The sequence below is a fragment of the Sceloporus occidentalis genome, unplaced genomic scaffold, assembly GCF_023333645.1.
Source record: "Sceloporus occidentalis isolate IW3139 unplaced genomic scaffold, rSceOcc1.0.p SCAF_284, whole genome shotgun sequence".
Taxonomy (NCBI): domain Eukaryota; kingdom Metazoa; phylum Chordata; class Lepidosauria; order Squamata; family Phrynosomatidae; genus Sceloporus; species Sceloporus occidentalis.
This window is the reverse complement of record NW_028317264.1, coordinates 555,807-675,778: the sequence shown is the minus strand read 5'-3', so window position 1 is coordinate 675,778 and position 119,972 is coordinate 555,807. Positions and strand designations below refer to the sequence as shown.

Sequence of the window (119,972 nt, the reverse complement as noted above, 5' to 3'; positions counted from 1 at the left end):
ATAGAACCAGGGAGCGTTTCAGGGAAATTTTTCTGTCTTGCCTTAAAAAGCGAAATAAATAAGGCTGCAAATTAAATAAGGTGTGGCTAGGTAAGGGTTAAATGTTTAGCCCTCCAAAGGTCATCTCATCGGGTAGCAGGTAACGCTAATTAAGCCGCAGTTGCTGCAGAACCTCACCGGGTAAATAACTATTCTTCTTGTTGGCTGCTCTGTAATGTTGAGTCGAGCAGTTATTGACGGCTCAGCTGTCCAAGAGGTTCTGCAGCAGCCACTTTTTCAATTATGGTACTTTTCACACCTGGGTTTCCCCAGAGTGTTAGGGTTTCTACACCAATCCCCATGTGAATGGGCAGATTCTGGGGGTGTCTGTGCTGTATCACAGCTGTAATCCCTGCTTGAATACAGGTGACCTCATTCGGAATATATGTAATAGTTTTCATAAGGACCCTTACCAAGTATGTGGCTAATATGTATGAACATATGCACGAAGACTATAAACGTGTTTGATTTGGTGCTTTGGCCAATGGTAAATGTCTTTTTTTTCCCCTAAGAAAAGCATATTTTATTAAAACAACAATAAGATTTATTGATGATGTTTCAGTCCCGTAATCCTGGACTGTTACGGAGATCGGTTTAAATGCTGACCAGCTGCACTCTTGAAAACCCAATACGGCGATGCATCCCTTCCCTCCAATAGAGAAAATATTAACCCATTGTACAGCGCTGTGTAATACGATGGCGCTGTGTTTGTGTGTGAATTATGACTTCGGAAATGAAGGGTTAATGCAGTGGTGACATATAGTCCATATACACAAGTGAGAGATTGTGCATCCAAAAGGGGTCAGAGGAGACTGGTGTAGGCCAAGCAATGGTGAGCATGGGGTACTGCAAAGTAGATTCCTATTGCCCACTGACATGAGTGGGGCAAACATTATATCAGAGGGTAAAACTAAGGCATAATTGCCTCTTTATTATTCCTCCAAGGGACCTGTGTGACCTGGTTACAAAACTATCATCATGAGATAACGTGCTTTATTCATGAGAATTCAGCTTTGTGTCTTCCAACATTCTGAACACGGGTTCCGTAAGGAGAAGACTTCTTAAAACCCCCGGGGTCCAGAAGTTGATACCCCCTGGTCTAGAACCCAGGATGAACCTCATGATTCACATAAAAAAAGGAAAAATGATTCAATATTCTATTTGTAAGACATAATAGTTTAATTCTCTATGAATTAGATCTTTTTTCTTGATGAAATGCTCTAGAATCCACAGTTCCGCTCATGTGTACTTAACCAAACCCGACAGTAGCAGGTTATGTAACCAGGAGCTGTCCAAATGCTTTCCTCAAGGGCCGTATATAGTTCGCTGCTATGGGATACATGAAGAAATCAAACATTAAGAGGGTAGCTACTGTGTTAAAGCTCATTCCGTACCCACGTTATTATGATGTATTTGATATAGCACCATCGTATTGCGGGGCAGTGTACAATGAGCCAACTACTACCTTGGGCAATTGCAGATCTCATACATCCAGATCAGCCCATCAGGCCGGTGGTAGTCAGCGTGGAACCTTCTGTTCTCTTCTGTCCGCGACAAGCCACTGTACATTTTGCGGGGATTTTATTTGTATTAATACAAAATGTATTTAAAAAAATATAAATTATAAAAAAATATATATATAGTGTGTGTGTGTGTGTGTATATATATATATATATATATATATATATATATATATTAGTATTTGTAGATTTTAGTTACAGGGCGCTGTAGGGACCATAATTACACAGCAGTACAAAATGCCTGTAAACCAATATTCAGCGCCCCGGACCTTAAAGGCGTTCGTAGCCAGAGGTGATCGGAAATACTTTGCCGAAGGCTTAAAACTTCCGGCGGCTTTTCCTTAGGTAGACTTTCAAAGGACTCGCTCACAGAGACTCAATTCATACCCGGGCTTCGGGGACAAGCGATTAGACTGCTAGGAATCTGCAATGCTGCATTACATAATAGTAACGGGTAGTTACATTGATGACGTCTATGGGCCTGAGACCCTTATAATTATTAACCCATTCATAATTTTTTTTACATTTCTAAATTTTATTCTTAAAACAGGGCCTTTAGTAGCCATCGCAAAGGTTTTGGGTTCACGCAGTGGTGTGTTTTCCAGGGCCACGCCACCTTGCTCACTGCTGTGCTGGGGTATGATGTCATACACTGGCGATCTGTAATTTAAAGGCCTCGGCAATTGGGCAATTGGGGAGATCAGAGATCCCATTGTAACCGAATGAGTGAGACATTCATTCACATTCTTGTGAGATTTAGGGCTGCAGAAACCTGTGATACCCTCATACCCAACAAACATTCTGAGCGTCTAGAAAACAGGGGTATCAAAGGAGGAAAAATGGATATAGGGATTTGGAGCACGAAGATGGACACCTGGTTAGTATTAGTGGTCTGACCATTCAAGGTGTGATCAGTCAGTAAAAAAAAAGGTCTCATATCTCATATCAGCCTACCCCACGTGAACATTTTTATCCTAGAGGCAAGATTTTAATATTAAGTCAATAAAATAAATTAAATATTTTATTTCAGGGAACAAGTCTCCTTTAAATCCGATTGGACTGGAGAATAGTCCTATCTTGTATTGCTTTAGAATGGTGAGAATAACAAAGGGTTAACACGGTATTAAAAAGCACATGGGGAGGGAGTAAAAAGGATGATTGGGGGCGAACCTTAATACTTAAGATGCCTTTTATTCATTACGTCCATTGAGTTAATTGCTGGCGCTGTCCTTCAAGGAGATGCAGAACTCGCGGGTTTTTTTTGCTTGTGCCACGGCTTAGAGACTGAGAGCAAGTCCCTCGAGAAAGGCTCGGTTACTAAGAGACAGCACGGTCTGAATAGTATTAGTGGTCTGACCATTCAAGGTGTGATCAGTCAGAAAAAAAAAAGGTCATCAAACTGCGTAACATTGTTCTTTATAATGTGTTAATGGTGATTTTTATGGTTCGTCAATATGTATATGTTAAGATATTTTCAGTTTCAATGTTGTACTTTATTCAGTGCTCTTTAATGACATTTTCCCAGCATGCACCTTATCTCTACACATCTTTAATCCCTAATTTCTTACGTATTTTTAACGCCTTCTTTATGAACAGTTACTTCAAAGGCGATGGATCTGCATTAAATATTGTGATCGTTCTCGTCCCCAAAAAAAAGCAGCTTTTAGAATCTAAATATTACAGTTCGTCGACACATTCCTGTGTATCAATGAAGAAATCCAGGTGGTGTTTTTTTGGGTGGGACCCATATATTTGGCAGTAGAGCCCGTTGTATGTTCTTTATGTAAGAATGCAAACGGAAAATTGCCGGTGAATGAAGGGATTGAGTGAAACCTTGGACCTCTCTACACGCCTGACCGGTGCGTGGGGGGAAAAAGATGAAAAAGCTCTGCGGGCAGACACTTGTGAGTGGAATTACAAATCCCGTCTCCCTTCCTCCTCTTCCATCCCCTGGATCATCTGTATCCTCCTTGAGTATCAACCCTTTGGGAGCCAAAGCTGGTTTCCTTAGGTTATAAGCACTTTGCTGAATCCCTAACATTCCATACTCTCTCCCGATTGTTTAATAATTAAAGATTTAAGTATTTTTTGTTTTAGAGACGAAAATATCACATTTTCTATTTTTTTTTACCCATTTTACTGGTTCTCATACATACGGTTGTCAGGTGGCTTCTCAGTTGACTTGGATCTACTGGCTTTACTTTTTTCCTTATTTTTTTTAATGCCAGAAATGGGGGTAAGTGTTGTACTGCTCCCCATTGGGTTAATTTATGGAGATTCACTATGATATGCACTTTCAGCCCCAAAAGAGTTAACCATGTCCATGTCTCCGGGCCAGGAGTCCATTCTCTGCGTAGACCTTTCTTCTTGGCAGTAACGCTCTCCGGACAGAGAGACGCAAAGAGGATTTAATTATTAAATCCTCTCTCACCTGCCACCTGTCGCCCCTTTCTGGTTTCTTGCTTGGCTTCAATGAATAATTTGTAACGTAAAAAAAAAGGTAGGTGGAAATCATTGGGTTTATGAAGGTCTGATCAACACATTATTATTATTATTATTATTATTATTAGCCCAGTTTTAGGCTGGATATAAAAAAATATACTTTATAAGTTTCTGATTCTAGTTACATCTATATGGTATATATGGTAACATAATGTCAGGTTAAATGTATCCCACTATAACAATTTGACATGGTTGACAATATATTAAATATAATTTCATATTACTTTTCTTATATTCGAATGATATAGCGCCATCATATTCTGTAGCGCTGTACAGGATATAACAAGTAGAGCATCACATAACTACATAAAACTCGGACACACACATATACACACTAACACAAATACACAAAAATGTTAAAAGTTAACAAAATTATTTTAGTATAAAAACGTTGGGTCCTCATAGAAAAATTGAATTTGCCGGCAGATCGGCCCCTGTGGCCCACATCGGTCTCATCTTAGATCTCATATCAGCCTACCCCACATGAACATTTTTATCCTAGGGGCAAGATTTTAATACTAAATCAATAAAATAGATGAAATATTTTATTTCAGGGAACAAGCCTCCTGTGAATTCGATTGGACTGGAAAATAGTCCTATCTTGTATTGTTTTAGAATGGTGAGAATAACAAAGGGTTAACGGTATTAAACAGCACATGGAGAGGGGGTAAAAAGGATGATTGGGGGCGAACCTTAATACTTAAGATGCCTTTTATTCATTACGTCCATTGAGTTAATTGCTGGCGCTGTCCTTCAAGGAGATGCAGAACTCGCGGTTTTTTTTTTGCTTGTGCCGCGGCTTAGAGACTGAGAGCAAGTCCCTTGAGAAAGGCTTGGTTACTAAGAGACAGCACGGTCTGAATTTTAATGAGGCTGTCCCTTTATACTCCGCTATCGGGAACTCATCAGTCAAACCTACTCGTTTTGTAACAATGTCTCCATGCTTGCTCTGTACCTTCTTCATCTATAATGTGTAGCACGCACGGAAATGTAACAGTGAATCCTGAATGGGTGACGTATGTTATAGGAACTTTGACCCATCAGATTTATCTAAAGTTGGTCTATCTCTCGATTTACGTAGCCTTTTGGCATATAGATGCCATGTTTGTACCCTACGTTTACCATTTCATAATTTCAAATAATTGTTCCTTTAAGGCAGGAGCCTACAGGCTATGGGTTGATAGTGGCTGCCATAATTCCCCATGGAAAGTGATTAGATGCATGCCTAATTGGTCCAGTGATGGCAAACCGTTTTGACCCAAGTGCCAACACTGTGTATAACGCACACAAGCCTGTCCTCACACCTACTGCATGTTAATGCACATCTCAGATGGCCAAATACTCCAAATGTATTTTTCATTTCATTTTTTTAAGCAAAAATAGAAGATTATGATCCCGTTTTTCCTTGAGTAAACAGTTCATGTGCTTATATTAGTACTAAACCCAACTATGTTGATAAATGTAATCAAATTCATGGGTCATTTTACATTGACTATCTTGTCTTTTTGAACAAGTAACCATATCAATGTTTTTGTGTCTCATTCTGAAGTTTGAAACTGATCAACATGTTCTTTTTTTCCCTTTAGTCATTGCATCCTTTGGTCCATTCTCTCTGCGAGCTAATGGAAACTTAACATTAACCAACACCACCTCAGACCTAGAAGAAAGTCTTTCTGTGTCTCCGTTATCACCAGACCCCTCTGGTACAATCACCGTCCTTCCTCTTAATTCTGTAGAAGCTGAAGACCCACATTTATCTGAAGAACCAGCATCTCTTTCCTCTGAAGTTCCATATCCTTTAGGTACAGTTACTGCACATCAGACTACTATACAAGGTGCGGAAGCCACAGCCACAGCTGAGACAGTAGAACTTGCTACTACGTTTACGGTGTCCTATCCTCCAGACCCTTCAGAATCATTGTCTACTCATTTTCTGAGCTCAGCTCAAGCTGTAGAACCCACGCTTGCAACCAGGCCAGAAGAGCCTTGTACAGTGACTCTAGAATCGCATGTTTCAGAGGTTCTAACTTCTTCTGGAATCACCACTGATCCTCTAAATTCATTGCTTGCCGTGGAGCCCACAGTCATGACTGGGAACGATAAGGCTACCACATCTTCAGTGTCAATTATTCCAGAGGTTCCAAACCTCTCAGAAACAATTTCTGCCCCTCTTTCAAGTACTATTCCAGCTGTAGAACCCACCATATGGCTACTGTCCAGCGAAGCTGCCCCGATGAATGAAGAATCAACAGTCTCTTCACTTGTAGCACAGCCATCTACGTCCTTGGCAGTCTCTCCTGTTTTATATGACTCAGTCATGACTCACGAACCATTGGACACAAGCATTCTAAGCGTCTGGTACCCGGGAACCTCCACTGCAAGTCAAGCGGAACCTTTTACCATTTCGCAAGAAATAAAACCTAGTATCTTAACACCTACATCTTCAGCAATTGTAGAAGTTTCATATCTCAATGACTCTGACATATATTTCAGTACAGAAGCTTTACCAATGTCAACGACGTATTGTACAACTGAGAGTTCTTCGATGGACACATCTTTGCTGAGCCCGCAGCTGTCAACACCTTCTCAGTTTCATTCCACAGATGAAGGGGCCATTACGTTTTTTTGCCCAAGCTTCGAATCTTCACTGGTTTCACCTGTTACTCTGAACGTTATCACAGATTCTGTTGGTGCAACCAACACAGCGGATATCACCAGCATTTTAACCAAAAATGAATTGCATAGTATTTTTCCAAGCATGGGGCTCTCTGTGGAGCTAGGATCAACCACCAGCCTTAATCTGTCTCTCGACATAGCTCCATTTCCATCCAGCTCTACGGGATACGAAGTACCCACCTCCGTTGTGCCAGGCGTGTCAGGAACTCCACTGATTACTAGTAAGGAAGCTATCTTCACGCTGTATTCTAGCCCATGGATTACTCATACACCTCTCAATGATGAGATGATTGGACTGTCCAATATTGTTACTTCTGAATTAAAACACACAGAGTGGACATCAAGAGGTTACTTGGAAACGATATCCACCACTTCCTCAGGGCAAATAGGACCGAGTATCCAAAGTACTGTAGTCTCAGACACAACGTTTCTTGAGGAGTCAACCACTCAAGTCTTGGACACTGTCTTCTCTTGGAGTTCAATGGTTCCATCATCTACTTGGAATTTAGACAATTTCGTTTCGTCTGCATATTTTACAAGCCTTGTGGACTCCACTCTTATTGAGGGCTCGTCTATGGACACTTTCTTTCAGTCCCAAAGTGTAGAACTGGAGACATCAATGTTTTCTGTGGTAGACGCTACCATTTTTATGCCTTCACTTTCTGAGCATTTCTTTTCTGCCACAGCCTCTGTCATCGTAGAACCATTCCTTGACACAACGGTTATGTCGGTGTCAACCCCTGCTCTCGATAGTTTTCTTTTTGAACCCTCAAACACAAAGGAGGCTCCAGCTTTTGTGCCCACAGAATCTGTTGTATATTTTAGTCAAACGTGGCTTCCGTCGGAAAAGACTGTGAATATTTCCGACTTTGCAACTTTATCAGTGGATTTAACTGTAGAGCCAAGCAGCCTGTGGCCTTCATTATCTGAAGAAGCTCTCACACCTTTGACTTCTTTAGGGTACAGTGAACTATCCAAAAATATTCCTCAGGGCTTATCTACTGTGCTTGCAATTTCAGATTTTATTTTAAGTAGCTCTGTGTTGGAGCCTGATTTTATACCCACCACTGAAACTATTAATTTTGAGGGCTCGGGAGACATGCCTTGGCAGACCTCCATCACCAACTCATTTTCCTCTCTGACTCCATTTCTCAGCACTGAGTGGACAGGTGACAGTTCAAGTGTCTTCTCTGAATCCTCTGAACTTTTGGAGGCTACGTCTGTCTTGCAATTGGATCCTGGTGTTCTTTATACCTCAAATGTTACAGGTTCTACCTCTCCACTTCTGCCTTTACTCTCTTCTTCTGCCATACCGGAGACACTCACCTCCTCTATTGGTTCTGATCATACCAGCAGTGCTTTGATCGAGGAGACACTTCAAACATCCCTGGTTGTGTCTAACACTCCCGTAACAGGGGTTTCCGTTATCATGACTCCGTTAGGGGCTTCGAGTACATTTTTTCCTCCAGTGAATCATTTTGATACATCTACAGCAGAATTGCCATCCACCCCGAGTGAGCCACTCACACTAAGTTTGACTCCCACTTTGAGTCCATCTTTCAGTTTAACCATGAAACCCACCACAAGCTTGCAACCCATTCCAAGCTCCAACATAAACTCATCCCCTACGGAGTCTGGCTTAGTTGTAGCTACATCTTTTGTTCCGACTCTTCCTCCCAAGTCAACGACCAGGGCAGAGAACACACCATCAACAATGAGTACCACAACATCCAAAGCCACCAGCACCACTTATAGCACGACCACGGCATCTCCCACACCCCACGTGCCCATCACACCTCCTTCTGCCATCACAGCTTTGACTTCTCCAACCACCACCAGACCGCCTCTCCTGTGTGATATCACCAACCCCGAGCCCTATCTGGTCACTGCGGGTAAAGTATTCTACTTTTTTTTTTTTTTTTGCTGTTTTCGTTTATCTCATTTACGGTCAAGAATCAGTGAGGGAGGATTAAAAATGCCTACTCAGTTCACTACAGCCATCAACTAAAGCATAAAGTAGTAACTGCAAGACCTCAGCCTGTGCCTTATTAGTGGTAGACAACAAATTAAACATACTGTGTTTTTCTATAGTCATGTACTAAGCTCAGCCTGAATTGCCTTCAAATGGGTTTTATTTTATTTTTATTTATTTTATATTTTATCTTATATTTATTTATTTTATAACAGCAGACCTGGGGGACATCATTGTAGGGGACACCAGCTGGAGACTCCATTGTAATATTTGGGTGAAATTCTATACAGAACTGACAGTTTATGGCAGTACTAAGTACTGTTTAACGACTGAAATCCTTTCTTCCGTAGGCTTAATCAGAGACTCCCTCTTTGTGATTAAGACTGAGTCATTCTTTTGTTTACCCACTCAGAAGTGGCCCTGTTGCTTAAAAGTAGATATTAATCAGTAGAACATTTAAAAAAATGCCTATACTTGTCTATAAAAGATTTAGTTACCGGTTATTTTATTATTTCAGTTGTCTTACGGGGGACAGATATTGTGAATCTCACAGAATCCATCAAGAATCTGCTAACGATTCAGTTTAACCGATCCGTAGAGCTTGAGGTGAGTAAGCACCGAACAGACGGGGACATTTCATGGTGAGCTTGACCTAAAACATGGCCGATCTAGTATTCCACTAAATTTTATATTTTTTTTAACAAAAGGTTGACTTTTGGAGACCATGTTAGGTGACAAACACTCGACAATGACAACCGAGAACACATTCTCACAGCTTATATTGAACTTGTTCCGTAATCTTCAAATTTTTGAGCCTGTTGATAATATTCACAAAGCATCAGAATATCAGGGCCTTGCGTCTAAAGTCTGATCCTAGTGCAAAGTAGTGCAAAAAGTAAATTGTCTACATGGAAACCAATGGAATTTCCCAAAGGGATTGTACTGTTACATTGGTTGCCATGGTGACAAAACCGCTTTTCCATTGCTGCCCAAAAATCATCACCCATTTTCCGTAACCAGGACGCATTTTTTTGAGGTTAGAAATGTCCCACTCCTCTCGTCATTTTCATGCTCTTAATTACTTCCCCCATTTCAGAAGAGAAGTAAAATCCATAGGGGTTTGGGATGATCCTGTCGGCAGCAACGTTCCGTCGGTTGCTAGGGTGATAACACTGATTTGGAAACTTTGCACGAGAATCACTTTTTATACGTAAACCCAACTGTTTTATGTAAAGAGGTGAAAACCTCAGATTATGAGAATTCCCATTAAATGACGCAGGTTATTACATTAACCCTTCAAGGGCCGTACTTTTTTCATGGAACGTTCAAGGCTTGGTTGTCCCTTCAAGGGTTTCTATATTTATAGAATGATTGGTTAGGGGAGGTAAATTAAATCTCTAGTGGGTAATACAGAATTTGTTGTGTTGTCATGGAGTGTAATACACAAGCAAGGATAGCCTTGTGCAACAATGTATCACTGGTAGGAACAGTAGGTATGATCATAAATATCGGTTAATGGGATTTTTTGGTTGTTTGTTGCAATATTTGTGCTACGGTGATGTCATTTTGAAAGCAGGCACCGATAGGCAGTTGCCATAGACAGTGAAAAGGGTCCTTAAAAGTTTCTATATTGTTTTTATACTATAAACCTTAAGAAAAAAGAATAAACTGACAGATCTCCTAAGGTTTATTTGCTCAGAGGGTTAATTATTTTGATGATTCGCAGAGATTTCTCATTTCTCACACTCACAGTTGCAATAAATGTGTTGCTATTATTAAAACTGTGAGCTTTTCCTGTAAAAACATTCACCTTGTGATGTCTTCTTTTTTTTTTTTTTATACAGAGCCATCTGATTTGACATTTTTTATCTTACTAACTACTAGTTTTATGTATTTTCATTTTTTTATTTAAAAATGGTGCAATGTCAAATATTTCCCCTTCTATGCCCTGCTGCGATGTATAATTTATTTTTTTTTAATATTTCCCATAAAACAATAAAAATATTATTTATTAATGGGATTTTATATATTTTAGATTGTAAATAGTACAATGTCCATTTTTTTCCCCTGTTCTGTGATATTAATTTATTTTTAAGATTTTTATTAAAAAAAAAAAATTTTTTTGAGCATTTTTTTTTAAATGGATGCCTTATAAATAAAATTTTAAAAAAAATTCTATGAAAAATGTGATTTAAGAATTAAAGTTTATATAGTCATTCTGCACTATTTAACCCATTTTGGAGAAAATAAATTGTTGCTTTTTTATATGATTTTTGCTCAAAATCTAATGCTGCAACTCATTTATTTTATAGATTTTTGTACGTACTTTCAAATACCTTAGAGTATGCTGGGGATACACCCGTTGCCCTTCAGAATCCCACATGTGTGGGGTGGTGGAGAAAACAGAAATAATGGGTTAATAAGGTTGTTAATTGGCACCCTGTGCCCGATGGACTGCAGGGGTCACACACCCAACACCCTTTCCCAGTCATTGTTAAAGTGCATGTGTTTTTTTTTTTTTATTTCATCGGCAGGTGTATGCGCCATACCCAAGGCTGTCGTTTATGGTTACCTCCGGGCCCTTTGTCTTCACTTCATTTGCTGTTGAAAACGCCTTGAGCCTCAGCAGCCTCCTCCAGGGCCGATATCCACCCATCCTTTCCCTGCAGACAACTGGCACGGCGCTGGACCAAAGATACCACATCCAGACCGGTGAGAAAAGCTCCCGATAAAGTTTGTGATTCAAAGTCCTAAATGTGGAGCAGTCCCCATAGCAACCAATGGAATGTCGCTGGCGGTTTGTTTATTTTAACAATTTTGCTCCATTACCCAAAAAATTGAGGTGTCGCGTTCTGCTAGTGGGCTCTTAAAATGGCACCTAGAAATTAAATTCTCATTTATACCCGTCTGTGTACTTTTGTCGATGTAGAAACTGCATTCCCTCATCCCTCCAGGAGATCCCGGCATGTATCCCGCATGAGCATTTTGCATTTTTCCCCCCCAGTTCTCCAGTTTGTCCCGCAGTCCGTCGACATCAGGCTGTGTACGTTCAGCGAGCAGATACAGAGGGGGCTGAGTCTTGCTCTGTACGAAGTGCGAAGATGGCGTCAGGAGGACAATAACTTTACCCTGCAGGTGAATAGCCGCCATCTTTATTTTCCAGAGAGAGACATCACTCGAAAAAAAGGAAAACTTTAGGACCAGGAGTAATATTTTTAGGAACTGTGGTTACATGGCCTCTGAGATTTATGCAACCCTGTTAAATAAAGAACTTGGGGAGAAGCTGCAGCCCAAAAGCTACAGAAGAACCACCGCTGTGGTCTGAGATTTTGCTTCATTGATTGGCTTCTTGAAATGTGTTTTCATGTATTTTATCTTTTTAAACATGGCAGATCCCAGGGTATTGTCAGTAAAATCCTTTTTATAACAATTTTTCATGGGAATCCAAGCTAAAACCAAAAATATTGTGGATATATAGAATAAACTCCTATTGATGGCCAATCTCACCACCCTTTACAATGAATGGAGACAATATAATCAGGTCATCTCTCTCCCCAGATAGTGAATATTACAAGCGGTGCGTCCTGGAAGGTGTTTCGGAGATCTCCGGTCACCATCTCCTACACCGTTAAGGAACGTGGCGGTTATTTGAACGGATCTGATGTTAGTGACCAACTGAGGAACCTGAGCCTCGTGGAGTTCAGCTTTTTCCTGGGGTTTCCCGTAAAGCAGATCGCTGAACGTGAGTCTGGCATGACCTGGGAAATCGGGGGATGGAGACAGGTTATTGAAACCTGCCTACAGTTTTCACAGGCTAGAGGGTGGAGAGGAGAATATAGTAAAGTGCTTTCAAACCTGGCCAATAAATGTATATTGGGGTCTATTTTGTGTGGATTTTGCTGCAAACGAATCGGTGCAGGTGTTCTTAAGTTAATGGAGTTCTGTCTTATTTAACTCCTCCCACAGCTCCCCCTACTGAAAGCAGGAAGCATTCCTCAGTACACTTCCTGCACATGCTCAGTAGAACTCCTAGAATTCTAGCCACTGTAACATACGGTAATAGCTTTAGAGGACCTGTGCGGCTTTGAACATTCTCTAGCATTAGACATTCATGCAGTCTACTTACGCAGTTCACAGTTACAATTTTACCCTTTTCTGCCTTTTTTCAGCGTCTCGTTACCCGCAGCTCAATGTGTCTCCTTCGCTGAAGGACTCGTGGCTCAAGACAGGTTAGCGAGACGTCATCGTATTTGGTTTTGTTCTCTTTTTATTGGTTGTGGATAAGAAAACCAGAAAGCCGAAGTCTACAACGCATTTGTTTCCATTCACGGACATCTGGTTGCGTTGCCCTTTGTTGTTACGTTGGTAACTTGTGTTTCTTTTTCTTCTGACTGTAGTCCTGCTTGGAGTGATGGAGCCGCATCTCCAGGATGAAGCATTTCAGGCAGAGATGGAGAGAAAATTGGCTCAACTGATCGGCGAAGCCACCATGCAGAAACGCAGGTGGAAAAGGGCAAGTTTTGCCGGCGGCAATACAGTCCAGGTGAGCGGAAGACCATCTCCCACCTTCTCGGAGAATAACCGCCTTTTAACTTTAAGCGGAAAACTATTTGGGTGTTTGATGTCTTAGGTGGTGAACGTATCGCGCCTGGAAGGCTCCGATGACCCCGTGCAGCTGATCTATTTTATAGAGGATCAGTACGGAGGACGGCTTTCTGCGGCTAAGGCTTCAGATCTGATCAACGAGGTCAACATCCAGCGGGCAGCCATCATCATGGGCTACCGCCTGCAGGGTGTCGTCGCGCAGCGTGAGTATCCTCTGCATACAGAACTGACTTGGAATTCTGTATACATCTACGATAAAGAGTGTTTTTTAACATAGGATGACCATACTTTGACCCAGACGCTCGGGGTGAATTATTTCTTCTCCTGGACACCGGGTCAGGTCACACGTCCCCGCCTAGATCCCGCCCCCTCCCCGCCCACTCCCTACCCACTTGTCACCGACTGACATCTATGTCATGTTATCACCACCCATAAGTGCAGCCAGTCTTGCCCTCTAAATGAAGAGGAGGAGCTTACCCTGAGAAATTCCCATCACAACATTTTGCCTTCAGCTTCTTTTATTCCCGATATTGGGAAAAAAAAATTTGTAAGGATGTAGATTTCAGGTTAATTCAATCCCCCCCTTTTTACAGCCTTAAACCAGGTGCCAGAACCCGACCGTCAGATGCAGAACTTGTGGATCATTGTCGGTGTGGTGGTCCCAGTACTGGTGGTCACCGTGATCATTGTCATTCTTTACTGGAAGCTGTGCAGGACGGACAAGCTGGACTTCCAGCCGGACACAATGAGCAATCTACAGCAGAGGCAGAAGGTTAGAAATCTCACTCTACACATTAATGCTCAGTTTAACCATTAACCAGCTTTTTATACCCAACCTGGCAATTTGTAGATTCTAATCAATGTAGAATGAAAGGAATGAAGTGGCCAAGGTTGATTGGGTACTGATCAACGCCAAGTACATTTTCCTGCAAGCTATCTGTATTAATATTTTTAAGGCGATTCGCGTTGTTTGTAATGAAAATGCTCCGCCATGCAGTCCAGGGGATGGCATTATTTGGAGGCTGCGGTAGATAAGTGGAACAGGCTCCCAGCAGAAGCGGTAGAGGCTAACACAGTGAGGGTATATAAACATGCATTGGATAGGCATACGGCTCCTGAATCGAAGACGAGACCAACGACTGATTAAGGTTTCAGTATGGCGGAGTAGATGGGGCCGATCTGTTGGCAATTTCTTCTTGGGTCCCGCTTTGTCCTCCTGCGCTCTATTGTGTAGCTCTGATTTCAGCCTTTGAAATGTTTCATGTTCTCAGCTCGCCGGCAGCAGCTCTCTCAATGGCTTCGCTTCTCATAGATTATCTGACAGAGCTGATGTACGGCAGCCGACTTGCCTCCCAGGCCTCTCCTGCTCTGGCGGTAATTTGCTCTGGCAGCTCGTATTCAGGGTTTGCTGGCTGCGTCTTAAAGTGCTTTCCTTCGTCGTTGAACGATTTAACTCTTTTTGAAATGGTCTCCGCAAAACCCGAGGAACCCCTGTTGGTCCAGCTGTGGTAGACCACAATTCCCATCATGTTAGTCTCCTAAAGACCTAAATTTACTTTTAATTTTCTTATACATTTTTCTTCTAAAAGGTCAACTTTATCATAAAAAAAAAAAAAAAAAATAAAAAATAATAAACATTAAAAAAAATATATATATATATATTTGATTCCGTCGTTTTTGGATATATAATCTTACATCTTCGTAGCTTATCATCATCGTAGATCATAGTATTTTTTTATTTTTATTTGGTAATAAGACAGGAAGAAGAATAAATCTGGGAGTGGCGAGCGGGGGATTTCTCTAAAAATATTATGTGCTTTTGATTGAACCATTTTTTATAAATATTATTATTACGATTATTTAGCAGATTTTATGCTTGGTTAGTTCACGTGCAGTCGGGTTTAAAGTAGCCATTTTTATTTTTGAAAGAGACTGCAAAATCTGCTCCCATCCAGCTTCCGCGGTGACTGTTGGTGCGTTTCTGACAGTGATGGTTGCTTACATGACTCAACGTCTAGAGCGCTCGGAAACAAATGTTTTTATCATTAGTGTACGCGATATAACGCACGGACGCTTAAATACGCCACGCAATACTGCCCAGCGGGCATAGTCTGCCACCCGGTGGCTGAAATGTGCATTACACCCAGGGATAAATTCCAGCAGTTTAAATCTGTACAGGTGTGACCACGTCAGCCATTTTTCCCTGACACATATACATTTCATATATTGCTGACAAAAGCAGGTTGTCGCCATTAAAACTGAAATAGAAAACTTTTTCTGTATTGTTTTTTATGTGATTAAACCGTTTACAGGTAATTAATTTAACATGCCCATATGTTGTCTAAGTGGAACAGCACCTTTTAAAGCAATAAGGAATACCATGGACCGACTTATTGTCCGATCGGCACCAAAAGCGGCCAATTTCATCCCTAAAGACCAAACTCATGGCCAGTCGTTTGAGCTAATGCTTAATAATTAACGTTGACCCAGACGAGCGCCTGCTTTGTTAAATATTAAGCCGCCTCTTAAGTAGGGTTACCGTTTCATTGGTCCTCGTCTTTCTACAGCTGCAGGCCCCGTGCGTCAAAGGCTTCGACTTCGCTAAGCAACACCTTGGCCAACACAATAAAGATGAAATTTTGGTCGTCCACGAGCCACCCCCAGCGGTCCTTCACGGACCCCTCAAGGACTCCACTCCGTCTGAGAATGGAGAGGTTCCGACTCCAAAGTCCAAAGGCTCGTCCAAACCCCTAAAAGTCGCTAGGCATCGCGGGAGGTGAGCTCTGTATTTGCTTGTGTATTTTTATTAGTTTGAGAGGTACTTGAACTGTAGCCTGGTCGGTTATTATGACCTCGTTTCTGGCTGAGGATGATGTGACTTGTTTGTTTTTTTAACAGCAGAATTACCCCCTCTGATGCTGGATCAACCGCCAGTGAACCGTCCAGCGGGAAGGAATCTGCAGAGGAGGGATCGCCCAGACCTTCTGCACCCCCTCGCGAAATCAAATCACGCCCGGTAACCAAAGGAGGTAAGTTGGAGGTGGCCATTAAGTCGGAGGCAGCATTAGGAGGAGAAGAGAGGCTTTGTTTGCCCCGTGCTCCTCCAGGGATACCCCTAAGTCTTGGGGCAATGGCGCTTCCATTAAAGAATTAATAGATCCCAATGTACAACGCCATGGAACATGATGGCACTATGTAAACCAATAACTAACGTCACTTAGCGATTGATGGTTTGTGGAATGTTGGTTTCCACAAATACAGCGGCACCTTACAGCATATCGTAACGTCCCAATAGATGACGCCGGTCTGGAACGGACAGAATCCAGTTGTAACAATGTTGCGACTGGCTGTATTTCCGCAGAGATGCCGGTGTTGAGCAGCGGCACCGAACAGCACTCCTCCGCCTCCATATTTGAACACGTGGACCGGATGTCTCGTTCCTCCGAGGCCAGCAGGCGATTCCCCAGCAAGATCCAGCTCATCGCTATGCAGCCCATCGCGGCTCCTCCGATGCACGGACTCTCCATGTCTGAACGAGAAGTCGAGGCCAACAAGATCAACAGGGAGGTAGGGACCGTGTCTCTTCTGTGAGGCTTGGGGGGTAGACTCTCGGTGATGGTGGCGTACAGGGGGTCCGGTGGGTAATATCTCCTCAGAATTACGTTTTCAACTCTTGTTTAGATTCAGACGACTCTGCGCCACAAGTCAGAAATCGAGCATCATCGTAACAAGATCCGGCTGAGGGCCAAACGCAAAGGTCACTACGAGTTTCCACTGGTGGACGTGGTGGGAATGACGGACACCAAGGAGAGGCAGCGCATGTACCGCAAGGCTCAGATGCAGTTTGATAAGATCCTAGATCCCATCTCGGGGGTTCCTACAGTCTTCATCGAACCAAGGAGGAGGTAAAGAGGTCCCACGGGGAATCTAACTCGCTTGGCCATTGTTGGTTTCTGGCTTCAAGAATGGCTTTGGCTCAATGTATGAAATTTTTTCCTTCTTTATACCAGTGGGTTGGTTTCGATATTAACTTTAAATTATCGAGTCGAATGGTGAATATTTTACGCCTGTTTTTTGGCAGCTCCAGAGCAAGGCGTTCTCCGAAGCAGCGCCGCAGACAGCCGGGGTCTGGAAGCCCGCCGGACGCTGACAGAGATCGTCTCATCGCTACTGATAGTGACGGGACTTACAAGAGACAGCCGGGGGTCAGTAACTCGGCCTATGTGGTGAGTACACACCTTGTCCGGGCCAAACACTTTTGGTGGTGGATTTGCTAAGGATTATTTGCTTAACATACTAAAGAATGCAGTTGTATTAGTGGAACAGGAGCTTTAAATATGTTGTGACCAGCCGTACATAGAGATAACATGATGGTGGCCCTTAACTATGTCATGGAAGTCAGGTTGGTCACCACCAATGCGTTGATTCCTGTGTTTTTGTCAGTCGGACCCAGATCTCCCCTCTGACAACCCGACGCCGGTTTCCGACCTGGGGAAATTCCCCGGCTCTCCGCATCGGCCCCCGGCTCCTGCGCAGTATGTGGCCCCTCAACCTTCCATTGAAGAAGTTCGGCAAACTATGCAGTCTCTGCTTGACGATGCCTTTGCCCTGGTGGCTCCGGGCAGCCAGACCTCTGGTGTTCCAGGGGTCACACAGACCAGTGGCCCTTCAGGGCCCCAGCCTGTAAGCAGCACCCCAGCTCGCACCGGACGGACTCCTGCACCGTGGGGGAGTCCTTATGCCCCTCATCAAGCATCGCACTTCAATGTAAGTGACGGCAACCAACAAATGGCAAAACTGAAAAGATATACAGACGGACCCCGACCTACAAAGCTCCTACATATGTTTACTATCTCTCACACTCTCTCATACATTCTGACACTCTCACACTCTCTTATTCATTCTGACGCTCTCTATCACACTTTCTCATAGATTCTGACACTCTCACACTCTCTCATACATTCTGACGCGCTCTCTAACACTCTCTTACATTCGGACGCTCCATCATATTCTCTCATACATTCTTACGCTCTCTATCACACTCTCTCATACATTCTGACACTCTCTATCACGCTTTCTTGTACATTCTGATGCTCTCTATCACACTCTTACACATTCTGACGCTCTCACTCACACTCTCTCATGCATTCTGATGCTCTCTATCTTCTTCGCTGACGGTTTCCGTCTCCGTTTCCACTTCTCCTTTTTCTCCATCCGCTTCTGTCCGCTCCCCAGAGCCCTTCCGCAAAAGGGCGGAGCCTCCACACACACACACACACACACACCCTCTCCCCCAATTGGAGGAACAGGCCAATTTGGAGGGGGCTGTCCCTGTGGATGTGTGTGCCGTGGCTCCGCCCTTTCGCTGAAGTACTCCAGGAGCCCTTAACATGTTAGACGGGTTGGCGGATGATGAGTGGTGAAGAAACGCATAGAGCTGCGGAACGATTCGCTTACGTAAGTCGGGGACTTTCTGTATTCACAGCAATGAATTATTTTGTTTAATTTCAGAGGTACGTGGATTATAACATGGCCCAGCCTCCTGCTCCGAATCACCTAACAAGGTAACATGACCAACATAAAGAGAATAGGAAGCATTAGGGGCTACAAGGAATAAACCCCATAACTTGCTATATCTCTGCCCTTGGCTGAGATTTTTACTTTACTGAGAGGGTGGTAGATACGTGGAACAGTCTCCCAGCAGAAGTGGCAAAAAGATAATACAGCGAGGGGATTTAAACATGCATGGGGTATGCTTATGGCTCCTGAATTTAAGACGAGATCAACACAGCCATTTCTGGACGCCTCCTTTGGCCAATCAGACCCAGAGAATCTCTAAAGACTTCATTGGGCAACAAGGACCTAGTTATAGCATGGCGGTCATGGCTCATTGAGTTCGGAGCTGTGCTTGGATCACCGATTGTAAAAACAGATTGTTCTGTGGTTTGTAACACGTCCGTCGCACGCCGTTGCACTATTGCATTATTTTTTTTGATCCATGCCCTGGCTGGAAGGCGTACTTTAAAAACTGAACTGAATGTTATAGTTTCTGCGTAACATCCCAAAGGGGTTAACGTGCGTAAGTGTTACTAGTCATTTTTATGAAGAGATAGATTTATTATGTATTTATCATTATTATTATTATTATTATTATTATTATGTTAGGGTTTTCACCTCCAATAATAACATTATAACATAACAGACCAGCCATAGCTGAAACACAATTAACAGAACTTGTCTGGTATGTATTTTTGGCTTTCTAGGGCATTATAGGCAACTTATAAATTTTATTACTTTTAGAATTAAATAAAAAATGAAAATTGTTACGTTTCATAAAGAAACCTTCATTCTCAGTCTACCTGAGGATAATGGGAATTGTAGTCAAGGTTAGCCCTTGTCCTTTAAGCACCATGTAAAAACAAAAACTGTATACCTTGTTCTCGTCCTTGATGGAAGAGCAGTGCCGATGCTTTGGGGGTCAATAATGGATTCTGTGGGGTCCCCAGTATTTCTGACCCCATGTCCTACTTAATTGCAGGGAATATGTCCCTCCCTATATAAATATACAGATATATTTCTGCCCACCAGTATATTTTCACCATTATCAGCACCTCGGTGATGCTTATGAGGTTTGGGGTGGTAGACCATTGCTGTGGTTGGAAGTTTCACCCTTTTTATCCTTTCAGAAATCCTGGTTTTGGGTCGGGCTTCCTGCACTCAGCAGAGGTGGGACAGACAGACCCCCAGCAGGCTGATACCCAGTACCCTGCCAGGGGTATTTACTCAGAGGAGATACCACCGGTAGCAAGACCGCGGCCCCTTGGGAGCACTGCAGGTAAGAGGCGTAAATGGGGGTAAATGGCTTCCACCCTTCCAATATGGTAGGATGATGGAAATGATAGTTCAACAAAGATTAACCTCATGTTGACTGCCCCCTACCTTACCCAAATTAAATTCTGGTTTCTAAAGCCTCCTTAACATGGTTTTATGGAGATCTACCTTTCATGGTTGCTGGATATGAAACCTTGTGTTCAGTTCTTCATTAGTAGAGTAGTAGATAAATGGAATAGCATTTCAGTAGATCTGTGTTTTACTTGACACCTTGTACGTTGACACTTTTGTAGGCTAAATAATGGTCATTCTCTATTTCTTGGCCTGTCCTTGAAGGTTCTGCCCAGATCCACCAACTGACACAGGTGGGAATAGCCAGCAGAATCGGGGCTCAGACCTCAGAACTGCAATCCAACAAGGTGGGACAACCTCCGGCAGCAGCTCCTGGCTGGTCCTCATATTACCACCCCGATGAGGAGTCCACACGGAACATCACCCACAGAGAACCCGTAAGATTCCTACAGCAAATCGGGACTAACTGATGGTTTAATGTTTTGGCTGGCGCCATGGCATAAAGAATTTACCAGTATTTATTTTTTGTTTTCTTTCCAGAGTCACCCGCATGGACCCCAGGATTATGGGGCATCTCAGATGTTCTCAGGGAACAGGGTTCCAGGTCGCCAGCCTTTGCCGACCAATCATCTCACACCCTCCATCTGTTACCCCTCGGGCTCAGCTGAGGACCTCCACCCTGGTCATTCTTCCGCGTCCCTCATTAAGGCCATCCGGGAGGAACTTCTGCGCCTCTCTCAAAAGCAAGCAGTCGTGACCACCTACCATAGCTGATTGGGGCAGTCGCTGGTGTCTTCACATCTGCTTCCCGTGGAAGCTGGAAGAGATGTCGGGCAAATCAGAGGACGAGATGTAACAGAGAAGTTGGAGAAGACCTTTTGAGACTTCCTTGGAACCGGATTGGCTGACCAACACGTTGTCCAGCAGAGCATCCATGGAAAGGCTGGACGCGGCCAAGAGGAGATGCTCGTCCATGGGCTGTACGTACAAAACCTTACATACAGGTTACACAAAAATACTTGGGAACAGGGTGAATTTTATACATTTTGGGACTCCGTATAGTAAGATTAGACTGAAGCAGGGTGGATGTTGATAAACGACTCGATCAAAACTGAAACGTTGTTTAGCTTAGAATGGGTCCCGCAGTTCTCCAACATTACTGGGGGCTCTTCTATCATGGGACCACTCCAAAAACACAAGTAGTTTGATAAAACAAAACTGCAATTGTACAGGAAAAGGCAAATTCCGGCACGTCTACTGTTACCAACGAACATTCTTCCCTAAAAAAACGGAATTCATCTAAAAAAAAACAACTTTGCCTGTGCTAGTCTTAGACACGATCGACTGAAGAAGGGGTTGAAATGCAGAACGCCAGTCCGACTTGAGGCAAATCTGTACCCAAGAGCTTGCAATCACAAAGTGCCATGAACAACACTCTACAAGCAATAACAATCCTACACGTGGCGTGGTGCATTTGCCTGGAGGACTGACTCGTTGGTGACATCTGGGTAAACCTTTTTCGAGTTTTCGGTATATCACGTAGGCAAAAGATTTACCGATCCGTGTCAGATCTAAAAATCGGTCTAAAAATCTTTTTTTTTTTTTTCTTTTTTTTTAATAGTGGGGTGAAATATTTTTTTAAAGGGAAGAAATTTTAAATAAATATATTTGCTAGGTAGGGTTGGTCCAGGTGGAGCAACCCAGCATTATCTACCAAGAAAGGACAGAAGAACGGCTTGATAGTTACCGACCATGTTCGAAGAGGCCCTCAAGGACTTGTAGAGGGTTATAAGAAAGACATGGGGGGCATCTTGCCTTCTCCATCCCTTACAAATGAGACTTGGCTCAGTTAAGTCCCTACATTCCTTCTAGTTCCATGTTCTAGAGCTTGTGCTGTCCAGAATGAGAAGTCTATGGATCTGGGGACTTGGTTACCACCTAACCAGAAGGTCTGGGCCATACCAAAAAGTGAAGGGGTATATGTATCTGTTCTAATAAAACTAATTCCTGGAAAGAAATGTAATTGGATTAAATCCATCCTAAAAATGATATTTTTTAAAACAGCTTTCATCAATTTTAAATATATTTCATCAAGGCAATCAGCTTAATCTGTATTACTAAGTTTCCGCGAGACGCTTAGAATACCCAAAGTTAAATACATTTTGGATAAAGCCGAAAAATATTTTAAATGTATTTTTGCAGATTTGCGTTTAAGAATCTGGGGGAATTGTTATTAACTTGGGACATTTTGCTGGTTACTGAGTATGTTCTTCGGGATGTTAGTTTTTTGAATGCCCCCCCCCCAGGATAAAAACAAGGGCAGTTAGCTAAAGGCTGGTAAACAGGTAAGAGGTACTGGAACGGGGTGTTTGTTGTCATATCAGAGGGTTTGTATGGTTTACACCCTGGGGTCAGAGACAATATGCTCAATATAAATCATTTGCTAGGCGTTGAGGCTTCGCTTTGTGTTTGGGGGGGTAAATATCTTCCCAAAACAAGGTCAGACCCTGCCACCCATCCAAATAAAATGCATGCTTGCCCACAGGTGTGTATTTCTGATTGTTTAAAGGGTCTGCATAGATGTGGGTGCATCGACTGAGCATTGCCCCTTAGGCAGGGGCTTTGCCACAAGGAGGTATGTAGTAGAGGCATTTGCCCCTCTATAGGGTTAGGAGCGGGTGGTCTTTTCGGCTGGGATTTGACCTGATTTGGTGCTGGTCGGGTTGGAGCCCCCCGGACAGTCCTGGACTCCAACTCCCATCTTTCTCTGCCAGCTTCTGGATTCCAAATAGTAATTAAATGACCGTGTGGGAGAGGAGGCTGGGTTGTTGGTGGACGCTTGTTCATGTAGTGAAGGTGGGGGACGGTTCTTCAGCAGGTAAGTGTTGATTTAGTATGTAGGGGGGTCCGGACATTTTGGACGTGGCTCGTTGGTACAGAAGAGACAGTTTTTAGACTCCCCTGGCGGTGAATGTTAATGGAGTGGTTTACACGGACCACCATGGCCAGGGGAGAGGGGTGGTAGTGGGGCAGTTTTGATCACCATACGGTGTATTTCGCAATCAGTGTACCCCTCTAACCAGCTCTGCGCTAAAACTATTAAGAGAGCAATTGCTGCAGCTCACCGCATAGGAATGAATAGAAATGTCATAGAGAGAGCATAGAATAGATTCAGTAGGGGTGGAATGATAAGTATACAAGGACAGATATTTAAAGGGACAGCATGAATATGGATCTATGAGCACCTGCACAGAAAATAGCTGGGGGGAGGGGGCAGGAAACAGGCAAATGCATATGGGGGAATTATGCAGAATGCCCCCCCCCCGTGCATTTCCTAGAGGAAAATAAATAAATAAAAATCTAAAGGGGCCATGCAGCTATTGTATGCATTAAAGTGGCCATAATATCCTTCTAAAGCTCTAAAGTCCCCAGTGGGAAGTGTCAGCCAGTGCATTAATAGTGATTTTAAACCACACCTGTTTTTAAAGCCTCTTTGAATACCTCTGTCTTAGTAACCGGCTAAAGTCCTAAATCTAAATATTTAGCTTTCTAAAATATTAGGTACTTTGGGGAAACCTCTTCATTCACGATATAGAATGAATACGTATTTACCCCCATGTCATCAGGGAAAGGGCATATGGGGCATGCTTTTTAACCCTTTCCCATCCATTTGACTTTAATAAAAAAAAAAAAAAGTGGGTCAAGCCGAGGGCCGGATTTCGTGTCGAAGACCCCTATAAATGACACCCTACCTATTCGCCGATAACTGTTCCCACCCGTGTACTTTCGCTGTACAAGAAGCGGGTCTGTCTTGCGGTGAAAGGACCGGTCAGCGGGCAGAGACGGGCGATGGAGTCGCGCAGAGTCAGAACAACGCAAACACAAAACATTTGTATATAAACAGCTTTGTACATTTTCCGGGAAGGGGACTGACTGGCAGGACCAGTTTATGGGGAGGGAGGGTGTGTTAGCGGGTTTGCCGTGATCTCAGTTTTCATTAATGTTTTTTTGTGTTTTTTTTACATTTATTTTTTTTTTATTATTTGCACGCTGCGGTAGTGGAAGGGACACGGTCTCGCCGGTTGTGTCACATGGTGGCTCGATGCATGTCATGTATAAATAAAGTCTTTAAAACAAATTCAACGATTCTGTTTATTCTTCATTTTATGTTTATTTCTTATTTTATAAAAATATATATATATTTTTTTAAATTAAACCCCTTTTGGTTTAATTTAAAAAAATATATATTTTTTTTTTATCTGAATAAAAAGCCTCATAACCAATAAAACTTATATTAAAACATAGGAATCACATTAATTAAACTTTAACTTTAAGGTTCTAGATATAATCTGAGTTTGAACTCTGTGGTTTATTTCTAACAATTTAGGGTCATTAAAAGAATAAAAAGTAAAAGTCTCTCCAAACATGGTAGAATTTTTTTTTTATTTCACATAGGTTTTTATGTATATTATATATATATATATATATATATATATATATATATATATATTTATATACACAAACAATGATGTCTCCTTATGACGCTGTACACTTGAAATACCAACAGGCTGCCTGTCTTCTTATAATATATTAAAAAACAGTTTAAAAGTTACATTTATTAGAATTAAATAAGCGATTAATGGTCGGACTCTTCTGGTCTTTGCTATCCCTTTAAACTCTTCAACCTTCTAACCAGATGCAGACGTTCCTTCTCTTGATGTCCTGGGGCGCGATCGATGATATCGCCCGTTATTAAGTCCCGTGGCCGGCGGTTCCATATCTCTCACGCCTGAAGGTATTTGGGTTCGTCTGGGCGCAGGTCCATGATTTTGCCAACGCAGAACAGGATGAGGGTGAGGAACCAGAGGCTCCAACCCACGGCAGCTGCTATCCACCCGTAGCTGTCGACGCCGGTCACGCAGCATTTGCTGGCCACGCTGCAGATGTCCTCCTCTATAAGGCCAGTAAAGGGACATTAGGGTTTTAGGATTTGGCATATGGGCTTTCTACACCATCTTGGGAAACACAAGGGACGTTTACGGCTTAACCTAAAGTGACCCCAAGGGGCTACTGGCACCATCGACCCAAAAACACCTCCTGACCCAGGAGGACACGTAGTGATGGGTCCCACCAGCTCAGCCCCATAGGCAGTAACGAGGGTCCTGGTAACAGATAAAAGGACCCCGATAGAAATAGACACGATTTACTCACCAGGACACTGCAATAAACTATTAACGTGTAATTCTTCTGGCGCTGAAGGAGAAACAGAAAACAGATATCACCAATACACATAAAAACAGTATAAAAAAAAGCAGATCTAATAAATAAACCAAACAAGAGCAGGGCTAAAAAAAATATCTATTAGTTCACAAAAAGTAGTGGATACGCGGATGGTTCTCAGCAAATGTGGTATATAGTAATTCTGTATGGTAGTGTCTTTTTTTTTTTTTTTTAAGTGCTGGACTTCAATGTGAGACATAAATGTGGTTGAGATGGTGAAGCCATACAGCGTGGACATCCCTAGGCAGGGAGAGAAGACTCGCAGTGGGGACTAGATGGTTCTAATAAGGATCCTTATGGAAAATAAGGAGGTACAGCTGTGATATAGCAGCGAGGAAAAACAACTATTGTGATATTTTATTGTACAGCGCTGCGAAATATGATGGTGCTATATAAAACAATACATAATAACAATAATAATAAATAATAATAATAAAATAATATTTGGATATAATCAGAATAGAATATGAAAAAGTCAACTATTATTAGTTACTGATTTATATAGCGCCATCATATTCTGTAGAGCTGTACAATGAGTAAAGAGCGCATAACATTAAATCACAAAACAAGAATAAAAGAAAGGAGGGCTCTGCGTAAACAAGTTTACTGCCCATTCTACCTTTGAGTGGGTAAAACCCCTGAGGCTTGGGGGGCAAGGAACTCTTGCTTTACTGAGAGGGTGGTAAATAAGTGGAACATCCTCCCAGCAGATGTGGTAGAGGCTAGTATAGTTTAGGTCTTTACATCAGGATAGATAGGCCGATGGGGTCTGATCTGCCTATTTCTAATGTCTCTGATAAAGTGACTAACCAAGTGATCTGACGGGGTCCTAATATCCTTAGACTTTTGATTTAGACGGACTTGGGGGGGTTATTATAACCATGTATTTCTCCTTACCTGACGCAGCCCCGCAGACAGCGAAGAGACAGAACAGACACAGCAAGTACAGAAAGGTCTTCATTCTGTTCGTCATCAGGCTGTGAATATTTCCGTTCAGCTTCTCCTTGGGAGTACAACCTGTCCCAAGCTGGTGGGAGGAGTCACCTGTGTGATTGACACGCAGCCACGCCCAGCATCACCTACCTTCACCAGGACAGAGAAAAAGGAATATGCATATTCACAGTCAGGCGAGAGTTAATCTATACAAATGTTTATGTAAATACATACTATCATTCCGTGACATTGTAACCGAGTGGGGATGACCTATGAACAGCTGAACTAATGTATCAGGTTCTATCATATTAACTATTTAGTATATTAACTATTTCTTCTACAGGCTTCAAATTCCTCTGCCAAACCCTTGTGCCTCGCTTTTAGTTATTATATTATTATTATTGTTTATTATTATTATCCATGTGATATAAAGCATCTATGTCAAAAAAAACTATAGGAAAAAAAGTAAAAAGTAAAAAAATATTTAAGGAAATATTTGCCCACATTGATGGTGGCCAGTGATTTTTTTTTTCTTTTGTTTGGAGCTAATAATATTTTTTGTACGATACCCCTTTTTCTATTGATATAGGAAAATAGAACCGGGTTGTACTGAATGCGGGGAAAAAAAAAAAAAAGGTAAAATAAGAATAAATAATTTCATTTTAATTTAATTTTTTTAAATTATTTCTTTTTATACTCGCAGATTAACAGATTAATGAATCTTGGTACGTTCACATTGTATATTTCTTTGATCGTTGTGGAATTATACTGCACTAACGAGGACTGAATTACCTGCAGTCTTTTTGGAAGTGATTAGCGCTCCTCCCCCACCTCGGGTCACCTTCATGGAACAGCGCATACACAATTTGTTTATAGCAAACATTAAACGGGTTTGTGCCAATCAACAGTGAGAAGACTCTCCCCACAACCAGTCCGGAACGGTCTGATTCATCACAACAGAATAATAGTCCCTAGTTTTTTAAAAACTTTACTGAGAGGGTGGTAGATAAGTAGAACAGCCTCCCAGCAGAAGTGGTAGAGGGTAAAACTGATTTAAATGTCAAAGCAGCGTTCAGATTTTGCTATAAAAAAATGCTATTCATTTATTTTTTAATTATATAAATTATTTTAATAATTTATCACTATTTTGGTGCAATCCTGACTTGGCCTATTCATGTAGCCCTAACAGTAAATGTGCAAATGCCAAAGTGGGACGTTGCCCAATGACGCTAAGGGTGTAGCCTGCGCCCGCGTATCGTATGTCATTCACTCCCAGTCCGTTCCTGAATACCGAGAGCCCTGGCCTGCGGAGCTTACAATTCAAAAGAGGAATCAAGATCTTACAGATACAATCAATACAAATTCATTTGCGGTTCTTATTATGGCATAGAATTTCTTATTTGTATTTTTGTTACATTTAAGACTTTTAAAAATGGAAAGTCAAAAGTTTGACTCCTAAAAATCCTGTTACCGCTAATTACTTTTTTTCAGGTTTTTTTCTAAAATTCAAAGAAATAATTGCCAAGTGCTGTAAAATAATAATAAAAAAAAAATGAATGGTGGAAAAATGACTAAACATATTTTAATTAATATTTTATAATATTTTCCTGCTTCATTTTAATTGAAGTTCTTATTATTCTTAAAATGACATTTTTGTGACGCTCGCTATGGTTAAGCGGCCCCTTCTGCCTCATCCCTCCTTATGCCCTAATAGATTGTAAGCTCACAAGAGCAGGACCCTCTTCTCCTTCTGTACCCGTAGGTCTTAACGTGTGGCTGAAGGTAATGAGAGTTTTTACTGAAACCCGAAGGCTGGGTCCTGGGTTTAACCCCTGCAGTTGGGTTATCTGATTGAGTATAATAGCGTACATGCCTGGCTGGGCTGTTATTACCTAAAACACCAGCTCTGCTGACACAACACAGGGGAGTGTGCGGGGCACGGAGAGGCAATAAACACCCCAGGGAGGGGGAACCAGTCCCATTCTGCTCCTCTCTGCCCCATTCTGCCCTCACCGTTGGACGTTCCTATGGTTGGGGTTGCTGTTCCTAAAACAGTAGCCCCCTCCCTCCCCATCGCAGACCGCCTCTCGTCAGCTCCAAACGTCAACCTCCAACCTTCTAAATAGTCCTTTCATGGGGAGAACGGTTTAGTTTTTATTAAAGCGTATGAATGAACCGGAGGAGGCCGTCCAGCCGGAGAGCCAAGAACTGAGAAGAGACAACAGGTAAGTCACCGGATAATAATATTTGTTTTATTAATTTAAAATTTACGGTACCGGGTTGTATGCTGAGTTGTAGCTTAAAAACATAAAAGTTCATGGGGAAAAAAAATGTAATTTTCATTTAATTCTTTAAAAAAAAAATTTATACTGGCAGATTAGCAGATTAACATGTACATTATAAGTATACGCAGTTGGGAAAAAAAAACTGCAATTAAATAATGATTTAAATGTTAATATATATTTTAATATTTCTTTGGTCGTTGTGGAATTATACTCCTGTCTATAAACCATACAATGTTTCTTATTTACTTTAATTTTCTGCAGGAAAAAACATTAAAAGATAATCTGCGTTGATAAACGTAACGTTCTAACATAGTTTCGTTGTTACCGCTTACAATAATTAACTGGTTTATTGCTTGTAACAGGCAGCAAAGGATAACCAGCACCGTGACTTTGTAACAATATATCACATATACATGTATAAGGGAAATAATAAAAAAAAACATATACAGTATTGTTATTATTTATTGAGCTGTATAGCACCAACATATTCTGCAGTGTAGTACAATGGGTGAAGAGGACATAACTAGCCATGCGCCACATAACGATTTGAGAGCCCCTCTTTAATTAAGTCACATGCTAAGATATATACTGTATATGTATGGATATATTAGTAAATATATAGCTGTATGTACCGGGGGCTGTATATATATATATATATATATATATATATATATATATATACATATATATATTTCTAGATTTACTCTTAGCGCTCATAGTCTTGTCCTCATAAGGGTCCCACTGACCTCTCTAAAATGGTGGTAGAAGGAGTTGATGTTGGGAGTCTCAGGGAATATTTAGGATATGAGATAAATACAGGGGGTTTTTTTTACGAGGCTCATGGCCGGTTGGCAACCTGGTCGCGTTTAGGGATAGCCTGGATGTTCCTGAGGTTAAAGGACATCGGAGTATCTCAGCTGGAGATTGCTCCTCAGACCTTAGTGTTCTTGGGACATCGGTGACACATGGGGTACAGATCTATACCATAGGGCCAGCACTGCAGACCGCAGACCAAGATCAGGGGTAGATAGATGGGTACTTTTTGGGGGTATTACGTCCGTCCTTACTATTCCCCGGAATCCATGCTCTTTATTTTTCTAGTGCGGTGTTTGGAAGCTCCTGGCTCATCTTCTCCCGCTGAGTCCCCGATCAGGAAAGTCCCGGCCAAGATGGCGTCGTTGTTTCGGAGCGAGGAGATGTGTCTGAACCAGCTGTTCCTGCAGGTGGAGGCTGGGTACTGCTGCATCGCCGAACTGGGAGAACTGGGACTGGTTCAGTTCCGGGATGTGAGTATCAAGAAGAATCTATTATTTATTTTCATTGACTTTTTAAATATAAGATAAGGGGATCCTAAATAGCTTCCCGTACTTAATTTTTTTCTTCCAGTTGAATGCCAACATCAACAGCTTCCAGCGAAGATACGTGAATGAGGTCCGTCGATGTGAGGGAATGGAGAGGATTCTTCGTGAGTATGCTTATTTATAAAGCTCCAACATATTCCGCGGAGCAGTACAAATGGCCAAGATAATGTTCACAGGTTTATGGCGCCCAAGTGGTGCGTCCTCTCTTAGACAACCCAAGTGCTCAGAGTCAGACCAGGGTTTTTGCGGATGGTTTTGCTACCCCCATTGTCTAAGATCAGCTTTGTTTTACCTTCTGGTTCTTAGGATTCTTGCAAAGTGAAATGGAAACTGACAAGATTGAGATCCGCACCCCTGAGAAGCCCCCGAAGACCCCGCTGCCCCGGGAAATGATTGACTTGGAGGTAATAAAGATAATACTGCGAGATCGGCTAAGTGAATAAATCAAGGCACAGTACCTATAGGTTTTAAATAAATTTAATGTCACTCCTGTTTTGTAGGGACAGTCCCACTGTGGGACCCAAATCCCCGTGTCCGTTTTTTCCTCCCCTGATGTCCCTCTTTTCTAGGAGCTCTGAATGCTTGCTAGATAGGAGGGTATCGCAGGGTTCTACAGCTTTTTAAATGCCTTACTTAGTTACATTAACAGTTCTTCATTGGTCCCAAAGGCACATAAAATGAATTTCGGGAGGTATATCGATGACATTACCATCCAAGAAGTTTCTTTGTTAAGAAGGTAGAGCCCCTTGGTAGAATAGGGTCAACGTGGCAAGAATTCACGAGTCACTAAACTCACTCTTCTGGGTTCCCCGTGACAGACGGTTCTGGAGAAGCTGGAGGGAGAGCTTCAGGAGGTAAACCGAAACCAGCAAACGCTCAAACAGAACTTCCTGGAGCTGACGGAACTCAAGCATCTCCTGAAGAAGACTCAGGATTTCTTTGAGGTAAATCCATTATGGGGCCAAAAGTCCTTTAACTTTTACATTTTTTTAGGCAATTCTGTTCCTTCAGCAAAAACTCGCCGCATAAAATCTTCACCCTTCTAAGTTTGTAGTGAAATGAAGTATTTTTAGACGCCTATTAAGGAAAATTATACTTGTTGTAACCCATCATATTAAATCATCGTCTATAAAATGGGTCAACCAAATGGTTTTCTTGTCGCTTGGGTCTTCATAGTTTACAGACCTATAATATGGGTTAAAGGACTATAGACAAAGGGGTGTTCGTAACATTGGTGGGTTTATAGGGCTTGGACCCCTAGGACATGGATGTGTTGGGACTAATTTTGACTTCTTAACGTCTTTGGTCCTCCGTGTCACCGGTGGCGGTATTGCCTCTGATCCATGACATAAGACAAGCTCAAGGTGCTAATAGCCTTTAAGATTTGAGGTAAAAGCAGCCTAAATCGCCGTTCACTGTAAAAAAAAATGTACTTTTTTTTTACAGGCAGAAGCCAACCTTCCAGACGATTTCTTTAATGAGGACACCAGTAGCCTCCTGGAGCTGAGAACTGTCCCCTCCGCTGCTGCCGCGGGCAAACTGGGGTAGGTGCCACCAAGAACAAGGACCAAAAAAGAGTTTATCACAGCCGGCGTGTGAATGAAATGTTCGAAAACGCTAGAATTTGGGGACAATTGGTGGGAGATTTGATACATAAACTAAGAAATGAAGAAGGCTCAGGACCTCAAAAATAAATAAATTATTTAGGGTCTACAGAACAATATTACGCACCTCAAGGTGACCCTTCAGACCTAATGCACTGCAGCTTCTAGTATAAATACGATAGATCGGTGTCCGACGAGTTCCAGCCGGATATGAATGACTTGGCTCGGTGGGTTCCATCTTCTCGACGTTTCTTGCAGGTTCACCGCCGGGGTGATCGGAAGGGAGAGAATGGCAACGTTTGAGAGGCTGTTATGGAGAGTTTGCAGGGGTAATATATACATGAAATACAGCGAACTGGACACGAGCCTGGAGGATCCCATCACAGTAAGTGCCTTTAGTGAAGATGATTGGTAATGACACGCGTCTTATTTACCAAAGAATGACGTCAGTGGTTTGCAGAAAAAAAACAGAAAAAAAAACTTTTTCAAAAAGTTTTCAAGATTTATCATTTTTGTTATTTTTCAATGAGACACTTGCAAATATTAAAAGTAAAAAATAATAATTAAAAAAAAAAAATTGTTTATTTTGTGAATCCATTTGTATAAACATATATATTTTTTTTTTTTTCATGCTCACAAGTAGAAAATTGTATTTATTTGTAGCTGAAAATTCTTATGGGATTGGTGTTTCATTATGCCAGTAAATGAAGTTTTATCTTTTTATATACATTTTTTTTATATTAATTTTATAGTAAAAAAAAAAATTCTAACTTTATTAATAAAATAATAAATAATTTTGAAAAATGTTCTTGTTCATTTATGAAAACTCAATTTCTGTGTCTAGAAAGAAGAAGTAAAGAAGAATGTTTTCATCATATTCTATCAGGGAGACCAACTGAAACAGAAAATTAAGAAAATTTGTGATGGGTAAGTGATTTATAGCTCAGGATTGAGAGGATATTTTTTGGCAGTGATACAGCGCCACCTCCTGGTAGCATGAAGAGATACAGCTGCTGGGGGTAAAATCTTTATATAAATTTGCTAGAATTTGGAACTTTCTATAATACTATTACTCAGTGTTACAGTATTTATCTTGCAGATTTAAAGCCACAGTTTATCCGTGCCCCGAGTCACAGAGTGAACGGAGGGACATGGCATCCGATGTGAACACAAGGATAGAAGATTTAAACACGGTGAGTTTGAAATACTTTATTTATTAATCGCTAACATATTCTGCAGTGCTGTACAATTTCAATATGGGGTGGGTAACAAATACAAAACAAATATACATTTACACATACAGATACAACAGGAGTGATGGGAGTGATAAAGGAGTGATGGGAGTGATAAAGGGCCATGGGAACACAGGAGTGATGGGAGTGATAAAGGGCCATTGGAAAACAGGAGTGATGGGAGTGATAAAGGGCCATTGGAACACAGGAGTGATGGGAGTGATAAAGGGCCTCTATACATGAAGAGATTCCATTAAAAATCAGCCGTTTCCAGCTACAATAGTCATTTACAACATTAACCCCGTCTGTGCTGTTACCTGTATTAATAATCTCCTCATTATCACTTTGTATTCATTTTTGTCTTTTAGGTTATCACCCAGACGGAATCGCACCGGCAGCGGGTGCTGTTGGAGGCAGCTCAGAATCTGTACAGTTGGGGCATAAAAGTGAAAAAAATGAAGGCCGTATATCATGTGATGAATTTGTGCAACATCGATGTCACCCAGCAGTGTGTCATCGCAGAGATCTGGTACCCAGTCGCTGACAAAGAACGAATCAAACAGGCTCTTCAGCTGGGCATGGTGTGTAGAACATGACACGAGTGACCACTATCTCCTTTAGTATGAATGCTGCCTGATATGATCCCATACAGAATATACATACAAATATATAAACGGAACATGCAGGGCTTTCAAAATATAAATTATTTGTTTTTGAAGAGCAAAAAGTGTATTATTAAAGAAAATGTGTTGTATCTCTGTTATTGCAGGAACGCAGCGGTTCCACCATTGCCCCCATTCTGACCAACATATCCACCAAGCTGGAGCCGCCAACCTTTAATCGCACCAACAAGTTCACAGCGGGTTTCCAAAATATTGTGGATGCTTACGGCATCGCGAATTACAGGGAAATGAACCCAAGTAAGGCCATTCTTCATTCTACAACACTTGTGTCGTGCCCCATAGCATGACATTTTGTACTCAAGAAACAATTGTGCTCCTATTTTAACCCCTTAATGACAAAGCCCGTACATGTACTGGCTCAAAATGCATTGTTTTCAAAGGGTTTAGGGACCGCCCATTGTCCTTAAGGGGTTAATCATTCAACTGAGAACCTTAACACATTTGCTAAACACAACTATTCTAAGTCTGTTTCCTCCTCCAGCTCCGTACACCATCATCACGTTCCCCTTCCTCTTCGCGGTGATGTTTGGAGACTGCGGTCACGGCGCCGTCATGCTGGGATTTGGTCTCTGGATGGTGCTAAATGAACGCAACTTACTAGCATCAAAAAGCAATAACGAGGTAAGGAATATATCCTGGAATCTGTCCAAATGCCACCCTGAAGATCCAAGGCAGACCTGTCACCGGAGAACAACTCAACATTCACTAATGAAGCATAAACACAAAGTCTCCTCTTTATATGCGTTAATGGTTTCGGGAATTTGAAGATACATTTAATGATATGACTACGTATAAAGTCCACCAATGGAAACATTTTGCAACTTTAGAAGTTCCTGTCTCCACTTCCAGATCTGGAACACGTTTTTTGGAGGACGCTACTTGATACTTCTAATGGGCGTCTTCTCCATCTATACTGGATTCATCTACAACGACTGCTTCTCCAAATCCTTTGACATATTCGGTTCGTCTTGGCGAGTGCGGCCAATGTTTACCAACGGCACTTGGAAGTAAGTGTCCCAAAGGGCTGGCTCTCAGTACTCTCGGTAGTCGAGCGTTTTCTAGATATAGTTGGTACGAGCTGCAAGACTAGTCGAACCCTCTCAGTAAAGTAATAAGATGACTGGAACTGTTTACACTTATTTGCCGTTGGATGCTATTATTTATTAGCTTTGTCATCAGAGACGGTGTGCCTGTTTGTCATTCTAAAAGAAGAACATCACCTTTTCTCATCCTTAGCACTAAGTTGCTGCACGAGGGAATTCAGCTGCAGCTTGATCCTGCGGTGCCTGGAGTCTACTCCGGAAACCCTTATCCTTTCGGGATTGACCCGGTACATCATTTCTTTTTAAAAGTCATTTTAATGATTACTGATCAATTATATATTTTTTTAATTAGAAACCATGTTTTATGCTTTTAACTATTCTCAATTAAGATAAATTCTAAATGATTTGAATGCTCCAATCAGAAGGATGAGAAAGAGACCCTAGATCTTGCCCTATGTTTTATTATTAGGTTTTCCTATGTCTCTATACGTCCCCCCCCCCCCCCATATAGCCTCCTACATTTTATGACCAAGTCTCCTCTCCTTAGATCTGGAATATCGCTAAGAATAAGCTGACCTTCCTGAACTCATACAAGATGAAGATGTCTGTGGTCATGGGGATCACTCAGATGGTCTTTGGGGTGATTATCAGCCTTTTAAATCACATGTAAGTATTTTTATATTCCTCTTCAATCTAGAAAGGGTAATGCACACAAAAAACGCCTAAAATTTTATTTTAAAAAAATAATTCTTTCCTGAAATTATCCCCAAAAGTGTATGTTGTTACTGGAACTTGCCTTTCTTTAGAAACATTCTTTTTTTCCCAGTTCTATTCACCCAGGTTGGCCCCTTCTAACATGGGTTGGACCACTTGTAGGCACTTATATCGTACCACTTAAGATACACTATGTGGACAAAAGTATTGGGACACCTGACCATTACACCAACAGGGACATTGATGACATCACATTTTAAATATATAGACAATATGTAGTTGCAGGTATAACAGCTTCCACTCTTCTGGGAAGGCTTTCCATAAGATTTTGGGGAGCTTCTGTAGGAATTTATGCCTGTTCATCCAGTAAAGCATTTGTGAGGTCAGGCACTGATGTTGGATGAGAAGGTCCGGCTGGCAATCTCCATTCAAGTTCATCCCAAAGGTGTTGGATGCGGTTAAAGTCCGGGCTCTGTGCGGCCGGCCAAGTTCTTCCACACCAAACTCATCCAACCATGTCTTTATGGAGCTTGCTTTGTGTGCTGGGGCAATCATGCTGGAATAGAAAAGAATCTTCCCCAAAGCTATTCCCACAAAGCCGAAGCATCACATTGTCCTCAGTGTCTCGGTATACTGAAGGCGAAGAAATATAGCTATTTTGTAGGCCTTATCAAAAACACACTGACAACTGACCAGATGGGAGATGTATTGGCAGAGCTTGACTTCAGAAGCTTCTACAAAAGCTGGTTCCATGGTGGAATGTTGTTGTTGAAAGATCTGGTTTGAGTTCATGTCTCTACGGCCATATTTGTTATTTTCTGTTTAATTTCTCTCCCCCAGACACTTCAAGAGACACATCAACATTATCCTGCAGTTCGTTCCGGAGATCATCTTTATTCTGTGTCTCTTTGGGTACTTGGTCTTCATGGTTATCTTCAAATGGTGCGTGTATAATGTGTACAACTCGCAGAAAGCACCGAGCATTCTCATTCACTTCATCAACATGTTCCTCTTCAATTACAATGACCCGACCAACGCTCCGCTCTACGGGCATCAGGTAAAAGCAATGCCTACGGGGAACCGCTTCGATGTCTTCAGCGCCAGCTGGGGAATAAGCAGCTAACACCGGGAGATGGTTGCATGGTACACACACTGACACTGAGAGGGTTAAAATAATCTCTCCTAGTTTTATAATTTTTTATTAACTGATCCTTTTCAGCAAGAAGTGCAAACTTTCCTGGTGATTTTCGCCCTTATCGCGGTACCCTGGATGCTGCTGATAAAACCCTTCATCCTTCGAGCCAACCACCTGAAATCTCAGCGCATGGTAGGTAGGAATACTCCCCCCACACGGGGGGTAGGATTATTAGGGCTAATCCTGGAACACATGCCACTTGGTGAAGACTTCTGTATAAAGAGGAAACGAGAGAACGCCTGGAATGGGCAAGACAAGAGTTCTTATGTTATGATGTTAGATTCTGCCCCATATACAGAATGCTTCCTGAACCAAAACAGACTAAACTATGATCAGTTATTGTGGGAACTTTTAACCGACTATTAATGGTGACTTCTTAAGGTCTACCTTCCTAATGAACTATGTGATCCTCTTGGAGGTAGCAAAACCTCACTTGTCGAAGCCTTCAGTCATCACGCCACCCACTGACCCATGTTGTGCCTACTACCTTTTGCCGAGCATTGGGTCGCCATATTCCCCTTCTTGATATAAAACAAAGAATATTTTGGTTAGGGAGAAGAGAATCTTCCAATGGTTAATAGGTTCCAAGCAGTCAACTTACAGTCTGGTGGTCTTTGGTGTTAGGTCAGTTAGGTGAGATCTTGATGGGGGGTTTTTCTTCTCTCTTGAAGTTACAGTCATCTCCGCTACATGAAGACCAGACTGAGATGATAGATGTGGAAAATGCCCAGGGCAATCACACAAAAGGTGCTGCTCATGAAGAACATGGCGGACACGATCATGGTGGAGGACATGGAGAACATGGCGAGGGGGTAGGTGGCCCTACGAATGTAGCTGGAGCAAATAAAAAATCTTCTGTCACAAACTTTGTGAATTCACAAAAGATGCAGTATTTAGGGAAACTGGTGGATGGAAAGTAGCTCTTTCTGTCTTATGGCTCTTTCGCCAATTTTATATCTAAAAAATATCTTTTATAGTCAAACAAACTCCTCACAAGTTTGATTCATAGCTGATAAAATTCTGCTAAATATAAGCAAAAAAAAAATAAAAAATAAAAAAATATATATATATATATATAAGTGCCCAAAAGGAAGACTCTCTATGCTGACGAATGTTTATTTTTTCTTACAGTTTGATTTTGGGGACGTGTTTGTTCATCAAGCCATTCACACCATAGAGTACTGTCTGGGATGCATTTCCAATACGGCCTCCTACCTCCGGCTCTGGGCCTTGAGTCTGGCCCATGCACGTAAGTCTCTTCTTCTTCGTGAAATGCGTTGTCTGGGTTTCTTATCGTCTTTGTTTCAACTCTTCTTCCTTTTGCAAAGTATGGTGAGAAACCTCCATCTTTCTTTCATCTGGATTGTGTTGCTCGACCTCTCTATCTCCAACTTTTCAGACAATTAGTGCAAAACTGTAGATATGTAAATAAAAACAAATGTTTGCTGTTGTTCTTGAGACCGTGTTGTCCATGACCTTCTTCCCTGTGGTGGAATAAAAGACAACCCAATAAACGGCAACGTATTATGGTCTACACTGACTAGGCCTGGGGACAATGGTAGCAGGTCCAGGGAGGGGGCAATTCACTTCTGCAAAACCAAGGCACAGAAGACCCTCCTAGAAGTTTCTGTCAATAAACATTAGTGTTCCTGTGTTTCTTTTTTTGCAGAGCTCTCCGAGGTGCTGTGGAGCATGGTGATGCATTTTGGACTCTCCAGTGCAGGATGGGGAGGACTTATTGGTGTCTTCATTATATTCGCCGCTTTTGCTGTCCTCACGGTGGCCATCCTGCTGGTCATGGAAGGTCTGTCTGCCTTCCTTCATGCGCTCAGGCTCCACTGGTACGTACTTTTCTGAATGTACTTGGGAGCAAAAGGTGTGCGGGCCACACATGGAAAACTCACCAGATGGAAAATCCATACCCATACTCATTGTCAGAGTCCTGATGAAGCACACTATTGAAGTATTATAATATATTTCCACTCCTCCAGTGCTTCATTTGGTTAATATCTTCGTCACTCCATTAGCGGGCGGACCTCTGACATCACAGGGTGTCATGCTTACATAGAAACTTATTTCCATCTTGTACCGATGCTCATCTGAAGCTGCCCTATAGCTGTGGTGCTGGCCTAGACAGTTGGCAGCTAGGTCATAAGCACACCTGGCAACTATCCGGGGTTGGCCCGCAGAACTCCGGAAGAAGCACCCTGACACCTCCCCCTCCCCACCCATTTCCCCTTTAAGTGGGAGTGTTTCCCTCGATGTCAGCGAGACCGCCATATTCCCCTTCTTGATAAAATACAAAGAATATTTTGGTTAGGGACCAGGGAATCTTTCACTGGTCAGTGGGCAGTCCTGGCCGGGTATGGTCATAAGCGCCAATGTCGGGACTCTCACATCAACCATAGGACTGTTGCCAGCTTGATCATATTGTGTGTGCATATTCTCAATTATATAATGACATCTAATTGTAGACACAAAGGCTTCTTGTGACATAACGTGTCATAATAATGTAATAATAACACATTTTGTTGCTTATTTTCAGGGTGGAGTTCCAGAACAAGTTTTACTCAGGAACGGGCCAGATGTTCAGCCCGTTCTCCTTCCAGCGTATCTTAGATGGAACTGATGTTGATTAAAGGAGATGCCCACCCGTCGGCTCTGCCAGACCTCCAGACACAAATATCTCCTAATAAAAATGACAAAATAAAACTGAATTATGCGGGTTCCTTCGTGACTCCATCTGGGCTGGCCATGTAGAATAACTCTTGGGTTAGACAACTTTGCGCAATATTTTGTGTGCTTTAATAAAAGGAAGAAGCTGAATAAAAACTAATTTATATGAAAGTTTTCTACAATTTTGTTAAATGATCACAAAAGTTTTCTTTAGATGTTGTAATCATTATCGTAGACATGTATATGTGTGTGTATGTCCCTTACGAAAAAATTACTGCAGTTTTTCTGAAGTAATACTGCAGTCTTTTGGACATGAAAAAACTGCAATACTGCACTTTTACTGCAGTATTATTGCACATTTACTGCAGTTTTACTGCATTTGTACTTCACTGTACTGCAGTTTTACTGCAGTTATTTTTGTACGGAAGTACAAATGCAATAAAGCTGCAGTACATTGAATTACAACTGCAGGTTTGCAATATAAAAAAAAAAGTGCGGTAAATGTGCAGTAATACTGCAGTACAGTGAAGTACAAATGCAGTAAACCTGCAGTAAATGTGCAGTAATACTGCAGTAAAAGTGCAGTATTGCAGTTTTTTCATGTCAAAAAAACTGCAGTATTACTTCAGAAAAACTGCAGTAATTTTTCGTAAGTGTGTGTATGTGTGTGGGTTTTCTTGTAAACGTTGTGAACTGGTGCACATGCACTGGGAGTCAATGCTGGGGTTTATAGACAGGAATATAAAAACAAAGCCTATATATTAAAGTGTGATCGGGGTATTTTGATCAGTACACAGAGGCTGCTGTGATCAGTACAAGGCAGCGACCATGCTGGTTCTGATACAAAACCACTCAGTATAATGAAGAAATTAATGGGGACTCTCTGGATTTCACCCAAGGCGTTGGATATTAGGGCTAATCATCAGTATGGTACTCTCCTACAGTACAGAATTAGAGACTCTGTTACTCTCCTTCAGTACAGAATAAAAGAATGCGGTACTCTTCTACAGTACAGAATAAAAGAATGCGGTACTCTCCTACAGTACACAATAAAAGAATGCGGTACTCTCCTACAATACAGAACAAAATAATGCGGTACTCTCCTACAGTACAGAAGAAAATAATGCAGTACTCTCCTACAGTACAGAATAAAATAATGCGGTACTCTCCTACAGTACAGAATAAAATAATGCAGTACTCTCCTACAGTACAGAAAAAAATAATGCAGTACTCTCCTACAGTAAAGAATAAAAGAATATGGTACTCTCCTACAGAACAGAATAAAAGAATGCGGTACTCTCCTACAGTACAGAATAAAATAATGCAGTACTCTCCTGCAGTACAGAATAAAAGAATGTGGTACTCTCCTATAGTACAGAATAAAAGAATGTGGTACTCTCCTACAGTACAGAATAAAAGAATGTGGTACTCTCCTACAGTACAGCATAAAATAATGCAGTACACTCCTACAGTACAGAATACAAGATTTTGTACTTTCCTACAATACAGAAGAAAATAATGCAGTACTCTCCTACAGTACAGAAGAAAATAATGCAGTACTCTCCTACAGTACAGAATAAAATAATGCGGTACTCTCCTACAGAAAAGAATAAAAGAATGCGGTACCCTCCTACAGTACAGAATAAAAGAATGCGTTACTCTCCTACAGTACAGAATAAAATAATGCTGTACTCTCCTACAGTAAAGAATAAAATAATGCGGTACTCTCCTACAATACAGAATAAAAGAATGCGGTACTCTCCTACAGTACAGAATAAAATAATGCGGTACTCTCCTGCAGTACAGAATAAAATAATGCTGTACTCTCCTACAGTACAGAATAAAAGAATGTGTAACTCTCCTACAGTAAAGAATAAAAGAATGCGGTACTCTCCTACAGTACAGAATAAAATAATGCGGTACTCTCCTACAGTACAGAATAAAATAATGCAGTACTCTCCTACAGTACAGAAGAAAATAATGCGGTACTCTCCTACAGTACAGAATAAAAGAATGCGGTACTCTCCTACAGTAAAGAATAAAATAATGCGGTACTCTCCTACAGTACAGAAGAAAATAATGCGGTACTCTCCTACAGTACAGAATAAAATAATGCAGTACTCTCCTACAGTAAAGAATAAAAGAATGTGGTACTCTCCTACAGAACAGAAAAAAAGAATGCGGTGCTCTCCTACAGTACAGAATAAAACAATGCTGTACTCTGCTACAGTAAAGAATAAAATAATGCAGTACTCTCCTAAAGTACAGAATAAAATAATGCGGTACTCTCCTACAGAACAGAATAAAAGAATGCGGTGCTCTCCTACAGTACATAATAAAACAAAGCTGTACTCTCCTACAGTAAAGAATGAAATAATGCAGTACTCTACTACAGTACAGAATAAAAGAATGCGGTACTCTCCTACAGTACAGAATAAAATAATGCAGTACTCTCCTGCAGTACAGAATAAAAGAATGTGGTACTCTCCTATAGTACAGAATAAAAGAATGTGGTACTCTCCTACAGTACAGAATAAAAGAATGTGGTACTCTCCTACAGTACAGCATAAAATAATGCAGTACACTCCTACAGTACAGAATACAAGATTTTGTACTTTCCTACAATACAGAAGAAAATAATGCAGTACTCTCCTACAGTACAGAAGAAAATAATGCAGTACTCTCCTACAGTACAGAATAAAATAATGCGGTACTCTCCTACAGAAAAGAATAAAAGAATGCGGTACCCTCCTACAGTACAGAATAAAAGAATGCGTTACTCTCCTACAGTACAGAATAAAATAATGCTGTACTCTCCTACAGTAAAGAATAAAATAATGCGGTACTCTCCTACAATACAGAATAAAAGAATGCGGTACTCTCCTACAGTACAGAATAAAATAATGCGGTACTCTCCTGCAGTACAGAATAAAATAATGCTGTACTCTCCTACAGTACAGAATAAAAGAATGTGTAACTCTCCTACAGTAAAGAATAAAAGAATGCGGTACTCTCCTACAGTACAGAATAAAATAATGCGGTACTCTCCTACAGTACAGAATAAAATAATGCAGTACTCTCCTACAGTACAGAAGAAAATAATGCGGTACTCTCCTACAGTACAGAATAAAAGAATGCGGTACTCTCCTACAGTAAAGAATAAAATAATGCGGTACTCTCCTACAGTACAGAAGAAAATAATGCGGTACTCTCCTACAGTACAGAATAAAATAATGCAGTACTCTCCTACAGTAAAGAATAAAAGAATGTGGTACTCTCCTACAGAACAGAAAAAAAGAATGCGGTGCTCTCCTACAGTACAGAATAAAACAATGCTGTACTCTGCTACAGTAAAGAATAAAATAATGCAGTACTCTCCTAAAGTACAGAATAAAATAATGCGGTACTCTCCTACAGAACAGAATAAAAGAATGCGGTGCTCTCCTACAGTACATAATAAAACAAAGCTGTACTCTCCTACAGTAAAGAATGAAATAATGCAGTACTCTACTACAGTACAGAATAAAATAATGCGGTACTCTCCTACAGTACAGAATAAAATAATGCAGTACTCTCCTACAGTACAGAATAAAATAATGCGGTACTCTCCTACAGTACAGAAGAAAATAATGCGGTACTCTCCTACAGTACAGAATAAAATAATGCAGTACACTCCTACAGTAGAGAATAAAAAGTTGGATACTCTCCTACAGTACAGAATAAAATATTTTTGTACTCTCCTACAGTGCAGATTAAAATAATGCGGTACTCTCCTACAGTACAGAATAAAAGAATGTGGTACTCTCCTACAGTACAGAATAAAAGAATGTGGTACTCTCCTACAGTACAGAATAAAACAATGCTGTACTCTCCTACAGTAAAGAATAAAATAATGCAGTACTCTCCTACAGTAAAGAATAAAAGAATGTGGTACTCTCCTACAGAACAGAATAAAAGAATGCGGTACTCTCCTACAGTACAGAATAAAACAATGCTGTACTCTCCTACAGTAAAGAATAAAATAATGCAGTACTCTCCTACAGTACAGAATAAAATAATGCGGTACTCTCCTACAGTACAGAATAAAATAATGCAATTCTCTCCTACAGTACAGAATAAAATAATGTGTTACTCTCCTACAATAAAGAACAAAAGAATGCAGTACTCTCCTACAGTACAGAATAAAATAATGCAGTACACTCCTACAGTAGAGAATAAAATGTTGGTTACTCTCCTACAGTACAGAATAAAAGATTTTTGTACTCTCCTACAGTACAGATTAAAATAATGCGGTACTCTCCTACAGAACAGTATAAAATAATGTAGTACTCTCCTACAGTACAGAATAAAATAATGCAGTACTCTCCTACAGTACAGAATAAAATAATGCGGTACTCTCCTACAGTACAGAATAAAAGAATGTGTTACTTTCCTAGATTAAAGAATAAAAGAATGTGGTACTCTCCTGCAGTACAGCATAAAATAATGCAGTACACTCCTACAGAACAGAATAAAAATGTTGTTACTCTCCTACAGTACAGAATAAAAGAATGCGGTACTCTCCTACAGTACAGAATAAAATAATGCAGTACTCTCCTACAGTACAGAATAAAATAATGTGTTATTCTCCTACAGTAAAGAATAAAAGAATGTGTTACTCTCCGACAGGACAGAAGAAAATAATGCGGTACTCTCCTATAGTACAGAATAAAATTATGCAGTACTCTCCTACAGTACAGAATAAAATAATGCAGTACTCGCCTACCGTAAAGAATAAAATAATGCGGTACTCTCCTATAGTATAGAAGAAAAGAAAGCAGTACTCTCCTACAGTACAGAATAAAATAATGCAGTACTCTCCTACAGTACAGAATAAAATAATGCGGTACTCTCCTACAGTAAAGAATAAAATAATGCGGTACTCTCCTACAGTAAAGAATAAAATAATGCGGTACTCTCCTACAGTACAGAATAAAAGAATGTGGTACTCCCCTATTGTACAGCATAAAATAATGCAGTACACTCCTACAGTACAGAATAAAAATTTTGTTACTCTCCTACAGTACAGAATAAAAGAATGTGGTACTCTCCTACAGTACAGAATAAAAGAATGTGGTACTCTCCTACAGTACAGAATAAAATAATGCAATCTAGAAACATTGTTGCAGTACTCTCCTTCCCAATACTACGGTGGAAGGGAATGGTAGCCTCCTTCTCTACAATGAGATGTGTCCAGTGCCCTTCTATAGAAGGAGGCAAAACTTCCAAAAACGAAGCAGATCCCAAACCCGGACCAAGAGACAATTAAACAAGCGTTTTATAACCCGAAACACTTTGCTTCCACCAACACACGACTCCAGCAGCAAATATTTTCACATAAACACTTAGCGGTTATAACTATAATATCTTTATTGGTGTTTTAGGTAACAGGTGACGGGCTTTTAACTTCTTTTATTGTATGTTTACTGTAAACAAATTTGTCCTTCTTGCCATACTCCTAATATAAAAATATATTAATCAGTTCTTTGTCCCGTCTTAGATTCAGGAGCCGTATATGTCTATCCCATGCATGTTTAAATTCCCTTACTGTATTAGCCTCTACCACTTCTGCTGAGAGGCTGCTCCACTTGTCTACCACTGTGAACTTAGTTTACATTACTCCGAGTGGGTACCACCAGCAGAAGTTGCGGAAAGGTGAGATAGGAAATGAGTCAAATGACAAATAAAGCTGAGGTTCCCTTTCGCCCTGATCCTCGTAACATTTTTAACACATTCACTATTTGATTTGGCCAACACATGCCCCGGATCCAGCCTGATCTATATTGAGCCGGTTGATATTGAGTTGATAAAACACCTTCTTATCACATATTACATACTGCTTGAAACAACACACCGATGACACAAAACACGGTTCAAGGGTGCGCTGTCCATAAAGGTTTTGGTATCAACTCATGGTCACTCTAGATGAATCTTCTCTGATCCGGAGGGCCGAGCCAAAAGACAGAGAGAGTCTTGGCCAAGACTGATAACCCCTCCTCGAGACCTCCTCTCCGTCCGAACTATCAACAGAAAGCTCAAGTCATCATCCTGCTTGGAGAACCACATGAAGTAGTTGGAGTGATGACACTCAACGCATCCAGAAGACCCGGTCCAGACAGAGAATAAGGAGCTGCGAGGTCAGGTAAGTGACCTCATAGAATAACCACCACAGTCCTTTCTTCTTTATTTCACCAAAGCTGGTCCTTGTTTTTCTCCCCATTCTCTGATCCGTTACTTTGTCCAGGTTCTAGACACGTAGATATATAATGAAATGAGCTTTATCTGTCACGGACCTCTTGGTCCAGTTCTCCCCTCTGTAACCGATTGCTACAAATAATGGACGGAACCCGTTTTCCTTATGAATAAAGATCTGGATTCATAAATATGACCCGGTAGAGGAAATATTCCAACTTTCTTTCAGGTTGAAATCTTGATTTTTCCAAAACTGATTATTTTTTTATCATAACCCTTCAAAGTCCTCATTAAAAAAGTACATCAGGATCGGAACTGCACTCATTTTATGCAATCTTTTCGGCGGCAGTAAAGCGATAGTGTACTGCTGTAAACTCACCCGAAACGTCCTATGAAGTCTTGGCACATTTGGTGATGTCCGCCTGCGTATTTAGGACAACAAATACAAAATTTACCTTAAATTATAAATCTCATTTCAGTAGTAATACTGAAATAATATTATGGCCTTCCAAATTCACACATTTATTGTCTGTAATGAAAATTACAGTAATTGCGCTATGGCTATTTTTGGTTGAATTATTAGTAAAATAACCTGGAATTAATGAATTATAATATTGTAAAGACCCATTTATGACATATTTCTGAAATACCACAAGTTGTGTTTATTTTTCCGTTGCAGGGTTGGAGGCTTAGCTGGGTCTTGTTGTACTAAACATGGCGTCGTTGTTTCGGAGCGAGGAGATGTGTCTGACCCAGCTGTTCCTCCAGGTGGAGGCTGGGTACTGCTGCATCGCCGAACTGGGAGAACTGGGACTGGCCCAGTTCAGGGACGTGAGTATGAGGCGGGCGCGGGTTACAAGAGCGGGTAACGTGCTTAATAACCTTACGTATTAGCGTCTACCACCCCTACAGAAAGGCTATTCCACTTATCCACTACAGTCTCAGCAAAAGGTGTTTCCTCCACTGCAGCTAAGCTCCTGACCCCTTCATCTTGTCCCCTCATCTCTTCTTTTTTGAGACAATATTCCCTTTTTTTTAAGAAAGTTCTGACTAGTAATTTTTTACTAATTAATTTAACCAAAAACTGAGAACCAATAACTGTGTACTAAATATTAGTATTTTAGGATTAAAGCTTTGGTTGAGTTATCTAGATTAATAGAATACGGTAGGATAATATGGGATAGACGTGGAATATTCACGTGACGTGTCTACCTTTCTTTTAGCTCAATGTTGGTGTTACCAACTTCCAGAGAAGGTTTGTGAGCGAAGTGCGTCGGTGCGATGGAATGGAGAGAATCCTTCGTGAGTGATTCCACGGCGTCTATTTACTTTTTATATAGGTTTATCGGGGCTGAATTTCCTAGAGATGATAAACGGAGATGTTGAAGAGTCTATCGGCCCCTTAAGGTCCACCAAGGGCTCCCGTTGACTCAATGACTGCCATAGCTGGGTAGAGAAGGGAGGAAGATGAGGAACAGAAGCGGAGGTCACATAAAGCCCTCTTCCCTAGGTCAAATATGAAAAAAGTACAGTAGATTTCTACGTTAGAAACCTCATTCTAGAGACCTAGTAGGTAGGGATTGTTGAAAAACATTGAAACATGGCGGAAGCAGAATGGGGTAAGGAAGGAAGGGTCTCATGGAGAGCGACTTATGAATCCATGGTTATTTCATGGGTTTAATGATTTTAAACAGCTGAAAAAAATATTCCCATATATATATATATAAATACAACTTTAGCCTTATTTTGTATTTATCAGCGTTACTTTGGTACTTTATAAAAAAAAAAGCTTCTGTATCTTAGGATTTCTGCAAAGTGAGATGGAAAATTACCACATCGCAATCGAGACTCCGGAGAAGCTGCCCCGGACCCCGCTGCCACGAGAACTGATCGAATTAGAGGTGAATGAAACTTAAAATTACTGAGTTATCAAAAAAAAAAACGTATTCTATTAAAAAGCCTCAAAAAAGTCTAAACAGATCGGTAACCATTGATAGGAATTTAACCTTAGGGAAAAGTTCCGGGCTAGATTATCTATTTAGGCGATGGAACGTTCTTTATGTGAAACCAAGGGTGTATCTGGAGGCACATGGAATGATGACCTTACTCTGGGCATCCCTGACAAAGTGCGGTGGCTCCTCTTACTGTCGGTATGATGACGAGGCTTGTGGGATATTGTATTCCCTATCCACAGATAATTCTGGAGAAGCTGGAAGGGGAATTACAGGAGGCAAACAAAAGCCACCAGACTCTCAAACAGAACCTCCTGGAACTCACAGAATTCAAACAAGTTCTGAAGAAGATTCAGGAATTCTTCGAGGTATTGGATCAATTAATTGATTTAATCTGATGAGAATTAGGATTCGGTGGCTTTTTTTTTACTCCTGGCCAAAGCGTGAGAGGTTCTTGGCGTGATAATGTCGTACGGGTCTCTTGTTTGCAGACAGAAGCCTACTTGCAAGGGGATTTCTTTACTGAAGATACCAGTAGCCTCCTGGAGCTCAGGACCATTCCCTCTCCCATTGTCTCTGGGAAGCTGGGGTAGGTGCTACAATGATTTCATAATTAATAATGCTAATGATGTCACACTACTATTTTAAGAAGAATCGGTTCTTCGAGGAATATGATAACTAATTATAAAAACTAAAAGAGTATGATGAATCATAAATGGACAAATCAAGGTTTTTAGGCAAAAAAGGGATCATCTCTAACGTGAGCAAAAGAGTAAACTATGTGTGAACCAATGTAACATATACATACATTGTTAACATTATGACAACGTTGTTTATCACTCACATAGCTTTACTATCCAATCAAGGCCATCCCTATAGGTGAACAAGGCAGCTGTGAAAGGGGGCCCTACTTTGATTTTATTCCACAAATGTAATCCAGATTTTGCGTTTTTAGGGTTACAACAGGGGTGATTGACATGGAGCGATTAGCAGCGTTTGAGAGGGTTCTGTGGAGGGTTTGCATGGGGAATATTTACATGAAATCCTGTGAAATGGACTCACTTCTGGAAGACCCAGTTACAGTAAGTGCAGAAATCAAAAAAAAATAATGGGTTACATTGCAAAATATGCTGGATAAGTGGAATCTACCTAAAAAATGTGTATGTGTGTGCAGGGGGGTCAATAAAATTGGAAAAAACAACCATTTGTTACTAAGGATATTTGGGTTGGTTGATGATCATTTCAGATGACTTCATCCCGTCTGTTAAAGCTTGGTTAACATCTACATTTTCAGAAACAAGAAATTAAGAAGAATGTTTTCATCGTGTTCTATCAGGGGGAGCAGCTGAAACAAAAAGTTCTGAAAATATGTGATGGGTAAGAGCGTGAATCATACAAACCATAGAATACATCAGATGTGGCTAGATATCACCGTATCCAGCTAGCCGATGGAAGCTCTAAACAGCGCCATCTGCTGGCAGCTCCTAAGAACTGCACAAAAAGGCAGACGAGGAGGCAAAGCCAAGATATCATTATAAATCAGCCAGCTGACCACTGACAAAGCATCAATTCTGATGTATTCCATACAGAAGTCCAACTCCAGTCTTCACGGGTTGCAAAAAGGTGTCCAACTCCAGTCAACGGTTACTGTGAATATATACCAATCGGGGAAACCATGCACTCACCCCTTTCAGATAACTGGTTCCACTCCCCAGGCTTCCAAAACTTGGTAAATCTAATCCCTAAATTCGGCAGTTTTGTTTTCTCAGCTTTAAGGCCACTGTGTACACGTACCCGGAGTCACCGAGCGAACGCAGTGCTCTGACCGATGAGATTACCACCAGGATCGTAGACCTGAACTCGGTGAGTAAGACGTTACTCCAGCATGGCAATAGTCAGACGATGAAAAATGCATTGTTAAGGGTTCCGGAAATTATGGGGTGTTCTAGTGATAAAATCATAGTTTCTGCCAGTGAAGTACATGTGCACTTCATTGGCTGATGGCAGAGGAGGCTCTTGCCGGTGACCAATAGAGTTGCTCGTACGGACATTTAAAACCCTGGCGCCAAAGCTGCCGTGTAGTGCGTACCGTGTTAACCCCATATTAACCCCTTCTACAAAAAAACACAGGAACATGCGAATATTTGTGGAATAGGAAGATTTTTTTCCCCCCACGAAGACGAACACGAAGAGTTGGCCGGCGACCAAGTCTAATTAATAAACTGCTTACTTAATAAAACTGAGTTTATGCTAACACTGAATTCATGCAAAATGGCCGAGAATAATCCACTGATTATAAAGCAAATCCTTTTTTTTTAAATATTTAATCAGATTATATAATCTTGTTTGCAATAAACTGTTCCAAGTAACCATAGCCTTTTAGACAAACAATTTAATGCAAAACGATCCAATATAAATATTATAATAAAAAAAGAGAACAGGAGAAGGTTACTTAATTTCCTGTTAACTGCAAAATATCCGTAAAGGGTTTTTTTTCCTTTTAAAGAGGAATTTTCTCATACGACATCAAAAATGTTCTCACCTGACATAAAATCATAAACTGTGTTATTTTTTTATCCTTATTAATTTTTTTATATATTTATATTTTTATTTTCTCTCTTTGGCATCGGCCAATGGAAAAAGCAGGTATTTGATGCTAAGTGTTTTCTGTTTTCCAGGATCCCTCAGTAAAATTATTTCGGAATTATACCGTCGGCACAAACAGGAAGATGTAATCTTTTTTTTTCTTGGATTAGCCCAGCATTGGCTTATGATAGGGATGTATTTATCATCCCTGACCCAGGGCAGTGCCCCCAGCCTCCCCTTCTGCGTCCAACATCTTTACTGCTTTAAAAGGCGGTGCTCGCCTTTAAGACATAGAGTGATGAAATATGATCTCATATCCTGGCGCTCCGTGTCTTAAAGGTGTACAGACCCTTTTTTTAATGCCGTCTATGGAGGCTGTGAGGAGCCGGCAACCAACCCATTGAGCATCAGCATACTAGGGGCATGATCTCCCAACTGTAAATGGGCCGACAACTGGCCCATTACACGGCAGCACACGAGGGGCATGATCACGACACAAGAATTGTTTTCCAAGACTCTTAAGCCCAACTCATTTTGCTAGTTTTCACTATAGAAGTAGCTGGTATATAAAGCCAATGGTCCTACGCATTTTATGCTTTGTAGGTGATCACCCAGACAGAGTCTCATCATGGAGGCAGCCGAGAACCTGGGCATTTGGGACGTTAAGGTGAAGAAGATGAAAGGCGTTTATCATGCGCTGAATTTGTGCAACATCGACGTCACCCAGCAGTGCATCATCTCTGAAATCTGGTTCCCGGTGGCGGACAAAGAACGCATCGTACGGGCTCTTCACATGGGCATGGTGGGTGCAACTCAGCCAACGTTGGGTCTTGAAAGCATTCAACACAAAGTGTCTTGGGAAATAAGTAATGCACCTGCCTTTGTGCTCGGTTTCCAATTACAATTCTGATCTTTCAGGAACGCAGCGGTTCCACCATCGCTCCCATTCTGACCAACGTACCCACCAAGCTGGAGCCGCCAACCTTTAATCGCACCAACAAGTTCACTGCGGGCTTCCAAAATATTGTGGATGCTTACGGCGTCGGGAATTACAGGGAAATGAACCCAAGTAAGACATTGTGAGGACGACTACCTTATTGAGCATTATCCAGTCTTCTCCAAATCATATTTACAGACACACAATACTTAAAAGAGAAGAAAGAATCTCCTAGATGGATAATGATGCCTAACGATGCCTAGTGGTCAAAAATCTTCAAATTAGTGCAGCCCAATGGGAAATTATCCCCCTGCTCCCATTGCCAGACCTTCCTTGTTTCCAGTAGATGGGGCTTATTAGTCGACTTGGTCTTTGAATCATTTGTCTGCCTCTTTCTTCCAGCTCCTTTCACCATCATCACCTTCCCTTTCCTTTTCGCGGTGATGTTCGGTGACTGCGGTCATGGTGCTGTCATGTTGGCTTTATCACTGTGGATGGTTATTAACGAGAAGAAATTGCAAGCTGGGACCAAGAACAACGAGGTGAGATTGTCCCTTTCCCAAAGTTGGAGACCAGTTGGAGACATGTACATCTCCGATGTATCCAATGTGTTATTTAGTAAGAGAAGACAATAGGTTTTTTTTAGTTTTCTATTAATACTAAATCTCTGCCACCCCCTCATGGTACATGGCATGCCTCCCTGTTAAAGATGGGAAGTCCCACTTTAGACGCACGCAATAAGGAGAAAATGTAACTGCCAACTGGGCTTGGATCACCATGGATATTGCCCATTTTTGTCTCCAGATTTGGAAAACGTGTTTTGGCGGACGGTATCTAATCCTTCTTATGGGGATCTTCTCCATCTATACCGGTTTTATCTACAATGACTGCTTCTCGAAATCCTTCAACATATTTGGCTCCTCCTGGAACGTTCGCTTTATGTTTAATGACACTTGGGAGTAAGTGCTTCTAGTGATTGAACGAAATATATTTCTACCCTTTCCTAGTAAAGAAAAAATATATAAATACAATAAAAAAAATGTAGATTTGGAGTCAATTCTGGTAATTCCACGGCTCTTGATCATTTTCCGAAATATTGGCTACCACTTATTATTAAAAAAATCACACAATTAAACTTTTCTAAGTAAAAAAAAAAGAATAGTTTACAAACTTTACAGTTATTTAACACAGTCAACATTAATACATTTGGGGAAATGGTGAGGGATGTGATGAGACCCATATGGTATCAGAACCGATGTAATGATGCCCCAATCCCGAGAGGTTTCTATGCTGTCGCCTGCTGAGACCCTTAGACTTTCGGAGGCAAAGCAGGGGGGCTCCTAGGTGTACATATTATTTGGTTACAGAACTTGATGTTTTATCACCCAGTTCAGCCTGTCTCAATGGAACCATTGGCTTCCTGCAACTGAATCCTGCACAATCCGGAGTGTTCCCAGGAAACCCTTATCCTTTTGGGATCGATCCAGTAAGTGACCCTAGGATAGGTTTACTTTACATTCGGCCCCCGTCTAGTCTGCCCGTTTCACCTGCTGTAAAAACTCAAACCTTAATCAGTCGTTGGTCTCGTCTTAGATTCAGGAGCCGTATGTCTATCCCATGCATGTTTGATACCCTCACTATATTACCCTCTACCACTTCTGCTGGGGGGCCGTACAATCACAGTAAAGTAAAACTTTGTTACATTGTGTTCTGTAGATTAAAACTCTATTCCTTCATTCAATAGAATCATATATTTAAGCAACTTGAACCCTTGACTCATCAAAGTCTACTTTCTGTTCCACCAGATTTGGAATATCGCTAAAAACAAGCTGACCTTCCTCAACTCCTACAAGATGAAGATGTCCATGATCCTGGGTATCATTCAGATGGTTTTTGGGGTGGTCCTCGGTCTCTGTAATCACATGTAGGTTCTATTTTGTTTTAATAAATATTTTTTTTTACATCTTCTTAATGTTTCCAATGAAAAATATCTGACCTCCAAATATCCCCAGATACTTCAAGAGACACATCAACATCATCCTGCAGTTCGTTCCGGAGATCATCTTTATTCTGTGTCTCTTTGGGTACTTGGTCTTCATGATTGTCTTCAAATGGTGCGTGTATGACGCCGGCCGATCGCAGTCTGCTCCAAGCATCCTCATTCACTTCATCAACATGTTCCTCTTCAGCTACGGCGACCAAAGCAACGCTCCACTCTACGGACACCAGGTGACATTTTATTGCAAAAGCTATCCCCAGAATGATAGATATTGTCAAACCCCAAGAACGTTCTCAAGTATCATAATGTATTAACTTTATTGTAATATTTTAGGTCATAAATTCAAATAGAAATTATGGACAAAGTAGGGGAAAAAAGGAGAAATCTGCAAAATTCATTTGGTTTCCATGGTGACAGACCCACATTTAGAATTCCACAGCATATGACCTTATATTTCATAATTCTCCTTTTCCACAAAATTCTAATTAATCCTGTGTTTAATTAACTCTGGAATAAGGCTCTTTGGTGACGAGAGATGGCGTGACGCAGGCTCTGCTTATCAAATGCGTGATTTTCTTCACATATATTTGGACATACAAGCCGTACCCGGTTACCGGTCTCACCAAACGTTTGAAAGTTGCATTTCTTTTCAGCAAGAAGTGCAAACTTTCCTGGTGATTTTCGCCATTATCGCCGTGCCTTGGATGCTGCTGATAAAACCCTTTATCCTGCGAGCAAATCACATGAAATCTCAGCGCATAGTAAGTTTTATTTTATGGGGGGGGCCAGGAATAAATGTACATCACACACATACACAATACAATTGGCTCGTCCTATGCTCTAAGTGCTCTATGACGTTGGCACAGGCCAGCTGTTTGGGGGCAATGATGGCACACACCAGCTGTTTGGGGGCAATGATGGCACATACAAGCTATTTGGGGGCAATGATGGCACATACAAGCTATTTGGGGGCAATGATGGCACAGACGCTGAGTGTTTGGGGGTTAGGATGGCACTGATAAGTTGCTTGGGCAAAGGTGGCACTCAAAAGCTGTTTGGGGGCAAATGCGGCACTAAGGGACAATGTGGTTTCTAGTTCTTTTTATAATGGCAAGAATTATGGGTAAAGAATTTTTATTTTAGGTATATGATATGTAATGTTTTTTGTGTCTTGAGTAAAAAAACCCTTTCACATTTTGTGTTTCATCATTGCGGCCCTTATAAATGCAACCTCCACCGACATTGTAATATTCTTTTTCAGCTCCCCGTTGCTCCTCCTTACTGGGAGACCCTCAGAGTACAGAATGCTGCCTACGACTTGACACGCTTTTAACTTCTGCTTTTTTTTTTGCCCCCAAAAGCTACCTTCATCTTCACCACCTGAAGATCACCCTGAGATTACAGACATGGAAAAATCCCAAATCCCATTTTCCAGTGAAAAGGCTGTAGAAGAGGCGACCAGGGAAGTACCCGAAGAACATGGAGAAGAGGTGAGGGCCACAGGCCATGGTGGGCTGAACAAATGTGCCAAAAGTAACACCTTTGTGTTTTTTTATATTTTATTTGGATTTTATTGAATAATAACACCCCAATGTTTAATATCGTAACCCTCTCTCCCCTGCAGTTTAATTTTGGAGATGTGTTTGTTCATCAAGCCATTCACACCATAGAGTACTGTCTGGGATGTATTTCCAATACGGCCTCCTATCTGCGCCTATGGGCCCTGAGCCTCGCTCATGCGCGTAAATTAATTTTTTTGCTTTAGAGTGGATGCTTGTAGTGCTGCTTACAGATGTTTCAATAAATTCACCAAATCGGCATTCCCTGAGCACCTCTACTTCTCTAGAGTCAACTCCAGATCATCTCAATGTCCTAGACTAGGCTGTCCGGCCAGAAGATCTTAAGGTGGCCACAGCTGTCTATCACATTGGTGTGGCCTCTGCCTGCCATGGAAAACCCTAAATTGTCCTAAATGGCCTCACTTTTAGACGCAATTCTACATGCGTAGGGGGGGCCGTAATACTAACGACCCATTCTATTGACTGGTCAGAGCTGTCCGACCAGCTATGGATCATGGTGATGAGGGCTGGTCTTCAAAATGGAAGCTGGGTAGGTGTCATCGCCGTCCTCGTTATATTTGTGATCTTTGCTGCTCTCACGGTGGCCATACTGCTGATCATGGAAGGGCTGTCCGCCTTCCTACACGCTCTCCGGCTCCACTGGTAAGTTTCCCATTATATTTATTCTAAACCAAATATTCGATTAAGTCCAAGGTTTCTATTGGTTTAAAAATGGAAAAAAAAATATTTTTAATTTCAAAATTCCTACTTTTAGCCTGAATTTGAATTTAAACAAGATAATAAAATTTAAAAAAACTTTGTATAGAAAATCTCTGACTTGTATCGCGTCTTGTTTGCCAGGGTGGAGTTCCAGAACAAGTTTTACTCCGGAACGGGACAGATATTCAGACCTTTCTCCTTCCAGTATATCCTGGATGGAACAGACGACGATTAAGTGGTCAACTTTCCTTCATCAAGGCTTTTTATGTGGCTATAGACAGCGACAAATGTAACTAAGCGAGACAAGAATAATATAGTTAATTTACACAGTTTATTTTAGAAAGCCGTTTCCTGCTGTTTCTATACACATTATCGGGGCTTTTAGGGCTGTAGAACCCTGCGATACCCTCATACCCAGCAAACATTCCAAGCTTCTAGACGAGGGAACACAAAGAAGAGGTTTGAGTCCCCAAGAGGGACTGTGTCTTCTTGATAGAGACACTTAGAAGGTATGGTAGAGTCCTTTATGCCTTGTAACGCCTATGAATTCTATGTTGCGTCTGCCTCGTTAATTTTATTCTAAACAGTTGAATTGTTAAGAAACTTTAATACTTAATTGTGCAGCGACCCACGGCTAAACGTATCAATATCCAGAACATCTGATAATTATACAGATCGGATTTTATGTTTCTGTAGACTCAATTGGCGGGTCTTGCTGAACAAAAGTAATCCAACATTGCAGATTGTCTTGTACCTGCCAGAAATCAGGTCTCGATAAACAAGGTGGAGCGATCCAGCAGAGGTGGGACGCCTAATCTTCTACACCCAGTTGTGTAAAAACCTAAAAGATGAAGTCACAGATCAGCGGTCCCCATCCCTTTGTCTAAAACACTTCTTTCGACCTACAAGGTGTCAGCAAGTGGTATGTGTGGTGGCTTCCATCGGTACAAACGAATGATGTCCAACCTCTGCCAGTCGTTGCACGTGGACACTCAGAAAGACTTTTTATGATGTAGACATTGATATATAATAATAAATAAATTGATTTATTCTCACGCAAAAAAAAAAGGTCTCTAACTTAAGGGAGGTCTCTTTCTCTCTGTTGAAAGGGTTCTCACGTTCAGCCAAACGTAGCTTTGGTCTTCTCCTAACTCGTCTCTCCGCTACTTGCCCTCTAGCGTCATATCACTGACATTCTATAAGTAGGATCAGAGACAGCTGCCTTCAACTCAAAACCATGGCTGGCTGCCTACTTTACTTGAATGATTTATGATGGAATGATAGGGAGCCATAGGCAGTGGGAACTACATCCATGTCCCATGCTCCAAAGGTCTCAGCTGGTCCTAGCTGGAGATGGTAGGTCTTCCTCTTCTCGCTTGACTTTCCCATCATATCCACGTTTTCCCAGCTACTGTCAAAGGTAAAATAAGATCTGGGCTACGTGACATGGCCCCCCCCAAGGGTTTTACATCCTACACAAACACTTTGGACTAAAATAACATGAGATACGCTTGATGGAAGCCTTAGTTCACCTGCTGGTAAAGGAGGGAAATGTTGGTAAAGGAAGGAACGGCTTTTGCCCAGTGTTTAAGCATCTGGAAAATTAAAGTTAATATAAAAGGAGTGGCCAAAGAACACACTTCTGAGTAGACAACCCCTGCACGGCCAGTTTGGAGGAGAAAAGGGTACGAGATACCTCTCACAGGCTGCGCTAAGACCCGGCGATGTACTTTTGTTGGATAAACTCTAATCTCTGAATACACTGGCAACGAAAGAAAGCAAGCTTAATCCGAAGGGTATCCAAGGTAAGGCAGACAATGGATGGCTTCAGTAAAAGCTTTAGGCAAATCTCGAGTTAGATTAGAAGTCCTTTTTGTAGATGCCTTGTTCGTCGGCTCAAGTTAGTTATCGCCCACGTTGTACTAAAAGCCCGGATACTCACAACGGGGGTATTTAAATCCAAGCCATCATTTAAAAATACATTTATGTTAATCAGAAAAGTGGATTATTAGTGTTTTTTTGGCATCTACCGTTGACCATTTAGACTTTAGAGACATTGGTTCTAATAGCCCATTCTTCATCCTGATCTCCTATCTCCAGGGTCTTGTGTCGGTAATTAAAGAAATGTTTAAAAAGAACAAATACACCATATGGAACAAAAAGAATTGGGGAAATTCTAGGCAGGAGAATCGGAATGAATGCGTGTGATCTAGAGATCTTCTACTCCCGGTCCCCGATGAGGTGGTGAGAAAGTCACCTTCAAAGGAAACCGGAGAGTTGCTTCTACTAGCACCATAAAAAGCAGCAAACTATTCATACTGATCACAAAATGACATTCTCGTGGTCCATGGTCCATTTCCTTAAATGCCTGACCTAGCTGTGAAAGCTCATTGTCCCAACATTCTACTACAGAGTCGTTAAATCTGGACGTCGTCGATTTTAAATGAAATAATTCATATAAGAGACACAAATTATATGAATTCATAATTTAGACCAATCTACTAGGAATCGTATTTTTGAAATGATATTGTAAATGTGTGATATTAATCTAGAATATTAATTCAGAACAAGTTTTATGTTTCTAATAAACTATGTAAAGTGTGTCCGGATTAGGTAACAACGTTATATTTCTTTTCCGTTTAGTATTTGCAGAATCCCTATTAGATATAAAAAAAAATGTAAAAGATACATTTTAACAAAGGTGAGAATTTCACTTTCAGGATTTAACACTTTTACAGTTGATGTGATGCCACAAAGACATAATTAAGCTGTCTGATCTGAGTGTCCGTCACGCCAAGAACCCCCCAGCTATATATCTTAACCCTAAATAAGTGTTTGATGGGAAGCTTCCCTTAAACTCCATATCATCCCTAAGACTTTTTTTTAAAACATTTTGAATCAGAAAGTATAAATGGAAGCCTTGATTCCCTCTTCGGGTGCCCAAGGGGTTAATAAAGTAATTGCATGTCATTCTTCATGGACACTTAATATTGCAATCCCTGGAGGAATAGAATCTGGTCACATAATAGCGCCTTTGTTGGTGAACACTTATGACCGGTTGGTAATCAGATACTCAGATACTGCTCCCGATCGCTCCACTGGTCTCTGTTACTTGGTATGGAGATTAATGTTCTCCCGAATACGTGTATGTATGTGTAAGTGATGTTAGCTTGATATGTGTATGTATATGTAAGTGTATGGTGTTAGAGTGGCTGTGTGTGTATGTATGTGTAATTCTATATTGTAAGAATGTGTGTATGCATGTATGTGCAAGGTGTTAGAGTGGGTATGTGTATATGTATGCATGTGAATGGTGTTAGAGAGGCTGTGTGTGTGTATGTATGTGTAATTGTATATGCATGTTCTAAGTGTGTGTATGCATGTATGTGCAAGGTGTCAGAGTGGGTATGTGTATATGTATGTATGTGAATGGTGTTAGAGAGGCTGTGTGTGTGTATATGGATGTGTAATTGTATATGTATGTTGTAAGTGTGTATATGTATGTATGTTCAAGGTCTTAGAGTTACTGTATGGATATATGTATGTATGTGTTAGTGTAGAGATGCCTCTGGCCATCATCATACCCCCAGCACAATCATTATCCCCAACCACCATATTCACATCATTATATCTCCTACCCCACCATCATTTACATCTCCTACCATCATCACCACATCCTGCACCATAATCACCCCCCTCCATCTTCATGCCCCCTAACATAACTTCAGGGCTGAGCTAGGGTCACTGACGCCTGGGTGCAAAGATCTGCCCCCCCCGGTGGGTGTGGCTATATACCTAACTCCACCCCTTAACATAACCCCTTTAACCATACCCATTTTCTGCTCCAACTCTTTTGGGCCCCCAACTTCACTATGTAACATGTCACTCACTTCCCATTTGCCAGCTTTGCCCCAAACAGTTTGTCGGTGCCATCTTTGCCCCCCAAACAGCATTACACTAAATGTGTCAGTGACATCTGGAGCTCTGACTTTAAAGAAGCTGCTGAGAGAGTGGGGCAAAGTGGTAGCCAGTTTTTTTTTTGTGCCCGAAACAAGAACAGAAAACTATGCCCCCCCAAAAAAAATGTTGACAGAGGATATTTTGAAAGTAGATAACAAGGAAATTCATGATCTAAGAACTGCAGAGAGTTTATTTGTGATTTTTGTCATGTTGGGTTATGATTTTTCTCTATCTGTTTCCAAACGCAGCTTGTAGTGAAAAGTACGAGAAAATGGACCCCAAACTGCTGAAATTTAACAAAATAGCCTTGGAAGAACTGAGCTCACGAAAACCCGACACCCCAAAAGGTCAGTGAAAAGGATGCGGGCCGTGACCCATCAACGCCAATACGCCGGCAAGAGCGAAGCTGCGCATGAAATGACTTTTTGGCATATTTGAAGTAACTTTTTTTTAAGAATAATTCACACTAAATGTTTAAATGAAGAGTTTTGTGAAAATGGACTCTTGTAACATCTAAAGCTTCCTTCACATTCAAATAATAGAGTCTTGCCTCGTTTTCAGGGCCCAAGACGTATTCGGTGGAAGATGCGGTGGAAACCATTGGCTTTGGGCGTTTCCATATCATGCTCTTTCTCATCATGGGCAGTACTGGGGTACGTCCCTTACTCCGGGATCAAAATTGGGTGATATTTTAGAGAAACATAGAATTTGTCGGTAGATCAGACCAGTTCGGCCCCATCTAGCCTCCCATTTATCCTGCTGTAAAGACTCAAACCTTAATCAGCCATTGGTCTCGTCCTGGTCTTCAGGAGCCATATGTCTATCCCATGCATGTTTAATACCCTCACTGTATTAGCTTCTACTACTTCTGCTGGGAGGCAGCTCCACTGATCTACCATCCTCTCAGTAAAGTAAAACTTTCTTTCGGCAGTCAGCAACCAACTCACAGCTCGTTTTTCTTCTTTCCTCTACCATCATGTCTGAGCTCTGCCTCCTATGATGGATGACAGCATTTCTTATGCCGTGCCCCATTTCTAATTACCCGTTATCAGTGTTCAATGTCTAAAAATGTTTTTAGATTGCAGAAGCCATGGAAATCATGCTTTTGGCTGTAATATCGTCTTCAATACGATGCGAATGGCACCTTGAAAACTGGCAGGTTGCACTGGTAACAACGGTGAGTTTATTGGGGGGGATCAGGCCCTCCTCTTTCCTCCTCTGATGCCCCTTTTTTCTAGGAGCTCGGTATATTTGGGGATGAGGGTATCGCGGGGTTCTACAGCCATAAAAGCCCCAATAATGTGTATAGAAACAGCAGGATATGGGTTTTTTTACTTAAACTGTGTGAATAAACTCTTTTCAGTGTTTGAAGCTAAGGTGGCGCTCATAAGCTGTTTGGGGGAAAGGAGGTGCTTTCAAGCTGTTTGGGGGCAAAGGTGGCACTGTGGGACATGTTGCTTGGTGAAGTTGGGGACCCGGGGGCAATTTTCACACTGGGTTCCTGCGGTTTCTAGTTACGCACCTGACTTTGTTTTTAATGAATTTGCAGTTATTTTAGAGCGCAAGAGCAAGAAGCCTTTAATACACACAAATCTAAGCAAATTGTTTGATATTGTGCCGTTCTCCTGTTCTCCAGATGGTATTTCTTGGATACATGGTGTTTAGTGTCCTTCTCGGCCTTTTAGCGGACAGATACGGACGCCGGAAGGTAGGTGGTGTCACCAACTGGACTTTATAGGGATCCTCCGTGACTGGATCCCGTGTCTCATTTTGCTTCTATGTCACCTCACAGAACTTACCATGGATACACAGAACACAAAAAAGTGTCTAACTGGGTCATTATTTTAGAATTTTTGTATATTTGGTTTTTGTGTCACATAGAAACATAGAATTTGATGGGCAGATCGGCCCCATTCGGCCCCATCTATTTTGCCTGCTTCTCCTGCTGTAAAGATTCAGACCTTATTCAGTCCGTGGTCTCGTGTTAGGTCCGGTCCCAGTAACTTCACATTTACATTACCGTTCTCTTTGCAGATTCTGGTGATTTCCTTCTTGTGGGGGGCGTTCTTCTCACTGCTCACCTCCTTCTCACCGTCGTACGTCTGGTTCGTCTTCCTACGATGCATGGTAGGATGTGGGGTCTCAGGACATGCGCAGGGGTAAGTACCCAGCTGATGACTTTAGGACATCAACACAAGACTTGGATAGATATCAAGAAACAATATATTGTGTTTAATACCCAACACCCCATGAGCATTATGGCCATTATCACCACCAAATATGGTGGCCAATTTTGGGCCTTTACACCTATTCTGGAGCTGATTCCTTCATATCCTACTCTATCCTACAATTAAGCTAACAACCCCCTTTCTTTAAAGACTCTTTCTTCTAAATTATTCTTTATATATTTCTTTTTCCAGTCTAATTATTAAGACCGAGTTTCTGCCAAAGAAGTTCCGAGGATACATGCTGCCCTTGTCACAGGTAAAGCTTCCATTTCCGCCAAAAACAGCCAACGATTTATTACCTTAAAACGCGACCTTAATAAAATGCTCCTGTTGCCTATATGTTTTTCATGGAAGGAAAACTAGAGAACTTGAAAAAAAAATCCAAATTCAGTAATGTAATAATATATTTTTTTTTATTTATTTTTTTAATCTGTTCTATGTCGGCAGGTCTTTTGGTTGACAGGATCGCTGTTGATCATCGGACTGGGGTGGGTTGTCAATCCCAGTTTAGGATGGCGCTGGCTCGTCCGATTTGCGTCCATTCCAGGCATCATTCTTGTAATCGTCTTCAAAGTAAGAAACTCATTACCCGCTCAGTTAGCTTATTTTAGGTATTTAGGATTTAAATTTACGCTTATTACCTTACTTCATGAGAAATGTCGCTTGCCTTAGTTTCGCCTGTGGCCCCTAAAAAGTCTAAAATTGCCATTATGAGAGTCACGATCCTTGTGTATCTTGAAACCTGCAGTATTTTTTGGCCCTTTTGTGCTACGTTCGGACAGCCCCGGCATGGACAATTAACAAAGGGATCTTGTTTTCCCAATTGCAGTTTATCCCAGAGTCGGCTCGGTTCAATGTCTCGGTGGGAAATCTCCTAGAAGCGGTCAACACTTTGCAGAAGATCGCCAATATAAATCACTCCAAGATGCCGGAGGGAACCATCAGTGAGCCAGTGGTGGTAAAATGTAACATTTAACCTCTTTTCGGGGCATATTTCTCAAAACCTTACCTTGTCTTGTCTCTTCAAAAGCCATTTCCATGGGAGTGTAGGCTGCTCTCCCTAAATGTTTTAAGCAGTGACCAATTCATTGGCCTCCATGTGATGGGGAGATGAAGGTACATCATAAAATGAGATCAGTTATTTGTCTTAAGTCAGAAGATGTGTGGTCTGGTGGCTTGGTCTACCTACTCTTGACTATGGGCCACCATGTTTGGCCCATATACTTGTTAGAAGAAAGCTTATGTGATCGTAAATATTATTCCTGACAAAGACATAAGAAAGCAGGGAATGTCTAGTCAATGATATATGGACGAGTTTCCGCCAACACGTCTACTCTAAGTTGTTCTATATATATGTGCAAAGGGTCAAGTCTAGGCCATTCTTAATTATGCAGCTTAAAGAGGTGTAACTTGCTTGAAAAGTAACCAATCATAATAATGCATGCTATTAGAAGTAGATAAGATGCTATATAAACCATGTAATTCAAACATGTAATCAGACAACGCTTCGACTTTTGTGTGTTGTGTGCCTTGTCTCGATTATGCGCATGATCTAATTAAAGGAAACTCTTTCTGAGGAGAATTCGACCATTATTTCAACCAACAATACTCTCCTTACCTTGTGCTACTTTCTTACCAACAGTTGTCATCGTGCCAACGAGCAGCCGGTATGTTAACCCCAGAGGCGTTACAAAGCGGCTCATCTGCATTTTTAGCTTCAATAAAACATCAATTTCCTCAAAATGGTGCCAACTTGGCCTAGAAGGCACGCGTTCGTTCTCCATGTTTGTAGATGGAGGGTGATGTTTGTCGCATCTCATTCTAGCGTAATTATGGAGTTCCTGGATATTCCCTGTTATTGTTAATATTTTAGGATTTCATTTGAGAAAAATAGCCCTTGAGATGTAGTTTTCTTTCTTGTAGGACAATATGGGCAGCTTTTTGGATCTCCTAGATCCGAAATATCGTCGGACGTCTCTGCAAATATGGATAATCTGGTAAAAAAAGGAATATTTTTGTAATGGCAGAGAAAACAAAATGAAGACAGGGTTGGTAGAGGCAGAATATATAGTAAAAGTAAAAACTAAAGAATTAAAGTTGGCCCGATAATTTCATCGAAAGATTTCACTGGTTCCCCATTGATGCAAATTAACCAATCGAATGATTTTTGTTTATTCTCTATTGTTAATTACCATTATAAGATTACAAATATTGTGCCGTTATATCATTAACCGCGGTGCTACATTTTCTTAAATCCATAGCTCCTTGATTCCCACTTTTAACATATCACATAAGCCTTATCAGCACTGAATATTGTTGATTATATTTTGATTCATAATTATTAGCAAGATTAAAAAAAAATAAAAAAAAATTGCATAATGCCATTGAATCCCCAAGTGGCCCTATTTTAGAGGGACAGTCCCTTTTGTTGCAAGCAAACCTAGTTATAAGAACAACGGACGCCAAGATACTCGATGTATTCTTTTGAATTCAGGCTTGGAATATCCTTTGCTTACTACGGCGTCATCTTGGCCAGCACAGAACTGCTGGAGCGGAATCTATTGTGTGGCTCTGGCCAGCCGGCGCTCGGCGCGCAGGAAGAAGTCCTGGAGGAAAGCAGCACCCCGTGTTACTGTCACACGCTGAGCTCTTCCGACTATCAAACCATGCTTATAAGTACCGTCGGCGAGATCGCGTGTGAGTATTGGCAACGTAACCGGTCAGGGTCCCAACGAATCCTTCATCTGCAAATATTCTATGTGGATGTCACGCGTCCATGTGTGGGGTTCCAAGGAGAAACGCGGAAGGTTCTTTGTGGAATGCCAATGCATTCTACACCAATGCTGTTATAATGTATACAGCGAATGTCCTTAACATGTTGTATTATTGTTTTCTATGAATACAGTGAACCCTTTTAATATTCTGGGCATTAATTTTCTTGGCCGACGCTGGACCCTTGGCATTACGATGACATCCACTGGCGTCTTCTTCTTACTCCTCAACATCTGCATGTCGCAGTGAGTGTATATTGCATGTCAGGCTGATGACTTCCCTTCTCCTGGTTATTAATGAGTTAACGGTCACTTCTTGTATTATATATCGGTTTGGATTATGGGCGATGAAGTCATAAAGCGGCTGTAAGGGAATGTGTGGCTTCGATTCTACCTTATCTTGGGAGTTATCTATTGTTTAAGGTTTAAGGATGACAGAGGGAAAAGCCGGTAGGATATTAGGTCATAAAAATGTATCAATGCACTTTATATATCACCGGTGAGATAACTGCGTCCGACCCTGGAGACCATGGCTTTAGAAAGACATGAATAATTTAGAAAGAAGTCAAAGATAAAAATGCCATAGGGTCTTACCAGGAAAGATATACATTAAAAACTCCTTAAAAAAGGGGACTAGTGAAACAACATAGTATTAAGACTCATATTAAATAATCTAAACATATTCATAAAATCATATTGTAAAAATGATCAGAATAAAAGCTATATATATATATATATATATATATATATATATATATATAATAAATTCATCCAAGCAAAAGTCTACACTAAAAAAATATTCCATTCTGCTCCTTTGGATTTTAAGGTTCTATTGTATTTAAATGTATTATAGATTATATAGTTTAATATTTTTGTTAATTAGAATTATTAGAATTAATTAGAATTAATAATCTAATTTATTATTAATATGCCCACATGCCCAAAGCTAGGCTTGACGTACCCCACAAAACACGTCTGTTATTGGGATAAATGAATAAAATCTCGCTCAATTTCTCGTCAAGGTCGGGTCTGATCGGAATTCTCTTCTGCCTCCGAGCGCTGGTATCCGCCAATTTCATCAGCATCTACGTCTACACGGCCGAGGTCGGTAAATCCACCAGTCCAGGACACAGCACTCGGACCCAGATGTTTTGTTCGTTAGTAATTATGTTGTAATAATTAAACGCCATTGCTTGTTTCACATTTCAGGTTTACCCGACGGTAATGAGAGCAATAGGGATGGGAACAAGCGGTTCTCTGTGTCGGATCGGAGCCATGGCCGCACCGTTCATAGCTCAAGTAAGAAACGTGATCCACCGAGACGTCTTGAAAAACACCACTGGCCTTTTTTTCCTACTTTATTTGTAATAAACACACTTTTGGTTGTTTTCTTGCAGGTTCTGCTGAGCGCATCTATCATGGGTGGCCTCTGCTTGTTTGCAAGCATATGCTTCGTATGCGCTATTTCAGCTTTCGCTTTGCCCATCGAGACCAAGGGTAGAGCGCTTCAGGTACAGATTTAACATCAATTCAAAAGACATGTGACTGTTTATTGAAGCACTAAAAGGTCAAGTCTAGTTTAAGGGTCCACTCGACAGACCAGGTTCTACGATGTTCTCAGATAGCAACACTTATTTCAGGCGAGTCGAATGAAAACTCACATGCCCTCTTCTGAAACAAACAAAACAAAACCCCACACCCCCTCTACAAAAATATACATTTAAATACAAAAAAAAAAAAAAAAAAAAAAAAAAAAAAGGGAGTAGAGGTCTTGAGGTACCCCTTTTAGCCAAGGGAAAGGGCAACAATCTTCCCCTCTTTCTTCAACGCATGCTCAGTGGTGGAGGTTATAAAAATTAAACCGGGGAGGGTGCCTATGGGGATGGAGTGGGTAAAGTATATAATAAAAAAAAAAACTATGGGAGGTACAGAAAAATAATTAGAAAACCCTTATAGGGGGCATCCTTGACCCTACTCCCTGCCCTTTTGGGCGAGGGAATTAAATTGTGAAAATAAAACCCTGCCCTGTGTGATGGGTAGTGAAGCTTGACGCTTCTTTGTCAGATGTCAGGAGCCCAAACATTTGTGCGAAGTAAATACAGTCTCGCTCTATTTTTATTTTAAAAACCTCACGCACTCACATTTCGGGATTTCATAGGTTGCTGCCATCTCCAACCCCATGATACTCTGGGATGCTTGTTCATTACACAGTGTGTTGGGGCGAGATGAAGTTTAATTAAATAGGAATCCCAGAGAGCTGCATACGGTATGATTTTCATCCTGCCCCGAGCCAAAAACCCCAGGGGTTACTGTGAGAAGGAGTACCGTATTCACCAAAGAGGGTGGAGGTTGTCAGGTTTAAGTCTAATAAAAACAAACTTTTTCCTCTGGAGACAAGACAGCACAACGTAGGAGAAAGAAGGTGGAATTCTAGAAAGACAGATATTCCAAATCTAAAAAGTATCTTTTACTCTACACAGCTGTCTAAGCCTTGAGTCTCATATATTATACATCCATATATTATATACATTTATATTACATATACTATATAACTTGTAATTTGTGTATTTTGGGAAATTGTATTCTATCACTTTTTTTCTCTCTTTCTCCAGCAATTCAAGTGAAGACAACAGAAAAGAGGGGGTTTTTTTGTTTTTTTTTTATAATATTTGTGTGGATTTGTCCATTTTTCTTATACAATTAAAGAAACGAAGCCGCACGTTAATGCATATCAAAAAGAAATCCAGTAATTTTTTGTGTTTTCACCTTTTTTGCCCCCCACCATTTCATCATTTGTTTTTATAAAGGTCAAGAGAAAAACTAAATCATGGGGTTGGAGTGAAATAAAACATAACGGGGGGGGGGGGCTCTCTGTGGCCGAGACATTTTGAATCCATATGGGGAAAAAGCCGACGGTCTTCACTTACGATATCAAACACTCGAGAATGAAATGTAGTAATCGAGCGGCGTTCAGCACCATAGACCCACTAAGATCCATTCTAAAACAGAATATTTATTGGTCTGTGTACCGGCCTTTGAAACGCACCGTCAAGACCCAACGCGAAATTAATAAGGAATTTATTCTCGTGCGTGAGAAACATTTAAGATTCCTTTCTAGAGGAAGATGAGTAAGCTCCTGAGCCGAGTCTCTCCACCTAATGTATCGGATTGTCTCAGTCTGTCACTCTTGTCAGACCCCTTGAAAATACTGTATTGTTTTAAGCGCAGTATAAATTGTGGGCACTATATAAATAAAATATAATAATAATAATAATAGAGAACAGTGAATCGAGGAAACAAAGCATACTGTTGAAGGCTAGGGCTTGAGACATGGATGGCTTTTAATTAATCTAGACAGGAGAGTCGAGGAACACTCCATCTCACTTCCTAACAAATACTCAAGAAATGCCCACTTGGAATTAAAGGGAAGTGTTGCTTTTGCGTGGTTTATTTACAGACCGTGATCCCACGGGCAGGGGGTGCTAACAACGGGTAGCGATTATCAGCATGGCTTTCATTTGAACGAATGCTTAACATGGGATAATAATAAAAATTGACTTTTTTTTTCTATTATTATTAAAAGTGCACCAGCCAAAATATCTACGGCCTTAAAACCCCATCAGGCAGGTGTGTTTCAATGATTTTTTTTTGTAGTGTGATAGATTAGCTGGAGTAAGAACACACGTTTTTTGTGTCTGTCGATGTTGGAGTCCTAAAATGAACCCCCTGTAATGGAAACGGAGTCAGGTTCACGCCGCCGGCTGTATTAGACGACACTTCTGGAATACAAATCTCGCAGACGCTCTTACGTCTCAAGCGTCCATAAAACCAGTCGACATACAAATTTTACTCATTGCTCGGAGTTTATAAGAAATGAATAGAACACGGCGCAGCTTCCAGAAAGTTCGTTGTAATGCACCATTTACTACAGCAAGGAGAATGCTGGAGGTTTCACGGCGAGTCTCTCCGTCCCCATACTAACACTGCTTCAAAATATCAAAACGTGCGCGGCCACTCTGAAAATATATACAAGCGTGGTAAAGAAACTAAACGATTGAGCGTAGACCAAGTCATGAAATCTCCAAACGCTTTTTTTTTTCCGTAACAGAAAACAACAAAAAAAAAGCAACTTTCGTTTTAGAAAGGGTTAACGGGACCAAACGCGCCTCAGTTGGACACAAAAACAGTATGAAAGTTATTGAAAGTATCTGAGAGGTGAATGGAAATGAGACAATTCTTTAGAAACAAAACGGGAGGATAAGAAATGACAAAATTAATTTCATCTATGTACTTCATGGTCACACAGCCTGCACAGAAAATACAGATTTCTTCTCAAATCATGGTTAAAAAGTTTAAAGAAGAAAACCCAAAACAAACTGAACTAAATTACCAACTTTTTTGATAAATTAACATAGTAACCCTTATGTTGGAGCTTTGTGCAAAATAAATGAGCTCGCGCTATGGAGTAAGGGGGGGGGGGGGTAAAATGACCTCATAACCTTTCTGATGTCCGTCCTGACCACAAATCGTGATCTAGAGAAGTCTGTCCCAAATCCATGCTTTTTTTTTTTAGTTCAACTTCCTGATGCTGGGCAAAAATAAGCATCAGAGCAGCGTTGGGGGTATTAGGGAAACGAGCAAGGAAAAGTAATCAGAAGGGATCCGTGCCACAACCCTTAAGGACGTGAGGCTTCTCTCGCCGGCTCACAAACTGTAGACATGTTGAACGGACGTCTTCCGACGGCGGGCAGGGGTTCCTTTTAGCTCTACGGATTGCTTTGGAATAACGATATTTGGTTTCATCAACAGGTGGTAAGTAGCAGGCCAAGTTGCAGATAACAAAATTAATAAAGCAAAAAAAAGGGATGAATGCAATAAAAGATTGTGCGGTACGGAACGAAACCATCCTGAGGACGCTCCTAATGCAAGTTCACATGCAGGTCCAGAATGCACTTTGGGTCTGTAGATATGGCCACCTGCATTGGTAGCGCTCTCCGGGTAATGCAGTGTACTACCTCTGTGCACCGTATTCAAGCTGTATCCTATGTGCGTTACGATTCACAGGCTCACAGCCGTTTCAAAAGTATACCGTTTTTTGTCCATCTTCAAAAGAACCATATTTTGTCCTATGTACACGAGCTCCTATGCGCAGCTTTGGGGAGAAAAGAGTTCATTTGAATATCTGGCGCTCCTCGCCCTTGTAACGTTTTTTTCGAGGTGCCACGAATTCATCTTCGGAGTCCTCGCTCACTCCCAATTCGTCTTTGTGGTTCCCGCTTTTGGGAATTTTTTTGTCCTGGTAAACATTTGTAAGCAGCTCCTCAAAGTACGCCTCCAGTTTAATGCCGGCTTTAGCCACTTCTGATTGAGGCTGTAAAAGAAAAAAAAGGGGGAAAAATGTGTTTGGGTAACGGCAAACAATTTCTAATCTACGGGTTAATAAGGAGGGATGCATTTAGGTGGACTTTCTAGTTGCCCCTCCGCGGCCGCTGTCCTCTGTGCCGAGCCGTCAGATATGATGTCATAACCTGGCGCTCTGCGGAGTGATGTATAGCGCCTGGTGAGGATACTACGCAGGCTGTAACATCCTATATCTAGTATAAGTTTCTGTTAATTAGGACACGGTTACCTCATTAAATTCCATGCAGTTTTTGAAGATCAGCCGGACGTCGCTGATGAACTCTTCCGGGCGAGAGTAGTTTGGGAAGTTGTTTATTTGGAGTTTTCTCTTTATGGCCGAAAGGTCCATAGGCCTTTTTATTATTCTGTAGTAATCAGGCACCTGAAGGAATGACAGAACAAGGTATGAAGAGGAGCATCGCACGGGTCCAGACTAAAGCCAAATCGACACCTGCAAGAACATGCTTTGGGTTTTAACATACATACAACACCAGTTATTTATTAGTTTATATAGCGCCCTCATATTCCACCACGATGTACAACGGGTTAGCAGGACATAACACAGAGCGCATAACTGTTTGGACATAATGAAACAAGTGGGTTTTTAGCATGCGTTCTTGCTGCGGTCACAGACATGAATCAGACTGTTTTACCGACCGCTACGTACTGTCTGTTACAAAGCCAAGTTCAATGAACAGTCAACATCACTCACAGTAAGAGGTACGGGGTCTTGAAACGCGAGGCTCATCTCGTGGCAGAAGAGGTATAAGAGAAGCCTCTCGCACTTCTGCAGAAAAGGGGAGAAAGACAGGATTCAGATTGGCACTGCACCTCGACCATTGGCTTTGCTCCGTTTTAAAGGATCTAAAATTGTTTTATTCAGATCTCTCTCTAATTCCAACGCCACCTAGATGTTTCCAGATCTTGATTCATTGGAAGCATCTCGGAAATTGCTTTATGGAATGTTTAAAAACCTAGATTCGTTCTTAGAAACTCCTTCCTTTGACCGCGATAGCCATACTTACTCTCTGGTCCAACGGTAACATACACTGAGCCACCGCTTTCCGTTTCTCCGCCAGAGACGGGTCATCACAATCGTACTCTACCTCCGGTCTGGAGAGATCTCTGCAGAAAGTGCAAATCCACTCACCGCTAAGACGAGGCGGGTGAAAGAGGAAGGGAAAAAAAAAAAAAAAAAAAGTTTAGGGATCGGACATTTCACCCATTTAATTGTCAGTATCAGGAAGCATTTCATCCAACGTATCTCACCTGGGGAAGTTTTTGAGTGTAGGCACGTGACAGGAGAGGTGGAAAACCTTTGGGCATTTCTCACAGCAGAGCAGCTCCCCCCCGTTCTGGCAGACGGCGCACCAGTCTTCGTTCGGGTCGTCTTCCTTGCCGTCCTCAGTCGCGCGACCCTGAGAAATCCAGTCGTCTGTTCCCGGGTAGGGGGGGGGATCTTGTAAAACATGTCGGTCCCCGGTACTGTCGGGGGCATCTCTTCGGGGGGCAGAATCTACCTTGGCGGTGCAGTTACCGTTACTGTCCAGCAGCATGGGTGTTAAGATGCTTCCTGAGACTTCAGACTAAAGGGAGGATTAAAATATTACATTAAAAAGGAATAAGAGTTCACAATGGGAATAAAACATGCCGATCATGATAATCAACGGACAGGCAATCAAAGCCCAAGCAGAATAAAGTCTACATGGCTAAAAAAAAAATAATAATTGTCGCACACAGAATTCTGACTTACGCTGCGGGATGCTGACTGTCGCCGTCTGTTCTCCTGTTTCACAACTACCGCTGGATACTCCAGAGGCTCGTTCTCCGCGGGGTTCTCTGCTTTTATTCTGATGGGCTCCAGCCTTACCACCGGGAATTTATGTGTCGAGTCTGCCCCACCTGTGGGTTTGCTAGAGGAGCCGGAACTGGAGAGAAGAATGAAACAACAAGACTGGGAATCAAGGTTGCACCCCTTAAGAAAAATGTAAAAATATTCAATGCAATAGTGACATGTATACACACATTATATTATATATATATATATATATATTACACACAAATATACATACATATACACACATATATTAATAAACAGCCCAATATGAAGGATTAGGTGTTGCCTACTGACGAAGAAAGAGCACGGCAATGCACAAAACGTGGGCTACAGAACTGAAGCGTTTAACTATTCGATCCCTTCAAAAAAAAAAAAAAACAAGACGTGCTTGAAAAATCTCATTACCTTTCCCTGCTTCCGACGCTTGATGCACTCGAGGTGCGTATTGGTGCGTGAATTCCCGCTGAAGATCCTAAAAAAAATAAATAAACGGCTACAAATTAATTGGTGCAAAGAACCCCAACAACGCGTCATGAAGGCTGTGCAGACACGTTTACGGCACACCAACGTCTATTTTAAGAGTAACCAATGCAGGTTCTGATATTGCTTATGCTTGTAAACAAGTAGCCTGCAATGTTTCAAACGCCCAACCACCGGTGTGAAGTTTTTAGAGAAAAACACACATTTTTGAGAGTATAAATTTCACTATAGTTTCCGCCGGAGCAGAGGGAGAAAGGGGATACCTAGAGGAGACGGCACGGATGAGTTGGGAGACTGGACAGTTCGGTGAGACAACTGTCTGTGACTTTCAATGCTGCCGTCCTTCCGTATAACGTTGTCCAGGGCGACATTGGCTGTACTGTCAATCTTTAAGACAAAATTCCATACAATATATAAGCACAATGTATTAAGTACCACCATCAACGTTTACACATAGAACACACAAGCTATAGCAGTCAATGCAAATAAGTAACAACCTACCCAGCGTTCCAGACTCTACAGATATTTAAACGCTAGAGAAAAACCATGCAGACCGGTCTGGCACGGCTCAGATCTCAAAGGCAAAAACTGCTTGCGTCGTCTAAACAATGAGAGCAAAGTGAAACTTACATCTGGCAGGGGAGGGAGGTTAAACGAGTTGGCGGCGGAAATCACCAAGTCCATAATGGGTGAAGACAGGCGCTTGCCCTCGCTACTGGCAACACTGGAAATCGTGGGACTGGACGGAGTGGATGTGAAGCTGCCGGCGGATGAACTTGCCGGACCCCCGCTGGCCTGCCACTTGTGACACAAACAAAAAAAAAAAACATGGTATCAGATCGAGCGTTCTAATGCTCCTGCGCCAATATATGAAAAAGTAAACGGGTAAGAACTATAAGGTCATTTATTATATTAGCTAGAAAGTGAAACGCGCCAGCAGAATTAGTGGCTGATTAGGTAAAGAGTATGATGTTAAACCTTACATAGGTTTGATAACTCGCCGTTTAAAGGGGCTGTCCGTTTAGTACATAGCATTCACGACATACCTGTTTCATGCTGTGCTGCGGCATATAACCAACTCTCACAGGACCGACAGGACCCGGCCTTCGTGGCATATTCTGCACGTGCGATATATTCTGCTGTTCCTGCCCGGTTTGAGGGTTGTGAGGGTAGCGCACAGGCTGACCGGGGATTAGCATGCCGTTAGAGCGAGGGTCCACATTCTGGACGTTCACAAAACGTTGCACCTGTTCAGGAACACAGCGGCAAGGGCAAGTCAAAAGAAAAATAATGCCAAGTAAGAAGCAAAACACCCCAAAACACGCTTCGGCCACTCTTAGATCTCAGCGCGTCGCGGATGCAGCTATAAAATACAGAAAGTTGTTCACCATTCGAAAAACAACTTCAAATATTTAGGAAAATGGTAACGCATTGTTACAGGATCTACTTCTACTGTGGGTTTTTTTTTATATATATATATTATATATATATAAATAAATAGTCTTACCTGGTTGCTGGATTGCTGCTGTACGGGGCCTTGCCCCCTAGGGTTATTCATGCCCATAGGGTGTGGGGGCACGGTGGGATTCTGGAGCCCCATAGGGGCCGGCCGGCGCTGTGCCTGCTGCCGCTGGGCCATGATTTGCTGATGCATGTGCTGGATCCGCAGCTGGGCCAGGCTGATCTGAGTCGGGAACTTGGAGAGCAGGCTGACGGGTTGGTTCCCCTGAGAACTCTGAACCTCCATAGGAGTCGTGTGAGGAGAGGGATCTCCCTCTTCAATAGCCAGGGAGCCTATGGAACGGACGACAAACACGATGCACAAAACATAAAACTTTTCTTTTTCTTTAAAGTTCCATTAACTTACGAACGGGAAAGGTACTAAGAGCAGAATCGACGTGGGGGAAATTTAGTACCTAGGTTGAAGATATTCTGAGCCCACGAGTTTGCGTCACAGTGAAACTGGACGGTGTTGGTCACTGGGGTGACATCACACCTCGCGCGAAGCAGGTGGCGCAGGCGATAGGTAATCTGAAAGAGGGAAAACAAAAACCTATACCGTTAACCTTGAGTTTAATTGGAACTTCTGAAAGACCCTCAAAAAACCAAAACTATTTTTCAAAGAAAAGATGCCACTTTTTATATCGGTTCAGTTAATTGGATGATAAGGCAGATCTCAATTTACCAAAGGCCGGTAGGATCGGGACTCACCAAGCGCTTGCTGTAGAGTAACGCCGTGCTGCTGCCGCTGCCGACAGCCCACTTGGAGAAGTAAACCACGTGCTCCAGCTGCTTTGAAAACCCGTCTACTTCGTGCTGCTGCTTCAAAAGCTTCAAACGGCGCTCCTTGGCCAACGCCTGCGCCCAGGGGAAGAGTTTAGAACGAGGACAATTCAGCGGTGCGGGAGGAACCAGCTCCGGCCGTCAGACCGGATATGGGCGGAATCTACAGCTTATTAGGCGCAGGCATCGCGAGAGTTAATTTTAGAAAGGCGCTGCTCAGGAGAGGTTTCTCAATCAAACTAATGAGCTACCAGTCGATTCATTAAATTCAGTCGCTGATTGCATTAGCTTTTAGCTGAATAAATTACAGGCTAGGGAAACAGCAAACATCTCAAAGCAAACGTACACACACACACACACACACACACACACACACACACACGGTCATATAGATGTATTAGTTATCATCAAAATCTTCAGCACTATGGAAACGGGCAGAATACCTGAGAAATAGTAAAAACACAACGGCAATAAAGAACAAGCCATTTAAAAGAAAATTGGCTCCGCTAGGCATGTAATAGCTGGGGGTTCCCTTGATATTAGATGGTGCCCTCCTTACAAGCGCATGGAGAGATTCTGCAGAACCCCCACAGTATGCATTTTGACCCTTTCCCCACCATCCACTATTTTCCATGCAGGAGATGGGTCCGGCCAAACACCTCTCCAGCCACGTGATATATTTACCACCGGTCAGCTCCGACAAGGACTCGACGTGCACGTGCAGAAAGCGCTCCTATTCGTTTCAACGGGAGTGCTTTCCTGCCACTGATCAGCGACGAGAATCGTTGCACCCCAGGAGGAGTATTTTAAATACTACCCTTTTAAGACTTCAGTAAAATATGGAATTTTATACTTCTTTGAGCGCTTTATGAGTGGCTTTTACAAAATAAACACGAGCAGCCCTTTAACTCGCTCGAGAGCCAAGGCAAACAAAACAGCTAGAGAAGCATGCGAGGCACGGCCGGTATTTATGGTTCAGGTTACCTCCAGTTGCTGCAGTAGGGCTTTGCCTCGTTTATTAATTTCCACCATGAGGGTAAAGACTGCAACTTTTATATCTTGTTCCACTTGCTTTTGGTTTTGGTTTACTTCAAGGATCCTAAATCGCACAAAATAAACACAAATATATATTAATATAAATATATACGTTTATATCAGGCTCTACAAAATGCAAAACAAATTTTAAAAAAAAATGTACGGTGAGAATGTTAGCGGGTCTTGCCGTAAAGCGGTCACAGAGTAAGAATGAAGGGACTGCAATGCGGCAGACGGTAATGCAATTTCGAGGAGAGCACAAGCTGCATGCAAATATCGGAACATTCCAGCCCCACGAAGACTCTGTACACAAAACGCGCCCGGAGAAGGCTTCATTCCCAAAGGAATGCACTTTTATTCAGCACTTTGTTAACAACTATATATATATATACACACCATTAATTAGAAAAAAAAAATATATATATATAGAAATCTGGCTGAGAAAAGAGAGGCTCCCTCGATTTTACTATATATATATATATATATATATATATATAGATATATAGATAGATATATATATATAGATATATAGATAGATATATATATATAGATATATATATATATATAGTGTAAAATCGAGGGAGCCTCTCTTTTCTCAGCCAGATTTCTGGCACTAAGAGCCTGGACTAGCCTGAGCCAACATCCAAAGCTCTGGATGTAAAGCCAGAGTATAGTCACAAATAAAGATGTCTTTGGCGCAACGTGTGGCTTGCGTGGGCTCACCCGTCGCCACTGGTGACAAATATTTACGTGGTGGCATTGCACCCGTCATCACGGGCAACAAGTCAACAAGAGGCTGCCAGCTTGTAAAAACTAGATTCACAAATAGCGGATCATGGGTAAGCGAGTAATCATTTTAAACATAGGAATACATTATAGATCACTTTACGCATACCATGCACTGCTACAAACGGTAAATACTGTATATAATTTATTGCTTTATATAGCGCCATCAAATTCCGTAGCGCTGTACAACGGGTGTATCTTACAGCCACAGAAGCACCCAACAGCTTGGCGATAGTTACGGCCAATAGTTACGGCAGATCCCCTTTCAGAACGTTGCCAAGTACTACGCACCTATTTTGAATCTGGTCTCCGGTAAACTTTATGTATTTGTTCTTCTCCATTAATTTTGCGATCAAAGTGTCGATTATCACCTTTTGGCTCTGGAAAGCTTCCTCGATGAACTGATACCTAATGGCAGAAGGTAAAGTGTGGGGTGGGGGGGGGAAGGTAACGCAACCAATGATTTCATGGAATATTTTAACGGAGCTGTATGTTATAGGAGGTATCCTAGGACCGCACGTGGAATACCTGTGCTCCTTGTGTTCCTGAAGTTGACAGTCCCGGCAGGTCATCTTATCGCAAGTCTCGCAGTATAATTTCAGTTGCTCTTTCTTGTGATAAGGGCAAAAAACAGGACGCTGGCTATTTACACCAACTGCTTCTGTGGAAAAAGAACAGCGTCAGAAATACCCTGAAATAATAAAAATAAATGTTTATGTCTACCTTAAAACTTAAAAAAATAGTTTTGTGAAAATGAAAAAAAAAAGTTGGACATAGTGCAGGATTATATAAGGGGATAGAAATGAAATACTGTAGAAGTTCCAAATAAAATCAAATTGCTTATTTATTTTTTATTTATTATTTTTTTTTTAATATAAACTTGAAAAATCGCATTGGCTCCAATCGGCATTTTGGAACAAAAACTGCAGAATCCAGACATTAGTTAAGTAGAAGATACAAGGGATAAAAAAAAATTAAGAATGAACATTACTGTGGGTTGAAATGTTTTCATTTATTTATTTATTTTATTTATTTTTACAGGGGAGGTGATTAATTTCATTTTACATTAAATTTACATTTTACTGACCATAGAGGGAAATATTTCTATGAGAATATATTTGGTATATCCATAAAAAAAAAAAAAATTATATCTGGGGGGAAAAAATCTTTTACATTTGTTGAACGGTTTTATTACCAGGGGGGACCTGCTCCTTTTGCCGCACCGTATGGTCCTTGGTAAATTTCACCCGTTGGTGGGCCTGTACGCAGTTCTTACACAGCCATTCCACGCACTCCACGCAAAAGCCACGCGCTTCGGCATTATCTTCGCAACTTGTACACACTTGCTAAAGAAATTCAAAAGAAGATTATAAGAAATAGCAAAAAAATTCTAGAAAAATATACAAGCCTGATTTTGGAAAATATTGACCAGACAAAAATGTAATTTGATTGGCCAACCCGCTGTGCACTCACCTGGCTTGGCTTCTCTACAGTGCTGCTTGGGACCTCCGTCGTGTCACGAACAAAATAGTTTTCGATGATATCTCTTTCTGCGCATTCCTGATTACATTGCGGACAACGGATAACGCCAACTACGCAAGAAAAATAAAAATAAAAAAAAATAAAAATAAAAACTTATTGCAGCCATTTGTAGAGTCCAATAAGCAGCTGAACAGACATTTGGGTGTCACTCAATACATAATATATATATATATAAATAAATAGGACATGTACCAGTCTTCATGTGCATTTGTTTCTTTCCTTCTCTTTTTGGAGCCTCTCTGCCAACATGCACTCAACACTATCCAGCAGCCTCACCCCACAACACACTATCCAGCAGCCTCACCCCACAACACACTATCCAGGAGCTCTTCCCCACAAAAGTTACATTTTAATGTTATACTTTTACACCATCGCCATAAAAGTTGCATCTGATGTTATCCAAGGCCTTTCACGCTTGCCATTTTGTATGAGGAGAACAAGAATCCATGGAGAGCACAAGTGCTATATGCAGTCTGTCAAACCCACAAAAATAATTTAGCAAACTTTCTGAAGCCCGATGACCGCTGCAAGACACCACTTTCTTGTTGACGAAAAGGAAAGGGAAGAACGAGGTGACTTTGTAAAGATGGAATAACTTGCAGAACATTTGATGAAGCCAGGAGTGCTAACAGAAGGATAGTGTAAATAAAAACAAAACAAAGGCTCTGTACAGATGCATAAGCATAAAATACTTAAAAAAAAAGTTGAGCAATAACATTTTAGAAATTGCCGCCATTTGATCATGGGATATGCTGAACAGCCAAATAAAAACCATTAGTTTGAAAGTGTGTCTGATTATATATATATACCGTATTGGCTCGGATATAGGCCGCACCCTAAAAGTTTGGTGCTTTTTTAAAGAAAAAGTTTTTTTCTTTAAAAAAGTACCAAAAAAACATGCTGCCACTGTCTCCCCCCCCCCGAGATATGCTGCCACTGCCCTCATCCCTGCCTGAGATATGCTGCCACTGTCCTCCCTCCCCGAGATATGCTACCACTGTCCTCCCTCCCCGAGATATGCTGCCACTGCCCTCCTCCCTGCCCGAGATATGCTGCCACTGCCCTCCTCCCTGCCCGAGATATGCTGCCACTGCCCTCCTCCCTGCCCGAGATATGCTGCCACTGCCCTCCTCCCTGCCCGAGATATGCTGCCACTGCCCTCCTCCCTGCCCGAGATATGCTACCACTGTCCTCCCTCCCCGAGATATGCTGCCACTGCCCTCCTCCCTGCCCGAGATATGCTGCCACTGCCCTCCTCCCTGCCCGAGATATGCTGCCACTGTCCTCCCTCCCTGAGATATGCTGCCACTGTCCTCCTCCCTCCCCGAGATATGCTGCCACTGTCCTCCTCCCTCCCCGAGATATGCTGCCACTGTCCTCCTCCCTCCCCGGGAAATGCTGCCACTGTCCTCCTCCCTCCCCGGGAAATGCTGCCACTGTCCTCCTCACTTACCGGAGCAGACTCCCGGGTGTCTTGCGGGGGACATCTACGCAATACGCGTATACAACTTCCGGAAGTTGTATACGCGTATTGCGTAGATGTCCCCCGCCGGCCCCGCAAGACACCCGGGAGTCTGCTCCGGTAAGTCGGGGGGGGGGGGCAGAGGTCGGAGGGGATGGTCCGCACGATGCACTTCGACAACCTCCCATGCCGGCACCCCCCCCCGTGGGAAGTGCTGGCAGGGGAGGCTGTCTGAGCGTATCGGGGAGTAGGATGCAGGTCCCCTGCACCGCTGCGGGGGATCTGTATCCAAACCCCGCTGCCTGCCCGGCGCTAGACCCCGAATATAGGCCGCACCCCCACTTTAAAAACTTAAAGTGGGGGGGAAAAGTGCGGCCTATATTCGAGCCAATACGGTATATATATATACATACTTTCAAATTAATGACAGGTAATGTTTTGTTTCTGATAAAAGAAAAAAAAAAAAAAGGTTTATTTGGCCTAAGATGACTAGTCCACTCCCAACATCACCAACATATAGATGAGGTCACACAGCAACTCCCCGTTATAGAGCGGAATAGAATTTAGACACAGTGTCGACTGTCCATCATTGTAAAGAAAACGAAAAAATGCTTCTTAACCTTGAACCTACCAGAGGTTTGTCTAGCGCCTCATCTTCATAGTGTTTTATTATTACTATGACCATGCAAAGCGTCATAGGTCTTGAGGAGACATACCATTCTGCTTGTTTGTTGACCGACTGCCATGTAATATATGTTATTTACAACATTTTTCTAGAATTCCATGATTCGTTGTTCCGATTGGTCAATTGAGGTGCCGGAAATTTGATTCCAATGCTTTAAGTCCCGATTGTATGTCGAGTTAGATTCAGACTAAAACCTGAGATTCGCACGGACCTCGTTATTACATTTGGTCTCATGAGGCTTGGGTAACTGTTTGCTAAATCTGAATCATCTGCCGCTATTCCTTTTTTTCAGGGAAGGTGGAGACCCGCTCAGAATACGAAACGTGAAAGAGGAGGGAAAAAACGTGGTATGTCGTATCAGTGAAGCTATATCGGATACGCCAATTAATACCTTAAACAAGGATTTGATGGGTTCCTTTGGTAGTATTTTATGGTAACGGTAACTTAGGTTGGAGGGGGGGGACAAGTCAATCAAGTTCAAGATCCAGAAGAAGAAAAAGACCAAATATTAAAGCGATTTCCAATGATGTCTCCAAAAATTCCACCTTGACTCCAAAATGGCCTTGGATTTCTCATTGCATCAACAATCTTTGACTAATCCTGTCCATTATTGTATTTTCTTCTTCGCTATAAAATCCCCCAAACCCTTATTCAAAAGTCATCTAATAAATCTGATCACACGGCCAACCGTTCAACCAATTAACGCACGAGCTCGGAAGAGCAGACTGCCGGCCAAACACGGGAATTCATTCCTCGTTTGGCGTTTCCAACAAGACTACTTTGTAGCTCGATACTTTTTGTTTGCGATTCCAGTCTTGAACCCATGCCTCTTTACCCATAATTCCGCCTCTTTACCCACAATTTACCAAAAATGGCTGCCTGAACCAAGCGGCTTCAATCCAAAGTAAACGAACAAGGTAACGAGGACATATAATCAGGCAAATCCAAAGAACAGGAGAACGTTGACCAACATATTTATATCCCAAAAGATATTTTGTTACAACGTGTCATGTACTAGAGAACTCATAATTAGACACTTTCCAATTAACCCCCCCCCAAAAAAAATGGAAAACCTAGACATAAAACTTAACCAGGACTCGTGAAAACCTGTTAATTTCACCCCAAATTGGAAAAAAAAGTAGTGTATATTATTGAACGTACAACTGGAATTTGATTTGAAAGGTCCATCTCATTGATAGTAACCTACACAAATTCCACTCTGTTCTTAAACCGGAAACGTGAATTACATCTCAAGACGAACTTTTCAAATTGGTGATAACCAATTAAAGCAATACAAATATTTTTTACATTTTTTAATATTTTATTTATTTTTTTGGGTGTACATCGCCGTTTATAACGTTCTAAGCGGAGCCTAGAATTATTTTGCTGCCCTCGTAATGATAAAATGTTACCAGTAAGGATTGTGAGACCAATCTAAAATGAAATCACATTTCCATTAAGCACGCAGGACTGTAGGCTTTGGGAACTGCCTCAAACCGGTTTCATCTGGATTGAGCTGAAAACATCCAGCCTGAACGTCTCTGGTTTAAACAGGTTAAACCATTCAGAAAAAAGGGGAGGGGGGTAAAAAAAAAAACATTCAAATTCAAAAACACCACTTCATCAAGCTGGGAAATCTTTCCATGAACTTAAAAATTTTAAGACTAAAAAAAGAAAATTAAACCCTAGTTAAAAATTTAAGCGAGGGGAAGGCAATGTATATTTTAAATAAAAAGTTCCAAAGGCCAACATAAAATACTGCGTCACATTAATCTTCTTAGAAAGCTCCGCAGAGCTAGAAGAAAAAAAAATAAAAAATAAAATTAATAAGGGAAAATAAAAATCCTGACTCAACAGCTGAGATGTTAAGATTTAAGCAGAATTTCAAGTGTTATTCAAGTATTCCCCATTAGTCAATTTTAATTAAATCTAAAGAAGGGGGGGATAGAACAGAGCCAAAACAAAGAATGTTGATAAATCGAGGTACCATCTTGAAAATAAAAATGTGATTGGTTTTAACAATTTCGACGTACGATTGTCGAGTTCCAGAAGACAAAAAGTAACCAGTTACATAAGTGGCTAGTAAAAGTACCTCAATCCTCTTGTAGACTTGAAGGCGGTTGGCTTAATACACATTAAAAAGATCCAATTTCTTTATTTGGTTCCTATTATGGAACCACCAATGAACTTCCTCTTAAAGTTACCAAATAGCCACCTGATCTCCTACATAAAATGTGACGTTTAAGGTTAAATAGTACGGTGAAGTCCCTCAAGATGAAGACAGTCCGTCCCTGGTGGTCTATGGGGCCAAGAGACTTAAAACCACTCTTTGACCATTCGCCGTGTCGAGAGTCAAGAGTGTAAAGGTCGATTTTTGTCAACAAATTTTGAAAATAAGCCTATACTATTTTCATGAGAGCAAAACGTGGTTACGGGTTATAAAGAATGACTCAAAACTCATTAGACAATTAGCAAAGGTCGTAAAAGTAAATAAAATCAACCGCCGACAGACCTGGCAGCTTTTAGCTCGTCATTGGGAGTTATAGGCGTTTTAGAGATAAATTTAAACTAGGAAAAGATGAACATCACATGCTGGTATGTCACCTGGCGTGTTTCGTCCAACGAGTAGACTTAGTCATAGGTTAAATAACAGGTGCTCTAACTTGACTTTCAAGGATGAAGAACTGGTATCAAAAAACACTGACCAGCTTTGGCAAATGGCACCGTGTAACTTGACCGTCGTAGAGGCGCTCGGTAAAAACCCAATGGAAGGATTAAAATTTCAAGTTCAATTTTATTTTATGGAGGACATCTGCTCAGGTTTGAGATGTTGCGAGCAGCTGGGTTAGGTCGGTCTCTTCCACTCAAATAAATTAGACCTGCATGGCGGCTCTTCTCAAGAAAGATGGCGACCAACGAGATGTCTCCCCGAGGCAAAGAGAAAACGTTCTATGGTTTGGTGCACCCTAACTGCACAAATCTAATCAAAACGCACCAAGAGACTGAAGCGGTCGTTGCCAGGTAAAGGTTACTTTTAAAAAGGAACTACCGAGGTCCGTAAGGAAGGTACCTTGGGCTGATTTTATTATTTTAACGTTGCTGAAATTAAATCTGAATGATCCGTATATAAGGTTTCCATCACGTATCCAGCAAGGGGGGGTGGTATTTTTTCTTTTTTTTTTTAAACTGGGAAAGGCAAAAACATAACACCCCCCTCTACTATTGGCCTATATTTACAGTAATAGACTGGACTGTAGACATACATTTAGACATTATAAAGATTAAGTTATAATCGTCAATTCATCCGAGACTTTATTCTACTCTGCACAGAACACAATATTCAAAAGGTAGATAACTAATTCTCAAACATTTTATATTAAAAATTCTGGCTTGCTCATTAACACACATCTCTCAATAAACCAGCCAGTTGTATGCGGGAGGACTGGAGTAATGAATGTATATTTTCTAGTAGAGATAGAATATATAAAATATATACTTTAAAATCACTAGAAAAATATGTTTTTGCTCAAAACAATTTCAGTACTGTACTCTTTGCAGAGGAACATCTTACAGCTTACTGACTTGAGAGGTCTGAACTAGACAAACATCAACTCCCTATTATACTGCCCTTTGGAACAAAACTGAATGACTTTGTCTTAATCGCCAAAAGGACTCTTCGACTCATGAAAGTCTATGGAAGAACAGAGCTCATTAGCATTGCCATAAAGCATCAGCTCAGTGTGGTGTTTGAGCCGGGAAAGTCACCCAAAATATCACATGACTGATAACAATGGCCGCCTCCAGGTCTGCAGCTAAAGAGTCTAAAACGAGATGAAGGACTAATGAAGGTTTGAGTCTTTACAGCAGGAAAACAGTAGTAGATGGGGCAGATCGGGGCAGATCTGCCAGCAGGAGGCAGCTTTAATAGACTGTGTATAAATGATCTTTAGTAAACATTTAAGCATCACATTTCAAAGATGATGAGAACATGGACAGGAGACCTTATGTTACTTAGTTAAAATTCTTTTGATAGGATGTTTAATAAAAAGGCAACAAGTTTTACATCTAATGTATCCACGCGAGGACACACTCTCTTGTACAACTAACTTTATGCTTTACCCTTAAGACGTTTGACGGTGATCGAGTGTCTCAAATTTCTGTAAAATTACACAAAATTTTTACATTTTCAAGACACCATTCACATCTCAACCAGTGCTGGAAGAAAATCAAGATGAGGATTTATTATTTTTTTTTTATATTCCATGGTATTCTTTGATTGGCATTTACCAATGTTTTTACTGATCAGAGCTCTTAGCTGCTGCTTCGTAAATTGGTCTATCCCACCATTTCCAATAAATTGGAATTAAAACCCATTTTTTCCTACTATATCGGAATAAAAAATATTTTTTTAAAATATAGTGCACTTTTTTCTTTTTTAAAAGTTTGTTTTTGCAGAATAAAATGTCCTCACATTTTATCCATTTGTTCTTGCTCTAAGATTTATTCTTATTTTTTTTTTTATTAATCAGGATTATCTTGTGGGAAGTGTATTCACTACTTGATACCATTTATAGACAGAATAAAATCAAAGGAATCGGTAAAACAAAACAAAAATTTCACTAAATTAGGGAAATTTTATTCATAATTGTGTCATTATTAATATTCAAAACAGGTGGCTGCTTGCCACGTGTTCACAGACGGCTGTTAATCTCGTCGGCTGGATCGTGTGTGGATTCCCCGTTTAGAAGCTGCGATCCGATGGTCAGTTTTCTGTAAGGTGAGCCCGTATCGTTACAGCATAACCCTCCGAGTGATTTAAAATACACTCGTACACATCCATTTCAGTCTAGGTATATCTCATGACTCTCTCAGCTAATGTCACTTAAAGGCGGATACTTGTTTGTTTTATATATATGGGGTTTATTCACTAAACGGAGAGTTATGGGTTCAACTTCCCTGCCTTCACTATTCAATGACGTACTCGGTACGTCACCAGTCACAAAGCGGTTCAACATTTGAACTGTGTCCCCCTAGTTGGTTGAGCTAGCTCTTAGGATTGTGTTGTACCTCAAGGAGGCAGTCAGCTCATCCCAAATGTTTCCGGATGTTTCTGATATGCATTGCTAAAAATATAAACTTACCTTAGAAGCTGAAGTTGCAGTGCTGCAACTTCCAGCCTCCTCTTCCACCAGCGGATTCTCATCACTCATTGGCTACATGAGGCAGCCAATCAGCGTCAGGAAAGCAACCACACTGAAATCAATAGGTGCGCTTTCCTTGCCTGTCTCATGAAGACACCTCAAACACCCCACCGGCAACCTTCTCCGAGACAGACCTGGGACTGCCTTGCAGTGAATATATCTCATGCCAAGAAAAGGGGCAAACGCATATGGGGCAGTTCTGCGGAGGGGGAGGACCTCCAGCTCCGATACAAGATGTAGAAGCAGAGAAAACGTTTTATCTCCTTAAAATAGCAACGATATACGAGCTGACGTCAGCGCATAAAACACAGCAGATTAGTTATCATGCAGAAGCAAGACATTCTCCATATAACTGTACCAAGACCCTTTTGATAAGTGAAGACCCTTCTGAAACAGATAAGCTGCTTTCTGAGCCCAACAAAGAAAGTTGCAGATAAGAATACTATGTATCCATTTAACAAGATTAATCCTGACCCCCAGCTAATGATAACACGGAGCTTTATAAGCATCCTCTAAGACGCTTTTAGTTTGTTCGGTCGCACAAAAACAGAGTCGGCGGTACAACCAGTCAAAAAGCAAACAAAAAATAATAAAAACACAGAAAATTGAGTTGCATCTCCACCTTTATTCATAAAGCTTTTGCACCAAACGGAATTGTTCCTCATACCAAAGTTCATTAACTCCTTGCCTCAGGTTCCTCATAATTGCAGGTCGGACACTGATCGATGCACCCGGGCTTTATCGCAGACCCTAAAAACACGCATTTTGGAGAAGCTCTGAAAAAGACTGCTTTACACAATGCGGACAAGTATAAAAATAAATAAGTCACTCTTAACAGAGGAATTACCACCAATTTTCCCTTTGTTTTTTGTTTTTTCTTTACTAACATTGGTTAAAAGAAAAAAATAAAAATAAAGAAAATACTGTTCTTTTTAACCCCTTCGTGACAAAGGCTGATTTTACTTTTTGTACCCTTCGTGACAATGGCCGTTTTAACATTTCTGCGCTGCTCGTGTTTAGTTGTAATTTTCTTCTTTCCCGTTTACTGAACCCACACACATTATATATTGTTTTTTCCAGGACAAGAAGGGCTTTCTTTAGATGACATTGTTTTGATTGTATTATATTATTTACTATTAAAAAAAGTATAAAATATGGTGAAAAATTTAGAAAAAAATTACTGTTTCTAACTTTTAGTTGAAAAATCTTTTACTCATCTATAAAAGGTAATAAAAAAACCTGCTAAATAGATTCTACTATTTGTCCTGAGTTTAGAAATACCCAATGTTTTTTTGCTTTTTTCTGCACGTTATGGAGCAATAAGTACAGGTAGTGTTTTGCTTTTTCAAAGCCATTTTTTCCAAATCTGGTAATTCTTCCCCCCATGTGCCATTTCGGGTATATTTGAAGCCGGCCAATGCAATTTACCCCATCAAATCATATATTTTTGAAAACTAGACAGCCCAGGGTATTCCAAATGCTGGTATTTTAACCCTTTCCAAGCACTTATTCTACCATGAGCCTTTGTCAAACTTTATGGTAGTAATTTTTTTGCATTTGTTTTTTTCACACATTTTACTTTAGGTATGAATAAACAGGTTCTGGTATATGTCACTATCACAAAACAGTGATACCCCACATGAATGATTTTGCCTGGCTGTTCGGGGGCAAAAGGGCCACATTTGGGGCATGCGCATTTTCAATGTTGAACTTTGGCATTTGGGGATCCACTGCCCATGCCCTATTTGGTACATCTTTGAGCCGGGCAATTTCAGTGTGCCCAACAAAACCATATATTTTTGAAAACTAGACACCACAGGGTATTTTAAATGCTGGTATTTTAACTCTTTGCATGCACACATTTTACCACCAGCATTTTTTCAAAGTTTGCAGTAGTATTTTTGTGTGTGTATTTTTCCCCCACACACACCTACTTTATGTATGAATTTACAGCTCCTGGTTTATGCCGCTGTCACACGACACCCCAATATGTTCAGCAATATCTCCTGAGTACAGTGATACCCCACATGCATGGGTTTGTCATTTTTGGGGGGAACTAAAAGGCCACATTTGGTACGTGTGCATTTTTCTAATTGGAAATTAGGGGGGGACTTAATAACTATGTATAAATATATAAGGGGACAGTACAGCACAGACGGGGGTTCTTTACAGTAAGAGCGGTGAGATTATGGAACTCTCTGCCAGAGGAAGTGGTGATGGTAAACTCAATAAAAGAGTTCAAAAGGCGCCTGGACGTGTTTCTTGAAAGCAATAATATTACAAGTTATGGATATTAGATTAATAGGGACAGAACGTTGATCCAGGGATTTATTCTGATTGCCATATTTGGAGTCGGGAAGGAATTTTCCCCCTGGTATGGGGCAATTGGCATCTGCTTCATAAGGGCTTTTTTTGCCTTCCTCTGGATCAACACAGTAGGGACACAATATGTATATAGGTTGAACTTGATGGACTTTGGTCTTTTTTCAACCTTATGAACTATGTTACTATGTTACTATGTGTGGCCATCCTTCCCCCCCCCGTGTTATTTGGGACATTGTTGAATCCGGCCAATTCAATTTACCCCATCAAATCATACATTTTTTAAAAGTAGACACCCCATGGGCATTTAATATGCCAGTATTTTAACTCTTTCCATGCGAGAATTGTTTTAAGCTAATATGCTAATTTTAGGACTTGCTCACAAAAATATATTTTTTATTATATATATATATATATATATATATATATTTATTATTTTTTTTTTGCCTTTTTTTTTTATTTTTTTAAAAAAAAAAATTCAACTTGAAGGTTCCCCTGATAGTGACATCAGTGGGAATTTATTTTTACATTTTACTGTTTTTTTACTTTTTTTCTAATTATTATTAATTTTATTTTATTTTTTATTTATATTTTCTAATCACACTGTGATTAGAAAGCTGAGCTCCATTGACTTGCATGGTTGAATGCAGTACCTATATTCAACCTGCAAGTGGAGCCAGAGTTCTCTAGAGGGTCTGGAGACCGTCTAGCGAACTTTTTAGTCTTTATTGTTTTTTTTTCCCGGGCCGCCGCCATCTTGCTGATGGCGAAGATCACCGGCAGCTGCGGCTGTGACCGCTCTCCGGAGCCGTCACAGTCCATCCCCAGGTAAGTGTTTGGTGTCGCTGGATGCCTCCTGATCGAGGCATTCCAGCGACACCATTTCGGTGCAGAAAGCGGAAATAGATCGCTTTCTGCACCCGTTTAAAGACGTGCCGGTCGACTTGAATTTCCGTGACGTGCCCGGACCGGCAATTGTCATCAAGGGGTTAAAGAACTGTTCTTATTTTTGCAGAATGTTCAATTTTATGCGTTCATACATGGGGGGGGGGATTACTTGCGCACCAATCCCTGTATACAGTAATAACCCCCACACACACACAAACCAGTGCTGTATACAGTAATGCTGGTCGGCATCGACAAAAACCTGGTTTATCTCATTTTATTCAATAAACTTTCTGGAGGCGGCCATTGTTTTTAGTCATATGACTTTCCTCAAACATCACACTGAGCTGTTGGCTTACAGGAATGCCAATGAATGCTCCATATACTGTCATTAGTCAGTGGTTATTTGGGTGATTAAGACTGGGTCATTCTAAGTCACCCAACTAAACAGTCCGATTCATTTAATTCTATGGAGGAATGGACTTCTTAAGCATTCCCATAAGGCAACAGCCTAGTGTGGTGTTTGAGCCGGGAAAGTCAAAGGATGAACAATGGTGGCCTCCAGAAAGTTTATTGGAATAAAACGAGATAAAACAAGGTTACTGTATACAGCGCTGGGGGTTGTGCTCACGTAGGGGTTTTTTTCATGGGACCAAAAAACTGAGAATGCATCTAAAGCTTCCGAAAACGAGTTCACTGAACGCTCTAACAGACGCATGAACTATCAGATTTAGTTGCATATAAAAATAAAAAATAAAAAAACGCAGGAGCACGGTTGGGCAAATCTATGGAATTTTGTTTAAGAAAAAAAACACTCGATTCTACAGCCTGATAGACTAAATAATCCAATGTATTCATTATACATTACATTTTTAGAAGCCTATTCTGCGTGTATACAGTGGGATCAGCAATAAGGTTATAAAAATACAATAATTTATTTACATTAAAACTAATGCTGATAAAGTTCATAAATTTACAGCATTTTGTCTTCTGTAAAACTTTTTTTAAGGGAAAGTTCCCATCAGAGCGGCCATGGAAACTCTTGCCTTTAAGTAACATTAGACAACATTTCCCACCTTACAATTACACAAACCTTACCTCTATATTTTAAGTTAGAATGATCAACAAAACCTTTTGTAACTAACACACCTATTATTGTATTGTTCTTGTCCATATTGAATGCATCGAACATTCACCGTGTATGGGTTGGGAAGAGTGCATGAACCTGGAGACGTATCACTTCAACAAAAGCTAATTGGAGTCAGGAGTTAGCAAACCTGGAGTTCGCTATTCTCAATTAGTATCTGCTGATGTGAACCATGCCTCGCAAAACAGAAATCTCACCAGACCTGCAGTCAAGAATCATTGGATTTCCATAAAGCTGGAAAGGCCTACAAAGTCATCTCAAAGCGTTAACATTCATCAGTCCGCAGTTTACAAATGGAGACTATTTAGTACTGTGGTTACTCTCACTAGAAGTGGGCGCACAGCCAAGATCACATGGCACACGACTCAGAATGCTCAATGAGGTAAAAACAAACCCTAGAGGAGCAGCTAAAGGCTTGCAGGAATCATTGGATCTGGTTAACATCTCTGTCCGTGAGTCTACCATACGCAAAAGATTGAACAGGCATGGAGTTCATGGCAGGACATCATGCAAGAAGCTGCTGCGCTCCCCCAAAAAATGCCAAATAGCACCTTGGCTCTCCACAAAGAACACGCAGTTCAACGTATGGAGTAAGAAGGGCACTGTATACCAACATGAAAACATCATCCCAGCGGTGAAGTATGGCGGAGGGAGCATCATGATTTAGGGCTGTTTTGCTGCCTCGGAGCTTGGACAGCTTCCCATCATGGGGGGGGGGGAGACAACGAATTCCCAGGTGTATGAAGGTATCATACAGGTTCAACGAATTCCCAGGTGTATGAAGGTATAATACAGGTTCAACGAATTCCCAGGTGTATGAAGGTATCATACGGGATAATGTCAGGCAGCTGCAGTCAGCTGAAGCTCAGTAGAAGTTGGGTGATGCAGCTTAACACGATGGTGTTCGTCTTTACTGGCGACTTAGATGTAGATCGCATTCTATGAACAATGCTGAAAACCGGATCATTCCATAGGGTTCGTTTACCTTTTACCGGCCAATGTATATAGACCTAGCAGATACACTCTATATACATCCAGTTGAACACTTCTATATAGGCCCAGCAGTCACCAGTTCCAGCACCAGCCGTAGGTCTCGAAGTCCCCTATACATAATGTAATGGCACCAGGCTGCCTAACATACTGACCCATCAGAATACATATAGTTTACAGTCCCATATAGATTCCCGTAGACGTTCTTATGAACATCTAGGTTGTACATAGGTTCATCTCTCTATAACACACACACAATTGGAATGAGTCAGACTATCTACACACTCAACAGGTAGACATTTTCCAAGAGTACCTATATATCTAGCAAATACATTCCCATATAGACTTCTCGGGGTGTCAGTATGCAAAGTAAGCAGATACAGTTGGTATATAGGACCATCAGAATCTATACATATCGCCCAAAGTGACCCTATACATCCAGCAGATACAGCAACATATAGATACAGCAACATATAGATACAGCAACATATAGATACAGCAGACTGCCCTATATACACACTGCAGAAACAAGCAGATGCCATAGGGGGCACACAGCTTTATAAGTAACCCTCCGTCGGTGTACTCGGGCCGTGCTCGGTTCGGGGCAGGCGGGACTCACCCTGCACGGTGCCGGGGTAGGGCGGGGGCCCCGGGGCGGCGTGCTGCACGGGCCCAGCGGGCATGCTCAGGTATCTCTCCGGAGGTGGCAGGCAGCGCAGGCACAGGGAGTGCAGGCAAGGAAGCAAGCGAGGGCTCCGGCTCTGGATATTCAACCGGCACACTGAGCAGGTCTCCAGCAGGTTGAGGGCGGCCCTGTCCCCGCTCCTTTCCTCCGAGTCCTGGCGGCTCTCCGCCTCATTCTCCGTACTAGAAGAGGACAACGACGGCGGGGGTTGAGGCATCGAGAAGGCCGGAGGCTCTTTATCCGCGGCCCCCTCCATTAGCTCAGTCCTCGTAGTTTCCTGCGCTCTTGACGCTCGGGTACCACCTCTTCATCGGCCTCACGAACAGCGCGCTTACCAAACATCCGACAGTCCAGAGTGCCGGACGCAGACTGTGCGCCCAAACTCACCACGCCCCCCCCCCCCGGGCTAAACCAATGACAATCAACAATGGAGCAGGGGATGTCTGATAGGAAAACTAATGGAAGTTAACTTCCAGCCCTCCTGTGCCGCCCCAGAAGCGTTCAAATAGTGGTATCTTCCAAAGCCTCCCTACACAAATCTAACACAGCCTCTCTCTCTTCTCTGTCATTGGACGCCGTGCGCGCTGCTTTCCTCCAGCAGGAATGATTTCTTATGAATATTAAACTGAAATGGGCGTGGCCTTATGCTCATGAATATGTATTTTGGGTACAGGACCAAACGCCGCTGTGATGCTGAGGCTTTGTCACTCAGTGGGGGTGGGTGATGTCCCTGAACAAAGGCCCCAGCCACAAAGCACCAGGAAGACGGCTGTTGTCACCTCTAGGCACCTTCCAGATGACTGAGAGTTGTGAGAGTTGTAGCCTACAAACCATGCGCTAGACTCTGATCCCTCTGTTGTCACCTCTAGGCATCCACCTGATGACTGAGAGTTATGAGAGTTGTAAAACAATTAGAATTAGCGCTAATGCTCCAGTTTTATTATTATTATTTATTGTTTTATATAGCGCCATCAAGTTCCGTAGCGCTGTACAATGGTTTTCGGGGATCGGTGTCCCGTGTTGCAGAGTTGGGGGTACTCTTGAGTTTTTTTTTCAGAGTGGGAAAGTCTGATTTTATTGTACAGGTTTCCTGGCACCGGTGATTGTTTGTATTTACTGTCATTAGGTAAATGCCATAATCTCTCCCTGGTGTGAGTAAACAATCAGTTCCTGGAAGATCTTGTCTGATAATAGTTCTTGTTCTCCATTCATTCACACAGACGGAGAGTAGAAGGAAGAAGCCGTCTTAAATCGGCAGAATATGGAGTATTTATATCATTCATGAGCATATACAATCCTACGTGGCTGCTACTAGACTTGGGCGCCGGCAGAAAGTTCGTTTTCGGGGGGGGGGGATTTTATTCATATTCGTCAAAATTCACCTGTCTTCGTTCAAAATTTTGTTTTCGGAAATCCCGTTCGTCCATTCGGTTGCCATGGAAACAAGAAATAAGCGCAAAGAATTACAATGGCAGCCGCGGCAAGGAATGAACGAAGATTTTTCAGATCGCGCGCATTCGCTTTTTCGTTACTTTCGTCCAGTGTTGCATTCATTCATTATTCGGACGAATGGACGAAACGGTAAAATTTGGCACGAAAATGAATGTGCAGATCTAGGTGTTACCAAAAAAAATGTGTTTGCTTCAACTAAAAATTGTGAATTCTTTGTCCTGTAACAAATATGTCCATGAAGATTATGTATGGACCTAGCTTTGCCTTCGTAGAGGTGACGTTATTAGCCTTGGGGTTAGCGTCTGTTGCGTGTGGAAGCGTTTATCATAACAAAGGAGTAAACAAATGAGGTCAGAGATACAGGTAATGATCGCATTTGGTTTTGAAAGGCAAGATCAACAATCAAGGTGAATAGAACAGGCAGTGATGAAAAGGAGCTAAGTCAGGGGCGTAACTAGAGACCACAGGGCCCTGGGGGAAAATTGCCCTCCTTCCAACATACACTCTGGCCAATGTATGTAAACACACAAATTACACACACTTACTCATACTAACACACGTACACACATCCATACTCACGCACACAATTACACATCCATGCTCACACACTCAATTACACATCCATACTCACACACTCAATTACACATCCATGTCACACACACAATTACACTTCCATGCTCACAATCTCCCTCTTGTCGGCTCAACATTAGGCAGCGCGAGGTCTGGCACATATATATATATATATATATATCCTATAGAAATTAGATAATAACATTACAGTAACGTGTTATCCTCTCCTAGGGTTTGCGGATATCAATACTAGAACCCAAAGACAGATTTGGATTACTAATATTTTAATAATAAAAAGGCAAATGTTACACAATTACAAAAAAACAAGACACACAAAAGAAAAACAAAACAAGCAAACAGTTCTTCAAAACAATGGGACTTAAACACAGGACCCTCACTATATGCATATAGGTTGTAAGAAACTTTCTTTTTTTTAAACCCTCAAAACCTTTAGGAAATCATTTAACCTGAACCCGAAACATAATTCCAGTGAAAAGGAAGGGTATGGAAGGCCTGGTTTGTAAGCTACATAGGAGAACAGATATGGGTAAAAAAATGAAAACATTAAGACTGCGGACCTTAAGTTTTTGCCAAAAAATGAAATTTCATTTGGCTCTTTCAGCATTTGAAGGAAATAACACCTTACACACCTTACAGAAAAAAAAAAACACTAAACCACCTTCAATACATAAAAGAACCAACAAATTTCAAATGAATATTCAGAGTTTTCTCCTTCATTTTTTTGTTTCATTCATTGGATGTCCCTCTTGTTTTTTTTTGACATTTGTCACAAATTCGTGTGAAATGTGGGCCATAACTAGTAATGGAATAGAATTTCCTCCTCGCCTGTTGTCTCTGTAAGTCAAATTGTTATGTTACATACTACTTCTTATGTCCTCTCTACCCATTGTACAGCGCTACGGAATCTGACGTCGCTATAAATAATAATAATAATAATATTGTTTGTTCCTTGACTGTTGAATGTGTATTTTTTCGCTCTACTAAGGACCTGGCCTCCATATTCCAAGAGAGAAGATCCATCCAGACAAACTCCCCAAAACAAAGGGGTGGGGGGGGGATTTTTACCTGTCTCTGGTCCAAGTAACCTGAAATCAGATAAATTAATCTATAAACATACCACAGACATCAAATTCCAGTTTTTGCAGATAATCTGGGCAGGGCCGGCCCGACAATGGAGCCGAGTGGGGCAACTGCTCCAGGCGGCACTTTTGAAGGGGCAGCACTTTGCCGCCCCAAGCCCTTTTTTTTAAAAGCGGAAGAGAGAGAGAGGGGCGCCGAGTGGTTTTCACTTACCAAGTTGTCAGTACCTGCTCGGCGCCCCTCTCTCTCTCCTCTGCGACTGCGAGCTCTCTAGCTCGATCTCGGTGCCGGCTTGTAATGCTGAGCGCCGGAAGATGACGTAATTTCCGGCGCTCAGCATTACAAGCCGACAGGGAGACCGAGCAGGGAGACTCACCGCAGGACTGCTGAAAGGTAAGTACAAGCGGGGGTAAGGTAGATAATAGGGAGGGAGGGAGAGGAAGGGTAGATAATGGGCGGCAGGGTAGATAAAGGGGGGGGCGGCATTTTAAACTTTGCCCCAGGCGGCATTTTGTCTTGGGCCGGCCCTGAATCTGGGTACGGTTCAGACATCAACTTTCTGTTTCATTTCTCAAGTGTGAGTATGAGGGAAGGGCTTTATTGGTCTTTAAATGCCTGAGCTGTTCCGCCTCGCACTCTACACTTTGAGACGACAGCTTTTCACCTGGTAAGTCTATAACATCTATAATGTATATAATATAACGTATACACAAAGTATCGTGTCTTTAAGACCAGTATCTTTAGAGACAGAAGGAGAGGATCTCACTGTTCTTATGAGCTTACGATCTACTAGACAATTGCTTTGCTTGTTAATCTGGCTTTTAAGGCTTTAAATAATTGTCCAATTAAAAAATATATATATATTATAAAATAACATTAATATCACATCTAACAGGACCCCTCTGCATTGTGGATTGAACTGTTCCATTCCCCATGAATATACCAGGACCTCGCACCACAAGACTTAAGAAAAGTAAGTGAAGAGATAAGAGGAGAGCTAGCGAGGAGTAGGGAGAAAGGGGAGAGATAGATAAATGGGGAGGGATAATGAGAAGTTGCAGAGCTAATGAGAAGTTGGAAAGATGGGGGGAGTCGAGGTAAACAGAAAGATGAGGAGAGTAAAAGTGAAAGGGAAGAAAGGGAGAGAGAAAGAGTGGGAAGATAAAGAGGAAGAGAAAAAAGAGAGCAAAAGAAAAGGGGAGTGATAAAGAGAAAAGGGACAGGTAGAAGGAAGAGATAAGGAGAAAGAGAAGGAGAGCAAAATGAGAGATAGGGGAGAAAGAGGAGGAGACATAAAGAGTGAGAAGATAAAGAGAACAAAGAGAGATAAAATGAAAAGGGAGCAATAAAGAGAAAAGGAAGAGATAGAAAGAAGAGAGAGAAAGGGGTTCAAAGAGAAATTAGAGATATAAAGAGAAATGGGAGAGATAAAGAGAAAGGGGGGTGATAAAGAGAAAGGATGAGAGATAAGGGGAGAAATGATATTAAGAGAAATGGGAAGAATTATAATCAGAAAGGGGGATCAAACAGAAAGGGAGAGAAAAAGAGAAAGGAGAGAGGTAGGGAGAAAAAGTGAGAGATAAAGAGCCGATAAACAGAAAGGAGAGATAAAGGGACAAATCAAGAGGTAAAGCGAAAGAGGAGGAGAGATATATAGCTGGTGGAGAAGAGGCAAAGATATTGAGAAAGGTGAAAAATCACGAGGTAAAGAGGAAGAGAGATAAAGAGAAAAATTGGGGGTATAAAGAGAACAAAGACAGATAAAAACTAAGGATAATTTTGTTCATATTTTACTTTAATAAAGTTTAATTATTTCTATATAAAACATTTTTCTGGTCACTGTCTGTTTCCAATGTTTTAGCCAAACTTTTTTTCCTGAAAAAGATGCTAAAATTCCACGGTGCTACATATATTTAAAGGGTGTGGGAGAAATAGAACTGACGGACTAAGATGAAGCGAGAAATTAGGTAAAGAGGGCACTGCATGCAAGAGGTTACAATCCAGAGGGAATGCGGGATAGGGAAACATATGATATGGAGAAGCGAGAGTGCTGTAGATGGATGGGGTTGTATTAGTGGCAGCTTAGTTCCAGTTGCAAAGATCAAATTCTTCAGGTTTTGAGGTTTTTCTTGAATGATGAGAGGGAGAGCGAAAGCTGGAGGTCAGGGGGAAGCGAGGAGAAGAACCTCAGCCCATGGTGAAGAACGTAAAGTTCAAGTGCGGGAGTTTTTTGCTATTGGGGTAGAAGTCTATGGAGGAACCGTATCATGGCGGGCTTTCTATGTTATTAAAAGGATTTTAAATGATCGATTGAGTCCTTCGCAGAGTGAGGAAGCAGAAGCGGAGAGTTGTGTAAAGAAGCAGCAGCATCTAGGATAGTTTGCTGAGGAGATAGTTGAGACAACTTCCTATAGGACTAAGACGGTGAACCCGGGTTTTTGTGGCTTCTTTGGTGAGGGACGGGCGGGTGAGAGAAGTGTTTTTAGGTTGAAGCGGCAGGATCTGGCGAGGGATTACATGGGAACGATGAAAGATGGAGTTTGAGTCAAAGAAGACTCCAAGGCATTGCGCCCGGTTAGGAGAAGACATTAATAGGTTTGTTATTGGTGATTAAAAAAATCAGGCTCTGGGGTAGAGCTGGAAAAAAAAGGATGATAATAAATATATGCATTGTATCATATGATTTAAAACATAATTAATTTACCCATTTTCTGTTATAGATTAAAAAAAAATCGAAAACGTCCAAGACACCTTGGGTGATGTTGCAGAATCGCGTGGCATGGCCATGTGGAAGTCGCAGCACCCACTCCGCAGTGGGAACAAAGTACTTCCAGAATCTGAAAACGCCGAGGTCCATATGTGAAGAATTTGGTGAAAATATCAAGAGAATGTTTCTTTTAATTTTAGATCGCCTTGTCGAATTCCTCAAGGTTCTGTTTTTAATCATACTTCTCCTAGAGGTTCTTTGCAAGATATCGGAAATAGTTCTGCACTTTGTTTTAGGAGCGTGCAATATGGTTTGGCTTTTAGTCCTACCATGTCTTCCAATGAAGAAAAAAAAGCATGGGTGTTGATGTATGTAAAAAACCAGAAAACATAAATAAAATACATTAAAACAAATAAATCAATAAAGGAGACACTTTGGGGGGGAAATAAATAAATAAATAACCCCCCAACTCCTTCTATTGAAAAGCATACCAAATAGGGCGCTCCTGAAATTTATTCGGAATCACGCACATTGATCGAGGGCTGAAATAAAGCGAGAATTCTGCAATTATTAACATATTGGTAGGGTATTAAAAATAGATTTTTTTGATTGTCCCTTTAAAGGCATAAAAAATATGTATATATAGTAACTATAGTGCCGGGAAGAGTATTGTGACGCGAAGGGGTTAATAGTACAATGCTTATTGGTGAAGATATATGTTGTTCTTCAGGAAAGCAAGAGCTTTATATTCAAACGAATGTGAAAATTAGAAATCCCAGAGCCTACATGAATGCTTTTGTTCCGCGTACACTTTCATGTTTCAATAACGGTGTAAAGTTGGCTCCTTTCAGTAATGGGTGAAACACAGATTAGCTTATAGCGGTTCTCCTAAGTATCCCGATTTTTGGATGACAGTCTTGGGTTTTTGGCACGTTCCCAGGCAGCTTCCCACTTTTTTTGCCGTGGGGCTCATGGGCCAGTTGGGGAGATCTTTTGTTGCCTTCTGACCGGCCCAGGGAGCTGTAAAGTCTGTTGATTGTAAAATCTGTAATGTTGTAGCACAGATCTCCATTGCAGCTGCTACATGGCTACATTGTAACACGGACAAACACAGGATCTTCACAAAATGCAATCACAAAGCTGAAAAGAATTCGTTATTGATATTTACACAGGTAATAAAAGACAGATCGAGTCATTATTATTTATTCTTTTAGGTGGCGCCATCATATTCCAGTGCGGTTATCCATAAACTGTGATTCCGGTGCAACTTTTAACAATTGGTCATATCACCGCAGCAACTAATGGAACTTTCTAATCAGCAGGAACATTCCAAGGGTTGCTATAGTGATATGTCCAATTTTTATCTTTTTTTTTTACACATAACCCCAACTGTAACCCCTGTGAAAAAATACCGGTAGTCCAATTATTAAAATGAAATCTACAAAATGACCACTAGGTGGAGTAATTGGTTCATATTAGCATTTCCCAAATATGCTGCATCGACAAATAAAACTGTTAAATTAGCCTACTATTTAACGTTAATACATTGTACTTAGATATGTAAGTGTTAATAGTTACTGGCTCTTTTACTGGGTTAGAAAAAGGGGTCTTAACCAGAATCCCCCTATATCAGGGTCACTTATTCTGCAGTGGGGCATTTCATCAGAAATCTATGTGTGTTGGGGCCACATTCATTTTTCATTGAGAGAAAATATAATATATCCCAACCTGCCCAAAATTCACTACAATATACACAATTAATATTCCAGAGTGTATAATAAAAATAATACAAAAATGTATCACTTGTAAGTGACAAGTTTAGGCCACTGACCATCATCGGTGAGATTGATCAATAATTAGTGACCTAAAGTTTCACTAATAATTGATTGGGTTTTTTATTCAAAATTTGCATCTGTGGGTTTTTTTTCTTTACCTTAGGTTATCCCTAAGGGGGGGCATCAAGTGGCTGTCAGATCAGTCAGGAGGGATCTGATCAGTATCAGCCCACCCATGGCCGGCTCTGCAGCAGTTTAAAAGTGATTGTCAGCCCTGCCCTACAATGGCTACATTGCTTTGGAAGTCAAGACTCTTTAAAGCCTAAGGAGCAAGTATCCAAAATAACTATAATAAAATAAGTTCAGCATTTACTGTATATAATCGATATATATAGTTCTTCTGACTAAGAAAACAGAAACTTACATTATTACACTTTAATTTAAATCATTTTTTCTAAAGATGTGGAAGATTTAGCTATCCTTTGCTTGGTAGCGTCTAAAATTATTATTGCGCGCAAATGGAAATCATCCCTTTTCCAAAAATACTTTAATAACCCAATTACTTTATCATATAAATACAGAGAAAGAATCGGGCTGGTTAACAATTTTATCCAACAATAAATATCAGAAATTGATATTTCTATTAAAGATTTATAATTATAAGCAATACCCTGCTTCCATCTGCTCCTCCGTTTTTTGGGTTTTTTTTGTCTGTAATGTTTTCTGTCTGTATTTTAAAATAATAAAATTTGAAAAAAATAAAAATAAATAAAATATACATATATATATATTTTTATTTTTTTTTTCCAAATTTAAAATTTATTTATTTAAAAATATATTTTATTTTCTTAAGGTTTTATTCTCTATTGTAAATGATTTCCCGGACATACTTGAAATAAGAGAACACTCAAGATAATTTGGCTGGCAAAACACCCTCGAAAGATATAAATTAAATCAGTATTAAAACCAACGAGCTACAACCCAGTTCACACAAACAGCAGTTCTATTAAAGTGTACAGATTGTACTCGGCTTTGCTACTTAACAAACCGCATTACGGGTGTTGTGAAATATTTATTGGAACAAACACTGATAGTAACGCCCCTGTGGCTATTATCATTACTGGCCACCCCCGGGATGTTTTCCATTAAGAAAAAAAAATATCTGATTTGATATGCAGCAATAGGAAACTGGGGAAAATGACTTATCTTTGATTTTTTTTTTTTTTTTTTTTTGTATATTTTGCAATTAAATTACAAATTGTGATTTGTAATAGATTTTAATTTAATAATATTTGTCAATTTTTAGAGTCCTTGAAAAGTATCACGAGCTAGCAGGAATTGTTGCTATTCTGGGGTAAAGTTACTAGTCCATGCGATTATTATTAAAAAATAATAAATTATAAATACTAAATTATTATTATTTATTGATTTAAATAGTGCCACCGTCAGGGCCAGATGAATGGAGGAGCACACGGGGCAATTACTCCAGGGGCCCCCGCTGTTGTAGACGGCCCATATCTTTCATGCGTCCTACAAAGTGGCATTCTGACCAGGTCCTGCAACGTGGTCTCCGGCAGCGATCCTGCTTCACTCTTTTGCCCCAGGAAGTGACGTCATTACTGGAAGTGAGGGAGCCACTGCCCATGAGGAACGTCTGCAAAGCAAGCGGTATAATGAATAAGCTTAACTATTATAAGGTATATATAAATATATATCAGGTAATGCTTAACACAGCCTTCTGACACGGACAATATAAGGGTATTAAACTAATTACATTTTGTCTTCAATATGTTGATATTTCCATTGCCTATTATTAACAGAATTATCATTATTATTAATAAACTAATAATAACTATTATCAGATTAATGTTCCCATTTTTCTTGGCATGGCGTCCTTACAAAGAAGTGTAAGCTCGGGAGAGCAGGGTCCTCTTCTCCTTTTACCTTCCTCTACCAACATGCCTTCAATGTGTTCAGGTCAGTTTTGGGTCGCTATGCTTCTTCTGACTGTTGAGATATGATGTCATATGGCATCATTCTGCCTTTTAAGGACGTGCGGTGGTGCCTACTTGGCTCTGTCCTCCATGGTGTAAATGGCTTGGTTGGACAAATAGTAATTGAACTTTTAACTGGCCCGTTCAGGAGTGGTGCTACAGGTAGTCTAATCACCCAGTAGGGCAATTGGTTCCCTGCTGCCCGGCAGAGATCTGCCACCCTAGGGGCTTATTGACTTTGGCCATAATATGCCTCCCTCTTGTAATGGCACTGTGGTATTTAATGTTTTGGGGAATTAATTAACGTGCCCCAAGTTGATGGGATTAGTAAGGGGCGGGTGGCATTTTTAGTCATTTGCCTAAAATGCCATCATCGTAAAGGGGTGGAGCTAATCTTATGACATAAACAATCTAGGGGGAGGTGTTAGATTAAAAACTCTCATTGTCGTGCACTTTTATTAGCTCTAATTACTACATATGTTTCAAATACCCTTGGAATACGATGTATAATTTAGAATGTTCACCTTTTCTTGAACTCATAATAAACAGGCGAGGGCATGTGAGTGGAATGGAGCATATGACGGGGCTGTTTTTATGCTTAGCTTGTACTTCCCACTTTGAGTTCTGGACTTCTCCAGACGAACGAAAGCATTAGAGGGAACAAATGGTTTTAAATAAAATAATATAGCTTTCTGGCATCTGTTAGAAACATACTCCTTAACCCCAAATACATGGGTGGGGGGGAAGGATTTGGGTTTCCAGAAATTACAGATATAATTGCAGGTTCTGTTTTTTTCGATTCCGTACCAGATCAGCGGTCTAACGCTCATTATTTTTTTCTTTCTTTATTACTTATTCCCAAACAATGGTTTAGCTAGATAGAGAACGTTTCCAGATATCTAGGGCCTCCTGCCACCCCGGGGGTTTTTTTTTATGCACGGGGTGGGGTATATATTACCCAGTCTATGGCTCTCTATTAGATTAGGCGAAGGAAGTGACAAAGTGTTTTAGTTTACTGAGAGGGTGGTAGGTAAATGGAACAAGCTCCCGTGAGAAGTGGTAAATATACCTATCCCATGCTTGCTTAAACGCCTTCACTGGAATGCTATTCCACGCATCCACTACCTTTTTAGTAAAGTAATATTTCTTGACATTACTTTAAAATCTTTGCCCCTCTAGCTTAAGACTATGTCTTTTTGCGGTATTATTTCTCCTTTTAAATAAAAGGAGAAACAGGCAGCCTAGTCGGGGGCCAAATGGGGCTGATCTGCCAGCAGATTCTAAATTTTTATGTTTTTAATCATCTTCTTTTTTTATGTTTACAAATTATTTTGTATTAATCCTTAAATAAAATGAATAACACAACCAATCGTGCTGAATTTATTTGGGAAATCTCTGTGTTTTGCTTCCTTTACCGTGGCAGAACTTTTTTTTTTTTTTTTTGTACGTGGAAGATATAAAAACTTGTTCAATTTTCCAAGTTAGCACATCGTGTTCCACCGTACCGAATTTAAAGAACAAACCTTAATGAGGATGACAAGAGGCTGGAGAATGCTAGTATGATCTAGAACGATGCGAATGAAACCTGGGTTTATGAGAATTCCTGTTTGAACTATAATGGAGCAAATTTAACAGGGAGGTGGGGCGGAAAGTACAATAATATTTTATGTTCTACATAGATATAATAAAATAGTATATCACCCCAGCCTTGGCAGTAAAACTGGATAATAATCCACCCGGTAGAACAATTTTTTATATATATATATATATATCTAATGTGTATATACATAGTTAAAAGTTTTATAAAAATGATAAAAATATAAATTTATTCACAAAAAAACATAAATAAATAAATAATGTAGGTAAATAACCCTCCGCCAAACATAATGGTTACTTGTTATTTAAGCCAATGTTTTTATTCATTGCCCTAAGCCCGAAAATATACATTAAATGCATTTAGCGCCAGTAGATTCTGAAGCGTTATAACTATAGGGGTACAGAGAAAATTAACAATAACTTTAATAAAATACAATATGACAATAAAATTAATACATGTTAAGACATAGGAGCCCTAAGAGCTTACAATCTACTAGATTGTATTGTGTGGAGATAATTAGGCACAATTGCCAATTGCAATTCTCAATCAGGAATGCCAAAGTGAAAATCGAGGGGTCTGTCTGGTCAAGAAATTATGTTTTAATGTAATTTTATTTTATTTAGATTTTGATCTGTTTCTATACATTTATAACATACAGCGCTTTAATTTTATTAAAGTATCCGCTCCAAATAAACTAAGTTAACATAAAGTTTTTCATGTGTGCTGCACAGCGCTGTTTTATACAACTTGACCCTCTCCATATCACAAATAGTTGGAGTTATCAGTTAACTTATTGTTCTGACAATCCCGCTATGAGAGATAAAAAAGCACTCGCTAATCACATGCTTTTTTGAATCACTCAAATAAATGATTTCAGAATTACTTAGGTCATTAAAATTTCAAGAGTTTAAACATTTGTTTTGGCAAAAGCAGCTGTTTCATTACTGTAGTAAAAACTGCCGAACATGTTCACCTACACTGATGGATTAAGAAAAACACATAAGAGGACTGTCACTGGATCCCTTGTTGTTGGGAATCAGGGGTCTTAAACTGGAATTCCTTGCTGTCGGGAACCAGAGGTCTTTAGTTGGGATCCTTTGGTGTCGGGAACCAGAGTTCTTTGGCTGGGATCCTTTGCTGTTGGGAACCAGAGGTCTTTAGCTGGAATCCTCTGCTGTCGGGAACCAGAGGTCTTTAGCTCGAATCCTTTGCTGTCGGGAACCAGAGGTCTTTAGCTGGGATCCCTTGCTGTCGGGAACCAGAGGTCTTTAGCTGGAATCCTTTGCTGTCGGGAACCAGAGGTCTTTAGCTGGAATCCTTTGCTGTCGGGAACCAGAGGTCTTTAGCTGGGATCCTTTGCTGTCGGGAACCAGAGGTCTTTAGCTGGGATCCTTTGCTGTCGGGAACCAGAGGTCTTTAGCTGGGATCCTTTGCTGTCGGGAACCAGAGGTCTTTAGCTGGGATCCCTTGCTGTCGTGTTGATGTTCATCTCAGGTCCTCCAGGAATGATCTCATGAAGCTCCAATCTTCAGGAGTAGAAACAGCCTTTTACCTTCTCCATGTTGTCCCGTGGGGAAGGGCAACCAATGGAGGAGCGCCTGCCTTCTCTGTGTTTTTCATGGGCAGCCCGGGTTAACTTTATTGTATGTGGCTGCCCGATGCCGATCTTTGGATGCCTCTTTTCCTACTGAACAAAAGCACTTCCATCATGCCTTTGCTCAGTGACACAAAAAACAGTAATTATGGTTATCCAAAGGCAAGACGGTAGTAATGCTCACGGTGATGGCTTGAACAGTTGGCCTTGGTAGGAGGAACCTGTAGCCAGCTTTGTCATCATAGACTGGTGGGCAATTTCCCCAAGTTTGATGAAGAGAACCAATCTTTAATGCATTGGAGAAAGTCCTTAGTGCATCTGCTGAGTTCATGAACCTACAGGGCCATTCATTTGGTCAGTCATTGTTTTTTTCATGGTATCCCAATGCTTGGTAAAGGTCAGATATGGTGCCACATTTGGAAGCTACTGCTAATCCTGCTGATGAGGTTCTGGCCTCCGGATGTCTTAACTGAACATTTACCTCCCGGAAGGATAAACGCCTATAATTAAACAAAATCTGCACTTTACAGTTTTATGTAAAATCCCCTTCCTTTCCCATGATTCCTCACTGAAACTTTCTTTGGAATCCTACCGTCGGCCCAAGTTGTAACGGTATTTTTTATCTTAATTCTTATGTGAAAAGGAAAAAAAACCATGGTTAATAAATTGGTTGGATGTGTAAGAATCAGGATCACGTGAATTCGAATGTGCTGGTTCCCCTTTCATACTTTCGGATCACTGGGATTGGATTTTTGTCTTTCCCAAAACTAGACTTTGTCCATTACCTCCTCCCCTGGGGCATCTAGAATTCAGAACGCTGGGCCAGTAATAAAAGAATACTCATTGGATGCCAGATGTTTTTCTTCTGCCAGGTTCCAACCGGGGGCCAGATGTTTTGGCAGTTCTCCATTCAATATCCTTCTCCAGATCTTAAGTAGATATTTTTTGCTGGTCAATGGATTTTTTGGGGGAAATATTGGTTTTTTGAACCTAACCACACTAATGGGGCCCCGTTTGTCCCTTTTGACATATATCGTTTGACAACGAGCAGAAGGAGGAAACATTCATCGAAAACCTGATAACAATCGAAGGCTCATTAAAAGAGAAAAGATAACACATTGCAACATTTGCGTTAGTTACAATATCATATCTTGTGGCCAGGATTTGCAATACCCCAGTAAGTAGTTATAATTACTAAAGGGACACTCCAGCCGTCATAGGCTCTTCAATCCATGTGATAGCTGAGAAGGTCCCTTTAAATTTATATGGCGTCCCCCTTACAAATGTAAAGGGGGATATTTGCCCTCTTACCAACCAAACACACCTGCTGGCATGTGATATACTTATCACCACTCAGCTCCACCGCTGGCTTGGTAAATGCTCTGAGTGGGGGTCCTAATGCGTTATGCAGGGAAAGCACTGCCATTGGTTGCAATGGGAGCACTTTCCTGACATTAATTAGCTGCTTGGAAGAACATGCACTTACATAAGGTAGAAGCTGCAGATGGAGAGCTGCAGCTTCCCACTCCCTCCATGGTCAGTAACATGGGAGATCTCTGGGACATTTCAGTGATCCCTTAAGACCAGCTACATATTGCTTTAAATGGATAAACTAGTAACATCCCCCCCAATGGCCAAAGAGGTACATTTGTTATAATGGATGTGGTTAGGAGGGTACACATTATTGGGGCTTTTAGGGTTTTAGAACCCTGTGATACCTTCATACCCAGCAAATGTTCTAAGCTCCTGGAAAAGATGGGCACCAGGGGCACCAGGACGCCCAGGCGGTATGCAATAGGACACGATAACTGCAAATAGATTAATGTTGAACTATAATAGCATAATAATTAGTTTTTGAGCTTTTAATGGCACATATTTCAATTATTATCAGGTGTTTACATAGAACCTTGTCTTTAAACACCTCTCACCGTCCTTAAAAAAAAAAAACCCCGAAATCACAAAATTGAAAGAAAAAAAAAAAAACATTCACAGATGGAAGCGGATCGAGTGATATCCTTCCTAACGCCTCCGTTTCGCAAACATTCCCTTTTCACAAGTACATATGTAAATATAGATATGGCTGAATAAATAGATTTATGGTTTCACAAACAAATGCTCTCTGTTCTCGTCTTGTAGTGATTTTTCCTCCTAATCAGCAAATAATAGGAAATCCAAAATCGAGATTTTTAGAATCGGATTGAAACGTGAATGGTTACATATAATCCACCCCCGAAAATCGCAATTTACAGCTTTAAGGGGCACTGTCCCTATAAACACGGCATGTACCCATTCTATACACTAAGTAAACCTATGTAATAGTCATTGTGGATTAACCCCTTCAGCCCTGTGGGTTCTTGGTACCTTGAAACCCACAGGTTTTTTTTATCATTTTTGTGCCATATGTCTGTTCAGCCATTATTCTCTTTTCCTGTAAATAATGAACCCATGTTAACTTTATAATGGGGGGTTTTTTCAAGGAAAGTTAGAGCTTTTGTGTGACATCATAGTTAATTGAGTAGCTGACATTTTAGAATGAGTCTAAACTAAAGAAAAATATATTTAAAAAAAAAATGGGGTTTTTTCTAGTTTCTTGCAACAATGTTGCAAAATTTGTTACATTGACAGAATACCCTCAAAATGTATCAATTCCATTTTTGTTTTATGGAAATACCCCACGTTTATAGGGAATTTTTTTTGTTTTTTTACAGGGCACAAGTTGGAATATGACTTTAGTGGTCTTATTTGAATCTGTTTATCATCCCCCTAATTCAAAATACCCCTATAAAGAGAACCCCTGGAGTCCCCTAAGCAGACGGGGTTAACATGACCCTGCATGCCCTAGAGGAAGTGACCTCTCCTCACACAGGATGTAATGTTGCCAACAATAGATTTGCATGATGGCTTCTGATTGGCCCTTGCTATGCTGGCGGCAGCGATATGGCCAGGGTTTTCACGCCAAGCGAATCGGCAGGGTATAAAAGGCTAACTGCCTCTTCCGTTAATCACCTGCCTGTTGGCGGATATGGTTGTGGGTCAGCGGTACTATGGTGGATGTTGACCGGTGGCCTCGAAGATGGTTAGTTGCCTAAATCCGTGTTAGACTGGATGACCCTAGATTCTGCCTGTATATCTTCTAGTAAAGTTGCGCGTTGTTTAATCAGCATTTAAAGATTTTATATATTTATGTCTTTTTTCAATACATGTTGCCGCATTTGGTAAATAAATACCGCAGCCAATTCGAAATTCACGTGTATTTTTTTGTGTTATTCTCATTTATTTCTGGGAGGTTGTTGGGAAGGTTTGGGAAGGGGCAACACTGACTGGTAATAAGCAGTGCTATTATAATCTGTCCCTATGCCACCTCTGCCCCTGAAACAGCCTGCCTGCACCACCTCTGACCCCAAAACAGGCTGCCTGTGCCACCTTTGCCCCTGAAACAGCTTGCCTGTGCCACCTCTGCCCCTAAACACTTACTGTATATATTCACTCACTTAATCATTCATTCACCCATTCATTGTTAATTGGTTCAGGCAGCCTTTGTAAGGTTAGAATGAGGAGAAGGGACTTTACCACAGGCAATTGATTAGATAATACTAGGTCTTCCACACTGTGCCACATGTCTCCCAAACAGTACCCAGGGCCGGCCCGACAATGGAGCCGAGTGGGGCAACCGCTCAAGGCGGCACTTTTGAAGGGCGGCACTTCGCCGAGCCAAGCCCTTTTTTTTTTTTTTTTTTTTTTTTAAACGAAAGAGAGAGAGAGGGGCGCCGAGGTGGTCGGCGCCCCTCTCTCTCTCCTCTGAGGCGAGTCTCCCTGTTCGGTCTCGGTGCCGGCTTGTAATGCCGAGTGCCGGAAGATTTCCGGCGCTCAGCATTACAAGCCGGCACCGAGACCGAACAGGGAGACTCGCCGCAGGACTGCTGAAAGGTAAGTACAAGGGGGGGGGCCGGCCCTGACAGTACCTTTTACATTAAATATCTCCAAAACAATTGCACCAACTGACAATCTTTAGGTCACTTTAATAAATTAATTTACATTTGAGGAAAGCTCTGACGTCAACAGCTAGGGTGGATACCACTGTAGCCCCGGGCAGTGATTGTGGGGCATGTTCGCACAGTATGGAGTATCCCCTATATACTGCCCCCGGGCACTGACGGGGTGACATGCTGGCACAGTATAGGATGGATAAGAACCGGTCCCATCCCCCGGTTGTCCCGTATCTACAGCAGTGACTGTCACCTGTACTCCCGCTCTACGGGACCTGCCCCCTCCCCGCCCCGTGTCCGCCCCCTGCCCGGTTGGTTATCAGCTGCCCGGTCCCGGCTGCCCCTGTGTAAGGATGGAGCTGAATGCAGAGCAGCACCGCGTCCCGCTGAGCGACGGTAACAGCATCCCGGTGCTGGGTCTGGGCACCTATTCGGCCCCCCGCACAGTGAGTACCCCTAACTACCCCCTGCCCTGGGACTGCCACTAACTAACCACCCTGCATGTAAATGCCCCCAGCTACCCCCTGCCCTGGGACTGCCACTAACTAATCACCCTGCATCTTAAGTATCCCCAAGCTACCCCCTGCCACCAGACTGGGCACTTATTTATTATAATAAATAATTGTTATCATAGTTTACCTTTAATACCTCAATCTACCCCTCAATAATATATTTACCCCCCTATATACACTACCCCCAAACACTATACACTCCTCTCAGTTCATTAAAACTTTTTCAAATAAATTCTTATTTAAACCTTTTTCATCAAAATAAATATAATTTAACCCGATCAGTTTGGTTATTTTAATAATTTACAGAACCAAATTCTCAATTTCTGCAGAAAAAAATAATTATCAAATTTAGGCTTCTGGATTTTGTAATTGCCCTACTAAATGCCCCCTACGGCCCCCTTTTATTTGTATGTTCTTTGTTTTGCTTTTACTTTTTCAACAAACCCTGATAGTTACATTGTGTGTGCAATAATACTGTATATTACTGGGGGATTCCATTGGTGCAATTATGCTACACACTATAGGGTTCCTTGTCATGTTAGATATAATATACTGCACTGGGGGGTTATTTCTGTATACAGCACTGGGGGGTTATTGCCGTATACAACACGGGGGGGATCATTGCTGTATACAGCACTGTATACTCTATACAGCGCTGGGGATATATATTACTGTATACAGCACTGGGGGGTTATTACTGTATACAGCACTGGGGGTTATATTACTGTATACAGCACTGGGGGGTTATATTACTGTATACAGCACTGGGGGGTTATTAATGTATACAGCGCTGGGGGTTATATTACTGTATAGAGCGCTGGGGGGTTATATTACTGTATACAGTGCTGGGGGGTTATATTACTGTATACAGCACTGGGGGTTATTACTGTATACAGCACTGGGGGTTATATTACTGTATACAGCACTGGGGGTTATTACTGTATACAGCACTGGGGGTTATTACTGTATACGGCACTGGGAAGGTTATTACAGTATGCAGCACTGGGGGGTTGTTTGTGTATACATTGCTGGGGGTTATATTGCTGTATACAGCTCTGGGGGTTATTACTCTATACAGCGCTGGGGGGTATTACTGTATACAGTGTTGGGGATTATTAGTCGGGATACAGCTCTGGGGGTTATTACTCTCCTCAGTGCTGGGGAGTTATTACTGTATACAGCGCTGGGGGTTATTACGTTAGACAGCGCTGGGGAGGGGAAAAACCCCTGAAGGGTTACTCCATTTTGGTTAGTGTACTCATTAAGGTTTGTTGGCAGTGAAAAACCTGCTATTACTGATTCACAAAGTGCATTCATCTATGAATCTGCGCGACACAGAAATGAAAGGACTCAGCGTCCGGATGTGATTGGCTGTGACAGGTTGTCTCTGTTGTCTGATCCCTTCGTCCCGTTAAAAGGTTTATTTATAGGAAGAAAAAATAAATTACAAAAATGAGCTTTACTCATCTAAATAATGTAACAAATAAGGGTTATAAAAATAATATCACAAGAGTAATTTAAAAGGACAGGGTGCTGCCCTAATTGCCCCAAAGACGTAACTCTCTATTTTCCAAGAAATTAAGGGGTAGGTTCATGTTACATTGGCAACTTTGACTTATTTGTGGTTTATAGGAGGCATCAGAGAGTGTTCTTGCCTGGGATGCTGTTTGTTCTAGTACCGAATGAGGCTCCCCACACATCAATTACATCAATTACTTAGGTATATGTGAATGTGTGCACACATGTATGTATGTATGCATGTATGTGTGAGTGAGGGACAGTGTGTGTAAAAGTGTGGCTGTGTAAGCATGTGAATGTGTGTGTTTATGAGTGAGATGGGCAGTCGGGGTAAGCTACAGGGCACAAGGAACATACAGGAGGGAAAATAGAAGAGAAGGAAAGAAAGAAAGGAGGAAAGGATAGAAGAGAACGAAAAAAGACCACAAGGGGCAGAAAGCAGAGAAGCGGCCCCCGGCTCCTTAATCTGGCCTCGGTAACCAAAGAAATGGTCCAATCAGCAGGAAATTCCAAGCCAGCCAACAAAATAGCCATGCATCATAGGCTCATACCTCCCAAGTGTCCTGGCTTTTGGGCACTGTCCCATATAGCTGTCCATAAATAAAGATTAAGAAAGACATAAAATATTCACAGCTGCGGTTTTATTCCTGGTAAACGTTGTAAAAAATGTTGGCGCCGACCCCTTTTCATGTTCAACAAATCCCTCAAAGGCCCGGACAGATGTTTTAAGACGCCGGTACAGTTAAGCTGCGTACTGACCAATTCAGGCAAAAATAACCTTTTACATGCGCGACGAGCATAAAATCCCGATAGTAGCTCATATTATATATAATTATATATAATATTGTAGCTTATGGCTGTATATGTACCAAAATTCACTTTCAGCTTTGTTTATTCATAAATTAATCTTTATCTTCCATTAATCAAAGGGTTTGGCTTTTGGGTGCCAAGAACTGATGAGGTCACACAAAAAGTCAACAGAGGTCATGTTATTGGTGACTCCTGTCTGTTGTCTTATAGACTCCAAAGGGATTGTGTCTGGAATCGGTGAAGTACGCCATTGACCTTGGATACCGCCATTTCGATGGGGCCTATGTGTACTTCAACGAACATGAGGTGGGGGAGGCCATCAGAGAGAAGATATCGGAGGGGAAGGTGAAACGGGAAGACATTTTCTACTGTGGAAAGGTAAGTGGAACCTTTGCTTGGGGTTCATTAAACATGTCGGAACCAGAGGGTGAGAAAAAGAAAACCGTGCATTTAATTTATTTATGGATTAAATGATGGTTTTCGTGTTAGCTTTGATGTGACCGTTCCCTTTTGCCACATCTTGGAACTTCCCAGGGCAGGCTACCCGCAGCTCTTCTTCTGGGGTAGTGCTGTGTGTGGAGGGACTAGCTTTACATGGGGCAGGGCTAGCCCTAGACAGCCTTTAGTGGGAGGGGAAGTAGATAGGGAATAGGAGGGGAGTGGGTGGTAAGTGGGCGTGGTCAAATGCCACACCCCTGTCTATAAAAAGAAGAATCCAATCGTCAGACCTTGGGAAAGCAGAGCTTCACTCGGAGACTCTTGGTCAAACCTGTTGAAGTCATGACTTCAACCATATTCATTTTAGGTATCACTTATAATAACTTTGACAGATAATCCAAAGTTTTAGGCCAGGTGTAACCAAAATAACAGTTTCATCGGGAAAAAAAAGAATAAGCCTGTTATTTGTAAGGAATATGATCCATAGTCATCCGGGACCTATCGCTGTATATCATTCTCGTGCACTAGTAAGTGATTCAGAATTCTGTCCGTCTTCCGATGTTCTGGGACAAACACGACCAATCGGTAAAAGGTGAAGGACCAGGCATCACATAGCATTTTTCCTTTGAAAGCCTGGATTCAGTATTTTGCTACAAAAAATTAATAATTTTACTTTACCAATTGGCACCTAGGGAAGAATATATATATATATATATATATATATATATATATATATATATATATATATATGTATATATATTCTTTTTTTTAATATTTATTATAATTATTATTATTTTTAATTTCATTTTTTTTTTTTAATCAAGAATAAAATGGAATCTATTTCCAGTACTAAATAGTATGTTAAAATGTAAGCTTTTAGCCCAGATTTTTCCCCACTGGTTACCATTTTTTCCCCGTAAAATCTCAAAAGCCAATGGGGGCTAAGCCTGGACCCTCCGTCCGGTGGATGAAACACTCCATGGGTTGGACGTACTCCTGGTACTTGAAATTAGAGGCAAGATCTCTTTTTTTTTTTCCAAGAACACTTTCCTCCCTTGGAGACCCATCGAGTTCTGGCCAAATTCCAGGGACTCCATCCACAAACACAAATAACCGAGCAGCTTTCTATACTCGGTGACTCAAACACATCATTTTTTCCTCTTTCCACTGATGAAATGTGGGTCCAAGCGGTGAAAAAAAGTAGTTCCTTTAGGACACCGGCAGCGAGGCTATAATTGAACCCTAACAACATCTGAAATCCATTCTTAAAAATGACAGTTCTGACTGTTCTTCTTTAATAAGCATCTGGACAATTTATTGGAAGAGGTTTGAGGTATTGGCTCCCAAAAGTCGTTCCGTAACAATTTTATAAGGTTTATTCCAATTTAATTTTTTTTATAGCTTCCAAGATGTAGCACCGGGAGTCGGATGCCAACAAACGCATCGGACCATTTCACTTATGTGTAGAAAAAATATGGAGTAACAAAAATGCTGGAATTTCGTACTCTAATGTAACATTGCAAAACATAATTGCAAAAGGATTTTCTAACGATCAATTAGCCTTTAAAACCTAAACTTGGATCAGCGAACACAACGTGCCATTGGAACACAGGAGTGATGGGAGTGATAAAGGGCCATTGGAACACAGGAGTGATGGGAGTGATAAAGGGCCATTGAAACACAGGAGTGATGGGAGTGATAAAGGGCCACTGGAACACGGGAGTGATGGGAGTGATAAAGGGCCATTGGAACACAGGAGTGATGGGAGTGATAAAGGGCCATTGGAACACAGGAGTGATGGGAGTGATAAAGGGCCATTGAAACACAGGAGTGATGGGAGTGATAAAGGGCCACTGGAACATGGGAGTGATGGGAGTGATAAAGGGCCATTGGAACACAGGAGTGATGGGAGTGATAAAGGGCCACTGGAACACGGGAGTGACGGGAGTGATAAAGGGCCATTGGAACACAGGAGTGATGGGAGTGATAAAGGGCCATTGGAACACAGGAGTAATGGGAGTGATAAAGGGCCACTGGAACACAGGAGTGATGGGAGTGATAAAGGGCCATTGTCCCCAACCAGCCAATTGAGAGTTATGGTGCACGAGGGAGACCGATCACCCAAATAGGGCAACAAGAGGCTGCCACCCACTGGATCTCCAGACCTAGGCTAATGGTGGGAAGTTGGAGGGGAAGCAAGAGGCCAGACAGAGTAAAGGTAGGACAAGCAATGTAATGGGATGAGGTAGATGTTGAAGAGGCCTGGTAGAGAACTGGTTAAATGATCAGAGGATAAAGGCATGGCAGGGGTAAAATAAAAGGGTCATCGGTCAAGTACCGGGGGTAAATTAGAGTTACACAGAGTAAAGAGGTCAAGTAGGGGAGCGATAGGGGGGTACTACATTGTCATTTGATAATACAGCTCCAATGAACTTCATGTGACAGCTCGTCACTATACACCCACTAATGAGAGGGTATTTACAGGTCACAACCGACACAGTCAAACAGATCGAGAATATCGGGGGTCGTTTATGGAACTCGGTTCTGGTGTAAAGTGATTGCAGTTCTATAATCACTAATGCAGCTTTTAGAATGCTGTTGGTTGAATGCGCTGCCTTTTATACTATTTTGAACCAAGATTGTCCAACATAACCCCAAATGTGGGAGACTTCAAATGCCTGCTCATATTCTAGCTGTGCATAATAGGGGTAGTAGTTCCATAAAGGTTTGAGAGCGATGTTTTGAATGCTCCGTGCCAACATCAAGACTGATTTAAAAAAATGCAAGCACTAAAAATATATAAAATGTATCAAAAAAGAGAAGAGTAAGTAGTGACCGACCATAAAACATTGTTTGTGAAATGATGCTGCCCGTAGAACCTTAGCGACCTCTAGTGGCCAATCCTGCATTCTGCCCAAAAGAGGATCTCCCGCCATCGTTTTATTCCTAGTATCAGACTCCTGTGGGAAATAATAGAACGACTCAGCCTTAATCATCCAGTCGGTCACTGACTAATGAAAGTCTACGGAGGAATGGACTTCATTAGCATTGCCATAAAGCATCCTATATAAATATGTGATATTAATATTTAGTTAAATTATATGTTCTTTTTTAAATATCCTTTACGTTATCTTTTTTTCTTAGCTTTGGAGCACGTGTCATCTACCGGAACTCGTCCGACCGACATTAGAACGAACTCTAAAAACCCTAGGGCTGGATTATGTGGACCTCTACATTGTCGAGCTACCAATGGCCTTCAAGGTAACCAGAACATATATTTGCTAATTAAACCCCCCTCTCTGAATTAAGTTCCACTAATATTTTTTTCACAATTTGAAGACCATCATTTTAGGGGTTTTTTTCTCATTTTTGCAGCCTGGAGATGAATTCTATCCCAAGGATGAGAATGGAAAGTTTATTTACCATAAGACAGACTTATGCGCAACGTGGGAGGCAAGTAATTAAAAGTATATATATATATGTGAATGAATTCTTACATTATGAGTCAAGGCATTACCCAGAGGAGGAGATTTGGAAATGTTGGGCATCTTTGGTAAGAGCGTTCTTCAATGGTGGGTCTTTAGAAGACACTAGAGCGTCCCTTTGATTCCATATGTCTGAACCTTCGCTTTAAATCATTTTCTCCCCTTTGGTTACTTTAATTGGCGTTGGTTGCTTACAGACTACCTACAGTATGTTAGTTATATGCAGACTCATGTCCTACATACATACAATGCAGCAAACTGAACCTCTACAGAAGACTCCTCCATGCAAGTGGAGCCATTAGCATGGTGGTTGGACATCACATAAATGGACGTGAATTGATGGGTGGTTGGACCAAGTTGCTTTCATGCTCTCTCGCCACAGGCTCTAGAAGAGTGTAAGGACGCTGGGCTGGTGAAATCTTTGGGAGTCTCCAATTTTAACCGTAGACAACTGGAGTTAATCCTTAACAAGCCGGGACTGAAACACAAACCCGTTACTAACCAGGTGAGTACCGCGGGGGTAATCAACAAGCCGCCCCACGCGTACGACGTCTGTTTGGAACGCGACAGGAGCCACTTGACCAGCGTAGGTGACCTCTTCCGTCTTTTACGTTTAGGTCGAGTGCCATCCGTATTTCACTCAGCCCAAGCTGCTAGAGTTCTGCAGGGAGCACGACGTTGTCATCGTGGGGTACAGTCCCATCGGGACGTGTCGAGATGAGTCCTGGTGAGTAATCAGCCCCAAATCAGCACTAGACGTCGATGTTTATAGTGTTGCATTTACTTATAGAAGCGTTAGGGCTCATTTATGAACCACTTAAAGAATTTCTGTTGGCCTCTCATCTCGATATAAAGTTTCTGTTCTGGATACAAAGGGAACGTTGTTGGATACTTTGTTTCTACACAGGGTTAACGTGTCTTCTCCACCGCTCCTGGAGGATCCTCTTCTGAATGCGATCGGTAAGAAGTACAGTAAGACAGCTGCGCAGGTTTCCCTGCGTTTCAACGTCCAACGAGGGGTGGTAGTCATCCCCAAAAGCTTCAACCAAAAAAGAATCAAGGAAAATTTCCAGGTGAGAAACGAACGAAGAACAGATGAGGCCGATCTCATCTACTGATCCGCAACCAGGGCCAGGATTCCCACCCAATCCATACAAAATTGGAATTTTCATTACACTTGTTACGGGGTATGAGGCGCGCACACATTGTACTTAATGCGCTTTTGAGGGTCAAGGTTAAACTCGCCTCTTCTCTACAGATTTTTGACTTCAGTCTGACCGCCGACGAAATGAAGGACATAGAAGCTCTGAACAAAGACATACGCTACGTGGAACTGCTTATGTGAGTGTCCGGTGAATTGTGTACGTTTGGGGTTTTATTGGGGGGGTGGATGTTGTCAGGTTAAGAAATATAAAGTTTAACATATGGTGGACCATACCAAGAGTAACCTGCCAGGGGGGTGTTGTAAGGTGGAAGCGCAGTCAAAGCAAGTAGAGTTATATTCATGTTGAATGTGATGGTGTAACAACATATTACTCATGTGTTCTGGGTTCTGTTGGTTGGTTGTGGTTCCAAAGTAACAATTACAATATTTCCCCAACAGACCCATCGAAAAGAGGGGTAACGGTCCAGTAGGGCCCTATTTCGCATAGGTTAATTTGCTTAACATGCTCAAGTAGAGTTTTGTCTAAGTGATACAGCCCCTTTATCATAGACAATGAAGCTATCATCAAATAAATATACAGGATTGTATGACAAACTATCACCCCCCCACACCCATACCCAAAGATTACCTGTTATATATATATATATATATTATATACATACACAATAGGCTTCCTATGCTTATTTCAAATCTGTTCACTCAGGTGGAGCGATCACCCGGAATATCCATTTCTGGATGAGTATTGAGAAGCTTCAAGACATCCGGCCCCAAAAACTCAGTTTTTCGTTGTGGAACAGACACCAGGGACGGTCCTCCCGCCAACAACAAAGACAGGAAAACTCATACCGGACTAGCGATAACTCCGCAAATCCTCACGTACCGCGGCAGCAAACATTTCCCTTTAAAATCCAGGTCACAGCCGGACGTGGAACTCAACGATTGTAAGCTCACGCTCCCTCTGTGGTTTCAGATACCAAAAAGAAAAAGACGAGAATTGGCATACGTTCACGGGCTATACAATAAATGCACTGAGAATTCCAGGTGGATCTTCCTTTAAGGTGTATACAAAACAACCTTTAATAATAATACTTTAAAGAGTCTCCATACGTCAACAAAGATACGCATTTATTTCACTACCACTTAGACTATATAGTTCGAAGTAGATATATAGACAGACTTCAGTCCCCAGCCCGTCACTGTCTCACACCTTTTATTACATCTCACCAACATATATCTTTGTTTTGGAATTAAAAAAAATAAAAAAAAAAAAGACAAAAAAAAGAAAATCAGGATGTTATTTGGTGTCCCGTGTCTGTTGTCCTCTGAAATTTCTTTGGGTGATCGAGGAACGGAACCTAAGCCTTTTCGTACTTGGTTCCACGGGTTCTAGGTATTCTAGGGCAATTTGGGTTCAGATGGCAGCTTCCTCTTCAGGCAGGCGAAATTCATTACATCGCATCACAACAATATCCTTAAGATTTATTCCGACAGAAGAAAAATTTGCATTTTGCCTGCTTTGTGTAATTATAACATATTTCACAGATCTGAGTCTGGTAGGAAGAAAACCCTTCCGACAAACATTTACTTATTTATTTCACTAAAACACGGACTAGAAGGACAAAAAAATAAATAAAAATAAAAAATTTAAAAAAAAAAGCATTTCCTGGATGATTAAGTCAGGAAACCTTATTATATCAAAGATGTTAGAAATAAGCCAAATGGGTGATGTTATGAAGCATGTATATCAATTGAACAACAAAGCAGTTGAAACACCTGCTAATCTCTTGGTCGTGGGAATGGTGTTTAGGCACGTCCCACTCCCCGCCCATTTCCCCGCCCACCCCCAAAGTTAGTAAAGAGCGTGGCGGTAGCCCCGCCCACAAATTAGGTCCGACGTGGCATATTCTGGTCACGGCCGACTAGGCCTAGGGCAACAGGACTGGGGGGCAGGTTGCCCTATTGAGCAAATATTATCCCCAGCCCCCTGCTATACAATGGGCCGTTTACAAAAGGGAGATCTTTCTAATTGGCCCATTTATAAAACAGAGAGCTATTAGTACCAGGGGGTAACCATGGTCAGAAATGGTTAAATTGCAGGCACAGCTATGCATGGCATTTACTGGCCACAAATTATTTATTCCTCCCCATAAATGCGAAAACGCATTATGAATAATGTAATTAAAACAACGTGAAAAGAAAAACATCTCGGGGTAACCCATTTATTCTACCAATACGTTTATTACAATAAAAAAAATACAAAAACACATCAATGAAAATAATCTATCCTTTATACATATTTTATCTCCATTATATATAAAAAAGAATAAACTGAAAAAAATAACACGCATTACGTTAAGCAAACTGCTGAGGTAACCAGAGGTTGTGTGGAACAAAAAAAGAAAAGAAAAGAAAAAAAAAAAACACACGAAAAGCACTTCAAAAATATACACATTTTATAAAAACAAATAAATAGAATTCACATTTTTAGGGAATGCCTGCGAAATTCACACCAGGAACAGAATTTATGGGAAACTTACAAATAACCGTAAGATCAGGACGTCAGAACGGAACCTTTTAGTTTATCGGCTCGGTTTAGATTTAAATCTAATTTCTTTGTTGCGTTGCCCATGTAGAAATGCCCTTTCCCAACGCCATACATTTTGATCCATACGAAAGCAATTTCCTAAGGTTTACCATGACTACCATGACATAAGGCTTCCGGGGGGGGGGGGGGGGATATATCTCGGGTTCTTTTGAAGCGTTGCATACAATCTTGGATGACCTGTTTTTCTTCTTTTAATTGAGCGAGATGACCTAGATATCACAGATTCTGGTTTATAGAAGACATTCAAAAGCTTATTTTATGCCTCTTGAGAAAAAGCCCGTTTGGTGCCATCTACCGCAAGATGGGGGGGGGGGGGGAGCCCAAAAACACCCCAAAACAAGTGTTTTCTACTTCTATAAACCGGTATATTTTTAGCGCATCAAAGACACCGGTGGCAGAGCAAAGAGTAAACCCAGAACATTCACATCGAGGACAGAAGCTCTTCCGGTGAAAAGATCCGCTCCCTTTAAAACGTTTAACCATTTCAGCACCCGCCGAAGCCAATGTGCCGGCATACAGACAAGGTGTCATTGGGTAGGGGGTAAAATTCTATACGCTAGCAAGTGTCTGAGCCTCGCTGCTATGGAGCTAAATGTATACCTATATATACATGCGCATGTGATCTTTGCCAACACCGTGTATAGAAAAGGGTCACCCGCACCTGGAGCAGACCCGCGTCTGTAAGAGAGCGCCACTTTAAGGTGAAAAGGTGTTATTAACCTGGATTGGATGCAAGAACCCAGCCATTTAAGCGAGTAAAAAATGGGTTTCAAGAATCAAAACTAGCTGAACACAATCAACGTCACATAATCCGTCCCCGTAGAGCATTACGCAGCTCCTCTTATACCGGTATAACTCGGACTCTTGTAGATAGTCAACACCTAGAAAAAATAAGGTCTTTGTGCCATGCTAAGTAATTTTGGTAAAAAAAGTTTATGTTTAGATCTAATTTCCTGTTAAAATGCACTCCAAAAGCTCAGTTTTTACAGCTAGAGCCACCTTACAGGCGTACCACCTTACAGAGGTAAAAGTATTGGGGGGGGTTCCGTTCCTGTGTTCAAATTAGTTTGTCCAGGTAAAAAATAGGAGTATAAAGTCTCTCGTATCTTTACACCTCTTTGTAAATCTATGCCAACGGGCGAAGAACGAGCTACAGAAAAATGGAGCCCTCAGCTCTTCAAAAAAAAGACACCGTGGAGACAACAGGTGGGAATTTCAGGTGCATCTACGGTGGTCTACAGAATCCTTCGATATGATCCGTCAGGAACATGAACTTCTGACCACCTGATACAATTTGTTCTTACTCGCTAGTGTCCGTTTATCGCCATCTAGAATTTGATCGGGACCGGCTCCGGATTAAACGTGAAAAAAATAAATAGAACCGGTAGCTATAATCCATGAAGGACTCGGCCGACAGAGGTAATAGCGGCTCAGGTTCATCTTCCAAAACAATAAAGATTAGTTATTATTGTTCTTCCAGTAGGATTCCTCTAATGGGGTTCAAACGGGACACAAAAAATAAAATAAAAAAAATAATAATTTAACATTCAATACGGTGACGTTAAGAGAATCATCTCCAGCAGGGCATTGACATAGAACACGTTCGTTAAAAAAAAAAAATAATAAATCTAATTAACTCGGAACACAAAAGGTTAGAATGTAAACAGGAGTCACATTGACGCGGCCGCCGGATTTTCCTGAGAACGCTTGAAGTCCTTATACTTCCCCTTACAGAGAAGAGGAGCCTTAACCCTAAA

The 119,972-nt window shown here is 41.3% G+C and overlaps 5 protein-coding genes and 1 pseudogene across 9 annotated transcripts; 5 read left to right on the top strand and 1 right to left on the bottom strand.

Annotated features, from left to right (window-relative positions):
- Nucleotides 1-8,307: 8,307 nt before the first annotated feature.
- LOC149275486 (UPF0606 protein KIAA1549-like) lies at nt 8,308-20,991 on the top strand. Its single transcript, XM_089504693.1, has 19 exons — nt 8,308-8,629; nt 9,227-9,315; nt 11,244-11,421; nt 11,714-11,844; nt 12,268-12,451; nt 12,879-12,938; nt 13,107-13,252; nt 13,340-13,517; nt 13,908-14,086; nt 15,882-16,090; nt 16,216-16,343; nt 16,676-16,881; nt 16,996-17,219; nt 17,396-17,540; nt 17,758-18,066; nt 18,826-18,878; nt 20,001-20,149; nt 20,482-20,654; nt 20,758-20,991. The coding sequence occupies exons 1-19, from the start codon at nt 8,308-8,310 to the stop codon at nt 20,989-20,991; spliced, it is 3,297 nt and encodes a 1,098-aa protein (XP_089360819.1).
- Nucleotides 20,992-29,884: 8,893 nt separating this feature from the next.
- On the top strand, nt 29,885-39,186 carry LOC149275485 (V-type proton ATPase 116 kDa subunit a 4-like). Of its 2 annotated transcripts, XM_089504683.1 has the most exons (20): nt 29,885-30,001; nt 30,102-30,180; nt 30,383-30,480; nt 30,895-31,020; nt 31,523-31,620; nt 31,939-32,065; nt 32,525-32,607; nt 32,780-32,873; nt 33,281-33,493; nt 33,682-33,832; nt 34,077-34,216; nt 34,445-34,602; nt 34,832-34,925; nt 35,186-35,304; nt 36,193-36,409; nt 36,572-36,679; nt 37,219-37,359; nt 37,679-37,796; nt 38,217-38,388; nt 39,093-39,186. In XM_089504683.1, exons 1-20 carry the CDS (start codon nt 29,885-29,887, stop codon nt 39,184-39,186), a joined length of 2,547 nt encoding a protein of 848 aa, XP_089360809.1. The 2 variants fall into 2 exon arrangements, with proteins under 2 accessions (XP_089360809.1, XP_089360810.1); XM_089504684.1 differs by lacking the exon at nt 37,219-37,359.
- A 6,982-nt stretch (nt 39,187-46,168) lies between these two features.
- LOC149275484 (V-type proton ATPase 116 kDa subunit a 4-like) lies at nt 46,169-55,442 on the top strand (annotated as a pseudogene).
- A 4,294-nt stretch (nt 55,443-59,736) lies between these two features.
- Nucleotides 59,737-66,790, top strand: LOC149275483 (putative transporter SVOPL). Its single transcript, XM_089504692.1, has 14 exons — nt 59,737-59,820; nt 60,246-60,344; nt 60,804-60,875; nt 61,202-61,326; nt 61,588-61,651; nt 61,843-61,968; nt 62,225-62,353; nt 63,319-63,392; nt 63,890-64,092; nt 64,301-64,412; nt 65,189-65,270; nt 65,376-65,465; nt 65,564-65,677; nt 66,779-66,790. The coding sequence occupies exons 1-14, from the start codon at nt 59,791-59,793 to the stop codon at nt 66,788-66,790; spliced, it is 1,332 nt and encodes a 443-aa protein (XP_089360818.1). The 5' UTR covers nt 59,737-59,790.
- Nucleotides 66,791-69,336: 2,546 nt separating this feature from the next.
- Nucleotides 69,337-91,162, bottom strand: LOC149275482 (transcription intermediary factor 1-alpha-like). Its single transcript, XM_089504672.1, has 19 exons — nt 90,841-91,162; nt 77,461-77,579; nt 77,183-77,333; nt 76,516-76,645; nt 76,279-76,395; nt 75,151-75,265; nt 74,095-74,241; nt 73,800-73,914; nt 73,391-73,677; nt 72,930-73,130; nt 72,514-72,684; nt 72,147-72,270; nt 71,809-71,875; nt 71,320-71,494; nt 70,836-71,152; nt 70,592-70,718; nt 70,279-70,353; nt 69,796-69,948; nt 69,337-69,537 (listed from the first exon to the last, which is right to left on the bottom strand). Exons 1-19 carry the CDS (start codon nt 91,160-91,162, stop codon nt 69,337-69,339), a joined length of 3,114 nt encoding a protein of 1,037 aa, XP_089360798.1.
- A 15,639-nt stretch (nt 91,163-106,801) lies between these two features.
- On the top strand, nt 106,802-116,356 carry LOC149275481 (aldo-keto reductase family 1 member D1-like). Of its 4 annotated transcripts, XM_089504660.1 has the most exons (10): nt 106,802-106,837; nt 108,042-108,128; nt 110,733-110,900; nt 114,105-114,221; nt 114,336-114,413; nt 114,828-114,950; nt 115,063-115,172; nt 115,353-115,518; nt 115,704-115,786; nt 116,314-116,356. In XM_089504660.1, exons 1-10 carry the CDS (start codon nt 106,802-106,804, stop codon nt 116,354-116,356), a joined length of 1,011 nt encoding a protein of 336 aa, XP_089360786.1. The 4 variants fall into 4 exon arrangements, with proteins under 4 accessions (XP_089360786.1, XP_089360787.1, XP_089360789.1 ...); XM_089504661.1 differs by lacking the exon at nt 106,802-106,837 and having other exon boundaries at nt 108,036-108,128; XM_089504663.1 differs by lacking the exons at nt 106,802-106,837; nt 110,733-110,900 and having other exon boundaries at nt 108,036-108,128.
- The last annotated feature ends 3,616 nt before the right edge of the window (nt 116,357-119,972 follow it).

What these genes read in the sequence shown, in the direction of transcription:
- LOC149275485 (XM_089504683.1), top strand. Translation starts at nt 29,885, where the DNA reads ATGGCGTCGTTGTTTCGGAGCGAGGAGATGTGTCTGAACCAGCTGTTC. An exon ending in GCTGCCGCGGGCAAACTGGG is followed by an intron (nt 31,621 to 31,938) that starts GTAGGTGCCACC and finishes CGTTTCTTGCAG; the next exon opens with GTTCACCGCCGGGGTGATCG. An exon ending in CTCCGCTCTACGGGCATCAG is followed by an intron (nt 36,410 to 36,571) that starts GTAAAAGCAATG and finishes GATCCTTTTCAG; the next exon opens with CAAGAAGTGCAAACTTTCCT.
- LOC149275483 (XM_089504692.1), top strand. Translation starts at nt 59,791, where the DNA reads ATGCTCTTTCTCATCATGGGCAGTACTGGG. An exon ending in AGGTTGCACTGGTAACAACG is followed by an intron (nt 60,345 to 60,803) that starts GTGAGTTTATTG and finishes CCTGTTCTCCAG; the next exon opens with ATGGTATTTCTTGGATACAT. An exon ending in CCATCAGTGAGCCAGTGGTG is followed by an intron (nt 62,354 to 63,318) that starts GTAAAATGTAAC and finishes TCTTTCTTGTAG; the next exon opens with GACAATATGGGCAGCTTTTT.
- LOC149275486 (XM_089504693.1), top strand. Translation starts at nt 8,308, where the DNA reads ATGAAACCCACCACAAGCTTGCAACCCATTCCAAGCTCCAACATAAAC. An exon ending in CGTAAAGCAGATCGCTGAAC is followed by an intron (nt 12,452 to 12,878) that starts GTGAGTCTGGCA and finishes GCCTTTTTTCAG; the next exon opens with CGTCTCGTTACCCGCAGCTC. An exon ending in GCAGGGTGTCGTCGCGCAGC is followed by an intron (nt 13,518 to 13,907) that starts GTGAGTATCCTC and finishes CCCTTTTTACAG; the next exon opens with CCTTAAACCAGGTGCCAGAA.
- LOC149275482 (XM_089504672.1), bottom strand. Translation starts at nt 91,162, where the DNA reads ATGGAGGGGGCCGCGGATAAAGAGCCTCCGGCCTTCTCGATGCCTCAA. An exon ending in CTGTAGAGAAGCCAAGCCAG is followed by an intron (nt 77,334 to 77,460) that starts GTGAGTGCACAG and finishes GAATTTCTTTAG; the next exon opens with CAAGTGTGTACAAGTTGCGA. An exon ending in CAGGAACACAAGGAGCACAG is followed by an intron (nt 76,396 to 76,515) that starts GTATTCCACGTG and finishes TTCTGCCATTAG; the next exon opens with GTATCAGTTCATCGAGGAAG.
- LOC149275481 (XM_089504660.1), top strand. Translation starts at nt 106,802, where the DNA reads ATGACCCTAGATTCTGCCTGTATATCTTCTAGTAAA. An exon ending in AGCTACCAATGGCCTTCAAG is followed by an intron (nt 114,222 to 114,335) that starts GTAACCAGAACA and finishes TCATTTTTGCAG; the next exon opens with CCTGGAGATGAATTCTATCC. An exon ending in CGCTACGTGGAACTGCTTAT is followed by an intron (nt 115,787 to 116,313) that starts GTGAGTGTCCGG and finishes CTGTTCACTCAG; the next exon opens with GTGGAGCGATCACCCGGAAT.